This window comes from Crocodylus siamensis, chromosome 1 (assembly GCF_052110815.1).
Source record: "Crocodylus siamensis isolate JL-2025a chromosome 1, ASM5211081v1, whole genome shotgun sequence".
Classification (NCBI taxonomy): domain Eukaryota; kingdom Metazoa; phylum Chordata; order Crocodylia; family Crocodylidae; genus Crocodylus; species Crocodylus siamensis.
Window position 1 is genome coordinate 137,888,441 of NC_143395.1, and position 106,389 is coordinate 137,994,829.

Sequence of the window (106,389 nt, forward strand, 5' to 3'; positions counted from 1 at the left end):
CGTTCTCGGCCTGGAAGATGCGGCTCTCGGGGAACATGAGCAGCTTGAACATGTCCTTCATGGGCGGGTTGTCCTTGACGTTGACCACAGCCAGCCCGTCCAGTGGGTAGAGGGCATCGTAGCGGTAGGCGCCACGCCGGTTGGGCAGCCAGGTGGCCACCAGCAGGCAGTCATTCATGAGAAAGGCATGCACCCGCTGCACCTGTGCCATGTGGTCAGCGTCATACTCCACCAGGTCCCCATTGTACACCAGGTACTTGCCGGGGCTCTCGGGCAGCAGGTCCCGACAGCCCTCCACCTTCTCCAGCAGGGTGGTGAGCGTGCGTTGCCGGCCCTCCTCACTGGCCGCCACCTCCTTGGCCGACAGGGGCAGGAAGGGGTTGTTGCCGTGAGAGTCGGTGGCGGCACGGCGGACACCCAGTGCGGGGTCGTCACGGTCAGCCTGCAGCAGCAGGGCCTGGGTGACGGCCTCCATGATGCCCTTCTGCTCGGTGAGGATGTGGCTGAGCTGGTACATCTCGCTCTCCAGATAGCTGATCTCGCGCGCTGTCTCGATGAACTGCCGGTAGTTCTGGTAGACGTTGCGCTTCAGGCTTTGCGCCGTCTCCTCGCTCAGCGCCTGGATGCGCTGCCGGTGCTCCTGCAGGTCCCGGTCGCCGTCCGACTGCTGCGACAGTTGCTTCACGTACTCGCCCGCCGCGAAGCTCCCTAACTCCAGCTGCCGCCGCAGCCGGCTGGCCCCGGGCCCGCTGGTTCCGCCGCCCCCCGCCGCCAGCCCACTCTCGCCCAGCGCCAGCGCCATGGCCTCACCCGCCGCCCGCCACCAGCCGTCAGGCGCTACCACCGCGCATGCGTCCCGCCGCGACAGTAGTCGCGCTCTTTTGACGTTAAGCGCATATGCGCAGCAAGGAGTGACTCCACTGGGACACAGGCGATTCGACAGAGCACGCGCAGATAAAATGGCGTTTCCTCCCCTGCGCCGCGAAGGAATGGGAGGTTGCGCAGTGCATATGCGCCAGAGAGGCGGGCTTCCAACAATACAGCGGGTGAGGTGATGCGCATGTGCTGAAGGTTGGGGGGAGGGGGGAAGGGAGGGATGTGCGACGTATTACGCATGCGCTAAAGGCGGAGGGGGGGTGGGAGAGTGTGTGGACTGCATTGCGCATGCGCTAAAGGCGGAGGGGCGCGGGAGATTGTGTAGGTTGCCTTGCGCATGCGCTAAAGGCGGGGGTTGACGCTGGGCGGGCCTGCGTGTCGCGGTGCGCATGCGTACTCGCGTACCGGAAGCGCCTCAACGGTCGGGAGTGCCGGGCGCCTGAAACTGTAGCCGCGGCATCATGGACGCAGACTTCTTGATGGCTCTGCAGCTGCAGGCGCAGTGGGAGGCGGGGGAAGAAGAGGAGGCGGTGGCCGGCGCCCGCCCCGAGCCGCCCGCGCGGCCCCTCTCCGTGGTGGACGAGTCCTGGGAGCTGCTGGACCCGAGCCCAGACGTGCGCGGCCTCTTCGTGCAGTTCAACGAGGAGCTGTTCTGGGGGCGGCTGGCGGCCGTGGAAGTGTCGTGGAGCCCACGCATGACGCTGTACGCAGGGGGGGAGAGGGATTGCACACACATACACCCCCATACGCGCGTGCACACTCCCTCAGCCCCGGGGGCTGCTCCTGCCTTGCCACCGAGGCTTCCTGCTGCCACCTGAAGCTCCTACTTCATGGCCTCTGCAGGCAGGCTGTTTTTAACCAATTTCAGGCACGTGCCATTTGTTTAACACTAGCTTAAAATGTTCATTGTTCTGAATCCATGCATTCCTCAGGTGAGCAAGGTAATCGTGGCTGGTTGTGCTTTGACCTCCTGAGGTCACCCAGACTTGCGTGATAGTGAACTTGGGTGTGGGAATCAATCCCATGTTAGATGCTGAAGCTGGCTTGATTTTGTGTTATGGATCTGAAGGAGAGGAACAATTAATTCTCGAGGACAGGGCTAAAGAAACGCTGCCTCGTGGTTATTTTTGCCTCATTTGTTCCTGGTTTTTGAGGGGAGGGGGTTATACAAAACGTGGGATACAGCAAATGGATGCACTTTCCAGTGAAGCCATACTGGTTTTTCCTTTGAGGTTAAGTGGAACAGCACAGCCCCAAGCTTGTTGGCAAAGCTTCTAGTTTCTTCTTACCCAGAGAATTATCCACCCCAGTGTCTGCACACCCCCCTTCTCCAAATCCTAGTTTTGCCCATGCTTCTAGCCCTGATGCCTGGCCTCTTCCCTGCTGGCTTTCCCAGCTTTGGGCCTCCTGTCTATTGGCAGTAATAGCAGCAGCCCCAGGCTTTGTTAGGAACCTGGCTCCTTTGTTGTCACTGCCATGTCTGAGTGCTGACTCCTCAGGGGTGAGTTGGAGCAGCCACCTGGCTCTGTTTTGGCTCCCTTAAAGACCTAGAGCAGTTTTCCTTTTTCTTTTTTTTTTTTTTTCTTTGACATTATCTTTTCCACATCTGCAGAAGGTAAAACTTGGTCCAAGTACAAAATTGTTCCCAAACTACATGTCAGGCTTGAGATTCTGGTGCTTGCACTGTCCTCGCAGCAGTGCCATAGCTTTCTGCTCTGTTTTTATGAGATGCATTTATTTTTTAAATGCAGCAGCAGAAAGTTGTAGATTTCTCCAAAGGGTAATGCCCAGCTGATCTGCACTGCAAAGAATGGGTGGGGTTGGGCTTCTGTTTCCTGTTCTGTGCAATGCCTGGGTTGTTGTTTTTTAAATGAAAGTACTAGTCTGTAGACAGAACAGGTCACCTTTTGAATGCACAAATGGTATGTCTTAAATCCTTAACTGCTGAATCAAGTGTTACAAACGGAAGCAAGTAAATTGTGGGTCCTGGATTGCTGATTTTTTGTTTGTTTGTTTTGAGGGTTTTTTGGTAGTGCTCACCAAGGTGACCTTTTCTAGTCTGTACTGTAAAAGGATTTAATACTTGAAAGGACTTGATTCTTAGTTTAGCAAGGTTGAATAGTTATCTGAAGGAGAGCTCTTTTTCAAGTACAGCTTACTCTAGCTATGTTAAGAGGGATCAGTATTTGTAAATCTACTTCTCAACTCTGCCAGCTATGAAAGCAAATGGGAATTGTACATTCTGTTTGTATTTCTCTTTCAGCTGTGCTGGCGTGTGCAGCTATGAAGGAAGGGGTGGAATATGTTCCATCCGCCTAAGTGAACCGTTGTTAAAGCTAAGACCAAGGAAGGACCTTGTTGAGGTATTTTAAGAATGACTGATTATTATCTCTGTTAAAGGGTAGCTGATAGTTTGCAAAGCAGACTTTGTTCACAGTGCTTTGCAGATTGTGAAGTAGCTTTTGGTTTTTAAGAACCTTATGTTTGGTGTTTTGTTGTTAGTTGTTTAAACATGTAAATTGTTAATCTGTCAGTCGCAACTTTTATTTAAACCGATGCTTTTCTGACTCCCTTAACTTTCCAAAAAATCCCGAAAATTAGCTTTCTAGCTCTTGAAATGCTCCTTTCAACTGTTTAAAAGTTTACTCTGCCATTTAGAGTGCAAAATAAAGTAGTTCAGTTTCATTTCTAGGTCAAACAGCCCAGTTACCCGAAAGCAAAGATGTGGGGTTTGACTATAAATGTAAGCTTCATGCTATTCTTTGCTTCTCTGCTGAGAATTCATTTGAGTTAATTGCCATTCAGACTGTGAGTGTAAACTACTGTTCTGCACCTGCTATGAGTCACAGCCCAGGACAGTTGTATCTGGGGTACACCTGACCTCTTTTTACCCTGATTTTCTAGGTTCCCCTTTGAACTATTTGGGTATAAACAGATGTTGCCTTTTTTTAGCCTATTTTATCTCTCATACTTTACAAGTACTTAAAGTGGGACAGAAGATCCTAATATGGTCTCTGTCCCACTTCAAGTACTTGTGAAGTATGGGATACAGGATAGGATAACACTTTTTCTAGGGCAGTGCTGTGGTAACTAAGTTGAAAGTAGTTCATGTGAGTTAGTTGCCAGTTGTTCCTGGGACAGGCCTGTCAGGGTGTTTGTTCTTCCTGGTGACTGAGCAGCAATCTAGTGTGGAAGGGGTCTGTACTTTCTCTTTTTTATCCTGGGATTTGACTTGGGTCAATCAGGACTGCCTCAAATGAAACATCTGTTTTCCAAGCAGCTTTAAACAGGTTTAAGAGGGTTTATGCCTATCTGCTTCAGATTTAAACTGCATTATTTAAATAGGTTTAAGTATTACATGTGTTCATGCCCTTTGGTGTCTCCCTGCTCAGTGCACTGGCTATGGGGAATCCCATTCTGAGGCAACTAACTCCTTATTCCTTATGTGGGGAGCTTAAGGGACCAACTTGGGTTTATGACGCTTAGAAAATAGGCATAGATAGAGACTAGTGATAAGAAGTTTTGCAAAATTTTCATCTGCTACTTCTAATTACTCTACCTTTTTCCTAGTGAAGTATTTAAAAAAAAAAAAAAAAAAAAAAAAAAAAGCCTATGGGAAGATAGGCAAAGTTTGGATACCATTCAGTATCCAAACAGTATGATTCCTTAGAATGCCCTTTGGGTTGTATGGAGAGAAACTTTGTGGGTGTCTACTTAAGTTGTAGATTCATAGAAATAGGCTTCATTACCAAAATAAGTATAAAGAAATAATGGGAAGACCAACCTGTGAGCTATATTTTAAATAATACACTTTTTTTTTTCAAGAAACATCTGCAGTTGCTTTTTTATTTCAGACTCTATTACATGAGATGATTCACGCTCTACTGTTCGTTACTAACGATGACCGAGACCGTGACTCTCATGGCCCAGAGTTCTGTAAGCACATGCGTCGCATCAATCGCTTGACTGGAGCCAATGTTACAGTAAGTGCTTTACACTTTAAATCTGCTAGATAGCATTTTAACTCTGTCTATCTGGCAGTTCAAGCATTATGTATTTACATATTCCTGAATTAGCATGACTGACATACAGGCATTTCTGTAGCCAGTCTGAAACCTCGGGTGGAGATACCTATTAATTGCATTGTAAGGGAAATGTAGGTTGAGGTCGGTGGGGCTTTGCACTTGCCTGAAGTCTGTCGCGTGTTTGGCTGGGAACATGCAATTCTTCAGTTAGAAAGGCTCCAGAGACCATTTTCATTTTTAGGTTTGAAGTGGCCCTATGAACTCTGAAGAAAAAGCCCTTCAGTTTTGAAAGAGTTTGCTGGTTTGCTTTGTTTAAGAAGTTATTTGAGAGATTATTGGATAAATAATCTTTATGTAGTATTAATGAGAATTTTTAAATATAAAGATGCTGACTTTTGAGCAAAGACTTTTTCATGTTAAAAAATGGCTTCCATGCATGCTGCAAGCTGTTAGCAGCTGAACCCTGTGCTTTGCTTCAACCCTGTCATGCATGATCATTTTCCTTATGCCCATCACCAAGGAATTGAGAGACGATATTAAACACTATGCATGTAGAGATAGTGACATGCATATAGTGGATGATTCTTATAAAATGGGAATAAATGTTGTGACTTGACTTCCTGTTTTACGTTTAGATCCGTCACAACTTCCATGATGAAGTGGATTTATATCGCCAACATTGGTGGCGATGCAATGGCCCATGTCAAACTAAAAAGCCTTATTTTGGGTATGTGAAACGTTCAATGAATAGGGCACCCTCTGCAAGAGATTTCTGGTGGGTGGAACACCAAGAATCCTGTGGAGGCACATTCACAAAAGTGAAAGAGCCAGAGAACTATTCTAAAAAAGGCAAGGAAAAAACCCAGCCAGGAAAACTTTCAAGCTCCAAGCCATCTGACAATAAAGGTACTTATTTTGTTTTTCTTCTTCAAAACTATTCCTACTTAATATAGTATCCAGATGAACATAAATAGATAGTGCTACACTAGGATTAAGAAGCTGGTAAAGTTGTGCAGAGTGATCCTTGCTTTAGCTCTGATGGGGACCACATAAAGAAAATTTAGATTTCTGGCTTTGCCTATGATGTTCTCATTTGGTGGTATTACAAATAGCAGATCAGCTTTCAGATGTGTTTTGCTACTCAAATGAACACTTATGAAAATGTTATTCCATCAGTATTTCTCCTCTTGCTTAATTCTGGGTGAAAGGAGTAAATACTTTTAAACTTACGTAGTTTAAGGTCACAGGACATGCAGCAGAAACTTCAGTCCACACAATAGTCTGTATTCTTGAATAGGAAGCTTTCAATTTATGTTCTTCTTACAGTTGTGGAGAGAGCTTTGAGAACATATCATAGTGTTATCTTTTTGAGTCTAAACCTAATGGGTTCCTAATTCCTGTAGCCTAAACAATGACTTTTAAAATGTCTATTCATTATTTCTGCTAACTAGCTGATGGTGATAGAAATATTCAGCCTGCGTGATTTTTATTTATAATTCCAGCCTAACTGCCTAGATGCTGAAAGCTAAATAGAAAATGCTCTGACTGGACTCACTAGCCCTTATATCTGATTATAATTGAAGCATTTCTTTGTTGTCACTGCAAATGTAATAATTAAGCACATAGAAATGCAATCTATTGCTTTTTTGATTTGTGTTGCATAATAAAATGAAGTTTATATTTTATTAAAAAGTTGCTGTAAAAGCCTATTGTTTCCCTGTCCCCTGCTAGTGTGCCAGTATTTGGGGATGATGCCCTGCATCAGATCCAACTGGTGCTATTAATGAGGCCATGTGCATACCTGCAAAGTGTTTTAGTCTCATTTTCTCTTTTAAATTCAAATAGCAATTAACCAGGAGTTAACTGACTTTGTTTAGAGCCTTGCAAATTTGTTTTGTATAAAGTTACTACTCTCTCATTTTGCAGGAAAGAAACATGGAGGTGATACACAAATCCTAATTCCCTTTTCTGGAAATGGATATCGGCTCGGGGGAGCAGACAGTGGATCCTCAGAAAAAATCACAAGCTCAATCACCACTATTAAGAGCAAAGAAATACTCAGTTCACCATGGCCGTCAGCAGCTAGGAGCACAAGACCTGTTCCCAAAAATGAAATAAAATTTGAAAACTTGCCCCGCAGCAACACTCTCTTCCCACTTAATTTTGATGATACTAGTAATGAAAACAAATTTGCCTCGGAGCATGAATTTCCTAAATTATCTGTTGCTAATACAAAAGTTTACAAGAACATTAATGGGTCGCCTGTTAAAATTTCTGCTCTTGGAGGAAAATCAAATACGCTTTCTACAAATGCTAAGTGGGTTTTGCCATCTTCTAATGAGACACCAAGACAGATTTTCTCTGAACAAACTCCAAGAGCCTGGGTTGCAACTCGGGGAAATAAGAGCTTGGAAACTGTTGGTATGCCAAAGAAACGGCCAAAAACAGAGGACAAAACTGCCTTTGAAAACTTCTTCATAAAGAGAGAGAGAATGGATAGCAGTTTTAGAACTAGCAGTCCTATAAAAAGCCTTGCTGAATCAACAGTGTCCTCTGCCAGTACTAATTCTGCTGTCAATCAGGTTAAAAATGTCAGCTGTCCTGTTTGCCAGATTGAGGTTTTGGAATCTAAAATAAATGAACACTTAGACTCCTGTCTCTCCTAGGAATGCAAGCTCAAAACCAAGTGCTGACAATGTTTTGAAAACTTTGTTTTGTTCAGGATTTGCCCAGTTCTGATTATTGTCACGTGCCTCCCCGCTGGCCTTCATCATCCAAACTTGGGAAAACACTCATGTGTCTCTGTGTCAAAAGAGGTCTAAGTCACTTTCAGCATGGAAGGACAGTTCTGATCTTTTGGATCTTAATTTGGATATTAAGATGTAACATGAGCACTAGAGTATCATGTCTCTCATATTTTGATATGTTTGTGCTTTAGTATAAGGATGGTTGTGATACATTTTTGCTAGGAATTTATTGTCATGGAAGGAGGCATAATTACTGGGTGCATTCTGAAGAAAAATATCTGTCTGAGAAAGTTTGTTATTTTTTTAACCTTGCTATTTTGTGTTTGATCTTAAATTTATCTGACTACTCTTAAACAGGCTGTTATCTATATCTGAAGGACAGCCTATAAGTTATTTATCTTTTTTGTTTGTTATTTTTTTTAACTGCAGCGCTATTTCTCATGTCTTGCAGATATTTTTACTACTGACATCAAATATTTTTAAACCACAACTACACTTCCAAATGATGGTTTCTATGCAAAAGTATTTTGAAAAAGGTATGAGTGTAGGTGTAACTAGATGCTCAAATGATAACCATATTAAAAGTGGGGAGAAATTAATATGATGAAAAATTAGGTTAAATGTTCATTTGCATATAATCTTACCTTAAAGGATAGGTAGGAGTGTGAGGACAGGAAAATGAGTAATAATAAGGAATTCTAGATCACTAACCATGCTGGATTTATCAGGTAAAGGAAGATTTAAGACCTAGCTTTGAGGATTTGATAGGAGATTAGTCATTTTATATTACTTGTCTTTAAGATAGGTGGGAACAGGAGCTGAGATGAATATTTTTAAGTACACTTATTAAAGTGTACTTAAAGGACTGTTAGCAGTTCTGTTGGTCTCAGCTTTTTGTAATGCCCCTCTATAGTGGGTGAAAAGAAAGAACTAACCAGTTTTCAAACAACTTTCACTCTTTTTTGCTTCCTTATCTCTTGCCCTGATGCTGATACTTAAAGTTTAGTGGTCTCACTCCTTCCCAGGGTATGTGGTTTGTATAACTGAGCACTGTGTGCTGAGTGCCTTAAGTAAAAGTTGTGCTGAGTTATAGCTCTCCTAGTTTTACTACCCATATCACTATTCTGCCACAAAAGTCTTTTTGAAGTCTGAATTTAAATACAACCTTGTAACTGACTCCAGTCCAGAACGTCCAGTCAGTTGCTGCCTAAGGCAGATCTTACCTTGGCTTTCCCCATCAGCCTAACTAGTTTGTCCATTTGCACCAACACTACTGGTTATTATGTGTTACGAATACTGAGTAGGATAGTATACAGAGCCTACTGAAATGTTTACAGTTCAATTGGTGCACTAAAAGTATTCAGTTGAATAGGTCTGACAATTGGGGCAACTTGTGGCTTGTAAAACAAGTTGTCCACTTAAGCATTTTTATAATAACAGACTATTTTATACCAAATTGTCTATTATACTGCTGCTAAGCTTGTAGACTAGCTGGGACAGCAGCCAGTGGTGCATTTGAAGTTGTTTGTTCACAGGGACTGTGACCTGTAAATAAGTCATGCTGTTACAGAACTTGACCAATATATCTGATATTTAGCTTCAAACTGGATCAGTATTCCTGTTTTTAGAACCTGTGTTTTTAAAAAGAAAACTGATATGCAAGATGTTGAAATGTTAATAAAAATTAGTCTTTCATACACCAAATAAAACACAATGCTGACACTTGAGCTGCTGTAAAGTTTGGCTTTTTGTATTTTATTTGTTTATGCTTAGACATTTAACCAATAGCAGTCAGTTTCGGGGGTCCTTGAAATAACTGGATGACTGTTCCTTTTTGATTAATATGCAAAGACCTTGAGAGAGTTGCTTAAACTTCATTAGGTATAGGCTTCCCTGACATCCCTTTTCTCCATCTCTTTCATAGGACACTTTCATGTTCTAAGGATATTTTTGATAGTTTCACTATGCCCAACTGATTCTAAAAATGCCAATTGCAAAACTTGACCTGACCTCTTCTTCCATATAGAGTCATAGAGAAATAGGGCTGGAAGGGACCACCAGAAGTCATCTAGTCCCCCCAGCCTGAGGCAGGATCATTCCTACCCAAACTATCCTTTGCAGTTCGTAATCTAAACTCTGTATAAAGATGACCATCAACCCCGGTGCAACACAGACTTAACACCCTTACCTGCCACAAATAAAGCAGGGGAACCACAGCAGCCAATATCCTACTTCTATAAAACGTTGACAATATATGCTCGAGGCCAGCGCCTTGCGATAAAGACAAAAACCCTCAGCCCATACCAATCTGACCATGGGGTAGAATTCCAAATATGGCAATTGGTCTGACCGCTCAGTGGAGGAGAAGGACCAGCGTGGGCAAAATATTGAACTTGAACTTCACCCTGTTAGCTCTCACCCAACTTTCCAATCTATTGAGATCATTCTGAATTGCATTCATGTGCTCTACATTCACAGTTCTTTCCCATTTTATGTTGTCTGTAAACGTGCTCAGGAAGCTTCCTATGCCAGCATTCAAATTGTTAACAAACACGTTGAACATTACTAACCCCTGTGGGACTCCACTCAACCTTGATTTTTTTGTGACTATTGAGGCAAAGTAGCTGTTGAGTAACTGCTTTCTTTGTATCTTTTTGGTTAGGAGTTTGCCTCATCTTGTTAATAGAGGACCTACAGCTTCCTTGGTCCTTTTTGGGCCAGCATACTTAATAGAACCTTTTCTTGGTGTCTTTCACCTCTTTTGCCAGGTGCAGCTCATTCTTTATCTCTGCATTCCTGATTTTGTCCCTGCAGGTTCCTCCTGTTTCCTGGTACTGTTCCCTGGTGACCTGTCCTTTCTTCCATTGCCTGTATGCTTTCCTTTTGCATTTGAAGCATTTTGAAAACTCCTGGTGCAGCCACATGGGTCTCTTGCCATTCTCGTGTTTCCATTGTGTTGGGACAGTTTCTTGTTGGGCTTCCAATACTGTGCCCCCTAGAAGCTCCCAGTCCTCCTGGACACCTTTATCCTTCAACCTATCCTCCTATGACACCATGCCTATTAGGCTCCTTTCAGTCAGATGAAATCCACCTTTTTAAAATTGGGCTGCTTGCAGACATTAAACAAAACCCACACACACTTTAGCAGAAGTAGCACATTGCCTTGACCCCACTCTGCAGCGTCTATATAAATTGGGTGCTTCAGCGAGGCTTTTTGGCACTTTAATAGCTGATTCAATCAGCTATTAGATAAAAGTGCCAAAAAGTCCCACTAAAGCCCCATATCTATATAAACATTGGACCCAGGTTGCCCAATGTGCTGCCTCTTCTGAGCATGTGCTGGGCTCAGCACAGGTGCGCTAAGTTTAAAGCATGTTTTTTTGAGTTTTGTTTTTTTTTTCATTTTAATGTCTGCAAGCAGCCTTAGCATCCTAATTTTGCTCACCTCATGCTTTCCCTGTCTCAAGATCTGGATTTCTATTGGGGTGCACCAATAAAGATTTTTTGAGCTGATATCGATGGCCAGTTTTTAATGAGCCAGATGGGCCAATACCGATCCAATTACCAATATGCAGCCTGGCAGCTTGGAGAGCAGCATCTGTCCAGTAAGTCTGTTGGGGGGAAGGGGTATGGGGAGCTGCACAGGGGGGAGGGGGTAGCTCCCACCACCTTATTCGTCCTCATGGAGGGCCATGTGATTCCTGGAGCTGTGCGTGGGGTGAGGGTGGGCTGCCTCTGCAGGCTAGGGCCAGAGGCTGCTCCAGCCTCTTCCCGGTAGGGGAGCAAGCCAAGGCTGCACTCGGGGTGGGCAGGGGTAGACAGCGGCCGTGCTGGGAGGGGGGTTACAGGGAGGCTACAGGAAATTTTGGGGTGGCTGCAGCACAGCCCTGGCCCAGCCCCCTTCACTGGGAGGAGGCTAGGGCCCTGAGCCTGCAGTGGCAGCCCACCTCACCCCACGCACAGATCTGGGGGGGGAAGGGGGCACACACACTCCATGCCTTCTTTAGGGGTGCACACAGTGGTGGTAGCTGCCTCTCCCCCTCCCCGTGCCTGGCATCCCTGGACAAACCACGGCTCTATCCTGTGCCCTACTCTGCCCTGGCTGTGTAGTGCCTACTCCTGCCCTTGCCCCAGCCTCACTCACTCCCTCAACATGGGGGCCTCGATCTGCCTCCCTCACACCCCTTTCCCCACACAGACTTACTGGCTGGACACTGGTTTCCAAGCTGCTGGGCTGCACTCCTGGCCACATGCATGGTGCAGCTGCACACATGCACATGGCGTTTATCAGTGACATTGCAGCCACATCAGCCAAAAAAAGCCAATTGCTGATAATGCCAGTTTTCCTTTTATTGGTGCCAATACAATATGGACCAATGTATCAGTGCACCTCTAATTTCTATCATATCATGATCTCTTCCTCCTAAGTTACCCATCACCTTCACATCCTCTAGCAGTTCTTCTGTCCCATTGTCAAAGAAGCTGAAGCCTTCACATTGACACCACCATCACAGCCAAGCATTTACTTCCAGGCTATAGTGGTCTCTTGCCTGGACCCCTGCCTTCCACAGGAAGGAAGAATGAGAACACCACTTGTGCTCCAAGCTCCTATTTTCATCAGACAAAATTAATAGAATGAATAATACATATTATAAATGTCTCTAATACATTTAACTTGATACAAGAAAAGTTTGCTGAGTAAGGGACATACTAGTTCCCTGCTAAAGTTGCATTGTACACCTGGCCAGAAAAATAGTAAAAGGGAGTATGTACCTTTAAAATGACCTGGACAAAGCCATTCAGGGGTATACTTGGAAAATATGATTTCATCATTTGAAATGAGTTCTCAGTAAGGGTGGCTGGCATTACATCTAAAAACGTTTGTACTGTATCAATGTAAACAATAGAATAGATGCTTTGAATGCAGTGGTTCTCGAGCAAGGGGCTGCTGCATCCTGGGGTGCCTTGAGATCCTTCCAAGTTTGGTCTGCAGACATGATTCATAAACCCCCCCCCCAGAGATTTCATTTAAAAATCCATAGTGTTAAAAACTATGACCTGTTGTGATCTGAATTCTTTGCAACCAAAGAGCTGTTCTATGACTTTTATTGTAGTCAAAAACTGAATAAAAATTAAGAACTTTTATTTTCTGAGGGAGGCCTCAGGTTCAGAGCAGCAATTCTCAAACTTTTAGATGTGTTACTATAATATTTAGGTATTAGTGGTGGCATTAATGAAAATAGCTTAATGGAAGTAAGCTTTAAGTTGAGATATTCAGTGATTGAAACACTCTTTCCTAACATAATCAAAAGGATAATTTATCAGTTATTTTGGCTGGGGGGGGGGTCTTGTTTTTTTTTTCCCCCTTAAACATATCCAAAATGTTAAAGCCTTCTAGGATGTCCCATAAGGAAGCCAGTGGGCTGGACAACACTGTTCTGGGGACCAGATGTGGTCTGCAGGGTGGGGGTTGAACACCTCTGTCTTTGATTAACAAATGACTCTTCTACATGTCCCCCAAACTGAATTATTTTCAAAATGATTTAGCAATCAGGGACAGAGTTGTGAAAAATTTTGCTTTCTGCCTATGTAGACCTATGTGACTAAGTTGGGCAGAATTTCCTCTGACTAGTTACACAGGAAACTCACAGATTCACAGTGGGCAGGATTATTGCCTATTGGACAACATTAATATGTCTTCACTCCCTTTCATAGTGCACTATAAGTACTAGGTGTATAAGTTTGAGTTTTGTGCTTTAAACTGTGATTCAAAGCATATATTAATACACACTCCTCCACCAAAAAACAGTATTAATCCATTAATCTGAATCAAAATAAAGAGTACACTTCATCAGATACATATTTGTCCCAAGTTTTTGTGCTTGGATACAGTCTAATGATGCAAACTAGGAGAGTTATTAATGTTGTGTGTAGACTGTACTGTAGGTTCCCTGACCTGACCTGAAGGATTTATTGGATAACATGTATTCATTTCATATTTGGGAAAAAGATTGTGTATGAAATATATTGTAGTTGTACAGGTTAATCCCTTCAACAGGAAGTTGTCAGCTACTTCTATGTATGTGTTAGAAGTTGCAATAAAGTCCTTTTGAAAGCAAGAAGTCTTCCTGCCTTTTGCTGAGCTATCAGGTAAGCACATGGTGTTTGGAGTGGCTGAATCCTGCTACCAACAGGAACACAAACATGATTCAACAATTGGGTGAGTCTCAAATGCCCCAACAGCAAGATGTCACTGTTGAAGTGGACCTTATTGCAGAAGGCCTCCCATATCTGTTTCATTACAGATGAGGATCTAGGAAGCTCAAGAAGCCGATCCTTTCTATCCAAAGATAAAGAAGTATTGCTTACAAGGACGGCCTCAAGTAAGATTCAAAGACTGTGAGCTGACAAGAGAAACTCAATCTCTGTGTTGTCAGGAATTTAGTCATGTTCCACAACAGAGCACAGATACTTTCTGCTGTATGTCAGGAGATCCTAGAGAAGATTCATGAAGTTCATCAGGGTGCTACAAGATTTCAAGCTCATCAGACAGTTTGGTGGCCCTCCATCAGTGATGACATACAGAACTGGGTGGCTAGTTGTAAAGATTGTGATCAACACCAACTACTCCCTGTAGAACAGGGGCAGTCAAAATACAGCCCAGGGGCCAGGTCCGGCCCACCAGGCACTTTCATCTGGCCTGTGGCACCCATCAAAGACTTGTACCCCACCCAACCCTTCTCTGCCCATGAGGGTGGGAGCAAGGCACCCATGTATATGCACTCCCTGCCAACATACCCTACACAAACATACCCCACCAGCACACCCCTTCACAAACTCCCCTACACACCCTCTGATACACCCCCCCACACAAAATTTGAAACTAAGACTTTATTTTTGAGTTTTATGCAATCACTTCTATATATACTACGCAAACTAAAATCATGACAAAAATACTTTGTTTGTAATAAAATATATTGCAGTAGGTGTTTGACTTTTAATGCATGATTGGGAGGTTTTCTGGTTCTACGATGGCACCCCCCTCCCTAAGGGAGTATTTCTGAGGGTCAAGGGGAGGGACTTCCAGTGGCAAAGGTCAGGGGTTGGGGTGGGACTTCCAATCCCAAGATGGCAACAAGGGGGTGGGGCAACTCATGTGGCCATCAAAAGCTCACCAAACATCATTAAGCGGCCCTCCAGCTGAAATAATTGCCTGCCCCTGCTGTAGAGCTATGTCTTATGACTGAATTACCAGATTATCCATGGCAGCTGCTGGCAGCTGAGTTACTGACCTGGAAGGGGTCTGTTTATCTTGCTGTTATTTGCCCCATTACTTGGAGGTGGCTCAGTTACAGAACATCGCAACAGAGAGAGTTATAATGATGTTGAAGTGTATATATGCACACCATGGCATACCTTCAATTTTAAGAACAGATAATGGTCCACAGTTTTCTGGAGCTGCACTTAGGCAGTTTGCAGCCCAGTATGACTTTCAGCATATCACCAGCAGTCCACATTTCCCATGCAGTAATAGGGAAGCAGAATGTGCAGTGCAGACTGAAGAATTTGCTTCAGAAGAACCAAGATCTCTATAAGGCTCTCCTGGTTCAACACCTTTGGAGAAGGGATGGAGTCCAGCTGAGTTGCTTTTCAGTTGCTGACTCCATACAACTCTACCAGCTATGATAGATGACTTGGTTCCAAAACTTGCTGATGCACAGAAAGTTAAACTGATAAAGGACTATCAGAGATGGAATTATAACACCAGGCAGCCTCAAGAAATGTACCTGCTCTTTCTCCACAACCAGAAGTTTGACTTCCAGATGCAGGGGTACAAGGCACTGTCCAGGCTAAGGCAGATACCCCTTGTTCATGTTGAGTGGAGACTCCTGGAGGGCTACTCTGTAGGAGTCAAGGGCAGCTCTGTCATAGTCCACCTGTTTACTACACTAGGTCAGGATATGCATCAGTTCCACTGAATAGGCTAGATTTGTCAAGCTCTCCTCTTTAAATGAAAAGGCTTATTGATGTTTGTTTTGATTATTCTCTTTTGGTAGGGAAGGAAGTGGTAAAGCCTCACAAGAGAGTCATGTGTTTGTAACCTCTCTTCTCATGATTTTGCAGTTTTGTGGAAATCCTTCAAGTTTCTCCTGAGAAAGAGGGATGTGGTAGTCAGGATTGTCAGCCATCTTTTGTGTGTGTTAGCAGTTGCAATAAAGCCCTTTTGAGAGCAAGAAGTCTCTCCCTGCCTTTTGCTGAGTTGTAAGATACCACAGATACCAAACATATCTATGCTTTCTGGTTATCTACCAAGAAATAGCCCTCTAGAATAAAACTTGTTTTCCCCTTTAGTGTCTTATTAAAATAATCCAGCTCAGATACCAAAAGTGTGAAGGCCCAATCAATTCATCCTATTTCTTTCCATCCAGGAAGATAAATGCAGAGTATTTAACTATTTTGGAGGGTGTTTATTCCTTAAGCTGCCTTAACATACTTCTTTGGGCAGAAGTAATTGTTTTATGGGTAAGTACTGGTTCTTTTGCAGTGTGGGAAGAATGCCTAAAATTTTTGCTACTTGATCTTAATAAATCTTAACAACACTCCTGAAAGAGTACTTTAGACTCCTAATAGGGAAGATAAGCCCATCTTTACTGAAGTCCAATTCCCAGATCTCTACAGAAAGTGTTATACTTCTGCTGTATTGCTCCTGTAAGGGCATGTCTGCTTTACAAACACCTCTTGCAGCTCAGATGACTGATCTACCTTTCTTTGTCACAAATGCCATCTGTTTGTTCTCTGTATCAAGCTGAGTCTTGAGATCACACCGAGATGCAAATACAGACTAGCCTCTCTGTGGTTGAACCTAGTTCCTATGAAGTTAATGGCCAGGTGCTCTTGGGCCAGGGGTGGGCAAAATGCAGCCCGCAGGCCAGATGCAGCCCACCAGGCCAGTCTATCTGGCCCATGGAGCCCCTAAAAAATTTAGAAAATTAATATTTATCGGCCCCTGGCTGCCTGTCACGTGGCCCTCGATGGCATGCCAAAACTCAATAAGCGGCCGAAATAATTGCCCATCCCTGTGTTAGTCTGTTTTACATCTGGTTGGAGTTCTGGCTTTTGGTTTGCAACTGTCCTGTACTTTAACCCTGCTGATTAAGATACGCTTGCTACTTTTTAAATGCTTTTTGTATATTTAAAGCCAGGTCTCATCTTTTGATGCGTTTGTACCTTCCAGATATCATCCATGAGTCTCTGCTAGCATCTATAGCAAGTGACAGTAGGCAAATGTGTGTTCTAAGAAAATAAGGGATGTTAACATAACTGTGGATGGACAAGTAATCAGTGCTAGCAAAATCCCTACTGGAATTTTAGACAGGCCTAGTGTAAGCTGCTGATTGTATTGATAGCTGTCAGTGCACTGGAGAAGTGAAACAATTTTACTGTTGCTTGAACTATCAAATGCTTTTTTACATCAATAGTACTAGCTACAGTTCATGCATTTTTCATTCCAATGCTATACTTAACTGACACATAAGGAAGATACAGTAAATACACATAGCAGCAACTTGTCTAAACCCAATGAACACAGAGCATAATGATCCAGTATTTTGCAATCTCTGCTTAGTTTGTTTGAGTTTTGGCAATTAAAGGCTCCAGCAAATCGTCTTCTAAGCCTACATGCGTCTTGGGGTCCATCTTCTGGGACCCACCACTGCTGCTATGACGTTCTAGTCTTGTGAATAATTGCACAGGTCTAAATTTGAAGGTACCAGAGATCGGTTATGAGTAGCTTCTGATGGATGAATGAGACAGAAAAGAGATTTGTACACTGTGAATATTTAGCATAGCAAGGAAAACATACAATTCAGTAACTCTTCTCTCTTCTCCACACTAGGCAGCTTTGAGTTAAATGGAAGGTGGTAGCCTGCTACACAGTACAAGCATTTTCCATTCTGCATGATGTCACTAGATGGTGCTCTTCACAGTCACTTTTGAAAACCCATTTCCTCCCCTGCAGCCTAATTGTGAAAGAAGAGCCTGACAACTAATACACTGTTTTTATTTTGCCTAAAGGAAACGGACTTCGGTCAGACCAAAGTGTAAAAAAATTAGAAGGAAGAGGTGGACTATGGCCCTTCATTATGACTAGGCAGCAAAACTGAAAATCTAATTGAGTACATCCTTCTGTGCTGAATATTTCCATTAACAAAGCTGTAGAGCAGTGGTGCTCAACCTTTTGGCCCTATGGGACCAGCCCACAGTCTGGATCCCTGGTGGAGTTAGGCTGCCTTGGCCCAAACCTGTGCATTGGATTTAGTGTGCAGGGCCAACCTTCCCAGACCATCTTGGGAGCTCCACTGGCTGAATTTGGTTCACAGATCGGCAGTAAGAACTCCTGTTATAGAAGGCAGTTAGCACAAAAATAAGCCTTTTGGTCCCAGTGAACTCCTCTTAATTCTTTCTGGTTCACTGAATGATTTCCACCGTGGGGGCCTGAATCTGCCCACCCCATGCCCCTTCTCTCCCTCTGCTGCCTTTGTGCTGAACTCAGTGCTACTACCACTGTGCTCAGGGCACTGTACTGGATCTATCCCCATCGGGGCACAGGCCCAGGAACACCTCATCTGTGGGTGTGCCTACTCGTGCTGCTATGACGCCGTTGTTACTACGCCTGCATTTAGTACTTCCTTTCGGATGTACTAAAAGAGCGCAGTAACAACCAGCACTCCACCATGTGCACTGCACACGGTTATTTTGAGGCATTACATCACTTTAGCAATGTGCTATAATGGGGAAGTGTGTCGCTATGGCAACATAGCTGTGGTGTCACAGGTTTTGCCCATGAACATGCCCTCTGAATCCCAATTACACGCAGTAGGAGAACCAAGCAGCTTACCACTTAAAATGGCAGCTGACATGCATGCCGGGCATGCATCATAGCAGCACTCTGCGCACATGGAAATCTTACCCAGCAAAAACTCAGTCCGCCACAGTAGTGATTCTCAACCGAGGAGCAGGGGAACGCCGGGGTGCCAGGAGATTTTTTTTTAAGGGTGCTGCAGGGTGCCACTCCATATCAGCACTGTTTGCATAACTAACTCCTATATGTGATTCACAAGATAAACCCAGAGATTTCAAATACAAATCCAATGTCAAAAGCATTATGCCATCATGGTCTTTCTGAGTTTTTTGTAATAGAAAAATTCAGATTCGCAGACATTTAGGTCTAGAAGGGACCTTGGCTTGCTCCTGTATTTTTCTGTATACAAGTAAAATTAAGAGCTGGTATTTTCCAAGGGGCACTCCGAGTCAGAAAAGGTTGAAAAACCACTGACCACCAGCTTCTTGGGCAACAAGTAAAGTGGGGGTGGGGGTGGTGGATCAGCCTTTCCAAACCATTGGCTAGCCTGCTTAATTGGCTTTGTGGATCTGGGCCAGGGTGTTCGATTCAGGTGTTGGCACAGGAGTAGCTTCTACTGCAGACAAAAATGAGTGGATATTGCAGCTAGCATATGAAAACGTTCCAGGTACTGCTAGCGTTCACTGACCAGCTGCACACGGTAGATCAGTGCTTTTCCACTAGTGATATAGGCACCGAGAGGTAGGATCAAAGAGTTACGCAAATCTGGGAAGCAGATCTTCAGCTCCAGAAGGTCACATTCCTGGAGCTATATGCTGAGCTTGCTTCATTCATGAAAAGCTGCTTAGACAGTGGAATCACTAGTGGCGATGGCACATTCACGTTTGCAAGCATCTACCTAGTGGCACAAGGCCATTAAGTCTATCCTGTGGCACAGAATTGAGACTTTGAGCAGCACATAGTTAAAGAGGAATTCCAGGCAATGGGCTCCCAAGCTTCCTGGCAGGAGGTTGGCTTTCATTTTGCACCATTCATTCGCTGCACTGCTGCATAATAGAGAAAAGGATCACCCTTCTTTACTTCCCAAACATAAGGAGATCACTAGGGGTTTTCCTGCCATTACCCTAAGGGTGGGGATCAGGAAAGTACAGAATACTCAGATTTAGGAATAAAGGACTTTTCTGATCCAGAAACCCAGACAAATTGCCCCTGCTAAAATCTTTGTCAATGAAATTCAGAGTAATACACATGCTTGGAACACAATCATGGGCACAAAGCCTACATAGAAACACTGACAGACAATGCATGGGATAACAGTTCAAAAGGTTAGGTGGCCTAGAGATAGCACATCTGATGAGATAAGCCTAAAGAGGCTACAGAGATGTGCGACAACAGAGGGAATGGGAGGCTTACACAACAGAACCAGTTAGTCTCCTAAGGTGCCACCCTGCCCTGCTTTCTACCTGACTTCAGAATAAGGGTGGTGTCACATGTTCAACTTAACACTTAGTAAGCACAGTTAAACGTGAGCAAATGCACGTCCCAGCTGTATCAGCTCTTGGATGTGAGTGCTGAACAAGAGCTGGGGTTGCAGAGCTGTTTTCTGCCAGGCAAGGGCTTTCTCCTAACATACGCTAAGTTTACTAGGTTGCTCCATTGCAGTGATATGCAGCTATTGCAAGTAAACAACTGACTCAGGTCCTAATACAGCTAACCACCTGTCTCCACTCAACCTGAAAAGGCAATAGGAAGCACAGAAGAACTTGGATCAGCTCAGCTCTTTATCTGTGCTGTTATCTTACATTAAGCTTGCTGAAAACAGAAATTTTCTATTTTAACTATACTGCCACAGTTAACACCTCCCCTTCTGTTTCTTCCTCCCCAAAAGTGTGGACAGCCATGGCCACCGTATCTTCTTCTCAAGATTTCATATCTTCTATTAATGATACGGAGGATGGGATTGAGTAAGACTTCGTAAATTTGCAGATAGCACCAAGTCGGGTGGAATAGCATACACTATGGCCAGGATTATGACTAAAAATGCAGAAGTGGAAAAAAGGTCAGACATAAATAGAATGAAATTTTAAGTATTACACCCATGATGGAGCAATCAAATTTATAAATCCAAAACACAGAACAACTGGCCAGAAAAGGACCTGGGGGTTATACTTGGCCACAAGCTGAATAAGTCAGCAATATGCTACTGTTGAAAAAAGAGCTAATAATATCCTGGGACGTGTTAACACTAGTATCATATGCAAGTCACAAGAAGTAATTATTCCATTCTGTTCAGCTCTGGACACAGGTGAGGTCACACCGGTTTGGGGCACCATGCTTCAAAGACAGACATGAACAAATAGTTCGAGGGAAAACAAAAAGAATGACTAGAAGCTAGAAAACATGAAAGGCTGAAAAACAGGAAAAGTTGGAAGAACTTGAATTTTGGGGTCTGAAGAAGAAAGGACAGAGGAGGAATTTGATAAGTCTTCAAGTAATAAAAAGTACTCTTAAGATGGCAAATGTTGTCACATGTCCTGTAGGAGATATTTGTTGGATGCAAGGGAGTACCTGCTAACAACAAGGGTGGTTAAGCATTGGAACAGATGAGAGAGAGGTTGCAGGATCTCCAGTACTGGAAAAAGATTAAGTGCAGGTTAGAGAAACACTTGTCTGGGATGGTTTAGACAGGAATGATCCTGGTTTTAAGTGGGGGGGGGGGGGCTGCACTCAATCTCGTGGGGTCCCTTCCAGCCCTACTTTTCTAGGATTCCATAAGATACAAGTATCTTAATTTGAGAAGCAAAGTAAAACTATGCTGATATAAAGCATCTTTGTACAGGTATAAGGCACTGTCTACAATCACTTATGCTGGTATAACTGTAATTTACTGATACAACTTTCATAGATTTCATAGACATCAGGGCTGGAAGGGACCTCGGGGGATCATCGAGTTCAGCCCCCTGCCCAAAGGGCAGGAAGTCAGCTGGGGTCGTAGGATGCTTATCTTGCTGGGATCCTATTTACTCTTGAAGGTGTTCAATGTAGGTGCTTGAACCACCTCCACTGGCAGACTGTTCCAGACCTTGGGGGCTCGGACAGTAAAGAAATTCTTCCTTATGTCCAGCCTGAAACGGTCTTGCAGGAGTTTGTGACCATTCGACCTAGTCATCCCTTGGGGTGCTCTGGTGAACAAACATTCCCCCAGATCCTGGTGGTCACCCCAATAAACTTATAGGTGGCCATCAGATCACCCCTGAGCCTGCGCTTTTCCAGGCTAAAGAGTCCCATGTCTCTCAGCCTATCATCGTAAGATCTGTTTTCCTGACCTCTGATCATGCGCGTGGCTCTCCTCTGGACTCTCTCAAGCTTCTCCACATCCTTTTTGAATTGTGGAGCCCAAAACTGGACGCAGTTACTCCAGCTGCGGCCTCACCAAGGCCGAGTACAAGGGGAGGATGACGTCCCGGGATTTGCTCGAGAAGCATCTATGGATGCAAGCCAGCGTTTTGGTAGCTTTACTAGCTACAGCATCGCATTGCAGGCTCATGTTCATCTTGTGGTCAATGATGACCCCCAAGTCTCTTTCTTCTGTAGTGCTAACCAACGTAGCACTGCCGAGCCTATAAGGATGCTGCAGGTTTTTCATCCCAAGGTGGAGAACCTTGCATTTTTCGGTGTTAAACATCATCAGGTTCTCGTCTGCCCATTTGCTGAGCTTGTCCAGGTCAGCCTGGATCGCCCGCCTGTCTTCTGGCGTGGATGCTTTGCCCCAAAGTTTGGTGTCATCGGCAAACTTGGCCAGTCCACTCCCGACTCCAATGTCTACATCATTAATGAAGATGTTGAACAGTATGGGTCCCAGGACAGAGCCTTGAGGGACCCCACTGGTCACAGGGCACTACAATGAGTGACTGCCATCAATCGCAACCCTCTGGGTCCGACCACGGAGCCAATTTCCCAGCCAGCGGATCGTGGTGGAGCCAAGGCCACAACTGGGCAGTTTGGCCAAGAGGTGATCATGGGATACCAGATCAAAAGCTTTTCTGAAGTCAAGATATATGACATCAATCTCTTCTCCCTGGTCCAGATGATAGGTCACCTGGTCATAGAAGGAAATGAGATTGGTCAAACAAGACCTACCCGCAACAAACCCATGCTGGCTATCCCTTAGGATGGATGTTAGCCTGGGCCAGTCCATCAAGGATGGCCTCCTTAATAAACTTTTCTAAGATTTTCCCCAGGATAGAAGTCAGGCTAATGGGCCTGTAGTTAGCCAGATCCACTCTCCTCCCTTTCTTGAAGATCGGCACCACATTGGCCTTCTTCCAGTCTTCGGGCACTACACCAGAGTGCCAGGAGTTTTCAAAGATCTGTGCCAGGAGCTGGGCTATGATGCTCGCCAGCTCCTTGAGTACCCTGGGGTGCAGATTGTCAGGGCCAGCTGACTTGAAGGTATCCAGCTTCTCAAGATGTTCCTTCACGAGGTCAGCATTTATGGAGGGTAGGGGATCCCCATCACCCGGATCTCCCTGTCCCATAGCAGGCATGGGCGTCCCATGGGACTGATGAAAGACTGATGCAAAGTACCCATTTAATAGGTTGGCTTTTTCCTGGGCGTCAGTTGTCAGTTGCCCCATCTGGTTTAGCAGGGGTCCAACGTTGCCCTTGCTTTTCCTCCAGCTCCCCACATATCTGAAAAAGGACTTTTTGTTGTCCTTGATGCTTGAAGCTAGTTGAAGTTCAGTTGCAGCCTTGGCTTTCCTGGTTTGCTCCCTGCAGGACCGGACCAGTGCAGAATAATTCTCCTTGGAGGTGAATCCTGTCCTCCATCCTTTGTAGGCTTTCCTTCTTAGCCGCAGGAGGTCCGCTAGGTCCCCGGAGAGCCAGGAGGACTGCTGTGCCTTCTTGCTGCCTTTTCTCCGTGTTGGAATAGATTTAGCTTGTGCACTGAGGATCGCTTCCTTGAGAAGCAACCACTCTTCTTGAACTCCCATCTCCCTGGGGTCACGGTCCCTAAGGGCCTGACCGACAAGCCTCTTGAGCTTGTCAAAGTCGGCTTTTCTGAAGTCAAGGACTTTTGTGTTGCTGACTGACTTGCCAGCTTTATGGCGGATGGTGAAGGTGATCAGCTCGTGGTCGCTGTCACCCAGCTTCCCATCGATCACTAGGTCGCCGATTAGGTCGTCCCCTGTAGCCAGTACCAGGTCAAGCAGCGCTTTGCCTCTCGTTGGCCCATAGACTTCTTGAGTCAGATAGAGGTCATCCACGCACGAGAGAAAGCTTTGCGACCGCTCGGATTTTGCTGAGTGATCTTCCCACGAGATGTCCGGGTAATTGAAGTCACCCATGACAACCAAGGTCCTGGAGCAAGCGGCCTCAGTCAGTTCCCGGGCGAACTCCTGGTCAAGCTCAGGACTTTGAGTGGGAGGTCTGTAGTAGACTCCCACCGTTGTGTCCTCGGTGCCGTTTTTCCCACGAATTTTTACCCAGAGGGTCTCTAGCTGTCCATGCCGGTCGCCAACATCAGCTTGCAGGGACATGTAGCTTTCCTTCACATAGAGAGCTACACCCCCGCCCCTTTTGTCAACACGATCCCTCCTGTACAGGGTATAGCCCTCTATACCCGTGGTCCAGTCATGGGTGGAGTCCCACCAGGTCTCTGTTATCCCAATGACATCATAATTCTTTGCACTGAGCAGGAGGACAAGCTCCTCCTGCTTGTTACCCAGGCTCCTGGCATTAGTGTACAGGCAGGCAAGTGTGCCCTTAGGGGCTCTTGCCTTGCCCACAGATTGTGCCAGGGCTGGGGCAGGGGTGGGCTCCCTTAAGTGCCTTGGTCTGCTGGCTTTGCAAGGGTCGCTCAGCGGGCCAGCAGTGGCAGTAGTCCCCCCATCCCCCAGCAGGCTTAGTTTAAAGCCCGGTGGAGCAGGTCAGCCAGCCTGGCTGAGAAGAGCCTCCTCCCCAGGGGAGAGAGGTGGAGGCCATCTCTTCCCAGCAGCTCGCTGCCTCTCTCGCCAAAGAGCGGGCTGTGGTCATGGAAGCCAAAGCCTTCCTGAAGACACCAGCACCGCAGTCTTTGGTTCACTGCGTGGATCCTCCTCTCCCTCCTCAGCCCATAGCCCGAGACTGGGAGGATCGACAAAAACACCACCTGAGCTCCCAGACCCCTAAGCCCTGCTCCCAACTACCTGTAGCGCCTCATGACCTGGCTGGGGGTGCTCCGAGCAGTATCATTGGTGCCCACGTGAATAAGGAGCATGAGGTAGTGGTCTGTGGGCCGGAGGAGCTGCGGGATCCTCTCTGCAATGTCTCGGATGCGGGCCCCCGGGAAGTAGCAGACTTCCTGGGCTAAGGGGTCGAGGAGGCAGATTGCCCCCTCAGTGCCCCACAGGATGGAGTCTCCCACAACAAACACCTTTCACTTTGACTTGGGGAGACCGGGGCCAGTAGCTGTGGTTGAGCCTGGGTTGCCTGCGGGAGCTGGCAACTGAGCAGGCTCTGCTGGGGCTGCAAGAGGTGCGAACCTGTTGCTAAGCTCCGGCGAGGGAGGGGCCTTGGTGCGGCGAGCCTTCGGGCCCTTGACCACCTTGGTCCATGCCCCTGACTGGGCAGAGCAGGAGGTCCCAGAGTCCTCCTTAGTCATGGAGGGAGACGGTGCTCTCCCCTGCGGCTCCCGGGGGAGAAGGACCTGGCAGTAGGAGGAGTCTCTCTCCTGCTCGCAGTCCCTGATGGCACGCAGTCTCTGGACTGTGGCCTGGAGCTCCTCTAGCTGGCGCACCAGAGACCCCAGTAGGGAAGAAGAAAACTGTATAAAGTGAAACAAATATTTGCCTGAAATACGTAACATTTGAACCTTTCCTTCCTTTTTTTTTTTTTTAAACCCCATTTTAAATATAGTAATAAGAACTTTAAAATAAAAAAACAAATAAAATAAAGGAAATTTATACTGAGCAAACACAAGGGGGACCCACTTCCCTATCTTTGTTACCACTGGCTTATTTCCACACAGGGCTTGGCAAGAACACAAGCATTTAAACATTCTCTATACAATAGACAGCGTAGGCAGTTAAGTTTGCTGAGTCATTAAGTAAAAATGATTAAGCAAAATACATCTTCGCGGTATTCTTCCTGCACTTGCATGAGCCTTATTTATACTGACTGGAGTATACATGTCTCAGTTAAGTCACGGCTTCCTTTTTGTTAAAACTATCCACCCACCTAGTATTAAGACTTTTCCTATACAGACACACATTTCATATCTGAATGAACAAGCCCACATTATGTTGCAACAGTTTTTTCCAAGTGATTTTGGAGCTTTAAAACCTGAAAGCAGATATGTGACCACTCGTCTTCATAAGAATTCTTTTGTTGTATGTATGCATGTACATGTAGTACTGTGACTTTTTGCAGACAGCAACCTTGCCTATATTAGATACCCCAAAATCTATTCCCTCCCACCCCACGCTCATAATCATATTGAATCTAACACCCTGTTACTTTTTGTATTAGACAATTTATCACCCTACTCCTATAGCCCAGGCATTCAAAGGAACGAAACAGCAAAACTACACTATAGCTGTTGTATTTGAAACTTCAAGTTGCCATTGTACAAATATTTTTAAATGTTCTCTCTCAAAACATTATACATTACGATTTACTCAGCACCAGGCAATCTTAATCACTCTTTTTAAAAGAGCAACTGTACTATTACTCAGCTGTAGGATCTACCTTCCCTCTTACTCTCACATTTACTTTTTTTCTCTGCTAGTTAAACCCAACAGTCAAACTGAAATCTACTCTTTAATCATTTAAAATGGGTTCAGTGGTTACACCTGCTCTCAAATCCCTTGCCAATTTTTTTATAAATACTTTCATTCTTCAAAAATATTTTCTCTCCCCCTTAAGGAGTCAAAGTGTTGCCAAACACACACAAGTCAACTTGAAAACCATTAATGTTCCATTAACAGCAGTCACAGGTTTTGACAACCTAGTCTTCAGGGCTCTTTCCAGGGCTTTCTGAAGTCAAGAAAAAGGCTCCCTGCAATAGCACTAAATTGGACACCAACATGCCTATGCTCTAAACTTACCCTGCTTACAGCTTCTGTGATGCCCCTGATTACAGTGATACCTGTATCAGGACACTGTAACATTACTTTGCCATATGTAATATACTAATTTATGCAAACTAATTCACAGAGGGAGCAATGACTTGCCCTCCTGAATCTAGGATGCAGAATAGAGGGCAGTCTTCCTTATTTGTATTGAATTACACTACTGTTACGTTAAGCTGTGTGTTGATATCGGCGTTATTTCATTTCCATTTCCTCACATTTGGGTGTGGAAGTCAAATCTTTGTATTTAGTGGAATTAGGTACATACCTAAGTGAAGTCATATGGACAGCTGATCACTCCAAAAACAAACTAGCAAAGAAACTGGTCTGATCCTAACAAATATAGTACAATTATGGCAGAGTAGAAGGGTCCAAAAACAAAAGTGGGTCTCAGTCTCTAAGCTTGGGAAAATTTAGATTTAGATATAATTGGAGTGCACTGGGCTGGAAAAGTGGATTCAATTCAAAAGTTTTATCACATTCTTTTTTGATGCCGGACAGGTCACGTAATCCGTTTAACAAATGGGGCCACCACTGAATCTTGTCTAGTTAGATTGTCTCTTCAAGGGGTTCCCAAGCGTTTGTACAGCACCTAGCATGAGGTCCTGAGAGATCAGCCAGGACTACTGTAAGATCAATAGCAAAAGTTAGTACCTCCAAGAATATAGCATCATTAGAACTACTCTCTTTCCTAATAGCAAGGTTACATAGGAAGGCATGGTAGCTATAGCTAGGGTGAACACAATTTTAGAGAAATTCAGGATGGGGTAAGGAAATCTAGAATGGGGGCATGTGCATGCACGCATGCCCTCCTCCATGTCTCTGTACCCCCCTCCCCACATGGGTGCACACATGCACAACCCCTGCAGCTCCCAGAACCCCTGATGGCAGAACAGGGCAGGGCAGGGTGGAGGACCATAGCCAGGTTCTGTCCCTGACACAGAGTGGACCTGGCTGGGAGCAGTCTTTATGTGACACCGCCTCAGCTCTGCCAATCTGTGTTGCATGGCCACATGGTGCCACCCCTTTGCTGCTGGCAGCTGCCTGAGGCCACTACAGAGATCCAGGGCCTCAGCAGCTGCATGGCGCTGGGCTGCTGGTGATAGGGAGAAGGCTGTGTGGCGCAGGCTGGCAGAGTCCAGGGGGTGCTGCACAGGAGATGCTTCCAGCTGGGTCCAGCCTCTGTGCACAAGGGATGGAGCCCAGCTGCAGGCCTCTGCACTGTCACCATCCTGGCTTGCACCACATAGGTCCCTGAACCCCAGCCCCATCTCTCAGTTCACCCTACCCCAGCCAATCCTCTCCCCAGGCAGGAGGACCAGTGCTCTGCCCAGCCAACTCCCCAACTCCAGCCACTGCTCAGAAGGAGCTGGGCTGGGCAGTGCAGGCAGGGTGGTGCCAATCCGAGATACTTGCTTCAATTCTCATCAACAGGCTGGGACTGCCTACAAAATCTGAGACCGTCTCAGCCAAACTGGGACATATGGTCAGTCTATGTATAGCTTATTCATCAAAACAATTTACATTTGCTCTATTATTCTAGAGGATTTATTTTTTAAGTCTGATTTAACAGTAAAAAAAGGAGAAAGAAAATGAAAGTCTTGATCAGATAGTAACTTGAGTTAGTAACTTTATCAGCCTTCCAAGTGATCAAGAAAAAGTCTCTTAAAAAGCCTTGCCCCTCCCAGCCACTCCAGTTGCAGAACTATTTCTCAGCCCCTCATTGTGAGGTTGAGGGTCTCTTTGTTGGGTGGGGTTATTAGAGCTCCCTGAATCTTATACCACCAAAAGGCACAAGAGTACCAGGTACATTCGAATGATCACCTCATGCCCAAGAGAAAAAGCAGGCTGGTGCTGAGTAGATGAGAGCAAAGGCCAAAAAACCAAGAGTGCATTGGGACAGGCAGGCCTCCCCTGGCAGGAAAGAGTGGGTTAGCTCAGAGGTACGATTGTCACCTTTCACACAACATAGATCTCAAAGGCCAAACAAAGTCACAGCCACATTTTTCAGGTCACAACTGCTGTACAATGAACTGAGCTGCCTCTGTGATCACTAAATCAGAGGAGCTTCTCTTATTGTACTTGAAGTTGTGTGTAACAGCAGTTCACCTGCAGTTTTCTTTCACAAACTTCAGCTTTGAATAAAAAGCCACCTACTTTGCTGAGGCAAATAGGAATTCAAATGCTTTATTTATATAGAAATTAAGTAAAAAAGGGGCAAGAGGTTAGCTATGCACCATAAACAAGATTCCTTAAACCACACCCCCAAGGTTTATAATTAATACCCACAGTAGAGCTCTATACTGGAGAGGGTGAACTAAAACACTACTGAGGTTTTGGGAACAGTGAGAAATGAGGAAATTAAAAACAAAACAAAACAAATTTGTTTTTCTATCACTTCAGGGTATTGACCTGCTACCTCCCCTACCACTCCCCCAAGATTATTTCTGTAGATTATTTCTGTACTTTCATGCAATGTTGCTCTTGAAGGAAAGGCACTAGACTAGGCAAAGAATCCATCATCATCTGGTATCAAAATTATACAGAAATTAAATTCCAGGGGAGTGGGGGGAAAGAGTCATGCCATGCACATTTTTCAGACTAGAGCCAGACAGCAGATCCCAATCAGCACCATGAATTTACTAGAAATATTTGTTGCAGAACTCAAACAAAAGAAGTTAATTTATGCATGAAAATCAGTAAACTCCCAGAACATTAGAACATACACAAGTGTTATAAGAAACTCTTGGCAAAATAAGTTTGCTTCATTGTACAAACAGAAATCTTCTGTTTTGGCTCAATTACTGCATTAATAGGAAATTTTTCCTTCCTTTTTTTTTTTTTTTTTAAATGATATTACACACTTTCTTACCATGTAAGTTTATTGGATGGTATAACAGAACAATGTCCTCTCTCTCATTCAAGTTCTGGTTCCTAAATTATTGTATTACCACTGTAATACAGGCAACCCCTGCTTAGTGCTCCTAACTGGTTCTTGAAAAACCAAGCATTAAGCGAAACCAAAAGTATTTGACAATCCAAGATGGTGACCAGAAGTGTTTTTAATGACTCAAGATGGTGACTGCGAGCTTTATAATGAAACTTGCTGAGCGCTAAGTGGAATCAGGTATCAAAATAAAATGAGTGTTATAGTTAAATAGCGCTAAGTGAAACAGCGTTAAGTGGGGGTTGCCTGTACAATATAAATAGATGGTGTTTCTAAAGGAAATTTAGAAAGACAAGGGGGAGAAGAAAAAAGAAAAAAAAAAAAATCAAGCTTAATCCCCAGAAACACTAGATTCAAATGCAGACCAGAGTGAAGGTTGTGTAGGTGCCTGTGACTGGGTTTGAATGTGATTTATTTGTGAACATTTACACCATATTTCCCTAGTCTTCGCTGTTTTGAATTTGGGTTTCTGCTATAGTGAACTCAGTTGTACTTCACAAAGACTGTGACTGTTAAAACAGCGTTTTTTTTTCCACTCTGATTTCAAGGTACTAGGTACAACACTTATATGAGGCTTTTTCACTCTCCTGATCACAAACTGGTCCAGTCCCTAGACTAAAGACAGGACAACCTGAAGTTATGACTGCCCCTCAGCCATCTTTCAGCATTTCTATTTGAAAGTGCTCTGAGCCAAACCCCTCCCAGATTTACACATGGTTTGCCTTCAAGTAAAGCCCAGAGATACTTCTCACCTTTCTCGATGCACTATGTGACATCCACAAGCCATATTTGAAGCCTGAACATCATGGTTATCTCTACAATAAGATCATCCATCATAAATATTACAATTTGAAACTGCCAAGAGGCCTTTTTAAAAAAAATAATTATTCATACTGAAAAAGGTTGCATGCCAGTTACCTGTCCCAGATATAAAAGGGCAAATCTCAGTCTGGAGGTGGTCTGCACAAATAAAGTGATGGAGCCCTTTGCTTTGGCATTAAATATGCTGATAAGAAAAAACTGAACCTAGACCTTAAATGCTGGAAGCTGCAAGTGAGAAAGGAATAAAGATAAAAACAAAAAAAACAAAAAAAAAAACCCACCCTGGTTATACCCTGTTCACTCTCCCTTTCAGCATCCAGTCTCTGCCACTGTGAAACACAGGAAACTGGGCAAGACAGATCTATGGCCTGACCCAGTAAATGGCAATCCTTATGTTCTTATAAGGAAGTCCCAACAGCAGGTATGAAGGTTTGGAGAATACCATTTGTACCCTGCATAGACTGGCATTTAAGGGTGACCTGCATTATCATGTTTCTGCTGCTCTCAGGAGGTCAAAAATTCAGTACAGGCTGTGCAAAAAGCAAATGGAGCAACTACTAAGGAACTAAACTGTGTCACAGTGAGGCTTTTTTTTTGCACCAGTGTGGCCACAACACCAACCTCCCTCCATTGTACTGGTATAAAACAAGATTGCCACAAAACTGCAAGTCACCCACAAACAGTCTAGAAATTGACATCCAGGTTCCCCACTCAACCTCTTTTTAAAAACAGAAATCACACCCAGATGTGCTAAACAGATGCACATCTCCCCCTCACTTTATCAGATTATAAATTAGTCACTGTGGAATAGGCTTTAAAAAGTTACACAATTACAAATAACCACACCACATTGTTTTCAAGAACCTTTATACATCTTTTTAATTAGATTAGCTTTACAAGCAACTTGAGAGCTCTTTCATAAGGAACACTGCTTTCAAATTACACAACTTTATAGGCAATCTGTAAATGAATCCTGAATTTCTTTGCCTGCTATAGATAAAGGTCTTGTATTTTACAGCTGGCTAATGTCATGAATAAAAATAGCATTATGAAGCTTTATCTTTAACCAGGACTAACACACATACAGATCATAAGACAGTTTAAAAAACAGTTTTAAACGAGGACCTGCTGGGTAACAGTGAAGACTGAAGATGCAACTGACATGAAATGAACAGTATCTAAAAAGAAATGGCTGACCTGATTTGATGACCCTTTTGTAATGATTAAAAAAACCAGAACAGAATGGAACACAGATGGAGCAAAAAAGTTAAGCACTTTTTTTTAACCTGTCTGGCAAGCACAAACCTACACAGTGATTAGAATTTGATACTCTGCATAACCACAGTAGTACAAGCTTGAATTACAGAGGGACTGAAATGAAAAATTTAAAGGCTTACACTGTACATTTCTGAAACAAAACCCAACCAAACTTCTGGTAAATTATATAAAAATCATGTAAAAGAACTGGTGGCTTTTTTTTTGTTTGTTTTTTAATGTGGCCTAATGCAGTGCATTGCACTGCAGACCAGACAGTAAAAAGATTTGCACTCCTTGGTCAGGCTGGCAGAGGCACTTACAGTTGAGGTGTCCCGTCTGATTTTTCTGGGAAGAAAGGAGGAAAGAGGAAACAAAACTGCAAAGGCTGAGAACTAATAAAAGGTTGAACAAAACTGGAATTTTGCTGCAAGTTCTCTTAAGTGATATCACAATACTGAATTTTTCCCCCTTCTGTCAGTTTGTCACTAAACGTAATTAGCTTTTTCATGTTTTACATGAACAATAGCAATCCTTTTAATAAAAATTACTGAGCTTTCCATAGAAAAGTTCTCTAATTGAATACAAACTATACAGATGCCAAAATTGTCACAAGTTTTAATATATACAGAAATATTTCTGTACACTCACATTGTTCTGGCTAAGTAAGAAAACAAAAGATAGGCAGAAGAACTGAAGTGGGTGAGCCGAAAGACCCAAGAGTCTTGTCATTTTGAATGCTGCCCTTTAGATTTTGCTTTTTCTTCTCAGGCTTTTAAGCTCAGGAACAATCTGAGTTTGGAACATCCATCTCTTAAAAGAAAAATTTTCAAAGGTTTTGGATGTCATTTTTATTTTGTAAAGTCCCTTCTCAATTTACAAAAAAAGAAAAAGAGGATTTATTTCCCTGTCTGCATTCATTAGTACTGATCACAGAGTAATACTAGCTTTTTTGGGGAAATTCTTCAGTAGAGTGACAACCTAAAGATGTATTACAAATGAAGCCCATGGTGATACACTTCAGCTGCAGTGTACTGAATGTTTTCTTGATATGGAGAAGATCAAGGTGCCAACCTGCAGATCAAATGGGATACTAACACTGAGAAAGAAAAAGCCTGTGAACATTAACATCCTATTAAGTTGTGTACTAGGGGAGGAAGGGAGAACGGAAAAGGAGAAGACTTAAAAAGGGAAAAAGGTGGAAATTTCTTGTCAAGTACATAAGGTTTTGGGTACCCCTAAAAGCCTAGGAAAGCCCTTGTATATATCCTAGGAACTCAATGGTATTTACCAGGTCCCCAAAGTTAGAAGACAGCATGGATAGTTTCAAGCTCACTTAGTGCCAGTCACTTAGAGAGAGAGCGGGAGCAAGAGAACCCTTCCCCTCTGTGGATTTAACATACAAAACCATGAATAAGAAATTACTAACAGCAAAACAGATTTGCTTCTGTTAATGAGTCTCGCAGAGGACTGTCAAAACAATACAGCAGCAATTGTTAAAAGTTCAAATTAGTGTAAGATATGAATATGAATATAAAAACAATCAGGTTTCTAGCTGGTAAGTAAAGTGCTCCTTTTCTGACTTTAGGTGTAAAGAAAATTAAAGTGATCCTCACTTACTGGCAATTTTTAATATTAAATTAGGTTTTTCATGGCAGAAGAGAACAGTATGAACAGTTTTACAAAAATAGATTGATGATATTTTGGAGAACACTGTATTTTTACTCAATTTTGATAAACTGTACCTGGTCATACAAAAATTACCCAAAATTCAAACCTTTACCATATAAAAAAAGGGAGATGAATTGGATTCAGCTGGATGACAGGTCTGGCAAAATATAAGAATGGACAAATTCTATGTAGGGCACTTATTTCATGTCCAGGTGTGTATAGGCTGTTTCTTGTTGATTGCTTATTCTCTTCGTATAAGCAGTCACAGGTCTGGAGTCACAATCACATAGTACAATGCTTCAACAGTCAAAAATCTTCTATTTGATGCAACATTGAAACACTGCTTCCTTATTAAAATGTTATTTTGTTGTTGATTTTTCTTTATCCCATTATTCACATTCAAAAGTTAATAGATAGCTTCAAGGTTTATTGGGGAAGAGTAGCAAGGGAAGTTGCTAGATCAAAGGCTTTATAAAACATCTTTCCCAATTGAGTCAGAAGGTTTATTAAGTTCGACCCTCACACCTTTTTCACCTGTGGAAAGATAAGAGCAACACCACAATGGTTAAGCTTTTCACAAAGTATGATCTGCAACCCCACCTCCTCACAACTTCCTTAGCTGCCAACTGTAGCCCACTCCCCCCATGGTAGACTGCCACTAGTGAGGGGAACTTTGCAGCTAGCAATGGTTTAGTTGTTCAGGGCAGGCATTCCAATTTCTGCATTCCCTGCAAATCAGAAGCCTAGAGCAGAAGAGCTGAACTCCTATTCTTGCTTTAGGAATGTGAGGAAGTCACCAACTGCACCAGGAGAAACAGAGGTTATATGTAGTCTTTGCAGATTCTGCTTGTATTTAAAATCTAAATAACAATTCCCACCAATTCTGCAAAAGTTAGACAGGACACGGGCTTGCTCAGCTCCTCGTGGGGTATTAAAAAAAAATCATCATCATAAAGTCAGATTTCAATTAGGTTACTGAGACTCAGGCTCTATAGCTATACATAGAAAAAGAATTCTGCTCCATCTTTAATGTAAGCCACAAATTACTTCTTACCAATTTCAGGCATCACAGCTGGCCTAAGTTACACCTCCTAATAAAGCTTACTCATCTGAGCAGGAAAATTAAATCAACTTCCTCTTTTGGGGTTAAGCCACAAGAGGAAGGCAGATGTTAGCAGTGCAAGATTGGAAACAGAGGAAGTGCCTCAATTCTTTAATACCGTTTTTTATTTTAGCCTTTGTTTTTCAAAAAGCACTCTGTTCAAACGGACATACTCAAGTCCCATCCAAAGTTAAATCATATTCTAATCTTAGGTACTTATTCTCCACTTCTGTAAGTTAAATCATATTCTAATCTTAGGTACTTATTCTCCACTTCTGTAAAACCTGCTAATCCAATGTACTTATCCTGCAAACACACCTGCTGAGTATTATGGAACCAGGGAGAAGCATTCTCACCTTTTTACGGGGAGACTGTAACTTGCCTGAGGCCTCTAGTGAAGCATGCAGACCTAGAGCAGGGAACAGAATCTTGACTATTCAAGGTAAGTCCCCTCTCTTGTGCCTCAGGTAAGACCATTTAGATATATTCTTTCAGAAGATCAACAAACAATACATAGAAACAATTACCTGTTAGATATTTTACTTTAGCTCGTGCTCTTTCATCTGCATCAAAATACCACACTGTTATTGCGTACCTGTAAACAAGTACAAAGAAAAGAAGTGAATTGCTTGCAAAATTGGGTGGTGGCGGCGGGGGAGGGGTGCTACAGCCCATTTCATAAAGGTCATCCAATTCATTTCAGTCAGTCTAGTTTAATAAAAAGATGGCATTTTATGGAGGTTCAGGGGAGTGTACATTTTCTCTATTAACATACTATTCATCCAAAGAGAATTGCCACCTGAAAGAAGACCAAGTTGGTTTGCCACTGGTGCTATAAAATGTGCATCTTTTTAGTAACTACAGTAAGATTATTTCCCAGAAACAATGCCTTACAGACTCAGGCCATAGCACACAGACTGTAATCACATATTTCCTAAACTAAGCAGAGTCAAGTTATACTGTAGGAAGTCATGTCAGCAATTCACTAGGAGGAGAGAATGAACTGTCCTTCTTCCAGAGACACGCTTCTTCTCTGTATGCTGTAGATCTTACATAGCAAGTATTATGCAACATACAAAGACTGTTTTGGGTAATATCTTTTATTGAACCAACTGTATGGTTGGAATGAAGAATGCATTGCATTTGAAAGCTTGCCTACCTCTATCAGGTCTGGATGCTTTCAAAAACTTGTTTAACTTTATCCCAACCATAGCTGATCCAATAAAAGATACTACCCAAAAAAGTCTTTGCCTCTTGCATAATTTCTGGACCATCATGGCTACAACATCACTTTAACAGTACTGTAAGCAAGTGTTAGGCACTAGAGAAGTACTTTAATAGTTTCAGTAGATGGCACTCTGTCCTCTGAATCCATATCCCAAAGTACTAACTGGAGAGCATATAGCTTTGAAGCACTACAAACAGGAGGCCCCGACTTCATATACTTAAAGATCCCATGCTACATTTTTGTAAAGATAGCACTGTTAACTCAATGCTTTTACTAAATTCCAGTTTAGTTCATTACACTGCCCAGTCAAAACCCCATGAAGTTCTTGTCTTTAGAACTGCCATTCAGTACAGCTATATACTGTTAAACCGCTCATTTGTTCCATCTACAAGGAACTGATTGCCGTAAAACAAACTTTGCAGACTGCCATGACTGCAAATATAAATGTTGTAGATTGCTAACAGCCACCTCCACAGCAGCAGCTGATCACATTGCTGTAAAATTACCACGCAGTGGTAGCTAGGGGCACTGAGCTGCCCTGCTATGACTCTGTAAAGAGTGGAAGGGAAATTTGCTGGGGCTACCCAATGTCAAACATATAATGATAAACTAGGACAGAGGAGAAGATTTAATGCAAAGCTTACTATAATAAGCCCTAACACAAAGCCCACTACAGTCACTGGGAGGACACCCTTGACTAAAATAGGCTCTATATTGGGCCCTATGTGTTCCTAATCCAGCTTTATGAAATTTAAGTTGCCACAGGCATCTCATGTCAAGTTTTCATGTACAGGAGAAAACAAAAGGAAGAAATCCTTAGGAGAATTTATGAATAACTAGATTTCAATTTCTCATCTCTTAGAAGTCAGCCACGAAGGCGCACTCTGACACCAAAGATGAGAAATACTTCTGCAAAAAACTGATATTTAAGCAGATGATGCTTAAAAAAAAAAAAAAAAAAAAAAATCAAGCCATACTGTATTATTTTTCCTTTTGCTACTTGTTTTTATCATGTGTTCTTTTCCTTATAAAAATGTTGTCAAATAGCTGCATTTATTAATTTCACTCATCTTACCTTGTAGCAAATGCAGGCTGCACTTCATGAGGGTTGCGACGGTCAGACCAGAAGAACAGCAGTCTATCAAATTTGGGTTCAATATCAGCAAACTGAGCTTTGCCTTCTGGAAATATTCGAAGAATACCTCCACTTACCTAAAAGATAATTTAAAAGTCAAGTACCTGACCTAATCTACCTTTGTAGATTAATAAGTGTTGAAGACATGCATTTACAATAATACATTTCCAAGTATTCAAAATTAAGATTTCAGCGGGCACATCTACTCATTCATTAATAGTTAACTAACTTAATATGCTGTAATCACTGCTACTATGCATCATCACAGATGAACTATTTTTTTGTGATGCTACTGAGCATTAGACAATCTACTGCACATTAGTATGGGCTTTGCCCGCCATGCTAATGCAGAGTGAAATTAATCTTTTGCCCATTAAGCATCTCATGTAGATGTGCCCCAGTAAGCGGCAAAGAATTTGAGGAATAAACTGGGTGCCTATGGATTCATCATGCTTTACTTTTAACTAATTTAATATTTTGCTCTTACATAACACTTTTCATCCAGTGATTTCAAAGTGATTAAAAAGTATTAAATTTACCCATTATTTGTTTTATAAGCAGCTTTTAAAAAAGAAAACACCTTACCCATTTGAAGATTGGGCAAAGTAAAACAGATGCTGTGGTAACCAACAGTGAACAGCAAATTAACACATCCCAAAATAGCACATAGCAGGCAGGGGTCAGCAAGCTATGGCCCATGGACAGGGTCTCCAGCTGTCTGGAAATTTATGGATGACCAGTTAAAGAAAAGACAAGGAACCTAAAAATCGCCTGTCCATAAAAATAATTGAGTCTCCGCAAAAACACAAAGTCCAGAGCTCATTTCAAGAGTCAATACCTAAATGAAGCTACATTCAGACAGAATGGGACAGAATGGGAATAGCACCCTGCAGTGAATTATGTCAGGGTTTTCTGGCTCCCTGGAGACACTAGTTCCTTGGGGCCTCAATGGAGCTGTACAGCTGGGAGGGGACTGATAAAAAAAGTGTTATCAGTAAAAAAGTTTAGTGACTGTCAGTAAAAAAAAGTTACAATAATTCCTGGGTTGACAGAACCTGCCAGAGCCCTGGCTCCAGTGTAGGGGGAGCTGTCCTTGTGGCCCTACTGCGGTCAGCTGCCTGGGGCTCTAGCAGAGGGGATGCTGTCCCTGCACCTCATCTCAGTGAATTGCCTGGGACTCTGGCAAAGGGAAGCTCTGTTTGTGCAGAGCTGCAATCAGGCAGTAGGTGCTCTGGTAGAGAAGGGCTTTTGCCATGTCATGCTGTAACTGAGTAATGGCAGCAGTTGGGTCCTAATGTCTGCCTGTCTCTGCCTTGAGCTGGGTTATTCTGGTGCCCCCACTGGAAAGCATTGCCAACACCTGGCATAAAGTTTTACTACTAAGACTCACTAGATTTTAAAATACTGAAAAATCAAAACACCCCAACAAAATCCACACTTTTACTGCAGAGTCACTGCTCTCTTCCCCCCACCTCAATCTGATTCCAGACTTTCAGACGTGGACAAGCATGTGCCACCAAAAAAAGGATATTAAATACACATACAAACCTTCTCAATATGCTATTCCTGAATTTGTCACCCCCTTCACCAGCTTGGGCCATAGCAGATAACATAACTACTCATTTTCTAGCCACATATAGCCACGGTAGCTTTTTTAGTATTCGTGTCAATCTGTTACCTCCTCAAAAACTGTGCTGTTTTCCAGTTGAACTAATTAAAGACATTGACTTTAAAAGATAAATAAAAGCAGCAAGGAAAAAACTTTTACTTATCTTCCCATAGAAAGGTTGGCCATCTTTGTTTATCTTTGCAAATCAACGTAATAGTTGCTATATATAGCTCTACACTAAATCAGAGTCTTTTGCTAAGCAAGAGGAAATCACCTCTGCACATTTACTTAAAAAGCTCTATAGATTGACTATATTTTTAATTTAGATTCTAAATTTTTTTTTTTTACAGTTTATTACTTTCTTTGAACATAAAAGTGACATTCATTTTTCTGGATTTTTTTTTTATTATTCTACACAGCAACAGAGCTGTATATGAAAGGAAATTGAAATTCAATTTAAATATGCTGCTCTGGGGCATTTTAAAAACAAACAGTTATAGAAACCTGCCTATAGTTGGAAGGACACTATCATGTTAAATCAAACTAGGATTTTACTTTTTAAATGCAATACGAATCCTGCCATTTCAATACAGAATTTAAAAGAACAAGATTTGAGGGCTACCTGACCTGAAACTAGGTCAAACCATTTTGACTTGGTTTTCAGATCTCCAAACTGTATAAAGTAGACTAATTAGCACCACAAGGCTGTTTTGAGAAACAGTCATTTAACTACACCCAGACAACATAAAAAGGATGGTTACTTAATTTACCTGCAGCCCATCAAGTGCAAAAAATCTGCGAACTAGAGCCAATTGGCTGATATTCTTCCATAATTTAGTACCTCTCACCTTTTAAGTTGGTAAACAATGGAAATGTACGGACTGATTCATCATATGACTTTTAGCTAATCAAAAGTGAATTTTTCTTCTATATATAACCTTAACTTGATAACCTTGGCATAACTGATTGCTCAGTCCTTAATCTCCCTGCAATGCAAGCATTAAAAATCTCAATTCACATTAATTGGTTTTGTATTTCATTCACCTATACCGACTCAAGCTTGATGATCAACAATATAAAAGTGTCATGTGCATCAACAGTCAGTGTGGTAGAGGTGATATCTTTTATTAAGCCAACTAGACGGTTGCAAACAATTTTCTTCTGTATTTGCAAGCTTTAGAGCACATGTGCCCTTCCTCAGACATAGGAGAATGCAAAGTTTCTCCTAGGTAGAAATGAAAATTCATATTGTACAGGGCACATGTGCCCAAAAGCTTGCAAATAAGGAACATAATTGTTTGCAACGATTTAGTTGGTCTACTAAAAAGATATTGCCTCTATCACATGGATTGCTTGTACTTTTAGACAAGCAGTGCAAACTTCAACAACAGCAACAAAAAACCTTAAAGTCCCTATAGTTGCAAAGAAACCTTTCCAAACATGATCAAGTCTACTGGAATCCACAAACAGAAACAAGGTCATCTGCCCTGTCCTCTTTGATGGTAATTTCAGTCTAAAATCTGATTCACGATGTTATTAGGAGCAACACGGTCTATTCTTCTCTCCTTGCTGCTGCCCATTTAATTAAAAACATCCAAGAAATGTCTTTATTTAGTATGGCTGGATAAAGACACAGGAAAGAAAAAGAGAGATTAGCTCAGCTCACCCGTTTTCCTTTATGTATAGAACGATGTTCATTACCATATTTCTTTTACAGGGAAGTGCAGTCAGGGACATATCCACTGGCACCTCTAAGCCAATGATGGTAGAACCAGGGAGAGTATGACAGAGATAGATCACTCTAGATATACCATGTTCACAGCTGTACTTCTAAAGCAGGGATGTCAACCAGATGGTCTAAGGCATAGTTTCTCAACCCGTGGGACACATTCTCCTGGGGGTATATGAGACACAGGCAGGCAGTATGCGGGCACTGAAAACCCCCCGCCGCTACCGGGTTCATGTCTGGCCACTCACCATCCCCTCCCCCCTGAAGCTGGCCACAGGCTGCTGCAGGACGGGGAGGGCAGGCACACAGATACCCATGCACTGCCTGCTGACCCAGTCACAGGCAGGTAAGTTTCTTTCTTTATCCTGCCTAGGCTTGGAGTGGGGGGGTGGACTGAGACCCTCACAGTGCAGGAGAGAGTGAAGTAGGACCAGGGCGCTGCCCCACTCCCCCCTGCCCCACTACCTGGCCCGCCTGGGGCCCAGCTCACTGCATGCACTGAGCAGGCTGCCACTGCAGCCTGGGGCTGGTGGCAGCACTGGCCTCTTCTTGGGGTGAGCTATGGCAATGGGAGGAGGACTGCTGCCACCCCAATATTCACCATAGCCCTCCCCCACCCTGCCCCCCAGTGCCACTGCCGAATGCCAGGAAAAGCCCAGTGCTGCTGTCAGACTCCACCTGTAGCCAGCCTGGGCTCCAGGCAGCCGCAGCAGGCAGGCTGCAAACAGCTGCACCAGGCTCCACAGCCCTGACATCATCTCCATGCTGGCGATGACTGCACATGCACCTCAGAATAGGGAGTGGGGATAGGGTCTGAGGCAGCGCAACCCTTCCCCACTCTCTGCTCTGAGGCATGCATGCAGTCACTGGTATGGAGCAGATGCTGTTGCTGCAGAGCCCAATGCAGCTGTTTGCAGCCTGCCTGCTGCAGCTGCCCAGAGCCCAGGCTGGCTACAGGCAAGGGCTGGCAGCAGCACAGGGCTTTTCTGGGCTGTGCTGCCTCAGACTGCACTTCTAGGTGCACAATGCCAGAGCTGCCTGGCTGCAGCCAGCCCAGGCTCTGGGCAGCTGCTGCCTACCATAGAGTCTGGGCTGCTCCCAGCAGGGCTTGCAGCCTCCCAGTTGCCTCCTGGGAACAGCTAGCAGCAGCTGCCTCCTTGTCTGTGCATCTCTCGCCCTCATTTCCTCTCTTTCTCTCCCCTTCCTCCTCTCAAAACTATGGCAAAAAATTTGGCACACGGCACAGCACTTTAAATTCCCCAGTAATAATTTAGCAGTTCAGCCCTCCTAGCTTTGGCAACATCACCTCTAGCTCAGGTACATACTTGAGTTGTGCATCCCTGATGTAAAAGGTGGGAACCTTACCCACACCACATTTCACAGACATTAGGGTTGGAAAGGACCTTGGAAGATCATTGAGTCCAGCCCCTGCCCAAGGGGCAGGAAGTCAGCTGGGGCATAGGATCCCAGCAAGATCAGCATCCAAATTTCTCTTGAAGGCATTCAAGGTAGGTGCATGAACCACCTCCGGTGGCAGGCTATTCCAGACCTTGGGGGCTCAGACAGTGAAGAAATTCTTCCTTATACCCAGCCTGATACAGGCTTGCTCGTGTTTATAATCATTCAACATTGTCATCCCTTGGGGTGCTCTGGTGAACAATCGTTCCCCCAGATCCTGGTGGTCACCCCGATAAACTTATAGGTGGCCATCAGATCGCCCCTCAGCCTGCGCAATTCCAGACTAAAGAGTCCCATAGCTCTCAGCCTGTCATCATAAGGTCTGTTTTCCTGACCTCTGATCATGCGCATGGCTCTTCTTGGACTCTCTCAAGCTTCTTCCTCATCTGTCATATCACATTTTTCCAACATATGGCATACATTAGTCTGTAGATATAAAATCCCCTGGAAAAATGAGTGTTGGGGTACTTATTAAATTTTTCAGAAGTTAGCAGGTACTTGCTACTTAAATGGTTGAGCAACACTGGTCTAAGAGCCAGATCCTGCTCTATACAGCCCGCCAGACTACTGGCACAACATTGCAAGTTGCGGGGCATGGCTCTGCAGAATCCAGGGTCTGAAAGCCTTGGTAGAAATGGCAATTGGTGGTAGGAGGGCAAGAGAGGGATGACACAGGCACAGTCACCCTCTGGCAACTTCACCAGTCATCATTGCTGGGGTCCTATGTGCTCAGCTCCCAGCATGTGCCCAATGTAGGGGCTACAGCTGGAGCTGCTACCACAGTGCAGAGCACATGGCCGAGGTAGCTGTGTGCCCTGTGCCAGAGAAGGGACTGCTGCTGCTGCAGCAGGGGCCACAAGGTAACAACAGCTCCAGCTATGGCTCCAGCAGCATGCAGCAGGGGCTGGACCTGACATATCTTTGTGCCCCAGGTTGGGGCTGGATCTGGCCTGCAGAGCCCCGTGGTCTGGATCCTGCCTGGGGCACATGGTGAGAGTTTGACACCCCTGCCCAAAAGCATCCACTCCTGCCACTATCAGAGACAGGATACTGGGCTACATGGACCAAAAATGTGACCCAGTATGGCACTTACCTTTGTTTTGGTTGTTTAAATGATGTCCCATTTTTCCCCCCACACCTCTGGGCTTTGCTCTTAGCCATGGAAAGTAACAAGCAGTAAGTGCAAGTATTATGACCATGTTACACTGCCGGAGTTGCCAGCACAGCTGTGTAAGTAGCATGAAACTAAAATTGCAGCTCTAGGTACATGGACAAACATACATTTTTAGCAGCTTCCAAAGGGAAAGGGAATCTGCTGCTTGGGAACGCACAAGGGCTGTTTGACCCTAGATAAAGCAAGGTTAAAGTTGGAGTGGTTTTCCTACAACTTGCAGGGCTACAGGCTCACAGCAAGCAACTGTTATGGCGTAACAGCTACTGCAGCAGCAGCTTCCTCTCCCCTTTGGAAACCACTATAAACGGCCATTTGTCCATGCCCTAATTGATCTATTCAGGAAATCCCCCTAGTGGAGATTTGGCTCAAATCAGTGCAAGTCTCTGCCAGAACAGCTTGTGCAATTTAGGGAGATGGTTTAACTATACCAGCAAATATAAGCCAATATAAGCACTCTCACCAGGGGCTTTACTGGTATAACTCTACTGGTAAAGCCTTTGCAGCAGTGGCTGGCCTGAAATAAACTACCATTTCAGGTGACAATTCCTCTTAGCAAGAAGAGTGAGGATAGTAAAAAGAAATGGAAAAACAAGGATGTTAGGAAGGCCTTTCACCTTTGTGCAACAGAGCTGTGTGTGCTCTCTCTCACTTCCTTCATTGTAACTTGTAAGCAGTACTGTGCATAAAAGTTAAAACCAGAATTAATTCTAAACACGTGACGCTGGACAGCATCCAATATCTTTACGCAAAATTGATTCCAGTGTACACTTACTGAAATAGCATCAAGAGGAGAGTGGCCTTTATGACATACTTGGCTTTCTCTCATGATTTGAAGAGTATTAGATTCCAGAAAGGAGATATTACAGGCTCCCAAAGTGAGGAAGATGGTAAGTCAACTTTTAGCTTCTGCCTTCCCAAATCCTCCTTAGGCAGAAGGGTTGTTTAAACAGTCTTTTTTTTTTTTTTTAAAGCAGCAACACAGGAAACAAAGTCGAAGCAAAGCATTTGCTTTTAGATACATTTCTAAGATGACTTCTGCTCCCTCTCCTGTTATTTTTTTAACACTAATTGGGCACAAGAGCTGTTTGTTCCATTTATGTAATATTAGTCTCGTTAGTTACTTCCCCTCTAGCCCTCTAGAAAGCTCTGTTGGCTTCCCTCAAAACCCACCAAAAAACCCACCAAAATTGGTGCTTGATATCTAGTACTTCTCACCTACAAATTTCAAATTACTTTAAGGTAAAGGATTTCAACAAATTTGAAGTGATATGAAGTATGTTTTGAACTTTAAGAGCCAGGAGCAGGAATCAACATGCATGTAACATGCACAATAGAACTTGCTCTAAAACCTTTTTTATTACAGGAAGAAAAATTACATACCTTGGCATCCCAGTCTTTATTAAGATAATATATACATGTCACACATCTTCCATCTCCATTTGGATTATCAACATGACGCACATATCCTGTTCCGTTGCCTGGATAACAAGCCACCATTGCCTGCAATCAGAAAAATCATATAAATAAGGTTATTTCTTCTGCCCAGGAAAACAGATTTCTACATCAATTTACCAGCCATTACTTCCCACTTACATCTGAATTTCTCAGAAGTTTTTCTGACTTTCAGCTCTCATTATGACTCTTCCAGCCAATCAATTCTGAAGCCAAAATCAGATTAATCCAAAAACGCCTACATGTGAAGTATGTTTACAGAAACCTTGTCAAAGCCTACAAAGTAATAGTTTTAAAAGTGCAACTGCTCCAATAGCGTCGTTTCTAGTTTACAGCCATAGAGTGTGGGGAGGGAGTCTATGAGAATGTGTGTTCTCTCCCACAGTAAAGAAACTAATTGCTTGAATAGCCATGATGAGGTATTGTTGTGTCAGGTAATTTCATTAAGTTCTTTTTATTTTACTGCATTGTATTCATTCCTAACAATTAGAATTTAAAGGGGAAAAAGACACTTTTTGGTGCAAAGATGATAAAAACTTCAGAATGGACATACTTTTTTCAAACCTAACTGTAACAATTAACCTTGGGAGGTCCATTTTATCCTGCCACTGTTTTCTTTTGCCAATTTATTTCCCACCTTTAGGAAGGCTCTTAACTGATATATCTATGGAAACCAAATTTCAAGGATAGAAGAGATTCCCTTTACGTTCAGCTTCAAGAGTCTTGATTAAATCTGACCAATACAGCCTCAATATCAAGCTAAAACTTTCCAATACTCTACCTGCTTGACAACTTACTGGCTGCACCTACAAAAGAAAACTGAAACCTTAAGTCAGAGCTGTTCTGCCCAACTTCAGAGGGCCAGGGCCACATGCTGCCCTGTTTACAGGGCTAGAGTCACCCTGCAGGCTCCCAGGATCCCTACTTGTTACTGCCACATGAGCAATACAAACTCCTTGCTACCATCGCTGTAAGTAAAAAAAAGGCCTCTTCCTCCCACCCCACCACTACATAGTATAAGCAATCCCCCTGCATGCCACACAAGGCCACCTGCCACTGCACAAGTGGCCCAAGCCCACCATCCCATGCAAGCCCCTTACTGCTGCCATCTCACAGGCAAGCCCCCCTGCACTGTTCTTGTGGGTAGCAAGCCCCCCCACTGCCTCTACCCATGCTGCATAAGCCCTAGTGGCAAAGTACACAGACAGCAAAATGCAGCCCCCCCCCGCAGGCTTACATACACAGCAAAGGCTACATTTTCATTTTTATTGCTTTTATCGTTGTAACAGGGGGCCTGTTCGGGGCTGATCTCAGCACAGCCTGCTCACCTGTTCTTGGGCTAACTGCCTGCCTTCTCGCCCGCCACGCCTTGATTAATAGATTAATAAGGTTGTTAATAAAGTGGGAGGCTACCCGCAGGGCTCAGGCGGCCTCGGCCACACCTGGTCTCCAACTCTCCTCCTCAGGGCTTGCACCTCCACAGCTACCTCCGATGAAACATGACCCACCTGAAGGTGAGGGCTTTCACCAGGATGATCACTAGCCTGGCATTTCCTGGGGGCTCCCACACTACTGGGAGGCCCACCAGGCCATCCACTCCCTGCAGGGTGTAGTTTTAGGTCGTACCCAGGACCAGGAGCCTCCTATCATCCCCTACAGCTCCTCCCTTACCTCCAGGTGAAACTCAGCAGACCTCTGGCCAGGCAGTGTTGTTGCCTGACCTCCAGCACCCAAACTGCCTTGGTTATATAGGCAGCCCTGAACCTAAAATGGCTGCCCTCATTAGGCACCTGAAGGCTGCCAGCTCCACGGCCTTAAAGTGGCAGGCACACACAGTGCCCTGCCACAATCGTTAAGAAGCAATAAATACAAGTTTAAAAGTGAACCAACCGAAAATAGGGAAATATATTCACACTGAACAGAAAAAGTAGTATTCTGGTAGAAGTTATAAAACCAAAAAATGTTGAGCTTAAAAGTTCCTATAAAACCCTAATCCCTTGAATGTATTCATCATTACAGGGTCCCACATTATGTAAATATATTACATAGCATAATGTTATCTAATATTTGGCAAGGTCACTATTTATCAAATGCTGCCCCGGGAAGATTAACTCAGTGCTGTTTTGATTTTGTGGGTTTAAGATGCCAAACAATGTCATATAAGTTCTCTAATTTCCCATGCTGCATAAGCATGAAAAAAAAGAAAAAAAATGGAAGTTGGGTTGAAGAGGAAGACATCTGACTGCAATAGAAAGTCAACGTTTTCTTCTGAAAAATGTCAGTCTACCAGAGAGCCAGATAATGATTGTATGGAACTTGCACAATACTGGAAGCCAAGGAAAGTTTTTGCTGGATCCTATTCCACCAACACCCATCTCTAGCTGTTCATTACATTCATACTCTAAACAGCTTTCAACAGTGAAAATACAAATAAACTGTACTTTGAGAAGTGCTATGTAAGTCCATCAGCAATTAAGCACCACCCAAGTGATAAAGTTTCATAGTTTCTAGGTTCGGAAGAGACCTGAACAGATCATCTGGTCCGACCCCCTGCCATGGCAGGAAAGAGTACTGGGGTCAAACAACCCCAGCAAGGTGTTCATCTAACCTCCTCTTAAAAACCCCCAGGGTAGGAGCCTGCACCACATCCCTTGGAAGTTGGTTCCAGGCCCTGGCCACCCTGACTGTGAAATAGCACTTCCTGATGTCTAACCTAAACCTACCCTCTGCCAGCTTGTGACCGTTATTCCTGGTCACTCCTGGCGGTGCTCGGGGGGAACAGTGACTCCCCCAGTGCCTGCTGATCCCCCCTGACTAGTTTATAACAGGCCACAAGATCCCCCCTCAGCCTTCTCTTTTGGAAGCTGAACAGGTTCAGGTCCCATAGTCTCTCCTCATAGGGCCTGCCCTGTTGGCCCCTGATCATACAAGTGGCCCTTCTCTGGACCCTCTCCATGTTGTCCACATCCCTCTTGAAGTGCGGCGCCCAGAACTGGACGCTGTACTCCAACTGCGGCCTGACCAGTGCCGCATACAGGGGGAGGATCATCTCCTTGGATCTGTTCGAGATGCATCTGTGGATGCATGACAAGGTGCAGCTGGCCTTCCTAACTGCCTCCCCACACTGCCGGCCCATGTTCATCTTGGAGTCAATTATAACCCCCAGATCCTTTTCCGCCTCCGTGCTGACAAGAGAGGAGTTCCCTAACCGGTAGGTATGGTGCCGGTTGTTCCTCCCCAGGTGCATCACCTTGCACTTGTCTGTGTTGAAACCCATCCTATTCTCATCCGCCCACCCTTGTAACCTGTCTAGGTCTGATTGTAGCCTGTTGCATCCTTCCAGTGGGCCCACGTCCCCCCACATCTTAGTGTCATCAGCAAATTTGAACAGGGTGCTTTTTAACCCCCTCATCCAAATCGCTGATGAAGATGTTGAACAGTGCGGGCCCGAGGACCGAGCCCTGCGGAACCCCACTGCCCACGTCCTTCCAGGCTGAGAAGGACCCATCCACTACCACCCTCTGGGTGCGGCCCTCCAGCCAGTTGGCGACCCATTTGACTGTGTGGGTGTCTACACCACAGCCCCCCAGTTTCTTAATGAGAACGGGGTGAGAGACAGTGTCAAAAGCCTTCCGGAAGTCCAGGAAGATCATATCCACTGCTACCCCTGCATCTAATGATCTGGTAATCTGATCGTAAAAGGCCACCGGGTTGGTTTGACAGGACCTGCCACTGATGAACCCGTGCTGGTTGCCCCTAAGCAAGCAGTCCCCTGCTGGCCCCTCCTGGATGTGTGCCAGAATAATTTTCTCAAACAGCTTGCCTAGGATCGAGGTAAGACTAACTGGCCTACAGTTTCCCAGGTCATCCCTCCTCCTTTTTTTGAATATGGGAACCACGTTGGCCCTCTTCCAGTCCTCCGGTACCACTCCAGAGCACCACGAGTGCTCATAAAGCTGTGCCAGCTGGGCGCCCTCCTGTGGCAGGGCTTGACAGGGGAGCGGGGCAGAGGGCTGGGGGCCTTCATCAGCAGGGTTGCAGGGAGCCGTGGCTTGGGAGCGAGAGGCAACAGCATGGGCAGGGGCAGGGCACCAGCACCATAAAGTAGTGTGTGGGGGGAGGCCACAGCTGGACCTGCACCCTGGTGAGCAAAGGGTACAGGGGGAGCTCTCATTTTTGTGATAAAACCACCAAAATCAAATGCCAGAATATACAGGCATTTAGAATTCATTATACTGATCGAGGAACTGGTAGGATTCCAAATTGCTATATATAGATTGTAAATATATATCAATCAAACATTGTGTTCAACTGATATCACTAGTGGCGTTTCATTTTAATCATAGAAAACACAAAATTTGAGGGTTTTTATTAAACAGAGAATTTGGGATTTTTAAAACAGAAAAAAACAGTATCCCTGCTTATGAAGAATCCATCCCACATCTTACTGGAATCAGGACACTGTATTCTAAAAGAATTAGTTCTATGAATTAAATCTACAGGAAAGCCCTTAACTGCAGCAAGAAAACAAACCCAGCAGCCCTTTCCCAACAGATGTAATGAAGAGCCTTACAATACATTAAATGGACAGATGGTGATAATCTGCTGAGTCATGCTTGCAGTTAATGTGCTTTTTTCTATGACACACACAAATCTAAAATACTGTCAATGCTTAAGAACAGCTGTAATGATTTTGACTTTAGTCTGACACTTCTAATAAAAATTTAACATCTAGACATGCATGCAAACACTGAAAGAAAAATAGTTTTGTTGTGACAGTTTATCTAATATATATTGGTCCTACCAGTAATCATGACTCAGTATTTACTTAACAACATCAGGTTTCATGACTCAGCACTTATTTAATGAGACCTGGGTTAAGAATTTATCTTTCAACAGTTTAGAAACTGGAAAGCCAGCAAATACAAAAAGGCAGCCAACACAGCACGCTATGTATAATTTTATCCAGTTAGATTCACTATTCCCTTTTCCCAAATGGATTACTTTAACACAGAATGACAAAGTTTAAAACTTCCGTACCTGTGAAATGTGTTGTGTTGTAAAAGGAAAAAATTGCAAATGTGTGAATTCTCAAGTACTAAAGAGTTCTTCGTACCAAATTTTTGTTTAGCTGTAAAGGACACAGAAGTTAACACACAAGTATAATAGAACCGTATTATTCTCTTCAACATTTATGTTAGAATATACATCATGGTCCATGTTTCTGAGCAGACAGATAGGGAAAAAGGGGGTTTATTATTATGATTTTTTTAATCTTCATTTTTAAAAAAGAAAAAAAAAGAAAGGAAGAGGTTTAGAATCTGGATAGATTTACTTCTGGTTCTGGAAGACATATTTCAACATGAAATTTCATCAGGAAACTTTCTGTACTAAAGCATTTTGATCAGACAAGTTTGGCAGAACTCAAGCATCACCTTTGCTAAAAATAAACTATGCAAACTAAACAAACAGGATAAAGGAAAAGAAAGTTGGTTTTCCAAAAATGAGTACTGATACTTCAGTATTCAGTTTTCCCAACAGAGTAAGCGGGGAATATTTTCAGGTAGCTATAGGAATGAAAACCCTCTTCTACATTCTCCAAGCAACATGGTTTCTAACCATAAAACTTCTGGAACTGAGAAACATTAGATTATATACTGACTTAATTACATTTTCAGCTTGAATGTAGCCTGGTTTGGAAAATGCTCTACTGTGCTAGTCTAAAAGATAAAATAACTAAAAGTAGACTATCGTTATGTGCTTGACTACTGGAGTTATGTGCTTGACCTCAGTACTCTTTCCTGCCATGGCAGGGGGTCGGACTCGATCCGCTCAGGTCCCTTCCGACCCTAGAAACTATGAAACTACTTCAATGTCTGGAACTCAAAACCTCATAGGTCTGACTAAGCACTTCTAGACCATGCTTAAGAAATGCATCTGAATTCATGGGCGTGTCAAAAACAAACTTCAAAAGACAACTACTAAATTTCTCTATAACAAGAAATTAGTGTACCCAGCGGAAGCATCCTATCATTCAGTTACACTCAAAAGGGTCACATCCTCCCAAATGAGGCATTCAGCCAGTGGAAAGAGAAATATATAAATCAAGAACCATTCCACCTGGCCAGTAAAACATACATATTATGGATTACCATCCACTTACTAAAACATGGGAATTCTATATATACTTGGTTCAGCTTTGGAAATGCTACAGGCTTTCAAAATTTAAGTGTTACTTGTAAATTATCAATACAGTAGCTGTAAGAGTTGGTAAGTGTTTTTCACATGAAAACCAAATTGGAAGCACAAAGAGCATTATAGACATTTAACAAAGAACAAGTATATACGTATGCATGAAGACAGGGACTTAAAGTCACCTATAAAATATAATAAAGTGTTTAAGTTTCAGATCCTTTATCAGTACAGGTAAACTTGAAAATGATTCTGAAAGACATTTTTAAGTTTACCTGCACACCTTATACTGCTACATTTACATGGTACCCTGCACAATCCTTGAAAGGGATCTCAAGGCACCTTAGGGTACTGCAATATCACCCGGTTGAGAATCACTGCCCTATAAAGCGGACATGTTGCTTCTGACGTACTCTCACTTCTAAATATCTCGAGTCAAAACAGACAGAAAGCATTTCCTGAGAGCAGACCGTCATGTAGCAATACAATACAAAAAGTAATATTATGCAATAGAGTAATTCTACTGTCTATATTTGGTTTATGAAGTACCAGCTGTGAAAGCCATGCCTTGGACACAACAGAACAATGCAGTAAAAGATAATATTAATATAGAGAATGATGGAGAACATGGGAAAAGGGAAATAGTTTGAGAGGGTTCCACTGGGCAAGAGGCAGAGGTCTAACCCATGTATACCATCCCTACTAGTGGCGTCCTCCATTATGAAAGGGAAAAATGATAGGCAACAATCCTCTCCCCAACCTGGATATCCCAGAGGAACACCCAAACCAGTGGAAAATAACAAGTACATTTCCAGGGAAGGGAAATATATCAGATACAGGACTTAAAGGAAGATGTACTTTTAGACTAATATGACAAATGTGAGCTAACTTTACCATTTAGTTCAGGCTGAAGTGAAGCTGGAAGAATCAAAAGCTGTAGCCAGGAAACAGGATGTTGGCCTTTAGTACTTGAAGGAAATGCTCAATCAGATGGAGGTAAACTGAACTGAACTGGTTCAAAAGGCAATGAGAATGAGAGCCCAATCCCAGGCTCCCCCTGCACCGACAAGAAGCAAGCTACCCCAGCTAGAAGTCTGCATCAGCTGGTGGGGCTCCCAGCCACAGGGATGCATCCTATGTGCCAGGGGCTGGGAGCCTTGCCAGCTGATCTGGGCTCCCAGATGAGGAGGTGTCCTAGAGGCGCCCGCGGCAAGGAGATCAGAATCAGCCAATCATGGGGGGGGCTCCATGCACTCCATGGCTAGAAGACTGTGTGGGGCCCCTGTAGCTGGGGTTCCTGTCAGCACAGGAGCTCCCAGGCTCTGGAGTTCACATGGGCCCTCCCTAGCCTGGAGCTCCGGTTAAGTTAACAGGACTCCCAGCCACAGGGGCCCCTGGTGTAATAAAGAGAGGAAGCAGCTACAAAGTTATTGCACTTATTTTGTGGAATAACTCTGTAGCTTATTCCTCTTTTTATCATACCACTAACTGCCTGAATATGCAGCCAGGTGACCACAAGGTACAATTAACTGGTTAATCACGCTTTAAGTGCAACATGTAGTTGGGGCCAAACAAAACAAAACCCAAGAGCTAAACCAGCTCACGCTGTGGTAGAATCAAGTTAAACTTGGATTAGGTTAAGCAATGTACTGTACCCTTGAAAATATGATACTACAAAATCTTCCTCTCAAGATGACGCAAGGGATTTATTGTTTACTCATAATATATATTATCTAAGAAATTGATGTTAGTCTAAACTGTTGTAACAGGTAAACTTCAGAGACAACCTATCATATACTGAAGACATAATTAACAAGACAGTTCTATTTCCTTCCAGTGTAGTCCTTACCCCCAGTGAGAAAGATATGTATAGACTAAAAAAGCCAATTTAGAACACAAAAATTCACATGCTCTAATCTACAGGTGGGCAATTATTTGAGCCCATAGGCCAGATACGGAGTTTTGTTGAGCTGTCATGGACTGGGTCAGCACTCCCCACTCTTGCTCTTGCCCCCTTCCTCCCCCCACACTACAGCTTACCAAAATTCCCTAAGTGCCTCTGCTCCGTGCTTGGCTGGCCAACTGGGATGGGGCCACAGGCAGGCAAGGAGCGGCATCCAGAAGTGGGATGGGTAGCTGGGGCCAGAGCTGGGATCACAGGGCCATGACAGGAGAGTGCATGGCCAGACAGATGGTTGGGGCCATCCCACTCCCGAACACTGCTCCCCTGCAGCCCCATCCCATGGCTGTGCACCCTACCTGCACAGGTCCCACCCCCCACCAGCAGACACAGTGTGGATGGGTTGGGTGACTGGGCAGCCAGAAGGAGCCACCGCCGATGAGGCTGCCCAGAAATGAGTCTGGGCACTGTGCTGCCCCAGCCCTGCCGCACTATACACACCATAGCCTGGGCTGCCCCCTGCACCTGGGCTGGGTAGAACTGAAGGACCCACTATGGGCCAGACAAAATCCCTTGGTGGGCTGGATCCAACCTGTGGGCCATATTTTGCCACCCCTGCTCTACCTGCACCTACACAGTGTTCTGTATTGACTCTTAAAATGCACTTCACTGTGTGCAATAGCACGAGGATCAAAACGGTGCCTACACAGAAAACAAAACAAAACCCAAGAACTAAAAACAGCCTACATAACGTGGCAGAATTAATTTAAGGTTGGATTAGGTTAAACAATGTATTGTAACCTTGAAAATTTGATGCTAGAAAATTAAATTTTTTCAGTTATACTTATTATGAACAAACAATAAATTCCTTATATCATACTGAGGAGGATTTTCCAGTGTCAAATTTTCATCTGTAACTATCAGAGAAAACAGAGATGCCAACCTTTCCAAGTTGCTGTATGCACTCAGCATATTTTTAAACCAGGTCTAGGAAATCTCAAATGTTTAGACAAGTCTCCATCAACTGTTACAGATGAACAAGGAAACAAAATGGAGCAGCTACAGTTTAGTAACTAGAAAGTGTCTTGAAAGATGATGCGAGTGCACAAAACACAAATAAATACATAAAAATGTTGAAAGGAGCAGCTAACACCAAGTGCCTATCTAAATACTACTGACTTGAAAGAGAGACTTAGCCTTTGTGGAAACAAGTACAAAACCAATTGATGCACAGAGTGTGCCCCAGGAATTGCAGAAACAGGCCCCCAAATGGGGAGGTGGGGGGAAGTAACAATGAAGGCCTGGTAAAATGATAAGACTCTGAGACTGGGATCAGAGCAATGGAACAGTGAAATAAGGGCTCTTCATGATGGCTTCTAAACAAAATCCTACCACCACTAGGCTATTCACCCCACCACCCAAATTCTGAGATGTAGCTATTTTAAATATCAAGCTTCTCTCTCATCCCAAATAGCTAACAAATTTACAAAATTCACAAGTCAAAATTAACAAATAAGCAAATCTGCCAATAATCAACCTTAAAAGAATTTCAAAAGAATATTAAAATAGATTTTCCTCACTATCTACAATGCTGGCATTTTCTAGGCTGTCAGTTACATTAGACCTCTTGCTCCAAGTTTCAGTTTAAACTTAAGTATTGTTTTAAAAGGTCATTTTGTTAGATCAGTGAAAAACACCAGGGTGATCATGTTAATCTGATTTAAACCTTGCTTCCACAGATTTGAGTTAACTTGATACGTTCTTACAGTGAATCTACCTTTAAATTGAATGAAGAGCATCCACAAAGAGTTGTACACTAGCTTAACTCTGAGCAGGTCTTCAAAATGAATATACAGTACTTCTGAGCATGAAAATATCATGTAATCTTTGGAGATGTATTAACTTTAATCCTTCTGAGTAACATTATTCGTGGATGCTGCTGCTGTTGCAAAAACACTAATCCTCAAGCTCCAATAAGATATGTTCCACTATTTTTGGCACTGCAGTTTATACCATGCTTCAGAAAAGAAAAAAGAAATGACAAAAACAGAAGAAAAAAAAATGATAACTTTAAAAAGAGAACTCCCTGTCCTTGAAAGAGGAACTCTGAAAACAAGCAAAATTGCATTCTGAAGTTGGGACAAAATATTTCAACTTTGTAGCAGCCTAAATCTGTACTTACAGTAGGACTAAATACAAACCAACTAAAGAAAAAGTGAAAAGCAGTACATTTCATACTAATAATTATTATACAAATAAATTCTAAGTTATTACACAGTTACCAGCTATCACAGGTTCCTCTATATAAAAATGGTTCAGCGACCAAGCATTTTTAGCACCACAGAATTTAGGGCTCAAAAGTGAGAGACTGAGAGATCTCAATATCTTCAAACTAAAATATTTTTAGTCTGAGATGAGGAATAGTAGCAAAGATCGCACGAAACTACTTTTTGAGATGGAAACAATTGGCTTGATGGTAGAAATAACTGAAGAACTTATAGATGTATAAAATAGTAATAATTCACCTAATTTCAAACCAAGCCCAGGTCTTTAGAGTACAAAAAGAGGCCAAGTAACTTTACTACATACTGATTTTTAGGCACTTCTAAACACCTTAGTTCACAGCTGGTCCTTAAAAGCAAGAATATCAAGATACTGTACTATGAAAAAATCTATTCTGTTGAGATGGGTTGGATACCCAATGTTTGCACAAGAAACATTTTTCCCATAAAATACAGTATCCTCATTTTTTTTTCTGTATTTTGCTACACAAGATATTTAGCCAGGCCCTAAATATCTACAGTGTAAATTCTAAGTTAAATACTTGTATAAATATTGAACGTACTAGGTCTCCACTTCCTTCAAAACTCATATCTACCACCACACCCCCTTAATGTCAAAATAAGCATGGTTTCCTTCCCTGTACTGCAGAACTCCAAAAAAGTCTTTTCCTGTCACATACACTTTGAGAACAGAATAGATGTTTGACTTTACAAATAGATTTTTTTAGTGACAAAATGTGTAGTTGAGAGACCAACAGTCAAGTCATACATTTCAAACCTATACTACACACTGGAGTTTTTTAGTGAGGTCTTCAAATTCTTGGCACTGTGTGTTAACATTTGGGGAAGACCCTATTAATGTATTAAAAATTAGTGAAGTAATTGCATAGTGCCAGGACACTTCATGATGAACTGTTAACATTTGCTTTAGCTTTTCTTTCATTGTTCATTTAAACCTGATTTTGTTTCCAATTAAAAAGCAAAAAGCTAACTTTTTAAAATGTAAATTCAGCTTACAGCAAAGCTTTCTGGACTTAGATGGGAATTCTATGCAGGAAAATTTTTGCATACATTAGATTAACTATATAGGCAGAGGTATAAATTCACTATATACGAATGTGTTTGTGTTAAAATCTACATGTAGATGTCTGGGCAATTCACTGAATATGCAATTATAGTTTAATGCTATATAACAGATGTTTAAAGTGCCCAAATCAAAGCCTCATGCTGAATGAGAAGGCTTGCTTACAAAGTAATTTAAAAATAGCTATTCAGAATAAATATTAAAAAAAAAAAAAAAAAAGCACATCGACAACCATTGTGCCAACATCTGCACTCCATTTTCACATGATATACTATACAATATTACTCCAGTCCTCTGGGTAGCATCTTTAGTTTTCCATGCATTAAAAAAAAAATTCAAGCCGACAGTAAGCATAATAGCAGGGAAACAAGTATTCAGTCACACGGAAACACCCCCCAAATACAGAAAACTACTGCTTTAAAATAACATTCAAATGAATTCAAATCTGACTACAGTTTATGACCAAGCAGAACTTATAACCAGTTTTCAACTTACCTACAGTTTAAATCTGACAGTGTTGGTGTTACTCTTTAGAGACCTTACTATGCAAGCTGTTTTTCTATATCAGGCTATAGCTACACAGATAAGACTTCCTCCAAGACAGGTAACCTAAAGGCAAAAAACCACAAGGCAACTGCATTTCAGGCCAAAAATACATGAAGAGCTATCCCTAGATCAAGCTGCTCTGACCTGGACAAACGTTACCATGAAATTGAACCAGGGCAAAGTTTCCTTAAAGGAAACCTACCTCAGTTCAAGAGTCTACTCAGTAGTTTCCAACCTTTTTTATCCTGCAGACTGGCACAGGAGTGGGACAGGGCGCACAGAGCCAGCTGCCTCCCTCCTGGGGCTGCCCCGCCACCCAGCTTTAACTCTACACATGACTGCCTTTGGCAGAAGCTGCTTACCCAGGCAGCAGAGGTCCAAGAGGGGCAGCTTGTGCCATGACTTGGCAGCCAACTCTCCACACCCCGTGGTTGGGGACCTCTGGTCTACATCATACGACCTCAGTCCCATCATCCCCACCTCCAACACAAGATCCTGCAGCTGGGGGTTCTGCAGGTTCTTGCAGTCATGTTTTTTTAGTTTCTGAAGGTGACACTGTCACAAGGGCAGCCCCCCTAGTGGTAGTGATAATGGGAGATCTAATACATAAATTAATAGATTCACAGATGTTAGGGTTGGAAAGGACCTCAGTAGATCATCGAGTCCAACCCCCTGCAAAGACAGGAAAGTGCTGGGTTCAGATGACCCCAGCCAGATGCCCACCCAACCTCCTCTTGAAGACCCCCAGGGTAGGGGACAGCACCACCTCCCTTGGGAGCCCATTCCAGACCTTGGCCACTCTAACTGTGAAGAAGTTCCTCCTAATGTCCAGCCTAATCTGCTCTCTGCTAGCTTATGGCCATTATTTCTTGTGACCCCCAGGGGTGCCTTGCTGAGTAGAGGCTCACCAATTCACTTCTGTGCCCCCATGATGAATTTATAGGCAGCCACAAGGTCACCTCTCAACCTTCTCTCGCAGAGGCTGAAGAGATCCAGGTGCCTTCGTCTCTCCTCGTAGAGCTTGGCCTGCAAGCCCTTAACCATATGAGCGGCCCTTCTCTGGACCCTCTCCAGGTTATCCACATCCCTCTTGAAGTGCGGCACCCAAAACTGGACGCAGTACTCCAACTGCAGTCTGACCAGTACCTGATAGAGGGGAAGTATCACCTCCTTGGTTCTGTTTATCATGCATCAGCAGATGCATGACAAAGTGCAGTTAGCTTTTCTGAATGACTTCATCACACTCATGTTCATCTTGGAGTCCACTAGGACTCTGAGATCCCTTTCCACTTCCATGCTACTGAGCAGGTCATTTCCTAGGCAGTAGATGTGCTGGACATTTTTCCTCCCTAGGTGCAGCACTTTGCATTTCTTGTTATATCACATTCTATTGTTTTCTGCCCATTTGTCCAACCTGTCCAGGTCTGCCTGCAGTTGTTTCCTGCCCTCCGGCATGTCCACCTCTCCCCACAGTTTTGTATCATCCACAAACTTGGATAGAGTACACTTCACTCCCTCGTCGAAGTCGCTGATGAAGACATTGAAGAGTATCGGTCCAAGGACCGAGCCCTGTGGGACCCTACTACCCACTCCCTTCCAGGTCGATACCGACCCATCCACCACCACTCTTTGGGTATGACCCTCTAGGCAATTTGCTACCCACTGGACTGTGTAATCATTCAAGTCACAGCCTCTTAACTTGCTCACTAGTACGGGGTGGGATACCGTATCGAAGGCCTTCCTGAAGTCTAAGTAAACTATATCAACCCCTACTCCTACTAATGTTCTCACCCATCTTCTCAACCTGTCAGGAGCAAAGCCAAGTGGCAGTTTTAAGCACACTGGCACATGCTGGTACATTAGAACCCCGATATTTCACAGGGTTAGGCTCCTTGCCCCCTGAAAAGATGAGGCAGGTGAACTGGAGTGTTGCCCAACCCAGCCCACCCCTCACCTCCAGCTGCTGCTCAGGAGGAGCCAGGCTGGGCACATGTGCACAGGATCCAGTCCACCCATCTTGCTTCCACACAGCAACAGCAGTGCAGCCCAATGTGCCATGCCACTCTGCTTCCCCACTGAATTATGTCCCATGCCCCTGTCTGCCTGCCTTTCCCTGAAGCAGCCAATTCTGGGACTTTTGTTTCAATTTCCACCACCTGGTCAGGGCAGCTTATGAAATCTGGGACTGTCCTGGGCAAACAGTCACCCTACTTAGTGACCAACATTTCATCCTGTATCACCCTATACTCTGCTGGCATAAATTTTGGTGCTGACATTCACTGACAGCTTCTCCAAGGAAAAGGTTACTTGGGCCTTAAAACCAGAGTTGAAAAGCATTAACATTTTAATCTGCTTTAACATTCATCATTCAGTATAACCAGGGTTTGAATTACTGTTAAAGGAACAAAAAAGCAGTGTGTGCAAGTACCTGGGAATCATCAGTCCAAGCAGCAGCATGAACCCTGTGGGCAGGTATTGTAATGGGCACCTTACCTTGCATGCCACAGCTTCAGTACAGTAGGACCACCTCCAGCCTACTTGCTACATCCACATAGTCTCATGCATTACTTCTGCGGAATGAGGTTTTCTGGCATATCAGCACTAATGTAACTATGTGCCCTGATGGGGAAATATTAAAATAGCCACAGGACTGTTCCATGGTGAGACTCATTCATCATTCTAGGAATTCAGTTATCAATGCTACACAGAGCATGATCATTATAACACACTATATGGCTGGGCATTAGCGTGATCAGATTTAGAGTCCCAAGATGGTCTCTCTTGCCAGCACAGACCAGAATTTCGGCAACCATGCACTCTGGCCTGCTCTGCACTAGAAAACTTGACAAAAGATTAACTCGAATATACTCTGGAGCTGAATCTGTGGAAACGGTTTGTTTTTGATAAGATGTCAAAATGCAGATGCTACATCAGAGCACAAAGCATTCTGGTTCCTAAGTATTAAGATTGAGGGAGCAGCATCAGATTCTCTATGGAGGATCATCTGGCAGAAGGGAAAAGACACAATCAAAAGCTTGACAAATGCTCCTCCTGATCAGTGTATGCAAGTTCCAAAAGCATGCTTTTTAAATTATTAGTGCCCTACTACTGACCCTATGAAACTAGAGTTCCCAGCACAAAACAACTGAGATACCCCAATGGGCCTCAGGCATAACTGCAGAACACAGGAAAAGAAAACCATCTCTTAAATTCTTAGATTACCATACATCTCAAAAGTTTATTACTAGCACCTTTAACTGAACTGAAGCAAGGCTGTCCCACATGGATCAAGTCACAAAAAAAAGCTCCAAGTTTTAAAACAAGAGACAGTTGTGCCACAATTCAGGAGCAAGATTGCAGCTTTGCAACAGACTAGAAACACAGTATAATTAGCTAATACTGGCATCTCCATATTAAGATACAAGGAATCTAATAGGACTGTAAGCATACAAACCATACTGGAAAAGGGAAATCTTTTTCCCCCAATCAAAACTGATGACAGATCCTCTAAAGGAATCGAAGAACACACCAGGAACACTTTCATCTTCTCCAAAAATCTCTCAGCTGGCTGTCTGTCAACCAAACTCAAGCTCAAATATAGGCAAATACAAATTTCAAGTTCATTTAATCAGTATCCACTTCCTTCTGAAAACTTCAGTCTATTTTACCTCTCTAGCTATTTCTTTTAAAAAAGTTGAAAATAAAGAAATCTGGAAAACTAAAAATCCTTTATTTTTCATGCTTTCAACTAACAGGTTGTACTCCCCATATCTTAAAATCAAGCGCACATCAAGACAACACAGGTCTGTTTTTTCTAATCAAGTAACTGATTTGTAACTAGATGCAACAGCTTTCTTTTAAATGTGCACAAACAAGGTTTAAAGATATTCTATAGTTCTGATGTTTACTAGATGCCTGTGGGAAGGTAAGGCAGGGAGACGCTTTAGAGACTAGAATGGTTCAGAGAGGCATGAACTTTTGAAGACTACAACTTACAGATGCTAAGAAGGGACTGGCAGAAATAAAAGATGTTATATAAAACAGAGAGGGACAAGCGGAAAGGATGCTGCTAAGTGGATTGATTAGAGCAATTAAGGCTATTAACATCTGCAGGAATTTGGGAACAGCTAGTCCTGGTAATGAAATAAGAAGTCACAATCCCTGTGGAGACCACACTTAATACAATTTAGTCTACAGATGATTCCTTGTTCTGCAAAGAACAAGAACACTCCTGCATCTGCAAAGTGAAATTAAGCAGCTAATAAAAAAGTGGAAGCACACAACATCCCATTATATGTCACTAATTCAAGACTGACCTAAATGGGCAGCACTCAGGAACATCTACTGTCCATTTGTTATGCAGTGGCCTATATCAGGGGTATCAAAAATATGGCAGGCAGGCAGGCAGGATGGATCTGGCCCATGAAGCCCTATCATCCAACGCATGGTGCTGCCTCTGGATAGGGGCAGATGCAGAGGGAATGCGGTGGTACAGCTACTCCCCTCTTTCTAACGTGACAGGAACAGCATATAGGGAATTTTAAGTCTCCAAAGAAGGTAAGATTTGTCCAGTTCCCACCTCCCTTCCACTCCATGTTCAGAAGCATGTCCCTTCCTCATCTCCATCCCTGTCCCCATCCATGCCTGGTGCTGCCATACGCCTGAGGATGGAGGGAGCTCCAGAACCACACTAGCCAGGCTGTGTAGGGGCAGGGTTCAGGCCAAGACAGTGGCAGTGGGTGGATTCCTTTTTTCTGTCTGGTCCCCTTGAGTATCCCCCACTAACTCAGGCACAGGAAGGGGAAACTTGTCTGACTGCTACCACTGCTGCTGTCCTGTGCAGGCCAGCTGGAGAGGCTCTGAAGGGACATTAGCCATGGCAGGTGGGGATGGAGGAAGAAGGCAGGAGTGGAGGGAAAGTGCTTCTGAGCATGGAAGGGAGGGGGAGAGTGGAATTCTTACCTGGGACTTACAATCCCTGGCTGCTGCTCTACCAGTTGGGGTTGGGTGGCCAGGGCCAGGGAGGGAGGAGAAATGAGGCTGGGAGTAGGGGGTGCAGCCACCACTGCAGTGCTATTTACTGTTCCTACATCCACCTGTGTAAAATCCTAGATGTGCTTCTCCCTGTGGATGTTAGACTGAATCCACATGTGGCATGCGGGGGAGCAGATCTAGCCTCTGGACCCAGTCCCATGGTACTCATCTGACCCGCAAGGCCTAATGAATTTGAAGCCCCTGGCCTCAATAAAAGTACTCAGAGCTTTGATCTTTCCCACCAGGAACAGGCATTAATGTTGCAAGTGTTAATATTGCATCATTAATTAGCATCATCCAGTTTATGAATCCATGAAAGACTGGGCTTGGGCTCAGACACTGAACTTCCCTCTATTCAGTGTGGCTAAATACACAAGCAGAGAAGCCTGATATAGAACAACACCTTTATTTATCTCTAGGTCAATGGTTCTCAACCTTTTTAGACTCAAGGCACCCCTGAATAGACTTGAAGAGCCGATTAGCAAATGCCAGCTTAGTTTTTACTTTTTTTTTTTTTTTTAACCTGTGAAAAATAATAGAGCAGTTTCTTCTAGCAAAAGAAAGATAGAGATCCAGTGGCTGAAGCCAAAGTTGGGTAATTCAGATTAAACATACCACTGCAAATTTTTAACAGTAAGAACAATTAACCATTGTAACTGTGACAGGGGCATGCTCAGGGCCAGGACTCAACTTCAGCCTGCCCATCCATCTACATGGGGCAGTCCACCCAGTCTCCCCTGCCACGACTTGCTGGTTTAATAAACTGCTGTTTTAAATGGAATGCTGCCCATTATAATGCCCTGATGCCAGGGGCGCTATCCACAGCTCTGTACTACTCCTACCCCATGGCCCAGGCCTCGCAGATGGCATCCAAACAAGTTCTTACACTTTGACCTGAACTCGGCCTCTCAGTGTCTGAGAACTTCCTGGAGTCTCCCTCTGACCCAATTACACAGCCTTGACATGCCTGAGGACTTACTGGGGTCATGACTTGTCCTACTCCTTGGCTGAGCCACTGTGACCTCAGGTGTCCATAGACTAACCTTGGCCTGTCCACCCCCTACCTGGGGCTTCAACTTATGCCCTACAGCTGGGGCCTTTCAACTATGCCCTCTCACTAGGGCCTTCACTGTATAGCTAACAGTATTACTCCAGGAGTTGGCCCATGTGCTGCCTTTTAGGCTGTCCTTTCAGTCCTACTCAACACCTGGATTATGCAGTTCTTTGGGTTGTAAAGACGCCTCCTACTCTGTGCAGACCACCTCTGCTCTCATGAACTCTCCCTAGAGCTACACTACTGCTTCCCTTCTGAGGCCACATGACTGCCCCCTCACACTGGGGCCTCTGGGGTCTTACGCCCCTGTGGGGCTCAGGTGGCTGCAGCTATGCCTGGCCCCCATGCCTGATCCTGAATCCAGGTAACCCACCACAATGTGGGGGCTGGGGTTTTAAGGCACCCCTTCCTGTCTTTCCCTGGAGTGGTAACTGGTCTGGCATTTCTGGGGGACTGTACCACCACAAACAGCCCCACCAGGCCACCCATCCCCAGCAGGGTGCAGTTTTGAGTCATGCACAGGACCAGGGGCCTTCTGCCATCCCCGTAGCTCCTGCCTTTACCTCCAAGATGTTCCTGAGCAGGAGCTCAGCCAGATGCTGTCTCCTCGGCTGTTTGCAGCAAACTCTGCCCTGTGGGCCTAGACTTAAAATGGCTGCCTTATCAGAGCAGGCCTGCACCTGCTGGCTGCCTACTCCCAGCCTTAAAGTGCCCGGCACCCAAAAGTGCCCAGCCACAGTAACAATTTACCAAAGGACATTCTGGATTCTTTCACTGGAATTACTTTGGTCAAGCTTTCTCGAAATATATTTCTAGTTCAAGCAACAATTAATTCAGGAAACTGCAAAGGCCTGTGTTACACAGGAGGGCAGACTAGATGATCACACTGGTATTTTCTGGCCAGAGAAATATACACAGATGCAACACATCTTCTCCATTAGCAAATACAGTACCAGATTCAGTGTAAAGGCCGTATGTATTTGCAAAAGCAAAATGCTTTAACAGCTATGCCACTCATTTTGATGATCTTTTTCTTAGGACAATTACATGTATGAAAGAAAAAAGAACCCAAAATAAAATCTAATATTCAACTTTCATTTTTGCTTGATTATTTAAAGGATAGCTTCTCACCTCAGTCAAGGGGCATGAATGCAAAATGCTAAGATATACACAAGGGGTCAACAACCCCCAGCTTGTGCATCAGAGCATGGCATGCAAAGGCATTTTGCTTCACATGCACGCCTTGGGGTGTATGGGGGGCTGGGGCTGCACTGCCCAACAAGGATTGGGCCCCTTGCAGCTTCGCTACCATCCACCCCGGCACACCAACATTTTATAAGTTGAGGTTGAGGTGCTTCTGGCACTCTGGCCAAAAACATAGCTAAGCCTTGATGTCTACCATTGCCAGTTAGCTTGGCTAACAGCAGCACAGGCTAACTACTGAAGTATGCAAGGTCCTTACCTCAATTGCCTACCAGAGTTACCCAATCTAGTTAGACCGGCGCAGTTCAAGTGCAGTTCTGTTTGCAAGCAAGTATGTTTTTGGTGATATCTTTTATTGGACCGAGTGCATAGTAGGAAGAAACGACAGACATGAGAGGGGGCAGTTTGTGCCCAACAGCAAGACCTTTATTTCATTTTGAAATTAATTTAAAGTGCTTTTTAAATATAAATAAAAAATATTTATTTAAAAATAGAAAGGTGTATATATCTTTTAAAGTGAAGTCATATTTAAAAATTATCAACTAAAACATTTCAGTGGACTGCAGGCTTTGAAAGTACTTTATTTTGTAAAATCTAAAAAGCATGGTTCTTGGCAATTAAGGGAAAACAGTTGGTAAGGAGAAACCATGTACACCATGAAAATATTCTCTCTCTTCCTAGAAGTACTACTCAGTCAGAGCAAACAAATCACATGTTTGGGGAGGGCTGGTTCCCCAGTTTTGTAAGTACAAAATACACTGCATCTTTTTACTGCCTACTGATCAGAATTTGTGTTACAGCAACAGCAAAATAAGTTTTGGGGGGGGGGTTTGTTTCTGTTTTTAATTTTACAGAAGTATGAGAACTGGCAGAGGGCACAAGGCAAATGTAGTATTCTCAATTACTATCAACTCCTAGATAAACTAAACTTTTATAGTTTTCTACTGATAGCATTCCTTTTAAAAAGGCAATAAGCAGCTAGGGGGAGTCAAACTTCTGGGCCAACTCACTCCGGCAGAGATGTAGTATAGTTATTCACTGTACCATTACTAAAAAGATGCATCCTCATTTGCTTATAAAAACGTGCATTTTATGTTTCTCGATTCAAACTACCATACTTTTTTTCCCCTCCAAAAAGTAAACTTAATTTTATGAACAACAATATTTCAGATTGTCTATTCTATTTTTCCCCTCAACTTCAGACCACACATAAGGTTAAGCCATCCAGTAGTATAATTGGCTAACAACTATTTCACTGGGCATAATATAACATGCCAGCTGAAATTTAATTAGCTCAAGATGCCCTTATCAACTAGCCACAGTTTCCTTTCTCACAGTGGTAAGGCTATGTGCCAACTGCCTCAACAACAATGGAACAATTTTAGCTGAAACTAAGAAAGGCCCAATACGTTTAATTAAAAAGCTGATCAAATATGGTTTGAATAAAGCAAAACTTGTAGACTTTGGCTTTTCTGGTAAAGGTCTGCTTAATAGATATTTAAACAAGGACTGCAGGAAGCAAATCAAAACTGCACTTAACTGACAACAAAATGCTCTGAAAAACATTTCATACACTACATCCTTAAGATCATTAAAATTCTGCTAGAGCTCTCTCCATTCTGAAGGGAGAATATACATCAGAAATACACTAAATTGCAAGCACTACAGCAATTTAACTTGTGTTATTACACAACTAGCCTATTCCTGGACTCCATCAATTAAAAGAAAAAAAAACAGAAACTAACCTAGCCAAAAATATCTTCAAGCTTCCAAGCTGTACAAGGCACCACAGCATAACAGATACTGCCTCTATAAAAAGGTCACTCAAGCCACAGGAAAGGCTGGCCCATCCCCTGTCCTCTCATTAAAAACTTCCAGAACTATTACCCTGATCAGCTTGAGGGTTCGTTTAAGGCTGGGATATACATATAAAATTGCTTTAAAATTTATATTTTACATAAAAGCCCATCTATTGGCCTTCAGAACATTTTACTCAGCTAACCAATGCTCAGTCCAAATGATCCCCTCTCCCTAAAAAGCGTAGAAAAGCTTCTCAAGTATGTTCAATACAGTCATCTGGCATCTTTTCCAAGATCCTGCCTCCTGTTTTCTGAAATGGGCAGTGCAGTGTCAAAATTACTCTTGGAAAGGGAAGTGATAAGACAGTATACTAAGTGACTGTCAACCAGGATGCCAGGCACCCTGGGGCACTGTCATATTCCTTTGAAGAGTGCCCCAAAGTGAGAGGAGATAAGGGAGATAGATACAAGATAAGCAGATAACTGCAGGCTCAGGCTTGTTCTTTGTCTGGCTGATCTCCACCCCACTGCAAAGAGGTAAGCACTAAAATATATACATTTGTGTTTGGGGATATACGTTGTAGCTGTGTTGGTCTAAGGACATAGGCAGACAAGGTTCTTTGCGTGAATCTGATATCTTTTATTAGACCAACTTAAATAGTCGGAAAACAATCATTAAGCAAGCTTTCGGGTTCAAAAACCCTTCGTCTGGCTAAGGAAGTTTCAGCAGTTGGTGTGTGCTCTTCCTGGATGGAATGAAAAGTAAAGAAGTCTGGCTCAGCACATCTAACAGTTGCAACTTAACTGTACACTTGTGTTTGCTGTCTGAGCTGACCAGGCTGCCTGTTCTACTTAAGGAAAATGTTTAGTTTTGAACTTCTCTGAGCAATCAACCCATCTGCTCGCTCCCCCTGCCTGGGGAGTCGGGGAGCCCAGGTCAACCTAGAGGTCTGGCTTGGGACAAGCCCGAGGGCCATGCTGAGTCACAGTTCTAGGAGCCCGGCCATGAATTCAGGCTTATCTTGGTGACCCAACCATGGGCCGGGGAGGCCCATGCACTTCCATAGGGCCCCAACAGGTACGCGGGGCTGCAGGGTCGGTACCCAGTGACCCCTTTTGAGTGGACTTGGCCACCGGCTCCTTCTGCCCAGAGTGCAGGGGATCCAAAGAGCCCAGCCAGATCCCAGGGCAACCTGGAAGTCTGGCCCAGTCTGCTGAGGAAGTAAGATACAATATGGTATCATCTGGAGAGAAGGCGTCTTCCAGAATTCCCAGTAACATTTCTAGGGTTCTGCTAGGAGGAGTCCAACTGGTTAAAAGCAAAACATAGATCAAGACTATTAGTACATAATCTAAACACTAGGACTGATTATACATTCATGGGAATTACTCAAACCTTCAGAAGAACAGGGTGCCAGGAGAGACCATTTCCATTTGTGAAGGAGACTCTCAAGTAAACTCTTCAGGAGAAAAAGTTAAACTTAACAGGAAAGCTCACAAAAATATACCCACTAATGTTACTGAAACAATTAGCTATAAAATATTTTGAGGGCTGTTGCCATTAAAACACATACCTCTTTCAAAGAATTTCAACCTGAAAATACACTGACAAGAAAAGACGACTCCTTCTCTCAAACGGAAAGACTATTACGAAGTGTCCCATTTGATTACTGGACAATGCTGAAGTGAACTCACCAAGGCTAGGATGGCACAGCATGCCAAAGTGGCAACATTGGCAAAATATGTTGACAGTATTGACAGGACATAATGAGACAGAGGGTGTGCTGAAATCACTGATGTGCGTGAACAATGGAATGAATACCAATCTTTAATCCCAGAGTTGCCAACAACTCAAAAATGACTGTAGCTATGCAGTTAAAAGCATTAAAGAAAACTAATGCTGAACAGAGCTACCCTGGAACACTAGAGAATAAAAGAGGAAATTGGGGGAAAAATTCAAAGACTACAGAAACTGTTCAAAGTATAACAAGTCTGCCCTACATGGCTACAGTTCTGAAAGGGACCTCCAAAGATGACTGCAGTCAGTAAGGAACAGAAACAGCCTGTTCTACAGGGTAGTTCTGAAGCCCTGGCAGGTGTAAAGAGGAGGCTGGCTCACCTGGGCTTCAAAGGGTTAAGACTTTTTGAAGAGCTAGAGGAATTTGGGCCTGACATGCTTGTTTCTGCAACCAAAGAATAAGAAATCCAGTCTACATGCTAGCTTTTGAAGAAGTCTATGTATGGGTCACCATTTTGACGATGGGAGTGGGAATAAAGAACTTTTTCACGCCAGCACCTGAAGTGGCTACTTAGGCTAGGGCAGCACAATCACAACCTTTGAGAGAAGTGACATCAGGGAAAGCACTGGTCCTATCCCCATGACTTATGAGGGAAGGAGACTGAAGAAGACAGGGTTTGCTCAGAAAAACTGAACAATGGACTCAGGAGAGGGAGAGATGCCAAGAAAAAGAGGCAAAGAAGAGGGTGTGTAGAGGAAGCAAAACAAGATAGTAACATAATGTTTCCACCGAAGATTTTATAGTCTGTATTTCACGTCTCAGCCTTTAGGAACAGATTTTAATGCTTGTGAATTGGCTATTTTAGGAAATACATATGAAGATCTGTGTCTCAACTGCATTTGCACCATACAAATCTCTAGCAATACTAAACTACAATTTTCTATTACTGTACCATAAAATAATCTTTAGTATATAAAGAAACGATTTTAAATACTAAGCACCATACTGTTTCAAAATGACAAGGCCCCATCTTAAATGGATGCACACAGCAATGAAAGCAATGGACCCCTCAAGTCCAATTCTGCTATCTGCGTGATATACTTGCTCTCCTTTTATGACAAATGTCTTAGCTAAAATTTGCAACAAAACTTACCATAAAAGACCATGTTTTTGACTGAAAGTTTCCTACATAATGACTGTGCTACATATAAATTCGTATTTTGGGATTTTGCTTCAAAAATAAGTCTTTTCACTTGGAATTATATAGTAATAGAAATTTAGGGTTGGAAGGGACCTCAGGAGGTTCATCTAGTCCAATTCCCTTTTCAAAGTAGGACCATCCTCAACTAGAAGATTTCAGTAAGGGCTCTGTCAACTCAGGCCTTAAAAACCTCCAAAGACTTGACAGAAACATTTTATTTTGAGTTTCAGCAACTGATAATGAACAAACACATCAAAATTCATTCCTCTGAATCAAAAGGCCACTTTCAATAACTCAAGTCCAACATAAAGGCCTTTTGATAACTTCTGACAGTGCTGATTGTTCAAATTTGGAACACAGGATGTTTGAATGAAATACAGTAAACAAGGAATATTTGTAACGCATTGGATCCATCAAGTTTACAGATTCTATCTGAGCAGAAACACAGAAACTGAAAACCACACCATGCACCCAATGATCAGGTTAGTCTCATCCCCAGAGTCCAGCCACATCCTTAGTGGAACGTGACACCCGTAAGAGCAGCAGACGCTGAAAGACGAGTCAAACCTGAACATCTGAGATAAACCAACTCGTGACTACCCAACAAGGATAGTCAAACCTAACACAAATTAGTTAAACTCCTTAATGTATTCTTTCTAAAGAAGATGAAATGAATTTAGTGATGGTAAAAGTAATACCAAGGCCCTTGGAGACTAACTGGACTTACTTACGAACTCCTATACAGGCTATGAGTCTCACAGTAACCCACAGCATAGATAAGATGAAGTGCAAGCTTTCCTGAATAGCTCAGGTACCTCAAAACATTTCTTGTATTGAGACAGGCTAGTTTGGTCTTCCTGCGCATTCTATGTTTGAATTCTCTAGAGACCTCCATAATAAACAGAGGTATAGCATCAGGCCAGATCTCTAACCTGAGAGATTATTCACCAATCCACTGCTGTTTCTAAATGTTGTTTCCATTAGCTTTCACTATGTAAAACATTTCCCCTTTACTTTGGTTACTCTGCCATTGAACAAGATCCCCAAATCTCTTCCTTTCATTAGCTCCATACACGTCTAGCGTATCTGTGCTCTCCTTCCTCACGTCCAGCATGCAGAAATATCTTGCTTGCTTACTTACAAGCATCCTGCTTTGTCTGATACATCTGTATCTGATAGATGCTATTGGCTGGTTATGTTTCCCTTTTATTTCTAATTAGAACTCAGCATTTTTGCTAATAAAGTGGCATGAAATCTTGTCTACTAAAGAACTGCAAAGAAACTATTACTAAAACTTGAAAAATTCACTAATTCCTGGTGGAATCTTATCTGCAAGTCAGCTACAACAAAATGATTCTCTCTCAATAAATGAAAGCTTTAATTCCCACATCATACAAAGGCAAAAATTAACATTAGAAGTATGAATCACGCCCAAGTCTGAAGACTACTCCAGAGCCTCTGCCACACAGGACGAGTGGGGAAAACAGAAAAATATGAAAATTTTTATCAGATACCGTTCTGGTGCTATTCAGAAACACAAACAGCAGCAAAAGTAAGGGAAAAAAGGCAATTCCAATACACTGCTGCTTGGGAAGCTACAAGCAATAACAAAGACAAGAACTAGAGTTAGAGGACTGAAACTAAAAACCTAGAAGCATGAACTGGAAACCACCCATTCATTCTCATATTAAAGCAAGATAGCTTTGGGTAAGCCTTTGTTAAGGGTCTGTATAGTGGCTACCACAATAAGGCCCTGTTCTATGACAGGTGCTCTATGCTATAAATATAGGGCATTGTTACACGATAAATAAATAATGAACATTAGCAAGTCTACCTCCTAGCAACCAAACAAGCTGGAGAAAAGTGGTCTTCAAATTTACAACAACTACACTACTAGGCCCAAGTCTGATAAGAAGTTCCCAAAGCAGGGGAAGAAGCATGCTAGAAAGGACCCAAACATCCTCCCTTTTCTCAGCCTCTAAGATAAAGAAAAGAAGATAGGTCCTCACCTAGGCACTGCTCAGAAACGAGTGGCTCTCCAGATTGGAGAGCAGGTTGATTCCTTTAGAACAGGGGTGGGCAAAATGTGGCCCATGGCCAGATGCAGCCTGCCAAGCCATTCAATCTGGCCTGCGGGGTCCCTAAAAAAATTTAGAAAATTTATATTTATCTGCCCCTGGCTGCCTCTCATGAGGCCCTCAATGGCTTGCCAAAACTCAGTAAGTGGCTCTCTGTCCGAAATAATTGCCCACCTCTGCTTTAGAAGCTAGTTAGGAAAATGGGGGGTTGGGGGGAATGGGGATGACGACAATAGATAAAGAGGAAGGGGGAAAATACATTCAATTACAGTAGTTTGGGAGAAGAGCTAAGAGATCTAGAGAATGAGTGGATGAACACAAGGCAGACACTGAAGATGGCAGGAGGAAAAACAAACAAGCACACACACCATGGTCTCTAACAGTGGAGGCCAGACTTTTGACAGCTGTGACACAAATGAGCCCTGCATCCTCCCCAAGTGTCACTCTAGTCCCCTTCCTCTAACTGATCATCAGCCACTCTTCTGTTCCTTGCCCTATGCTCCCTGCTCAGTCTGCTGCTGTGATGTGCCCCACACAAGAGGCTGCCTGTGCCATTTGTGGCACACAAGCCATGGATTGGCTGTTTCTGATCTACAACAAGGGAGAAAAAAAAGGTTTAAAAACACAAACAAGTGGAAGGAAGGTTGTTTGGAGATGACCAAAAGCAGTAGCAAGCTGCACTAAAAGTACTGAATACGTAACTGATAATGCGTTATAGTTAAATTGAATATATTTGTATGCTTAGCTTGCACAAGATCTGGCTTTACAGATGCAGCATCTGATGAAGCAAGCTTAGGCTAATGAAAGCTTATCAATCTCCAATTTAGTCTATAATGTGCATCTCTACCATGCCTTCTGCCTAACTTCAGACTAAGGGAGCTAACTACTTCTCTCTGTTTACAGACGCTACTACACCAATATTGGCATAACCCTGATGCAGGCTAAAATAAGTTGCATTTATTTAATTAGACCAATTAAAAAAACCAAAATGAATGTAGATAAACCAGTGCAAACCCCTAACATAAATGGATTTAAAATAAAATCACTTATTTAACCTGTATTTGATCATTTACCAACATAAATTGCTTTATAGTAACTGAGTTATCTACACTGAGCTACTTAAACCAGTGCTGAAATTTGAAATAGATTTCATTTAACTATTGAAATGTTTCCCATTTAAATAACCCAGCCTCTCGCAGAATAGTAGATGTTGGGTGTAACACTTCAAGCAACACCTGCTGGTCACTGACCACAAGGATGAAGATTACTCTTTTTTTTTTTAATCTTCAAAGAATGGCAAGGTGGGGTTGTAGTAAGGGTGTTAAGTAACCCTTGACTAAGTCTGAATTGGTGCCTTGTATCTCACAATAGCCTGCTGAATTTTTTTCATTACTGAAATCGGCTGCTTAAAAACTTTAGACCTTTTTTTCCCCTAATAGTGCTAACCATTTAAATGTAATTTGTTTTTTTACTCCACAATGCATTCACTTTGTAAAAGATCCTTTTTGTTTAGCTAAAAGCACAGAAAACAGAAGTGTAAGCTTTTATAAATGTTTTCAGGCAGTGAAACAACAGGAAAACTCAACATTCCCAGCTTTTTACTACGGTTGGCATGGAGTTGTTTATGAGTTGTTCTCTCTCCTGGCAGAATGTGCATGCTTACAGGGCTTGGGCTAGATCTGGTAAAGGTTAACATTTCAATAAAAAAATTTAACTTCTGAATCATTATACCCACTCTTACCACATAGTCAAAAACAAGTCAGATTTCTAAGTGTGGGCTAGAGTTCAACAAATAAGGAAAAGACTACAATGTTGCTCAAAATAAAGGTTAGATCCAGGAAAATGCCAAACAGAGGTTAGATGTTTGGTTATTGCTTAAAAACTTTTACAATTTCAGTGTTAAGATGTCATCATTATTGAAGAGGCAAATTCTGAAGTCCAACTCTTTAGTTTACAAGTTCTTTTTAGAGATTAACTAAAATAGTGGGAGCCAAACTTTCTGGCTAGTAGCCACTAGTTAGCTCCACACCCTCACCGAGTGCCACTCCAATCTCATTCTCCTACAGCTCTGCTTTCTGCTCCCTACCCTATATGGCACTGTTCTGCCTGTCCCGATCTGCCACATGCCACACAACTTGTGGCACCTGCACTGTAAGTTGGCCTCCCCAATCTAGAAGCTACTTGAACTGCCTTAAAGTAATTGTATGCTATACACTGTCGAACACCATACTAGTGCAGTTGAACACTTATCCTTACCAAACTCAGAGAGGATCGCCCTTATCCCATGATACACAATGTGGACTAAGTGACATCAGTATTTTATGAAGTGTAATTAATATGGACATAAACTTCTTTATACACACACGAACTAAACAATCCATTATACCAAACCACTCTCCCCTACACACTGACTGAATGGAAAGGCAAGATTTTGTTATACAGACTGCTTGCTATAAATTCAGTTGACATAAACTGTGAAGAATATGTAAAGAACATGATGTGACATGTTATGCCAGCTATCATGCATGTTTGGTCAACTCAAAGTTGGATCAGTACGTAAAGATGGGTATCCTACTCCTATTCGCCACCAATAGCATACTGCTAGTGTAAAAATAGTTCTAAGCACTTCTTGAAAAAGTTTATTACATGGGCATTCTACCCTGATCAAACCAAACCTAATAACCACAAGCCAAAAAGCAAGGTGGCCAACCACAACGACCTAACGTAAATCTTCATCACCTGTCCTGACATTAAGAATGCAGGAGATAACTGAAAATGCTTACTACAATGACTTTTCTGGTCTCTGAAAAAAGCAAGGTAAAGGCCCAGCAGACCAGCACTACTGCAATTCTGCATAGGTGTAGGGCCTGGGAGAGAAAGATTAATCTTCACAGCACCACCAATCCCTTCTACTTTTGGAAAGGAGCTTTTCCCTCCTCTCTCCCACAATCCACTCATGAATTAAACGGAAAGACTGGCACTTACTTTTACTCTGCTCCTGGTGGGGGAAGTAAACTTACCCAATAGTAGCTTAAACACTAGCCGTATCACTCTTGTCCTGTTCTTTTGCTTTCCCCCTAATAGGGAATAACAGCTCATCTCTAATTCCAGTATTTTATCTGTTGTGCCCCTTATCACATCCCCATGCATTTTGGCAGGAACAGAGTGAATCAGTTTTAATCCTACCCCCAACCTTTTGGAGCTGGCTATGGAGACGGTTTTTTCTTGCCAGTGTACCTCCTAGCAAGAGATACTTTGTTACACAATTAGCCAAGTGATTTCTGGGGTAGACTTGTATGTTATCCCTAAACTGTCAAGCATCAGCCATTGCCTGAAGATGGGAAAATGCTGCAGTCAAGGTACCAGTGGCCTGATTCTTCAGCAGTTACTGTTCTCCTTCCTACAACCCCAATTCCATATTTTTAAACAAACACGTAATGAATGCACTGTAAACTACAGAACTGAGGACTGAATTATAGAAATACAATGCAGGGTTCACATTTATGTAACATGCCACCAAATTTAAATCCAACAATGGCACAGATTTTAGGAAGCTAGCTTGGCAGAACTATTATTTTATGCTTTATGGGGGGCAGATAGGGAAGGAGGAAGAAATCATTTTGCTTTAAAATATCCAAACCTATGGGGCTACCAGAAACTGAAACAATAAAAACACGCCAGGTGGCACTTCCTAACACAGCACCCCCACACGCACAAATGTAATGAAAGCCTGAAGGTATGCAAATCATTAAAAAAAAAGTATGCACACCTTCCTTCAGCAGAGATGCCAATTTAATTTGCTGGAGCCAAAACAAATCCATGTTTTTTTCCCCTTCCAGTGTCTCCCCCTCTCCTCTCCCATAATTTCCCACCAGCTGATGCTCTGCAGCTGCAGCAACAACAGTCTGTCTGTAACAGCACAGACATAGGATGGTTCTTAGCAATTCACTAGCTTCCTTATATTGGAACAGAGAGCACTTACACATGTTCCGGAGGTGGGGGTGGGCGGCACTTTAATAAGCGCAGCTCCAAGAGCTGCTCTACTTAAAGCATCACCGCATCTTGTGCATCAGTGTCCCCATGCTTGAAAATGGCAGCGGGGACACTTGAACGAAAGCCTGTTTGACAAGCTTTCGTTCAAGTGCCCCCCCACACTGTTTTTAAGTGTGGGGACACCGATACACGAGATGCAGAAGGCTGCCAGAGCGTGGCTGGAATTGCGGCATGTTGGAGCAACCTCAGCATTTGTGTATAGGCCCAAAGACTTAGTGAGTTAAGAAGGATTTCTGTAGAGATGACTGTTTAACTTTGTGTGAAGAAGCATTAGGTGTTTATGGCTAGTCCTTTATCAATCTAAAGATGTCCTACAATGTCCTGCTAAAAGCTATGAATTCCTTTAAATACCTGAAGGAAAAAAGAAGAGTTGCAAGATGTTATGACAAGAAACTTAATTATGTAGTCAGAGAACTGGTGTCTGAGAGAAAATATAAGGCTTATACACAAAGATGAATGGATAAATAAGTATTTAGCAAAATTGATAAACATCTCAAACCACTTCCCATTACCACTCACATTTTAGCGTGGGGTATGAAACAAAGCTGTCAGGGGATTCCAGTGCAAACTAGATGCTTTTTTTGAAAGTCATCCTTATACCTGTGGATTAAAAGTTGTTGTACTTACAGTATTTGGCAAATTTAAAAGAAGTCTAGCATATATATAGGCTAGTGTGTGTGTGTATGTGTATATATATATAAATATATGTTCTCCCCAGAATGTGTAGGGAATGGCCATTTTCTGTCCATACATACACAGCCTACACCTGTCTAAAAGTGTCTTTCCCCCTTACCTCACCAATGAGGTCTGTAGCAATGCAAGGGAGAGTCTTGTGTACATGCTGAAGTCTTGAAAGCTAATAAGCAGAAACTTAGCAAGCAAACATCTAAATAACGTTGCAAGTCTTCATGAGAATTATGTGAGAATTTCAGTGAAATATCAGTGAGAATTATGACTTTAGAACTGATAAGCTAAAGTAGACACAGAAACTGGACAAATGCTGCTGGAAACAGGGGTGGAGGGAAGCAAAGTGAGTCTTCTCAACCAAGGATAGCGAGTTCAATTGATTCATCATCTCAAATGTGTTTTTCCCCGAGAGGAACTGTGCATTCTCTGTCACGTTCAGAACAAGTCACACACGTACACACACACACACCTCCAATGAAACACTGCTCCCAACTGTGACCTTGACACTCTTTTGTAATGATCTTCCTGGTGGGAAGCCAAAGGCTGATGCGAGGCCTCTTCCAGCTGTTTTTTTCAAGTTTCTTACACTCCCATGACAAGGATTTTGCCGTGGGAGTTTCATGCTCATCACATAATGTTCACCTATCCGTGTGGAAAGGCAGCCTTTGGGGAAAATGCTGACAGCCCTAGCCACAGGATCACAGCCACAGAACAGGTTCCACGCTGCTAGCAAGCTACCCACAGTGCCCCAACCCTCAAGGGGAAGCACCACTGCCACAAGGATGGGGAGGGAGGGGAACACTTCAGCTTCTAGTACTATCCACTCCTCCACCTATGCCCAGTCTTTGAACAGGGCTGCACCTATGCTGAGAGTTGGAGCACCCTGGGGAGGGCCCTAGGACACCAAAGGCCATTTACAGACATGCTCCAGGAGGCAGGGGTAGTGCTTAAATGAGTGCTGGGTGTCACCCGTGTCAGCACCCCATACTGAAGAATGGTGGTGGAGGCACTCTGAACTTAGTTTAAAGTGCCCCTGCCACCATTTTTCAGCGCAGGGCTGCTGATACACGACACTGGAGTCTGCTGGAGCACGGTAATTACAGCATGTCAGAGCAGCCTCCCTGCGCATGTATAGCAGCCCCAACAGCCCAGGTGAAGGCAGAGGGTGGGAGCGCCCTGGGGAGGGCCCTAGGACACCACAGCCCATTTGCAGACATGCTCCCAGAGGCAAGGGGAGCACTTTAATTAGCTGACTGACAGCCATGCTAATTAAAGTACCTGGAGTTTCACAGGGCATATCAGCATCTCCACGCTGAAAAACAGTGGCAGGGCGCTTTGAACTGAAGCTTGTTGAATGAGCTTTAGTTCAAAGCGGTGCCCTGCCACCATTTTTCAGTGCGGGGATGCTGATGCACATAATGCTGGAGTTGGTTGGAGCACGGAAATTACCATGCTCCAGCAGACTTGATTAATTGAGCCTGCTCCGATGCACTGTAATTATGGCGTGTCACAGCAGCTTCTGTGCATGTGTACAGGAGCCCCAACAGCCCAGGTGAAGGCTGGGGGTTGGAGTGCCCGGGGACCCCACGACCCAAGAGAGGGCCAAGGACTTGGAAGCCCTGGGAAGGGGCCTTGGACACCACAGCCCAGCTGAAGGCCAAGGGCTGGAGAACAGCACAGCCCAGGTGAAGCCCCAGGGACTGAAGGGTGAGGGGTCCTGCCCTGACACTGCCCGCAGCGCTGCTCACAGAGGGTCTTTAGTGAGCGAACAGCCCCCCTGCCTCAGGGCAGCTCCCTGCTCCTTCAGCCACAGGCCGGGAAAGGAGGGCAGAGGGAAGCGCTGAGAGGAAGAGACCAGGCTGTGAGCGGAGGGAAGCACTCACTTTCGTGCGGCCGTTGATCTTGTAGTCGCCCAGCTTGCCGTTGCAGTGGCGGATGAGATCGTCCATGCTGTTCATGAGCAGGCCGATGGTGTGACAGCCGGGCTCCTTGCCCTCCACCCAGGTGATCTTGTCGCCGCGGATGTCCTTGGACGAGTCGCTCTTCTGGCTCACCAGCTGCCCGTCCGTGAAGCGGCCCGTGTGGTGCAGCGCTCGCACCTCCTGCGCCACGCGCCCGCCCACCTCCTTGCCCAGGAACTCGTCCACCACGCAGATGCCGTGCTTGTTCATGCAGGGCACGATGTACTCCAGCGCCAGCCGCTGCGGCGCCAGCGCTTTGGTCTGCCCGTTGGGTCGCAGCGCCGCCGGCCCCCCCGCGCCGGCCCCGGCCCCGGCCCCGGCCCCAGCCCCAGCCGCGGCGCCGCCCGCCGCGCCCAGCTCGGAGCGGTCACGGTACAGCTCGGCCTCGGCCTGGCCCACGTGGTGGTTGCCGGCCGCAGCCGCCGGCTCCTTGGCGGGCTGGGGCTGGGGCTGAGGCAGCTGCGGCTGGGGCGGGGGCGCGGGCTCGGCGGCGCCCCCTGCCGCCCCACGGCACAACAGCTTGTGCTTCTTCCAGTGCTGGCGCTGGTGCTCCTTGCTGCAGTAGAAGGAGCTGCGGCAGCGGCCGCAGCGCAGCAGGTTCTCCATCTTCCCGCAGAGCTCGCAGTATTGCCGGTCCCGCTCGTCCGCCCCGCCGCCGCCGCCGCCGCCGCCACCGCCGCTGTCATTGGCCATGTCCTCCCCGCCGCCCGCGGGCCGCCTCACTGCATCATGGCTGCCCGCCGCCTCGGCTGCCGGCGGGGGGCGCGGCCGGCCGGCCTCGGGGCGCCCGCACGCACGGCTGCGGCTCCGCGCTACGGCCGCTGCATCGGGGAGGGCGGGAGCAGCAGCAGGAGGAGGAGGAGGAGGCGCCACTGCCTCTGCCCGCTCTGCACGTACGCCACTTCCAGCCTGGGACGTCAGGCGGCCCCGCCCCCTCTCCGCCCCGGCCTCGGCCTCGGCCTCTGCCTCCGCCCGGCGGGCAGCGAGGGGCTGCGCGTCGTGGGACGCGTGTGGTGCGAGCCGCGCTCCTGACTGTCACCAGGCTCTCCGGCCGGGCCCAAAAAATCCGCCTGGGCCGCCGGGAGTGGAGGCAGGCCGTGCTCAGCTCGCCCGCCCGCGGGTTCCACAGACGTGAGGGGCTAGGTGTCACAGCCCCCGCCTGCCCAAGGGCTAGGAAGCCAGGTGGGGTCGGGTCTGGTCACGCCAGAGACATAAATAAGCATCCGAGTGTGTCTCAAAGGCGTCCGGAGTAGGTACGCATGCCACTTCTGAGGGGGTCTAGTCCTGCCTCTGCAGACTCAGGCACATGAATGCCCCGTGCCTCCTGAGGCATGGTGGCCACCAGTGTCAGCAGCAGGGGCATGGTGGCAGCGAGCAGGGACCAAGTGCAGTCTAGGCAGTGGCGGGTGACGAGTGGTGATCGGCAACCGCCCACAGACACTGCAGCAGTGTCGGTGGCACCCTCATGCACCCCCTATGTGGCGTCGCCCGTGCTCAGATGGTAAAGACGATTTTCCTTATATCCAGTCTAAAACGGTCTTCCAGCAGTTTGTGACCATTAGGCCAGGGGTTACCAACATCTTTATGTTGAGGACCAGCAAACCACAAAGCAGAAGTGACCATGGATCGGCAAGCCACAGAGCAGAAGTGACCGCAGACTGGCAAACAGCGGCCCGGTGGTGACTGGCATACTGTGGGCACGTAGCCAATGCTTTTTTATATGCGGTATAAAAAAGGGTTGGCCGCCAGTCTGCAGTATGCCAGTCACTTCCAGTCCACGGTTTGCCAGTCCAGGATCGCTTCCAGTCTGGCAGCCAGCCCTCCTGCAGGCCGGCAGCCAACCCTTCGTGGCCCAGCACCGGGCCGCGGCCCCAGGTTTGGGAACCCCTGCATTAGGCCTCATCTTCCTTTGGGGTACTCTGGTGAACAGATGTTATCCCAGTTCCTAGTGTACTTATAGGCTGCCACCAAGTCCCCCCGTGAGCCTTTGCTTGTCCAAGCTGGAGAGTCCCATGCCTCTCAGCCTAGCCAAGGCTTTGTCTCCCACCTCTGTAGGGCTTCAAAGCCTCTACGGATATTCTCCATGGGGACAGATGCCGCAACCCAGCCCATCTCTACTTCTGTCAAGTGACATTTCACGTGGATGCAAAGAACTGTGTCACCAGGAGGGTGGTGAAGAACTGGAGCAGGCTGCCCAGAGAGGTTGGGGACTCTCCATCCTTGAATGTTTTTAAGGCCTGGCTGGACAAAGCCTTGGCTGGGATGATCTAGCTGGGGATGGTCCTGCTTTGAGCGGGCAGTTGAACGAGATGAGGTCCTCTCTCAGTGTCTATGATGGTGGTGATTCCACCACCTCTCTGAGTACCCCATTTCTATGCTTCACTGCCCTCCTTGTGATGAGTTCTTCCTCCTAAGCTAACCTTGCTGCCACTTAGGCCCATTGCTCCTCCTTGGCTGCCACCACTGAGAACAGTGTAGTTCAGGGGTGGGCAAAATATGGCCCACAAGCTGGATCTGGCCCGATAGGCAATTTAATCCAGCCCATAGGCACCCACCAACTAATTGTACCCATTGCAGCCCACACACCTTGCTTCCACCCGCCTGCATGGAAGGGCCGGGCCCATCCAGCACTCAGCTTTGGGACAGGGCTGGTGGGGCTGCCACTGCTGCAGCCCCTGGGGGACCTCCTTGGCTTCCCAGCATCCTACTGGCTCCGGGCAGCAGGCAGGGAAGCAGCAGGCCAGAGGCGGGGGTGGAGCATGGGGCTGGTGGCAGTGCAGAGCTGGTACCTAGAGGGCCAGCGAGAGTACAGAGTCCATGTGGGCAGGGTGTGGGTGTGAGGGAAGGTTGGGGGAATCTAGGAACGCCCCCATACTCTCCCTCCATGGTGCACAGCCCCTCCGGCTTGTGGTGTTTGTGCCCTGTGCAGGCACTGCCGCCCAGTGGTGCACAGCTCTGGCCAGCGCTGCACATGGTGGTGAGTGCAGCCAGGCTGGCCTGTCTCTAATGCATGGGGCTCCATTCAGTGTATGTGCAGCTCTGCACCCACGTGGGAAGCCCTATACGATGGACCTGGGTGTCTTCTCTGCAATGGAGCCCTACCCCCTGCTTCCCAGTGGAGTCCTGGGACCGGCATGGCAGCGGGTAGGGAAGGCAGCCGGCCGCATTGCGTGGGCTTCCCCCACTGGCACAGAGCCGCACATGCACCACACGGAGCCCCATGCTATAGTGGCAGATGGGCTGGGCTGGGCTGGGCTCCTCGCCACCATGTGCAGCACTGGCACATCAAGTGGCAGTGCCTGCACAGGCCATGAGCACCCTGAGCACCTGCCGCTTGCTGCTGCTGCTGCTGGCAGGGCTGTGCACCCTACAAACCCCACGGACCCACACCCTGCCCACACAAGCCCCCCACACACATTAACCCCCCCAACATACCCTGTTGCCTCCAACACACAACCACACCCCCTGGCAATTCCCCACATGCACACCTCCACACCCCACCATATACCCCCCCACAATAGTTTCATAGTTTCTAGGGTAGGAAGGGACCTGAGCAGATCAACTAGTCTGACCCCCTGCCATGGCAGGAAAGAATACTGGGGTCAAACGGCCCCAGCAAGATGTTCATCTAACCTCCTCTTAAACACCCCCAGGGTAGGAGCCAGCACCACTTCTCTTGGAAGTTGGTTCCAGACCCTAGCCGCCCTGACTGTGAAGTAGCGCCTTCTGATATCTAACCTAAACCTACCCTCTGCCAGCTTGTGACCGTTATTCCTGGTCACTCCTGGCAGTGCTCGGGGGAACAGTGACTCCCCCAATGCCTGCTGATCCCCCCTGACTAGTTTATAACAGGCCACTAGATCCCCACTCAGCCTTCTCTTGTGGAGGCTGAACAGGTTCGGGTCCCGTAGCCTCTCCTCATAGGGCCTGCCCTGCTGCCCCCTGATCATGCGGGTGGCCCTACTCTGGACCCTCTCCATGCGGTCCACATCCCTCTTGAAGTGCGGCGCCCAGACTTTATTTTTTAGTTATTGTGCAATCATCTCTATTTGCAGTATGCAAACACAAATCATGACACAGATATTTTTGTAATAAATTTAAAATATGGTATAGTAGGTGTTTAACTTTTAGTGTATGATTTGGGGGGTGGTTTTCTGGTTCAAAGATAGCAACCCTCCTCCCAAAAGAAGTACTTCTGGGGGGCAGGGGGAGGGACTTCCGTGGGCAAAGGTCAGAGGTTAGGGGCAGGACTTTGGTCCCACAGTGGTTACCAGTGGTGGAGCACCTGTCAAGGGGCGGGGCTACCCTTGCGGCCCTCGACAGCTCACCAAAACTCATTTAGCAGCCCTCCAGCTGGAATAATTGCCTGCCCTTGGCCAAGCTCCATCCACTTTGCCCTTTGTCTAGCACCCTTCCCCTACTGCTAGAAAGAAGATAGAAAAGGCACATCAAGCTGCTGTGACATAAAAAATGAGTGTATGTGTGTGTGTGTGGGGAGGGATTATATTTCCTTGGTTTCATGTAATCGCACTGTGGTTTCTGGTCTATACTGCGAATTTTCCCTTCTGGCTGGGCAAATCTTTCACCTGCCAGGAGAAGACAGGGAAGGATTTTTGAAAGAGTTTTGGACAGTGGAACAATCGCAACTGCCACGAGACAGCTTATTCAAAATAGTTTTAAAGTTCATGGCATCCCTTAAGCTTAAGGCCTCAGAATCTTCAGCCCTAACAAAAGGATATCTGCAGTAACACCAAACAACTCTTTCAACTGAGATACGCCACACATTATAAAATGAGGCTGAAAAGACAGACCCCAGCCTTGGGTGTCTTGGGTACGAAGAGGTTAAATCTGTGTTCCAGACCGGCTGGTCTGTTGACATTGCTGTTGTTTGCTGTTGACACTAAGTCATTTTTGCCCTATATCAAATTCAAATTCAGAAGATGACATCTAAGGGGGCCCGGATGTCAGATTAGATGGAAGTAGATTAAGTGTAACAGAGAACACTAGCCCCGTTACTAAGAGGCAGAGCAGCCCCTTTAAGACCTGAGTCTACAGGAACACCGAGCACCAGGAGGGTAGGGGTTAATAGCAGCACAAGGACCCAAGCCAGTCAGCTGGCAGGAAGGGGCTAGGCCTCTGGGCACATAAACTCCAGGGCCCAGGGTGGTAGGAGGAGGGTTCTCGCAAGTGGCCAGGGGAAGAGAGCTCCTGCATGGCAGGAAGAATGCTGTGGCTAATGAGGCTTAGGAGCCTATAAGGTACCCAGAGCTGGGGGGTGCTCAATGCTTGAGGAGCAGTTTGGTGTTCTTAAGGAGCCAGAGTGTGGCTTTTATGACTTGTATTATGTTATAGCCCAGCGGTGCATATTTATGTTATTGTTTTATCCAGTGGACTGGGTTGAGGCTATCTGGGGAGGAAGAGGCCTCATTGAGGCACACTACTGTGCAAAACCCCAGTACCAGGGGGGTGATCAGACCCCAGCACCAGGGTGGTGCAGGCCAACAGTTATATACCATCTGAGAGGGGAGGTTTGAACCGGTGGATAGCGACCCCTAGCACTGTGGTAGTAAGTGGGTGGCCTCTTGCCTGAGTAATACCATAATTATTGTTCTAGCAAGGTGTGGCAGGAAAGATAGGTGGGTGGATAGTTCAGAGACAGAGGGTCAGGCCTACGTTTGACAGACCCGGGGATGGATCTCTGTCATAACAAGCCATGATGAATTGTCTGATGGTTTGCCTAAGACCAGGGAGATTAGGCTTGACTTCCTGCTTGGCCACAGATTTTGTTTGTTACCATGGGCAAATCGCTCAGTTATATTAAGGAATCCTATACATCAGGGGTTCCCAAACTGTGGTATATGTACACCTGGGAGTATGCAAGACGTCCCAGGAGGAGGTACATGGGAGAAAATGAGTAATGGCAGATGTAAGTTTCATTATAATAATAATAATAATTGGCATTTAAGAGGTTAAAATATAAGCTGTATGCTGGTCGGAGTACACAGGGAGCTAGTAAATCTGGAAGAGGGTACTCAATAAGAAAGTTTAGGAACCTCTGCAGTAAACTACTAAGGCCTATAACACTAGAGTTTCTCTCTGATGGTAGTGCTGTGTGTTGCCTTATGCTTTGATGAATATTGCATAATAAAGGTAAGAGCCACATAAACTTGAGGTGTTGCAGCTTTCAGCAGGGTTAAGAAAAAAGCAGTATCATATAAATTTACCTTGGGACAATAATTATCCTTGGGATTAATTTGGACTCAAAAGACCATTGCACCAGTGTTTTATGCACACCACACGTTCCATCACACTTTGTTATTGGATGCAGTTCAAGGTCTTGTCCCTAATGGATTAGTACCTAATTACCCACAACCCCCAAAAACAACAGTGCTCAACAGAAATGCTAAAGCTGACTGAGTCCAGCTTCAAATATTTGAAGGGGATTTTTTCATGACTAAGACACTACTTTCAAGAGATTAGATTGTGCACAAGCCCTAATGTTTGTGGCACATAACAAAATAGTTCAATGGAAATCTTCCTTCAATAACAAAAAATGAAGAAATAACTTGAGGAGAGAAAGCTGAGCAAAAAGAAATCTGTGACTTGGATTGCAATTTCCACATTGGAAAGCTTCCACACTGGAGTTTCCACAATATGTTAAGTCATTTCTAAGCTATTGTTTGTCTCCCAACTGTTTCTTCTCTGAAAAGACAATGGAAAGAAAATGTGGAAAGGGAAATGTGGTATACAACCAATGTCCAAAGTGATGGTCACCACAGTAAAGGTTCAACATTTATATGGGGCTTTCCCCCCCCATAAATTATTCCTCTGTCAGCACCTGCTCTCCTACCTAGTAATTACTGGGTGGATAAATTCTTCTACACAGCCTTGAAGTCTGCAGAAGGTATTTGAAAGATGAATGGGGAGTGGTTAAGTACATCAGCTTCTGGAGAATACAAACACAAGACTGCAAAACAAATAAACAACTGGTCATGAGCAAGATCCTTTTGGATAAAGGAAGCTACTGTGATGGACTCATTAAATGCCTAAAATAAATAGTAGTTGGGCCAGCTTTATATTTTAAAAAGTAGTAGTAATAAGTTAACATTGATATGATGTTTCTATAGTCTAAACACTGTGAAGACATTGGCACTATTGTGACAAGATTGTATCACCTGTCTAAGCCCACAAATAAAAACATGGTGCAAGTCAATCAGTCAAAGCACTACTCTAAGACAAGTTCTGCCCTAAAAGGAAAAGTGCTGGAAATTCTATGGAGACCCCAGTGGTCCTTGCTGTTGCTATCACTCTTTTATTTGGAAGGCACTACAGTGGGGAATGACAGTGAAAAACCCTACATAGATTGTAAAAGACAACAGAAGTAAGCAGGGTTGATGAAAATCCTTTTTTTGAGTGAGAGAGAATTTAAAAATCGGATTTAAAAAATTTTTTTGATTTAATTGTATTTTTATTTCACATTTTTTTTATTTTTAAGATGCTTAAAAAAACAAACAAACCCTATATAAAGATAAATAGAGCTCAAAGATATCATCATGGAATGGGGATTATAACGTCTAATTATATACTATTTGAAATTACTATACTGCAGTTGTTCAGGGATGTAGCGGGGCAGTCAGAAAGGCCAAGGCAGAGATGGAACTGGGACTAGCTTCCCAGATTAAGGACAACAAGAAGTCCTCTTTTAAATACATAGTGGGTAAAAAGAAGGTTCTGGGTAAAGTGGGGCCCCTGCAGGACACGTTAGGAAATTTGGTCGTCACACCAGACGACAAAGCCAACATATTTAACGATTTCTTTGCCTCCATTTTCCTAAGCGGGGACCAGAACAGTCACCCCCCTACTGGGCCCCGCTCAGGCCCCAGGGGAGGCACACCTAGGCCAAGGGTTAGTGAGGAACTAGTTAGGGAACTTCTGGAGGGACTGGATGTATTCAAGTCAGCTGGTCTGGATGATCTCCACCCTAGAGTACTGAGGGAATTGACTGAGGTCATTGCAGGACCCCTGACATGGCTTTATGAGCACTCATGGTGCTCTGGTGTGGTGACAGAGGACTGGAAGAGGGCCAACGTGGTTCCCATCTTCAAAAAGGGGAAAAAGGAGGACCCGGGAAACTATAGGCCAGTTAGTCTTATCTCAATCCTGGGCAAGCTTTTTGAGAGAATTATTCTGGTGCATATCCACAAGGGGCCAGCAGGGGAGATCATGCTTGGGGGCAACCAACACAGGTTCATTAGTGGCAGGTCCTGTCAGACCAACCTGGTGGCCTTCTATGATCAGATCACCAAATCATTGCAGGGGTAGCAGTGGACATAGTCTTCTTGGACTTTCGGAAGGCCTTCAGCACTGTCTCTCACCCTGTTCTCATTATGAAACTGGGGGACATTTGTGTCAACACCCACACAATCAATTGGGTCGCCAACTGGCTGGAGGGCCACACCTAGAGAGTGGAAGTGGATGGGTCATTTTCGACCAGGAGGGATGTGGGCAGTGTGGTTCCTCGGGGCTCGGTCCTTGGGCCCGCACTGTTCAACATCTTCATCAGTGACTTGGACAAGGGGGTAAAAAGCACCCTGTTCAAATTTGCTGATGACACTAAGATGTGGGGGGATGTGGGAATGCTAGAAGGGAGGAATAGGCTGCAATCAGACCTAGACAGGTTACAAGGGTGGGCGGATAAGAACAGGATGGGATTCAACACTGACAAGTGCAAAGTGATGCACCTGGGGAGGAACAACTGGCACCATACCTACAGGTTGGGGAACTCCATTCTTGTCAGTACAGAGGCAGAAAAGGATCTTGGAGTTGTCATTGCTGCCAAGATGAACATGGGCCGGCAGTGTGGGGATGCAGTCAGGAAGGCCAGCCAGACCATGTCATGCATCCACAGATGCATCTCAAGCAGGTCCAAGGAGGTGATCCTCCCCCTCTATCTGGCACTGGTCAGGCCGTAGTTGGAGTACTGCATCCAGTTCTGGGCTCCACACTTCAAGAGGGATGTGGACAACATGGAGAGGGTCCAGAGGAGGGCCACTTGTGTGATCAGGGGGCAGCAGGGCAGGCCCTCTGAGGAGAGGCTACGAGACCTGAACCTGTTCAGCCTCCACAAGAGAAGGCTGAGTGGCCTGTTACAAACTAGTCAGGGGGGATCAGCAGGCACTGGGGAAGTCCCTGTTCCCCCGAGCGCTACCAGGAGTGACCAGGAATAACGTGGCAGGAGGCACTACTTCACTGTCAGGGCAGCTAGGATCTGGAACCAACTTCCCAGAGAAGTGGTGCTGGCTCCTACCCTGGGGGTCTTTAAGAGGAGGCTAGATGTACACGTTGCTGGGGTTGTTTGACCCAGTACTCTTTCCTGCCATGGCAGGGGGTCGAACTAAATAATCTACTCAGGTCCCTTCCGACCCTAGAAACTATGAAACTATGAAAAAAAAATTGATGGAACCTTTTTAGAAAAGCTTTATTAATGGGTCACAACAGGCTATGGAATATATTGGGGGCCCAAACTTATGGGGTTCCCAGAGGCTCCTCTATAGATTAGTAGTTTTCTTTAATGTTTACTCTACCCAATGGGACTTGGCACTTAATCTAGAAGGTCCCATTAAGCATCTCCATGATGCTTGGTTTCAGTTCTCAAACTGCAGATTTGTGTCCCCAGAGATAATGTCCTTGTTAACAGCAGTATATGGAGATGAGACATAACAGTCTCAATTATCTACTCATCAGCCCTATTGTCTCTCTACAAGTTTGTGTATGTAAGAGTCAAGCCCTTACCTCTCTCTAAAAGTACAAAGTCTCAAGAAGTTAAATGAATAGAGGACTGTTGAAGGTAGAGTAGATCTGGGCAAGGAGGAGGAGTCAAGAGACAAATGCAAGAAGGGAGGGGCAGTAGAAACAAAAGAGAAGCCTTTTGAACAGAATATTCCAGAAGTCTTGAGGAGTAAGTTTCTGAGTATAGCCTGTCCATTAATTTGAGATCTAGTATGGGAATGGTATGGTAGAAGAGGAAAACCTGTCATGGCAGCAGGCTTGCCAGGCCATAATAGACCTGTTTGGGAATATTGTAATGGTGTTTATATCAAACAACAAGAATGCACTTTTTTGTAGAAGTTGATTATTAAATCAATGCTTTCTCTCCAGTGACTTAAAACATGATTTAAATCAAATTGATTTAAATCAAAGCCACCCTTGAAGTAAGTGACAGCCATAATTAGAATTCAGCACCTCCTGCTTCATACCTGCGCAAGACTACTTTCCTCCAGACTATGCTGTCTTCTTGTTCCTCAACCTGATTTGTTTTATTCTGTTGAAACTATTACTGGTTGATTTAAACAGTGGCATTTTTCAAGCTTGCTTTTTCTTCTGAACAAGTGAACCATAGTGAGTTTGCAGCTTTTCCAAATAAAGTAGGATTGTTTGTCTGAGTCTGATTCTCTGTTAAGCTCACTTCCTTTCAAATCGGGACATACTGTACAAAGTATATCCACAAGACTATACAAGCACACTTTTGCTGAATACACATTGTTTTCCTGAGGTATTCAAAGGGGTAATTCAATTTATTACATTCAGTAATACATTTTCCCCCCTATTTCTGCAAGGCTATGTAAAGTCTGCGCATACTAATTGATCCTGGAGCAACTCTGGGTTGCTCCACAGAATTGAAAGAAGTCAACTTGACTAACCAGCATAATTCTCCCATGTGCAGTTGATTTTTGTAGAGGAAGTCATATGGAGTCTCATCCCACGAGTTGTTGAGATGCCTCAGCTTCCTTTGAGTTCAGTGGGACTCCACAGATGCCAGTGACTTTCAGGATCAGGTGCATGATTCTCAAGGTGTCGTCGCTTATCATAATAGAATGGAAACATTTTGCACTACTCTTATGCAGGTACAAATAACCTACATAAGATTCCTTACCATGGAAAATCGAGCCCAGGGTTTAAACAAAGGGCCAAAATCTGCCCTTGTTTGCTACTTTCAGTTTACAGTAATTTGTAGTCACAGAAGTTTCCTCAGATTTCTGCAGAATCCCTCTGCCATTGTAGCAGGGGAGAATTTCTTTCCAATCAATGAATTCCATGGCCTTGAACTAAACACACATTTAAAAGAAACTAAGGTAACCTCAGATCATTTAGTCTAAACATAAATAAGGATTCTGGATGACTTTTTCTAAACTTAAATAGCTTCACTTTTAATACTGTAGGATTCACAGAAGTTAAGGGCTTTCAGGCTCTTCAACAGAAATTGCTTCTCCTTCAGCAAACTTTACTGAGATGGTATGTAAAATACCTCTCCACAAACACATGTTATTTCCTTATACAGAAAAGATAGAGGGGGTTAATAAAGATTCATTACTGCAGTAAACTATCCACTCATGTTTAGACTTTTTCAAGGAAAAAAACACACTATCTGTCACAGGACAGTATGTTTTTGTATCTGAGCACACTACTAACTTGCAGAAATACTTAGCTGCAAAGCTAACAAAATTTAACAAGAATTTTACAGAATTCACACAGTCTTTCTGCCTTTGTCCTCATTCTAAACTTTGTACTGTGGAAAGTTCAAAGACATATTCTACATTGTTTGGATAATTTCTCTCTACAGGGGGGGATGTCTACCTTTTTGCTGAAAAAAAAAGAAATCCCTGTCTTTCTAAGAACTGACCATTATGCATATATTTACCCTTAGGCCCAAAGGTGGCTAAAGTCTGATTTATGGCCAGAAAAAGCTTTTTTTAAAAAAAAGCTTCCCCCTCTCTACCCCCAAAAAAACAAAAATAAACAAAAAAACCCAAACCCACTGTGGGTGTGATGTGACTATACTACTTGTTAACGTGCCAGTAACAGTTCTGAAAACAAGAGTCCTGTCTTTCCAATAGAACAGGTCAGATGGGCCATCTTCAAGTGGAAATTTCTCTACAACGCCCCAGAAATGTTCCTTAAACCTGATGCCAAGAAACCATCTAGATTTAGAAGTGACACAAATCTAAAGAAAGCCTCTTCAGCATTTGACGGTGCTATAGTGGGATCCAGGGTAATCATAATGCGACTTTTTTCCTTTGCATTAGATGTTTTGCTACATACCCTTCTGTCAGCATGACTCAGCATCATCACATGCTAAAAGAGCATCAAGGTGAAAACAATGTGTAGCAGTGTTAGGGTATGCCAGGCCATGATTATTTTGCATGCAACTTTAATCTATTAGATATTATATCTTCCTTTTTCGTCTCTTATAGTTGCTGAGGGAGAAATTCTCTCCCTTGCCAAGCTCCTTTTTCTGAGATAGGTAGGAGGATGCCTATGGACAACTAGTGCTTCTCCAGAACCTCAGGAAAAAAAATGATAGGAATTGAAGTTCTGGTCAGACCCAGGGAATTCATAAGAGTCGCCTGCAAGGCCTTAAAAAACAAATTAGCTTTAAAGCTATGAGTTGGGTATCGCTGAATTAGAGGGTCTTTTAGCCTCCATGCCCATTTATTCTAATTGCTTGAAGATTGGCAACAAGGAAGCTAATCAGAGTGGCAGCTTTTATAAAGTGGGCCTCTTTCTACCGGAGGCAGATAGAACTCATGCCCCAATGCTATAATACGACCCAAAGAACAGTTAGCAATTGGTGTCAGTAGGCGCATCTACGTGTGCAGTTTACATTGCACAGCAGTTTACATTGCACAGTAAATTCAGCTGCATGAAACTGCTCCCAAGTATGCATCTACATGGGTGCCAGTGTTGGAAACAAATTGAGCATAACCAGTGACGACGCATAGGGGGTGCACAGGGGTACACATGCACCGCCTGAGAGCAGTGGTGCGCCCCCTGTCAGGCCGTGCTCCCTGTTTAGGTAGTGGGCCAGGTGGCAGGTGGGAGAGCTGGTGCCCCCCCTGCAAGCACCAGCCAGGGAGCAGGGCCACCACCAAAAATGGCTGCATCGCTTCCAGAAGTGGCCATGGGACCTCCGGAAGTGGTGCGGCTGCTTTTTCTGGCAGCCCCGCTCCCTAGCTGGTGCTTGCAGTGGGGGCACTGGCATTTCTGCCTGCCCCCCAGCCTGCTGCCTAAACAGGACGCGCAGCCTGACAGGGGGTGCACCGGTGCTCTCAGTGGGTACATGTGTACCTCCTACTGAGTATGAGATTAGTCTGATACGCAGTAAAGCATACATGGAGACATGCCCAGTTACTACCAGACACCAGGTAGAATAAATTAGTCTGTGCAGGGGTCCATAAGAAGTGCTAGTTAAATAATACACTGATTGTGTCTTTTGTGCTCACTCAGTTGAAGGTCACTCAATTGCTTCTATGACCTGTTCAAAATGTTTGGACTTGCTGTCAACCTCATGAAAACAAAGAACCTTTACCAACCCATCCTAAACCAATCAGCTGCTCCTCCATGCATTACATTTGGAAGGCAATCCTTGGAGAACATTGAGCATTTCCCCTACCTGGACAGCCACCTTTCCCAAAAAAATACTTATAAACAACAATATTCAACACTCTATAAAATTTGCCACTGCTGCCTTTGGACATCCCTGAAACTGTCTTCCAGGCTGTTGTCAGCTCTACCCTGTTGTACGGTGTGAAACTTGGATGATACGTTGGAAACACCTGAAAGCTTTGGAATTACCTTTAGTGATGTCTTCAGAAAATCCTCATATGAATTGGAAGGAGAGAAGAATGGATGTTAGCCTGTTGGCTGGACTTTAATTGTTGCTCCAAGTCAACCATACAAAAGAAGAAGAAGCATTTTGGCTCAAGCCAACACCACCAGTCACTGCTTATAATAAATAGAATTGGGGTTTTTTGTTTGTTTTTAAAGTCACCTTAATTTTTTGAGAGTCCCAGGTTGATAAGCACCCCCACTCCTCTCTCTTTGAAACTGGTTGGACTTGTTTTTAAAGGCAGTGCTGCTTTTTTTTTTTTCTCATGAGACTTGGCAACACTGCTACTAGCATTGAAGCCATGTTTATGTTGCACTGGCTCCATTGGACATCATAAGGATGGATGCCTGCCAACCGGCTCCTAAAACAGATCCTATAGTCTCAGCTCGCCAATTATCACTGCTCCAGAGGTGGGCAAAAATGTGATTCAAGGACACCTTGAAGGCCAGTCTGAAGAAATGCTATAGTAACAGTAGTACACGTTGTGCCTGGGAAACTCAAGCACTGAATCATCCCTAATGGTGCTGTGACATACAAGAAAGCATCAATAATTTTGGGCAAGTTTGCCTCACTGTGAAGGTGGATAGATGAAAAAGACAAAGGAAAGAGCAGTGACCTGACATCACCAGGATCTACTCCTTCCTCCTGAAACAATTCCCCCCATCTGCAGCTAAACACGCAGATGTTAAAACAGCCTTCTCCACCATCTATAGAGGTGGAAGCGGCTGACTTCCCTATTTACTGGAAGACTGTCGTCCTCGTACTGAGGGACTGCAAACAACAATGCAGGGGTCCAGACTGCTGTGACTGGATTGCTTTGAATACCTGGGCCACCTCCCCTAAGCTAGCTACACTATTTGGTTTAAATATACCCTATGATAGATTCTAACCAATGGCTCAGAGGTGAAAGCCTCTCAGTTTTCCTTTATATTTATTCTCCACCAGGAGTTTTCATTTGAAAACTTGATATTGCTCTCCTTGACCACAGAAGAAGTTTTAAATATTTTGCACAATAAGCCTTTACCTACTGATCAAGCAAAGCACAGAGCATCTTGTGAAGTACAGAGCCTTCACCTGTCATGAAGTCAGGGAAAAGTAAATCTGCTGGGTACTGAGAACTGAGGCAGAAGTTCTTTGCAGGGACATAATGTACAAGCAGAAGTCAGTGAGAATTAAGAGCTATAATACAAAGCACTCAACATCCTGCAGGATCCAACCCTTGATTAACTGATTTTTTAAATAACATTTTATGTACACACTGCAAATTGCAGTGTATAATGATTTAATTAAGTGCTATTCCAAAGTCTTAAAAAAATAATTAAAAAACTCTTTAAATCTGTGAAAGAAGGTTAGAGCATTAACTCCCAGCTGATTTTGCTAATGTCCAGTCCTAATGATAACTTTTGTTATGAACATTATTGCATGTGGGACTGTTTCCACTATACCCCACCCAAACTTCTGGGGCAGAATTAAAGATCACTTAAAATATGATGAAGACTTACCTCCAAGAGGCGCTCCTAAACTTTTCCGTATCAGAAATTAATTTGACGTCTTCTTTTTTCAATTCCTCATTACTAGAATAGTCGATTTTCTACCATAAACAGTAGAGATTTCAAGACAAAAAAGAGCTCAAAATACTTGCTAATATGAAAGGGGAAACTTGTTTCTGTGTTTCAGTAATCTAGGAGAAGAAGGAAAAGACAGTAGTCAGGGAGTTTTATACAGATAACACTAACTGAGGGACTTGTTATTACTCAGTAGATGCAAGTCTTGTGACAGGGCAACTTCTGGGAAAGACTGGGTCTGAACTTCATTTTTTTGTTTGCCAGTAAACAGATCTTTCCTTCCTTTCTTGGAAAATGGAAAGGTAGTATTATTGTGCATGCAGTGCTGTCAATAGGTACAATGCTACATAAAACAAAAGACAAAAGAATCTACTCTGAAAAGTGTACAAATAAAAATAAAGAACTGTTGCTGGAATATGTCAATTTTGCTGTATATGAAATTTAAAGTGTCTCTAATATAACGTGTCCAGTTGACAGCAGGAAATTAATGTATGCATTATCCATTCTTGGGTTGTATTTACATTGTTTTACCAGAGCCAGGTTTAGGAGTGCTGAAAGAGGCACAGCAAGGCTGGCTGTTGCCCCAACAATTGCCTGCTGTCTAGTTTGAGTTTATATAGCCAGTGTGGACAGGGCTTCTCCCTGAGGGATGACTGACTCCACCTAATTGCTGCTAGTTTGGACTGGATCTGCTCCAGCCTTTTTTTGGGGAAATGTTTTCATATTTCGAGTCAAATTAGCCAAATCAGTTCTGAATCCTATCAATTGAGGAACACTCAATCATTCAAATACCATATATGTGGTGCTACAGCCAGCAAGTATTCTTCACCCCCGACTCTTTAGCCAGGGGTTTCAGAGGCTCCCAAATCCAATTGTGAGCATCCTACGTGCAGGCTTAAGCCTGGAGACTTGGGGTTCAGATATCCCTAATTCTCACTTGCCCTTAACCACGGGCCACAGGAGCAAGCTAGGAAGGAGTCCCTCATTTCCATAAAGTAGACATGTAGCCGAGGCCCTCCCACTGGAAGCTGGTCAGGGTGAAGGTCATTACAAGACTGTTCAGAGTGCATTGGATAGGGGTGAATCCTCCACTACACAGTGCCATTCAAATCCATCTCCGTTCCGGTAACAAATTAGTGCAGCAAAAAACTACTCTTGATCTTAGCCCACAAGAGGTTGAAACAGCTGGGCCCTGGCTCATTACACCTCCCTGGGAGGCATAACTGGGTGTTAATTACAGAGTTTTGCCCCAGGTTTCAGCCTTGACTATAAACAGGCAGCAAACAGGTGCAGGGTAAAGGTGCAAAGCAGATGGGACAGGAATCCATCCATCCACAACCTGCCCTGCTGGCAGCTCTTCCCTTCCTGCCCTGCACTCCTGAGGAGTCTGCAGATACCACAGCACTGTATCTGTCAGCCCTGCAACTGCCCAGCTCCATCCATCACTCCCAACCCCTATAGACCCTTCAGCATGGAGCTCTCCATCTTTTCCTTTCTGGAAGGAGCATCGTTCTTTCCAAATGTTTTGGGTCAACTTATCTCCCAGCCTCCCCGGGGGAGAGAAGCCCAAAGACTTCCTCCGGAGGGTACAAGGACAAGCCTGCATTGCAGTCCTTGCACTCTGCTTCATTGTTTCACTCCCAAACTTTTTGTCAAGTTGGGTGTTTCATTGATGTCACATTAAATTTTATATTATGAGTGCTTTTGGGCAGGGACTATAGATCAGATCCAATGAAGGACTAAGGCACCTAAAGCAAGGCTCAGGTGGAACTGAGGTGCCTACCTCTGACATTTTGAAGAGCCTCCATTCACCTACTGCCTGACCCCAGAGACACGAATACCAGCGGTTCTCCAACCTGTGGGTTGTGACCCCAAATGGAGTTATAACATCAGCAGATGGGGTCGTGAAGGGGCAGGGGCACACAGGCAATGTGGTGGAGGGGGGCCAAGGTGATGTGGCAGGGTGACACGTGCCCTCTAAGATTTCTTCATCCATGGTGGGGTGTGGGGCTGCAGCTGGGCTGGACCAGCTACAGGCAGGAGCCACCTCCGTGGCCTAGTAGGTGGGACTCAGCATGGGAGGGAGCACTGGGATGCCAAAGTGAAGTGTGGCAGTGGTGGCGGCATGGAGTTTTGCCCCGGCTGCTGCTGGGTGGGCAGGGGGTGCCTCAACTTGGGGGCCAAGGCAGGGCAGTAATCCCTCTCACGCCAGGTCCTGCCCACTGGGCTGCAGAGCACCCAAAGGGAGGGCAGAAAGGTGGGGAGCCCCAAGCCCACATCTTCCCCACCCCCTCATAGGCTCTGCTCTGGCTGTGCCGCCCACGGAGGAGTGGGTGGGTGGGTGGGGGACCTAGGCTCTGGGCTCTGTTTGGGGCTGCAACAGCTACCATGTCCCATGGGTGGCGGCTGAGGCTCGGGTGCTGCTGGTGGGGGCAGAGGGCTGCAGGCACTGACCCTGGGGCACTTGGAGGGAGTGGGGAGTTGTGGGTTGGGATTAAGGGACACTGGCAGGACCAGGGGGCTGTGGGTTAGGGGGCTACGGGTTATGAGTAAGGGGCATCTAGGGGGACTAAGGATTATGGGAGTGCAAGGCTATGCTGATGAAATGGTGTCATAAATGGGGTCATGTTGAGGAAAAGATTGGGAAGCATTGACCTAACCTGTTTGATATTCCTCAGGCACCTCTGCCTCTGCACATGCCCAGAACTACTCCAGCAGGAAGCACCTAGCTAAAGCTAAAGCTACATAAACACTGGGGCCACATCCCTACAAGCAGGAATGTGTGGTTTGCTGTGCCTCAAAGCCTTTTGCATACGATACATGTTAATCCATTTGCCACACTGCATATTTGCAATGTGGCACACTTGGCAGCAGCATGCGCTGTCAGAAACCAGAGTCTGGCTGGCCAGAGCTATGCTGTGGCTGCAGATCAGGCTCCACAAACCCAAATCACTGCAGCCCCAAGAGGTGCCCAGGACCCCAGGTGCTGGCCCCAGCCTCTCCTACTCCACCTGGGCTTGATTCTCTCAGTCTTAATAAAATAGTTTATAGCTATGGGAACCACCTTTTTTGGCACGTGTGCCACAGATCAGCCCTGCACCCTCCACAAGTGCCACTGATCCCCTTCTCCTGTCTGATCTTCTGTTTTGCCTTCTGTTCCCAGTCCTGTGCTCCCTGACTGATCAGCTTCCCTTGCCTTCTTCTTTCCTTGTGTTCCCTACATGATTTGCAGGGGTGTAGGTTGTAGCCGTATTGGTCTAAGGACATAAGCAGACAAGGTTCTTTGGGTAAATCCGATATCTTTTATTAGATCAACCAAATAGTTGGAAACAATTCTTCTTTGCAAGCTTTCAGGTTTAAAAACCTTTTGTCAGGGTGAGAAAGCGTCTGCAGTTGGTGTGTGCTTTTCTTGGATGGAAGGAATAGTAAAGAAGCCAGAGGTGGGCATGTATGTAAGAAAGCCACTCAGTGAAAATGTAAACTGAGGAGTCAGTGGTTTGCTGCTTTGCTTTCTGCTGCCTGTCCCTTCCCCCACCTGCTGCATGCCACACAGAGAGGCTGTCTGCCACCTGTGCTTTAGACAGGCCACCTCTGATCCATTGCCTGGTGGTCATAGAGCTCATGAAGATTGTGTTTTGAACCTCTTAATCTAAAGAGAGAACTGAACTTCTACTTCCTGGGTGAAGTTATAAAAAGGTGCATACCATCAACAACAAGCCTTTTAAAAGAAAAGAACTGGCTTGCTCAGGATTATTGAATGGTTGTAAGCATCTATACTCAGGAGAGGATCCCAAGATGTGAATCACCTCGATGAGGTGGAGGTGCCTCCCTGAAGCTCCTAGTTAGGCACCCAAGCTCTGGAGAGAGAATGGGATTTTGGAAATACTAGTGTGCTTAGCATTTGTGTAGAGTCCTGATCAAAATGCTGGCTGTTTTGGATCTTGATCTGAAATGCCGAATACCTTAACTAACTTTAGAAAGCTTTAGACCAGAAGGAAGCTTCCAGAGCCTGTGAACCTACATAGCTTCTGCTGGATCTACACAGGTTCACTTTTTCAGGGCACTTTGGGAAGTGCAGCTCCTAAATGGTTTGTGGCAACCAGCAGAAGAGGTGGGTATGTCTATATGTGCCTATTGTTGCCATGTAGAAGTATTACTGTTAACTCAGCTGGCAGACCAGCTTTCAGTGTGGATGCACTTAAAAGCTTGCCAGCTGATTGTAGTACTGTAGTGTAGACCCTTCAGGTATCAAAAATGCAGGCCACAGAATAGATCCCAGTCCATGGGGCCACATATCTGGCCCCCAGTTCTGGCCCCACACAGGGCCAGTCCAGGACTGCTCTCCCATGCTGGATACAGTATCTGCAGCACACAGGACTGCACCGCATGCAGCACCCACTTTGGCTGGACTGGGACACAAGCCACACACAGTGTCCACTCCAGATGGTCCAGGATAGCCACCGCATTCAGTGCAGTCCTGAACTGACCAGAGCAGGCACTGGCTCCCCCTCACCCTCCATGCCAGATCTGCCTCCCACTCTGGCTAGCTCAGGACTGAGCCGCATGCGGCACCCTCTCCAGCCATTCTGAGATCCATGCTGCACATGATGTCCTCCCTGGACTGGATGGAGTGGGCACCACATGTTGTGACCTGATCTGGCCTGGGCAGGTGTTACATGTGGCAAAGTCCTAGACTAGCCAGAGCAGGAGCTGTAGGTGCTCGATTCGGGATGCAGGGGAAGGGGAAGGTGGTCTGTAGGCCCAATCCAGCCCACAGGGCCAGCCCCACACTGTACATGAGGCCAGATGAATTTGACACCCCAGGTATAAACCATGAATGATATAGGCCTCAACTTTGGGTTCTGCAGTATACTCCAGGAGCCAGGGTGTCTAAAGTTTAAGCACTGCAGTGCCTAGCTTCTAGGCACCTAAGTCCTTTCTTTGATATTGTCCCTTATATTTACTGGTTTAGGGAAGTGTCTAGCACATTTTTAGTCACATGAAAAACAAGAATTAATTACTAGTATTAAATAGTCTGTCTTCTGTGAGTCTTCAGATCTCATGAATCAATAAAGGGAATATATTCTGACCTTTCTTGGGTCCTGGCATAATAGCATAACTGTACTAAGGACAGGCATATTCCTGAAAATTAATTTGGATTGTAATAAGATATTATGCAATAAGAGTATCCACTGAATGGAATAGCTAACTCCAGCTCCATAAGTACATAAGACCTTATATATATAATAGGTAGAGCTAGGTTTAGCTAGCAATGGTGTTAGTGTGAGCAACCAATCTATTGCTCCTGTCTTTCCCACACCTTTGATACAGTGTACCCATGAGTGATGTAGGTTGGTGGCAGCACTGTCCCTTCCCTTCAAAACTGTAGGATATAAATGAAATCTTCATATTTTCCCAAGCAGGATGCAACTGTGACCACCTGAAACCTGAGATCCTGCCCCTGCCTTTGTTTCAAGGTAATTTGCATCATCACAGATCCTCACAGGAGGTGAAAGTCTCCATACCAGCTATGAGCTGACTGCCCAGATGAGTTTTCCATCTATTGATTACTCTGTGAAATCCTATGAAATATAAACTTTCATTTCTATCCAGGAGAACTTTTACAATCTTTTCTCCAATGCCTGATGAAGGGTGTTTGTGCCCGAAAACTTGCAATTAAAGAAATTTTTTTGCAAAAATCGTGTTGGTCCAATAAAAGATATCATCTCTACTACAAGTTCTGATTGCCTTAAGCTCTAGGATATACATTGTCAATAAAAATAAATTTTACTTTTGGATATTAAGAGGAAAATTCCCAGTGGACAGGTTGTCCTATAATTGCCTAATGCAAGGTTTATTTCACCTTCCTCTGAAGTAAATGTCACTGGCTGCTTTCAATACCAAATTACTGAGCGATGTGGACCATTGGTCTGAATTAATATATAACTTTGTTTACTCATAATAAAAGTAAACTTGAACCATAAATCACATCACAGAAAAATGCTATACAGGAAGAACAAAGTATTTGCAATTTTATTCTATTTGTATTTTTATTAGATTCCATGCTGCCACTAGCAAGTTCAGTTTCAAGTGAATGGGGTTATAGCGGTTTGCGTTTACACTACGCTGAGGTGAAGGAGGTGGGGATGGAGTTCATGCCTTTCATGTTGGTGTTGCTGGTTGAGGTATCTTCTGCATTTGACAGAAGTAAATTTAGTTACCTAAGAATGTAACACTGTTTGTAGCTGAAAAGTTTGCTATGAGGTGCTGGGCTCAAATGTAGATGGAACCATCAAATGCTATGTCTTCAGCAGTATAAACTAAGACACACTGAGCTGGTAGTAAGTGATTTAATTCTCCATTGTCTTTGTACATGGTGATGTAATTTATACATCTATAAAAGGAGAGCATTGGTAGGGTATTTCATTCATTTCACACTCACAACTGACTGGAGTAGGGAGTCAGACCTCAAAGCTCTGCTGCAACTTCATTGCATAGTCATGTTTTGTTCCATCTAGGGCTTGTCTACATTCTGGAAATGGACTCTGATGTGCTGATAGACTCTAATGCAACTATTATACCTTAATTGCACCCCCAAATAGACCTACTATAATGCTGCGGAAGTCTAAGGTATATGCTGATGTAGTTAATACTGAATGCTTCAACACATGTATTTGATCCGGGATCAGTTTACTTGCAAGTAAACTACTTGCTAATAAACACTCCTGGGCAGGTGTCTACACATGCAAGGACATGGGAGCAGATTTGCTGCTCCTAGTAGCAAACTGCTCTCATTTCTGGTGGCCTTGCAATGGGTCCCTGCTGCCACCAGGGGGAGCTAGAGGCTCTAGCCACACCTGCCAGCAGCCATCTTGAAAGGGCAGCCCCACTCCTTACTCCCTGAACAGCCACTTTCCTGGCCAGGAGCAGTGTGCACAGTGTGGAGGCAGCACATGGCAGCTAGTTGTCTTGTTGTCTTGTTGCTGCCTCTACCTCTCTGTGCTATGGCTTCTCCAGCCCCTGCCCCTGGCAGCAATGTCCAGTGCCCCAGGTTCCTGCTAGTCACTGCTCTGGCCTTGCTGGCCTATGGTCCTACTGGCTTCCCCATGCACAGCAACTGCCTACCTGGCTGCACCGCTCTGTACCAGGGCCACTGCCATGCAGCTGCCACCTGGACCCTGTCCTGCTGGCTGGATCCCAGCAGGGATGCTGATGATGGGCTGCTGGATGCCACTGTCAGGGCTGCCCTCACCTTCCTGAGCCTCCAGTCCTGCCATCTCTAGGCCTGCCTGGCCAGGCAGGACTGGTGGCTTCACATTGTCCAGCAGACCTGGGATAATAAGCAGTGGTTGGAGGTGTTCGGGATGTCCCAGGCCACCTTCCTGGACTAGCTCCGCTTGCACCTGGAGCAGCAGGACCCCGCCATGCAGCTGTCCCTCCCTGCGGACACCCAACTGGCCCTCGCCCTGCTGAAGTTGGTCACACTTGCCAGCCTTCGCTATGTGGGTCATCTCTTTGGTGTGGGCAAAGCCACTGCCGGGGAAGCCATTCTGGAGGTGTGTTGTGCCCTACAGGATGTGCTGGGGCACACTGTGCTCTGTGTGCACAAGCCCCTGTGATGGTGGTGGGGTTCTGTGTCCCGGGATTCCCCCAGTGCATCCTGGCTCTGGATGGGACCACATCCCCATCACCTGCTCACCCCACAGCAACTGCCCCTACTGCAGCCAGAAGGGCTTTCACTCTGTTGTGCTCCAGGTTGTCTTTGACCACCGTGGTGCCTTTACCAATGTGAGCACCGAGTGTGCAGGCAGTGAGGGTGTGCCAGTGTCCCTTGAGGTGGCTGAAAGTGCACTCTACCAGGGTATGGGTCTGGCCCATGCACTGGTTAAAGTGGGCCTGGCAGGGCTCCAGCTGGCCAGTGTAGGGGCATTTGAGCTAGGGCAGAAGCAGGTAGGCAGGGTCCCCAGTAAGGAGGGGCAAGACCACCACAGCGCCCAGCTTCACAGTGCCCAATTACAAGTAAATTTGCTACTTGCATTTGCAGGTAGCAAACTTGCTCACAAGTAGCAATTTTTACTGCATAGTAAGCATGTACATACGTACACATGCACGCTTACTGTGCAGTAAACTGTGCTACTGGTCCGTAAAGCATCTCATACAGACTGCTTGAAATTTTTTCTAGTCTAAAGGAAAATTTACACACTTACACTGCTAAGTAAAACAAACTAAGCCAGTGAAAGTCAAATTTTGTCAAAAGGAATCAGAACTTGTGACAGAGGTGATTTTTTTTATTAGACCAACTAGATATTTGCAAAAAAAAAAAAAAATTCAAAATTTTGTCAAGGTATTTATGTCCAGACTAGGGGTTCTACTGGTATAGCTATATCAGCCAGGAGTCACACCTCTTTCCACCATGGACTGACCTATATGTAGCATAGTTGTAGTAGTACCTACAAAGCTGCACTTGTACTGGTATAGTTTGTGCACCTGGGATGAGGGATGTGAGAGGTAGTCTTTATCAGTACAAGGCACAGCTTTGCTGGTATACCTGACTCTACACTAGGAGCACTTTACTAGTACAGCACACCAGTATGCTTGTACCAGTACAGCACTGCTAGTGTAGACATGGTCTAAATCAGAGGTGACCAAGATATGGACTATGAGCCTGGGTCATGGAGTTTTATCAACCACCCAGTGGGACTCCCAATGAGTCTGGAAATCTAGCAGAGTTGAGAGTGATGGCGGCACCAACTGCTGCAGCTCCTAGAACCATGGGAATTAGTACCATCACTGCTGATCCTGTCACATCTCTAGACCCCTGAGGAGTCCTGTGTGTTGTTGAGCTCAGTTTTACTTAGGAGATGGTATGAATGGAATAAAACAATCAAGACTATTCTGGTCTCAAATCCTAGTTTATTGAACACTTATGCAATGCCAGCATTTCAGCAAATCCTCAAAACAATCTATCAAGATATTAAACAACCTTCAATGGTCCATAAGGGTATTCTTATGTAGGTCTTCTAAATAATCCATACCAGCTAGCCAGAGGCATTGTCACTGCACTGGGGGTCATGGTTTGGACTGGCATAGTCTCCTTTTGCTCAGTGACAGCTTCCCAAACTTAAGTTTTTCTTTGGCTTTTATACTCATTTACACCCTTTTCTGTATAACCTTTATATGGTAATGCTATAGATTCTCACTAATTACCTCTTACCATGGTTATTTCCTCATAAATTTGTCATCTGCATTCTGGATTTGTTCAGCTTAACATATCACCTACTGAGCTATCCCTGGGCTTGTTTTTCTTTTCTATTCTCTTCTGTTTTTCTACATTCCACAACTAGCTATCCACATACTTGTTTTGCCTACAACAGTTGTTTATGTTGTCTATGTTCTGGTCTCAGTTGGAGTTAATGGTGTCCATTCGACAAAATGGCATCAGTTATGTCAAGGCAGCTTACACACCTACAGCCTATAATGCTGCATGTTTGGCTGTGGGAGAAGTGACAAATGCTATTGTCCTAGGAGCTGCAGCAATTAACACTACTGTCTCCAAATTCAAGTCCAGTGGACCAGATGATGCCGCTGTGTACCCCAGATCTGGGCCTTGGACTGTTGCCCCACCACTCATCCAGCCCTGTGAGTATTGGTTACTGGTATACAGCATCTCTTTATACCGGTTACTGGTATACAGCATCTCTTTATGTTACTGGTATATGTTACTGGTAACTACATATCTCTTTATGTTACTGGTATGTCACTGATGTTACTGGTATAAAGCACTTTGAAAATTTTACCCAGTTTCTTGAAATGTTTCCTTTTATGATCTCTGAAGTTAGTGTTTATGTCTCATTGCATACTACTTTTCTCAGTCACTGTGGGCAATCTAAGTCAGGCCCACAGCCTGGGCACTTTCTTCAACTCCAGGTTCTCAATCTCCATATCCAGGTTCTGTTTAGGTTTTACAGATTCTTTTGATATAACATCTCTAAGACAGGGCCTTTCCTGTTCCTGCATGCTGCTAAAACTTTCATCCAGACTTATGATGTTCCATTTTGATCCCTTCAACATCCTTTTCACTTTCCTTGACGCATTTAACGTTGTGCTTGTTCAAATCAGTTTTAAAAGCTTCTGTTAAGATCATATTCATGGCCTGTCAGTCTGTCCCTGTCATTCTTTTTTATGTATCCTTCCCCGTAGCTCTCTCTTCTTTATCAACACAAATATGAGTTTTTGGTCTTCGCTTTCAAAGCCCTTCACACAGCCTATTCCCACTCTCTGTATCATCTGTCACTCAGTATTGAAAGGTTGACTTTAACTTATGATTGATTGATTTCTGATGCCAGCTTCTACCATCCACTTGTTGGATTTTCAAGCAAGCACTTTTGTGCTATGCTCCATTTTGTCCCTCACCCTTGGGAGGAGCTGCATGTAAACAAGTGTAAAGCTAACTCTTCAAATCCTTCCTTAAAATGTTTCTGTCTACAATGGATAGACTGCTGGTATGTAGAAACTCTTGCCTGTCATACTGTCTCAGAAGGAAGGGTATATATGCCCCTCCCCCTGTCTGTAACCATCAATTGTCCCTTGGCTTAGACTGCAAGCTCTTTGAGACAGGAACTGTGTTTTTGACCTGGGTATGTACAGTGCATAGCTCACAAGAGTCCTGGTTTGTGACTAGGACTCTCAGGTGCTTTGATGATGATGACAATGAAGATAGGTAGGTAGATAGATAGAGGAAATGTAATAGAATTTTACCACTAAGAGAGTAAGATCCTACTAAAATCTATGAAAAAGATTCTACTACTAAAACTACTAGAATCTTATACTCAATACAAACAGTTATACCAGGAAAACTTTTCAGTGGACATCTGCACTTCCTAAACCTCCCGTCTCCCTACCCTCCCGCCTCTAGCAAATCAATATCATAAGCACCTGCTGGGCCAAAGTTATTCCTGGTATAACTTCAGTGAAAGTTATACTTAGAATGAATTGGTCCTGACTAGATTTAATTTCACTACACCAGAAGAAAATGCACTTGTAGTAACATTGCTATCTGGAGACTACGTAAGAGAGGTATTTTTAGGAGTTGTGGGAAGAAGCCCATGTTGAAAATTACTCTACTATGCTAGTAAGTATCCACTCTTTTACACTTCTGCTATATACCAAGTTCCTGATTATTTTACTGATCCTAAAATTTTGCTGGTCTAGATCAGTGGTTCTCAACCTTTTTTTGTACCAGGACCCATTTGTAAACATTGATGGCCAGTCCCAACCCAGTGCCCCTCACTCCTGACCCGCTGCCCCCTGCCCACAGCCCTCCAGTGTGTGGGGCAGTGGATTGGTGTATGGGGGGAAGTATATGTGGGGCATAGGGGGCCCCAAGCAGCCCCTCACAGGCTGGAGTTCTACCAGCCTACAAGGAAAACAACAGTTTCCCATGTTTTTTTTCCTTTAAAGCAGAATCCATTTTTAAAATTTGTTTGCAACCCTTTTATATATTCTTGTGACCAACTTTTGGGTTGTGACCCACAGGTTGAGAAATGCTGCTTTAGATGACTTCTCTCCTCTTCATCTAGATGGGGCAACTGGCCTGAAAATTGATAAAGCAGTTACACAAAGCTTTTCTAGTTGGATCTAAATATACTCGAAAGGTAGCACGTGGAGCATGGATGAAATTTCACTGCAATATCATAAGCTGACCTGAGAAGCTCTAACATATTTGGTTTTCTATTTATAAATAATAGTGTTGTGATTTGGTCTTGGAGAGGTTTTGTTTGGGACAATTTAGGCTAGACACACAAGGGAGGTATAGGTGCTACAGTGCTGACTAATGCAATTCACAACCATGGGCCATTGTAAAAGGGGGTGCAGGAACAGCAACTGGTGCTGCAAGGGTGGCATTTCCACTCCCAGACTCACTCCCCCACTCGGGATGGGCAGACGACACCACAGGAGAAGGGACTTTTTATAAGTCCCTAAATCAGGTAACTCTCCTCTCTTCGCTCTCAGCTCCCCCTCCCTCCCTTTCTATGTTCAGTGACACCTCCAGGCCATGAGCACTGTGGGATGGGGCTCTTTCATACTTGCCTACTGAAGTTGTTCCATTTTGCTTAACATTCTTCAATATTTATGGATATGAGGACTGAAATTCTGTCTTCCTCGTCCCAGCTGAGTAACCTAAACCACTGGGCTTTAGAGTCATTCGTGCTCTCACCCACTCATTCTGGTTCCATGAGTATTCATTTCAAAATGAAAGAGCTTCAACAGGAGATACTAAGGTCTCCTATTTATCCTATAGGTAAATGCCTGAACTACTCAGCTATTTGATCAAAAGGGACCTCATCTGCTGGCTGTGTTCTGTGAAGCTAACCATGGTTTAAGCTACTGGATCACGCTCTGCAAAGGAGATAGCAGAGTGAACACCTATTTTGTGATAGGCATTGAGAAGGATGTCATGGCTGCAGATATGCTCAGCTGCAGAAATGTAGGTATGAGGACATTCAATCAGTGGAAACTTAAAATGAATACAGCCAAACAGCACAACAAATTACTGCAAATATAATACTCTATATTCCTTTCAACAAGAAGTATCACATTTTTTGCTCTTTCCTTAGTACTTAGATCAGTTGTTTTCTACCTTTTTAGACTGAAAACCCCTCCGGTGCTATGGTACCCTGATTGCGAACCACTGGCTTATACACTGCAATGGATATGCTTGAAAAACCAAAGATGGCTCAATAGATGATACAGAGGTAACCCACTATAAGGGTGTGTTTTGAGCTGTTCCCTTCTGACAGCATTGCCTAAGTGATGATTACCATCTACTGGGCCCATGAAATAGCAAGCTCTCTCAACTAACTTGAGAAACAGAAATAACATGACTGATCAAATAATATCTCCCAAAGCTTCAGCATTCTGTTGTCTATGATTGAGTGACATTCACCAAAAAAAAGCAAATTTCATCCTATCTTTGCAACCTTCAGGGAAATTGTGTTTAATGTTTAATTAGGTTTAATGTTACACCATCTCTTCACCACTTTTCACTGCAGTTTTGGCTGCACGGGGAAGGTTCTCTACATATTTCACACTATGGCTACCACTGATTCAACTCCAATGTATTTAGAGTCGGGGTGTGGATGAATTACTGGAAGGCATTTTGCATATTCTATTTGCTTGAACCTGCTCTGAGCCAAATGTATGTAATATAGAATTCCAAATGGCTAGGAATCTTAATGTTGCTAACCTTACCACAAGTTGAGGTGTGTGCACGTATACATTGTAACTGCTTTAAAAGTGGTGTGGGAGCTGCTGCTTGGGGGCACATAGCAGCTGGCATGATCTGTTAGCTCTACGTGGTCCTGTCATAATCCAAGTGAGCTAAATTACTCTAACTTTGAGGCAGGTTTAAAGTTGGAATGGTTTTGCTATGCCTATATTGCTATAGACTCATGCATATACAGCAGTTTCCTCCTAACTTCTTATGCTGGTGTTCTTTGATATCACTAGCTCTGTTACATCTGTATATACCCTTGGTATAATCATGTGGTCCTGATCAAAAAGGGCTTAAAATGCTGTGGATATAATTTGACATGGGTATAAATGACTACACTAAGAGTAAAACAATAGACAGATAAACCTTAGACTTCTTTTCAGCACCTTACCATGGAACAAATGAAAATTCAATCTGTAACGGTAAAATAAGCAAGGCCTACCTGCATCTAACCCTGGCCCATGTACAAGTTGCCCATCTCTTAAAATCTGCTTGATGTACCTCTTCATTATTTTTTCCAGAGGAGAATTGTTGTAGTTATTTGGAAAAATCCAGTCACCTGGTTTATGTTAGTAGAAAGTGAAGTTAACTAAGGAGGAAGTAAGGACAACTACATTTATTCCACATGGATAGATTACTCATTCTTTTTCTATGGAACAACTGTGGATGTTTTTCTTAAAAGAAAAAAAAAACACCAAAACCTGGCTAGCTACCAACTTGAGCTCCACCATCATATGACAGATATACCCAGCTGTAAACTTGTTGCTAAATGATCCATTCGCAGAACCAACCACATGCCATTTGCTTAGTTCATTGGGATTAACTGTCCCCTTCCATCAAGTTGGCTTGGGTTAATGGTGCTGTTCAGCAT

The 106,389-nt window shown here is 44.4% G+C and overlaps 3 protein-coding genes across 4 annotated transcripts in view; 1 reads left to right on the top strand and 2 right to left on the bottom strand.

Moving 5' to 3' along the window:
* Nucleotides 1-933, bottom strand: part of EXOC8 (exocyst complex component 8) — a 7,204-nt gene extending 6,271 nt beyond the window's left edge. The window contains exon 1 of the mRNA XM_090043979.1: nt 1-933. This exon is cut by the window's left edge and continues 758 nt beyond it. Coding sequence (XP_089900105.1) covers nt 1-802 — 802 coding nt within the window. The 5' untranslated portion in view covers nt 803-933.
* Nucleotides 934-1,211: 278 nt separating this feature from the next.
* Nucleotides 1,212-9,386, top strand: SPRTN (SprT-like N-terminal domain). Of its 2 annotated transcripts, none has more exons than XM_090043990.1 (5): nt 1,212-1,579; nt 3,140-3,239; nt 4,731-4,859; nt 5,537-5,807; nt 6,828-9,386. In XM_090043990.1, the coding sequence occupies exons 1-5, from the start codon at nt 1,338-1,340 to the stop codon at nt 7,565-7,567; spliced, it is 1,482 nt and encodes a 493-aa protein (XP_089900116.1). In that variant the 5' UTR covers nt 1,212-1,337; the 3' UTR covers nt 7,568-9,386. The 2 variants fall into 2 exon arrangements, with proteins under 2 accessions (XP_089900116.1, XP_089900125.1); XM_090043999.1 differs by having other exon boundaries at nt 1,437-1,744.
* Nucleotides 9,387-31,239: 21,853 nt separating this feature from the next.
* On the bottom strand, nt 31,240-77,902 carry EGLN1 (egl-9 family hypoxia inducible factor 1). Its single transcript, XM_090044012.1, has 5 exons — nt 76,937-77,902; nt 44,130-44,249; nt 36,720-36,856; nt 34,944-35,011; nt 31,240-33,848 (listed from the first exon to the last, which is right to left on the bottom strand). The coding sequence occupies exons 1-5, from the start codon at nt 77,705-77,707 to the stop codon at nt 33,784-33,786; spliced, it is 1,161 nt and encodes a 386-aa protein (XP_089900138.1). The 5' UTR covers nt 77,708-77,902; the 3' UTR covers nt 31,240-33,783.
* Nucleotides 77,903-106,389: the final 28,487 nt, after the last annotated feature.

What these genes read in the sequence shown, in the direction of transcription:
- SPRTN (XM_090043990.1), top strand. Translation starts at nt 1,338, where the DNA reads ATGGACGCAGACTTCTTGATGGCTCTGCAGCTGCAGGCGCAGTGGGAG. An exon ending in TGGAGCCCACGCATGACGCT is followed by an intron (nt 1,580 to 3,139) that starts GTACGCAGGGGG and finishes TTTCTCTTTCAG; the next exon opens with CTGTGCTGGCGTGTGCAGCT. An exon ending in TGACTGGAGCCAATGTTACA is followed by an intron (nt 4,860 to 5,536) that starts GTAAGTGCTTTA and finishes TTTTACGTTTAG; the next exon opens with ATCCGTCACAACTTCCATGA.
- EGLN1 (XM_090044012.1), bottom strand. Translation starts at nt 77,707, where the DNA reads ATGGCCAATGACAGCGGCGGTGGCGGCGGCGGCGGCGGCGGCGGGGCG. An exon ending in ATAAAGACTGGGATGCCAAG is followed by an intron (nt 36,857 to 44,129) that starts GTATGTAATTTT and finishes ATTATCTTTTAG; the next exon opens with GTAAGTGGAGGTATTCTTCG. An exon ending in TAAAGTAAAATATCTAACAG is followed by an intron (nt 33,849 to 34,943) that starts GTAATTGTTTCT and finishes ATCTTTCCACAG; the next exon opens with GTGAAAAAGGTGTGAGGGTC.